Genomic DNA, 144,179 nt, shown 5'->3' with positions numbered 1-144,179 from the left:
TAAGACCCGAAACATTCATTCCCCTTTAGGTGCAGTGTTCAGATACAGACACAGGTAAGAATTAACATTCACCACCAAGCACGGAGGGGGTCCAACACCCCTGCACCACTTGGAAAATATGGTACACACATAGAAAAATAATACACGGTCACAAAACTTTATCGACCTCGACTCAATACAAACACTCATAAACAATAATACTGAAACTACCAACCACCTTGTTTAAAATGTAACGAAAACACCGAAACTTAACAATCTCAAAATTAAATAACAGAAGCTATGTGCATCCGCCTCCCGTCCTCGGGCGGTCAGGCTAATCCGTGTTCGGGCTACAGCACACTACTCCCTTCGGTGTGGCCGCCCTGTCCTGTACCTTTGGACCCTCGCAGCCTGCGGCTGCTGGCTGGGGACCTCTGTCCTCAGATCGATCCCTGACTTGAGGGGCTGCCCTGTTAAACTGGGAAGCCGGTGACCACGGTTTCTTTGGCCGTGGCGTTCGTGGGGACCTTCTAGGGACTCTGGCTGGTGGGGGTTTTCTGGCTGGTGGGTCTTCAACCCGAGCCACTGTCCCCTCTTGTGCGGTCTGTGGAATCTCCACTGCTGCTGGCTGGGGATTTCTATCCTCAGGCTGTACCTCTTCTAAACCTGTGTCAGAGGCAGGTAACTCTCTGCCCTCAAGTCCCACCTCGTCTGAGTCCCAGATGAGCGGGGGAGTGTCCCAAACGGTGGGTGGGATGGCCCTTCCCTTAAAACAAGCCACTGCACCTGCTTGTGCAGTCTGTGAGTTTGCTCCTGCTGCAGGCTGAGGATTTTTAATCTCAGACCTTCCCCCAACTGTCTGTTCCCTTTTCTCGGATTTAAACAACTTACATTGTCCCATCTTACATTGGTCAGAGAGGGACTGGAAGAGCTTACTCTCCAGGGAGAATAGCAGCATTTTGGCCTGTTCAGCATCATTACACTCGTTGATGCTTGCTGCTTGTTCCACTTCCCTGAAGTGGACCGAGGGGGTCCCCATTTCCGCAAGTTTAGTTAAATGGCTTACCATGGCCCTAAACTGTTGGGTGCCGTGGGGAACTAAGAACTGGTTTTGGAGGGCTCCCTCATCCCCGTTATCAGCGGGCGGGCCGAACCTTTGCTGCCGGGCCGGGCACATCGGCCCCGGTCCCAGCCTCTCTTGCTGGGGGTTTTCCTCCTCAGCTTCTGCCCCTAATTCCACCCCCCACTCCTGCCAGATTTCGCTAAAGCTTGGCGCTACGGGTGGTGGTCGTGGGCCTTCCTGCTCCTCAACCGGGTCGTCCCTTTGGCACTACCTGTGGTGTCTAAACCGTTCTCCCCAGGTTCCCTGTGAAGTTGACCTGGGCTGCCTTCGGGCTTATGAGGCACACCATGCCTTTTCCCATCCTTCGAGCAAGGTTCAGACTCTCTATCTGCTTCTGGCAGGGGCCATGGTCTGCATCCTCAAACCCCTGTGCGCTCACTATCTTATAGGCTGCCTGTAAGCCTTTTACTTTCTCCTCCTGCTCTCTTGCTTGTCTTGCTAGGCGGGCATTCTTTTCCCGCAACCTCAGCTCATTGTTCTTGGCCTCGGTGACCTGACACTCTAAATATTCCTGCCGGGTCTTATGCTCCCCCACTAACTGCACCCTTTCCTGGTTCAGAGCCTGCAATGCGAACAGTAACTTCTCCCCTACTAGGGCCTTTGTTTGGACTTCCAGGGCTGACTCCCGAATCTCAGCTGCCTGTGCTTCAACGAGCCTGTCCAAAAGCTGGATCTGTTTCTTGAAGCACATCAGCCAGACTGCCTTTTCTATGGATTTTTTATGATCCTTCCCTTCTGTCCATTTCTCTGCAGCATCTACCGGGCGCCCAGCCTTTAACAGATCAGTGACCCATTTTTTTTCCATATTCACCTTACTGAACACATCATCTGAAATCCTCTCTTCCATTACAGTGTGTCAGCTTCACCTCTGACTTCTGAGCGGTCCGAATCGCTCCCACTCCCTGGGTTCGAGACCTTGGACTTATTTGGTGGTTGCAACAAAGTGCAGCAGACAACTGGTTTTGGTGCACGAAAAACTGGGTTTATTGAAGTCACAAACTTGTAACATTCGGTTTACACTGAGATTATACAGAACTACAAAAGTACACTTAGTTAAGAATGGGGAACACACGGCATAATGAGGGAAAATCACGCTACTAATCCCCTTACCCTTGTCCCACCCCCAAAACCGAACTAAATTGAACTAGGAGAGGTCAGGGATCATGCTCACCAACCAGGGTTCCTTGACAGTTCGAAATCCAGCCAGGTAAGCCGGTTGCAGTTTTGGGATACGCTCTTTGTGTCCTTTGGGGCCTGCCGTCCCCACGTGGTCCTGGTCTGTGGAATCTGCCAAGGTTCTTCAGTTGGGTGGAGTTCGCTGATGCGGTAAGGCGCGGTTGTGGGTGGTCGATCTTCGTGGAGGGCTGCGGTTGCGGCCTTGTTGTCTTCGGTTGAGCCTGCCACACCGTGCCCCTCGCCGTGATGTTGCCTGCGGGCCTGCGAACCTCTGGATCTCCTTCCTCCGCTCAGCTCAGCTATCTCTCCCTGCTTAAACTCTGCTTAAAACTGCTTTAAACCTGCTTAAAACCTGCCCCCTTCGTAACTGGTGGCCCATTTATTCTGTTTTTTAAAAATTTCTTATCTGAGCGCCAAATCAAGGTTCGTTCTTTGTCTGATTTAGGTGGGCTTCTTGAGGTGATTATATTTTTTCACCTTAACTGATTTTGGGGCCGTTGTCTCGTTGTTTTTAATGGGCTCTCATAATGTTTATCGTTGCCTTCCTGCCCCCGGAACTAGTCTTGAACTGAAAGCCATTGTATATGTGAAGTCTTGATGGGCTTGCATAATTGCTCCATTGTTGCCTTCCTGCCTTAGTGATTATTTATGCAAGGTTTTGATGGGCTTTAGTTTCGTGTAAGATGAAGTCTTTCTCTGGGTTGATTGTTTTAAAGGGACGAATGCATATTCTGTCTCCTCTCGTTGTCTGGTTTCAGGCAACAATCCACACTGCACCCAACAAGCCCGGGCATGTCAAGTCCCAGGCCCTCATGGGCCTAACCTCCTGTCTGCAGGGTTCCACATTTAACCCAGCAGTTGGGTCCTCTGCCATTAAAGTCCAAAAGTCATATCCTTGTTGATGATATGAAAAATGTGGGAATTTTGAGAACCCTTCAACCACCAAAAGAAACTGGCCCAGAAATTGCAATGAGTGGAGAGTGAACCTCGCCCACTGCTCGTTAGTTATAAATTCGCCCACTTGCTTTAACGGTGAGCTGCAAAAAGTGCAGTGGGCTTTCCCAGGCTTCTTTGAGGTGTGAGAGTGGGGAAAGGATCTATTTTTCCACCAACCTATCAGTTTGAAGCGTCCTTGACAAGCTGCGCAGTCAGAACCAGAGAGTGAAAGCTCCAACAGTGAATTAATTTTAAAATCAGTTAGAGAGAGCGAGATAAAGAGAGGGTAAGATATATCGAATTAAAAGCCAGAGATAAAAGAGACAGACAGAAAAAGTTTCAAACATTATAAATGTCCAACAACAATTAAAATCGGAAGTAATGAAACTCCTCATTTTTAAACATTAATTTTCAGTGCCAGCGAGATTTGTTGGCAGACATTAAGACTTACCACACTGCTAAAAGTTAGTTTAGGCCTAAAAAACACAGCGTACCTTTTTTATGGAGAGATTAGTTTGTTTCCAGTTGGGCAGTGCAGCAAGTTCACGCTGGTCCATTTATTCAGCCGACGAGCTGTCCCTCCCGCGCAGCTTTCAAGCGAACAGGGCAAACGGGAGAGCAATTTCCAGATTTCCGCGGTTAACTGCGCATGTACGCTCGCCGGAACTTGCTCTTCTACTTGGCCTGAAATTACGGTGAGACCTGTTACCCTCGCCATTATTTCATGTGCAATTTCCAGGGCCATTCGCTGATAATTTATCTCACTGCAGTTTGTAGGACTTTGCTGTGACGACATTGGCTGCTGTATTTGTCTCCATAACATTAGTGAGTGCATTTCAAGAGTAATTCTCTGGCTGTGAAGTGCTCTGGGAAGTCCTGAGGATGTCAAAGGCACGATGTTAATGTTCATTTGTTCTTTCTTTCTTACGGGATGGAGCTCAAAAGAGGAAATACATGGATAGATTGGATTGAACAATTCCACACATAGAGTGATAAATGTTTGGAATGGACTGCCCAAGACTGGTAACATGATCAATTTTAAGAGGAGGTTGGAGAGGCAGATGGTGAGAAATCCAATTGAGGGATCTGCGTATTCTACTTTTTAAACTCTAGAAATGGCCAGAAGGATCAACATGGGCATTTTCTCTCCTGTACATTCCTGTGTTTCTACGAGTTGAGTCCCACAAAGGTTGTATCCCTGTGTCCTGTCTCTGTACCATAATTGGTAAGTTTCTTCCAGTCTGTTGTGTCAGTGTGAGTAGAGCACTGTTCTTTATTGGTTTGATGGTTGATGAGGTCACGAAGGGAGTGAAGGGGAGGGGGGACGAGAGGAACTTACTCACGTGGCTCAAGGTCTTGAGCGGCCAATAATTCGAGCTCTTATCTGCTGCCGTCATTGGAGTTTTTCACAAACGTTTCATTCATTATGCTCGATACAAAATATACCCGTAAACTATGGATTCAATATCTGATGCCATTTTGTAACAAAGTGAACCACTTTCGGGTGAATATCAACAAGGTATTACATAGAATTACATTCATAGAATGTACAGCACAGAAACAGGTCATTCGGCCCATCGAGTCTGTGCCGGTGTTTCTGCTCCACACGAAACTCCTCTCACCCCTCTTCATCCAATCCAATCAGCATTTCCTTCTATTCCTTTCTCCCTCATGTGTTTATCCATCTTCCCCTTAAATGCTTCAATGATATTCACCTCAACGACTCCATGTGATAGCGAGTTCCACAGTAGTAGCCGCATAACTCAGATGCCAGGCCAGCAATCTGACTCCCAACGGTACTAAAATCAAGTAAAATGAGACCTCCCTCCCTTCCCCTCTCCCTCAGTCCAGGAGTCTGTCCCGAACCTTTTTGAGTTCGTATCGGTAAAGTGAGACCCCCTCCGTTCCCCTCTCCCTCAGTCCAGGAGTCTGTCCCTAACATAGGAACATAGGAACAGGAGTAGGCCATTCAGCCCCTCGTGCCTGCTCCGCCATTTGATAAGATCATGGCTGATCTGTGATCTAGCTCCATAAACCTGCCTTTGGCCCATATCCCTTAATACCTTTGATTGCCAAAAAGCTATCTATCTCAGATTTAAATTTAGCAATTGAGCTAGTATCAATTGCTGTTTGCGGAAGAGAGTTCCAAACTTCTACCATCCTTTGTATGCAGAAATGTTTTCTAATCTCACTCCTGAAAGGTCTGGCTCTAAATTTTTGACTGTGCCCCCTGCTCCTAGAATCCCCAACCAGCGGAAATAGTTTCTCTCTATCAACCCTATCTGTTCTCCTTAATATCATATAAACTTCGATCAGATCACCCCTTAACCTTCGAAACTCCAGAGAATACAACCCCAATTTGTGGAATCTCTCCTCGTAACTTCACCCTTGAAGTCCAGGTATCATTCTAGTAAACCTACGCTGCACTCCCTCCAAGGCCAATATGTCCTTCCCAAGGTGCAGAGCCCAGAACTGCTCACAGTACTCCAGGTGCGGTCTAACCAGGGTTTTGTGTAGCTGCAGCATAACTTCTGCCCCCTTTACTCCAGTCCTCTGGATATAAAGGCCAGCATTCCATTTGCCTTATTGATTATTTTCTGCACCTGTTCATGACACTTCAATGATCGATGTACCTGAATCCCTCGGTCCCTTTGGACATCCACTGTTTTTAACTTTTTACCATTAAGAAAGTACCCTGTTCGATCCTTTTTTGATCCAAAGTGGATGACCTCACATTTGTCTACATTGAATTCCATTTGCCACAGTTTTGCCCATTCACCGAATCTATCAAGATCACTTTGTAATTTTATGTTTTCATCTACACTGCTTACAATGCCACCAATCTTTGATGTGGACAACAACCCGGACGTCCTATCGTATCAGGCAATGGAACCCTGTGTGAGAACCTCTCTGGATGCATCGAGGGCATCCTGAAACCCATCGTGCAGGGAACCCCCAGCTTCTGTCGCGACACTACAGACTTTCTACAAAAACTCAGTACCCACGGGCCTGTTGAACCATGAACACTTCTCACCACGATGGACGTCTCGGCACTCTACACCAGTATCCCCCACGATGACGGCATCGCTGCAACAGCATCAATACTCAACACCAACAACAGCCAATCTCCAGTCGCCATCCTACAACTCATCCGCTTCATCCTGGATCACAATGTCTTCACCTTCAAAAACCAGTTCTTTACCCAAACACACGGAACAGCCATGGGGACCAAATTCGCACCCCAATACGCCAACATTTTCATGCACAAGTTCGAGCAGGACTTCTTCACTGCACAGGACCTCCAACCAACGCTATACACCAGATACATCGACGACATTTTCTTTCTATGGGCCCACGGTGAGGAATCACTAAAGGGACTACACGATAACATCAACAAATTCCATCCCACCATCAAGCTCACCATGGACTACTCCTCAGAATCAGTTTCTTTCTTGGACACACGAATCTCCATCAAAGACGGGCACCTCAGCACCTCACTCTACCGCAAGCCCACGGACAACCTCACGATGCTCCACTTTTCCAGCTTCCACCCTAACCACGTCAAAGAGGCCATCCCCTATGGACAGGCCCTGCGAATACACAGGGTCTGCTCAGACGAGGAGGAACGCGATGGACACCTACAGACGCTGAAAGACGCCCTAGTAAGAACGGGATATGATGCTCGACTCATCGATCGACAGTTCCGACGGGCCACAGCGAAAAATCGCGTAGACCTCCTCAGAAGACTAACACGGGACGCAACCAACAGAGTACCCGTCGTCATCCAGTACTTCCCCGGAGCGGAGAAACTACGCCATGTTCTCCGCAGCCTTCAACATGTCATCACCTCGCTATGGCCATCCCCACACCTCCACTACTCGCCTTTAAACAGCCACCCAACCTCAAACAAACCATCGTTCGCAGCAAATTACCCAGCCTTCAGGAGAACAGCGTCCACGACACCACACAACCCTGCCACGGTAACCTCTGCAAGACATGCCAGATCATCGACACAGATACCACCATCACACGAGAGGACACCACCCACCAGGTGCATGGTTCATACTCCTGTGACTCGGCCAACGTTGTCTACCTCATACGTTGCTGGAAAGGATGCCCCAGAGCATGGTACATTGGCGAGACCATGCAGACGCTGCGACAACGGATGAACGGACACCGCGCAACAATCGCCAAACAGGAGGGTTCTCTCCCTGTTGGGGAACACTTCAGCAGTCAGGGACATTCAGCCACCGACCTTCGGGTAAGCGTTCTCCAAGGCGGCCTTCGAGACACAAGATAACGCAAAATCGTCGAGCAGAAATTGATAGCCAAGTTCCGCACCCATGAGGACGGCCTCAACCGGGATCTTGGGTTCATGTCACACTACACGTAACCCCACCAGCGAACAAATGTTATCTGTTTTTAATATAACGGGTCATTGACTGTCTTCCTTATCTCTCTCTCTCTCTTTTTTTGGGGGTTTGTATATTCGGTGGCCTTTTTAGGTGACACCTTTCTGTCTGCTCACTGTGATTGCCTTGGCAACGGGCCGTAATCACCAGGCATTGTTCTGCATTTTTAAAATGCGAAGGATTCGAAAATGTCATTTCCACACCGCCTGAGGAAGGAGGAAGCCTCCGAAAGCTTGTGGGATTAAAAATAAAATTGTTGGACTATAACTTGGTGTTGTAAAATTGTTTACAATTACCAATCTTTGTGTCATTGGCAAACTAAGATATGAGACTTTCTATGCCTTCATCTAAGTCGTTAATAAATATTGAGAATAATTGAGGCCCCAAGACAGATCCAAGACAGGTCTGGCTCTAAAAATTAGAGCCAGACCTTTCAGGAGCGAGATTATCCGATCCAATATTTCACATTTCTCCTACTTAACTACAATCTTTGCATCGTCCCCCTCCTTTGTGAAGACAGACGCAGACAGGGTACAATTTCAAAATTTGCAAATGACACAAAACTTGGAAGTGTAGTGAACAGTGAGGAGGATAGTGATAGACTTCAAGAGGATATAAACAGGCTGGAGGAATGGCCTGACACGTGGCAGATGAAATTTAACGCAGAGAAGTGCAAAGTGATACATTTTGGCAGGAAGAACGAGGAGAGGATATGCTAAATGGTTCGATTCTAAAGGGGGTGCAGGAACAGAGTGACCTGGTGGTATATGTGAACAAATCTTTGAAGGTGGCAGGACAGGTTGAGAAAATGGTTGAAAAAGCATATGGGATTCTGGGCTTTATAAATAGAGGCATAGAGTACAAAAGCAAGGAAGTTATGGTGAACCATTATCAAACTATGGTTCGGCTACAACAGGAGTGTTGTGTCCAATTCTGGGCACCGCACTTAAGGAAGGATGTGAAGACCACAGAGAGGGTGCAGAAAAGATTTATTAGAATGGTTCCAGGAATGAGGGACTTTGGTTACGTGGATAGACTGGAGAAGCTGGGGTTGTTCTCTTTCGAGCAGAGAAGGTTGAGAGAAGATTTGATAGAAGTGTTCAAATCATGAAGGGTTTCGGTAAAGTAAATAAAGAGAAACAGTTCCAATTGGTAGAAGGGTCGAGAACAAGAGAACACAGATTTAAGGTGATTGGCAAAAGAACCAACGGCAACATGAGGAAAAACTTTTTGATGCAGCGAGTAGATATGATCTGGAATGCGCTGCCTGAAAGGGTGGGAGAAGCAGATTCAATTGTGGCTTTCACAAAGGAATTGGATGAATACCAGAAGAGAAAAAATTTGCAGGGCTCCGGGGAAAGAGTGGAAGAATGGGACTAACTGGATTGCTCTTACAAAGAGTCAGCGCGGGCTCGATGGGCCGAATGGCCTCCTTCTGTGTTCTAACCATTCTATGATTCCATGATCTAAACAACCGCAAACGTAATACCCCAATTCAAGAAGGGAGTGAGACAGAACGTAGGTAACTATCGACAAGTTAGCCTAAAATCTGTCATTGGGAAAATGCTAGAATCCATTATTAAGGAAGTACTAGCAGGACATTTGGAGACTCAGAATACAATCAAGGAGAGTCAACATGGTTTTATGAAGGGGAAATCATGTCTGACAAATTTATTCGAGTTCTTTGAGGAAGTAATGGGCAGGGTGGATAAAGGGGAACCAATGGATGCAGTATATTTGGATTTCCAAAAGGCATTCGAGAAGGTGCCACATAAAAGATTACTGCACAAGATAAGAGCTCATGGTGTGGGATGAAGGAACAGAGTGTCTTGTGGCCAAATTTGCTGACGATACAAAGATAGGTGGAAAAGCAAGTTGCGATGAGGACACAAAGTGTCTGCAAAGGGATATTGACAGGTTAAGTGAATGAGCAAAAATTTGGCAGATGGAATATAATGTGGGAAAATGTGAAGTCATCCACTTTGGGAGGAAAAATAAAAAAGCAAAATATTATTTGAATGGTGAAATACTACAAAATGCTGCGGTACAGAGGGATCTGGGTGTCCTCGTACATGAAACACAAAAAGTCAACATACAGGTGCAGCAGGTAATCCGGAAAGCAAGCGGAATATTGGCCTTTCTTTCTAGGGGGATGGAGTATAAAAGCAGGGAAGTCATGCTTCAACTGTACAGGGTGCTGGTGAGACCACACCTGGAGTACTGAGTACAGTTCTGGTGCCCTTAATTAAGGAAAGACATACTTGCGTTGGAGGCAGTTCAGAGAAGGTTAACTAGGTTGATTCAGGGCATGAAAGGATTGTCTTATGAGGAAAGATTGAACAGGTTGGGTCTATACTCATTGGAGTTTAGAAGAATGAGAGGAGATCTTATTGAAACATACAAGATTCTGAGGGGGACTCGATCGGGTAGATGCTGAGAGGATGTTACCCCTCAAGGGGGAATCTAAAACTAGGAGGCATAGTCTCAGAATAAGCGGTCGCCAGTTTAAGATGGAAATGAGGAGGAATTTCTTCTCCCAGAGGGTCGTGAATCTTTGGAATTCTTTACACCAAAAAGCTGAGGATGAGTCATTGAATACATTCAAGACTGTGTTAGACAAATTTTTGATCAGCAAGGGAGTCAAAGGATATGGGCAGAGGGTGGGAAAGTGAGTTGAGGTAAAAATCAGATCAGCCATGATCTCATAAAATGGCGGAGCAGGTACGAGGGGCCAAATGGCCTACTCCTGCTCCTATCTCTTATGGTTCACAGGAGGGTCAATATGGTTTGTGTAAAGTGATCGATTTGAAAAGTTCACAGCTCATCTCATTTTTCTGCAAATGTTCATGCACAATGTTTTAACAAACGGAACTGGGTTTGGTGCTTTGTATGTCAGCTCCCATTTTTTGGCAATTCTCCAACTACACACATTTTCTACCATCCAAACCGGACAAACCGACTGCAGTTATACGGCGCCTTGGTGAGACCACACCTGGAGTATTGTGTTCAGTTTTGGTCTCCTTACCTTCGAAAGGATATGCTTGCCATAGAGGGAGTGCAGTGAAAGTTCACCAGTTTGATTCCTGGGATGGCAGGACTGTCGTATGAGGAGAGATTGGGTCGACTCGGCCTGAATTCACTCGAGTTTAGAAGAATAAGAGGGGATCTCATGGAAACATATAAAATTCTGACAGGGCTAGACAGACTGGATGCAGGGAGGATGTTTCCCTTGGCTGGGGGGTCGAGAACGAGGGGTCACAGTCTCAGGGTACGGGGTAGGATATTTAGGACTGAGATGAGGAGAAATTTCTTCACTCAGAGGGTGATGAACCTGTGGAATTCTCTACCACAGAAGGCTGTGGAGGCCAAGTCACTGAATATATTTAAGATGGAGCTAGATAGATTTCTAGACACAAAAGGCATCAAGGGGTATGGGGAGAGAGCGGGAATATGCTATTGAGATAGAGGATCAGCCATGATCATATTGAATGTTGGAGCAGGCTCGAAGGGCCGAATAAGAACATAAGAACATAAGAAATTGGAGCAGGAGTAGGCCAATCGGCCCCTCGAGCCTGCTCCGCCATTCAATAAGATCATGGCTGATCTGATCCCAACCACAAATCTAAAGAACACAAGATGTCGGAGCAGGACCCGGCCACATAGCCCCTGGGCCCTCTCCGCCACCCACAGGGCATTGACCGATCCGAACTCAGCTTCATGTCCAATTTCCTGCCCGCTCCCCATAACCCCTAATTCCCTTTACTTCTAGGAAACTGTCTATTTCTGTTTTAAATTTATCTAATGATGTAGCTTCCACAGCTTCCTGGGGCAGCAAATTCCACAGACCTACCACCCTCTGAGTGAAGAAGTTTCTCCTCATCTCAGTTTTGAAAGAGCAGCCCCTTATTCTAAGATTATGCCCCCTAGTTCTAGTTTCACCCATCTTTGGGAACATCCTTACTGCATCCACCCGATCAAGACCCTTCACAATCTTATATGTTTCAATAAGATCGCCTCTCATTCTTCTGAACTCCAATGAGTAGAGTCCCAATCTACTCAACCTCTCCTCATATGTCCGCCCCCTCATCCCCGGGATTAACCGAGTGAACCTTCTTTGTACTGCCTCGAGAGCAAGTATGTCTTTTCTTAAGTATGGAGACCAAAACTGTATGCAGTATTCCAGGTGCGGTCTCACCAATACCTTATATGGCCTACTCCTGCTCTTATTTTCGATGTTTCTATGTTCTGAACTTTGCTGAATCCTGTACACAGAGAATATTGAATCATGAAACACTGCAATGTTTGCATTCTACAAAGAATGGACAATGCACAGCTCTCCATTGTGTTTTGATTGATAGTCTTACCATGTAGATATAATACGGGGCTTTCTGATCATCATCCCAAGATCTGCCAGTAATTGATTTGTGCACTTGCTGTATGATCTCTTTGTCTGGGACCTGATGTCCAGCTGCATCACTGCAAGGGGCACCTCTGAAAGGAATCTTTGGCATTGCACATCGACCAGCCTGAAAAATACAAAAGGATGAAAATATCGTACTTGTGAATATAGTTACATTGGCAACTTCAAAATTGCAGTCACAGCATGACTGATCTCGAAGAGTCAAGGCTGAAGAAACATAAGCTTTACAATTTAGAGAGGAGGGTCTCTCACTGAAATATATAAATTAAATAGTACATTTACAGATAAGGACAAGGTTGTAACTTCAAATAGACAGCAACAAGACTGAATATAAAAGATTAAGGGGTGATCTAATTGATGTGTTTAAAATGATTAATGGAATTGATAGGGTGGATGGAGAGAAAGTAATTCCTCTGGTGGGAGAGTCCAGAACAAGGGGGCATAACCTTAAAATTAGAGCTGGGCCATTCAGCGGTGATGTCAGGAAGCTACAAGTGTGGTGCCGGAGGATTGGCGGACTTTTAATGTTGTACGGTTGTTTAATAAGGGAGAAAAGGATAGACCGAGTCATTACAAGCCAGTCAGTCTGACCTCGGTGGTGGGCAAATTACTGGAAACAATTCTGAAGGACAGCTTTAATCGTCATTTAGAAAGGCACGGATTAATCAAGGACAGTCAGCATGGATTTGTGAAGGGAAAGTCGTGTCTGACTAACTTGATTGAAATTTTTGAGGAGGCAACAAGGAGTTTGATGAGGGTAACGCATTTGATGTCGTCTACATGGATTTTAGCAAGGCTTTTGACAAGTTCGCACATGGCAGACTGCTCAGAAAAGTAAAAGCCCATGGGATCCAAGGGAAAGTGGCAAGTTGGATCCAAAATTGGCTCAGTGGCAGGAAGCAAAGGGTAATGGTCAACGGGTGTTTTTGTGACTGGAAGGCTGTTTCCAGTGGGGTCAGTACTAGGTCAGCAGGGCTCAGTACGAGGTCTCTTGCTTTTTCTGGTACATATCAATGATTTAGACTTAAATGTAGGGGACGTGATTAAGAAGTTTGCAGATGATACAAAAATTGGCCGTGTGGTTGATGGTAAGGAGGAAAGTGATAGACTACAGGAAGATATCAATGGACTGGTCAGGTGGGCAGAAAAGTGTCAAATGGAATTCAATCCAGAGAAGTGTGAGGTAATGCATTTGGGGAGGACAAGCAAGGCAAGGGAGTACACAATAAATGGTAGGATACTAAGAAGTGTAGAGAAACAGAGGGACCTTGGAGTGCATGTCCACAGATCCATGATGATAGCAGGACAGGTAGATAAGGTGGTTAAAAAGGCATAAGAGATACTTTCCTTTATTAGCCAAGGCACAGAATATAGGAGCAGGGAGGTTCTGCTCGAACTCCATAAAACATTGGTTAGTCCACAACTTGAGTACTGCATGCAGTTCTGGTCACCACATTACAGGAAAGATCTGATTGCATTGGAGAGGGTACAGAGGAGATTTATGAGGATATTGCCAGGACTGGAGAATTTTAGCCATGAGGAAAGATTGGATAGGCTGGGGTTGTTTTCTTTGGAACAGAGAAGGCTGAGGGGTGATTTAATTGAGGTGTATAAAATTTTGAGTGGCCTCGATAGAGTGACAATTGTAAACAATTTTACAACACCAAGTTATCGTCCAACAATTTTTATTTGAAATCTACAAGCTTTCGGAGGTTTCCTCCTTCCTCAGGTAAATGTTCAGGAGCTCCTTGAAGCCTACGCATTTATACATCACAGAACAATACATGGTGTTTATAGACTGCCCCTGCAACTGCCCGTTGCCAAGGCAATCACCGTGTTCAGACAGAGAGGTGTCACCTACAGAACCCCCGAATACACATTCAACAAAAAAACATACAGGAAAAAAAAACAGAGAGAGAGAGGCAGAAACATCCGGAAGGCAGAGAAAGCCAGCAAATGACCCATTATATTAAAAACAGATAGCTTTTGTTCACTAGTGGGGTAATGTGTAGCGTGACATGAACCCAAGATCCCGGTTGAGGCCGTCCTCATGTGTGCGGAACTTGGCTATCAATTTCTGCTCGACGATTTTGCGTTGTCGTGTTTCTCGAAGGCCGCCTTGGAGAACGCTTACCCGAAGATCGGTGGCTGAATGTCCCTGACTGCTGAAGTGTTCCCCGACTGGGAGGGAACCCTCCTGTCTGGCGATTGTTGCGCGGTGTCCGTTCATCCGTTGTCTCAGTGTCTGCATGGTCTCGCCAATGTACCATGCTCCGGGGCATCCTTTCCTGCAGCGTATGAGGTAGACAACGTTGGCCGAGTCACAGGAGTATGAACCATGCACCTGGTGGGTGGTGTCCTCTCGTGTGATGGTGGTATCTGTGTCGATGATCTGGCATGTCTTGCAGAGGTTACTGTGGCAGGGTTTTGTGGTGTCGTGGACGCTGTTCTCCTGAAAGCTAGGTAATTTGCTGTGAACGATAGTATGTTTGAGGTTGGGTGGCTGTTTAAAGGCGAGTAGTGGAGGTGTGGGGATGGCCATAGCGAGGTGTTCGTCGTCATTGATGACATGTTGAAGGCTGCAGAGAACATGGCGTCGTTTCTCCGCTCCGGGGAAGTACTGGACGACGAAGGGTACTCTGTTGGTTGCGTCCCGTGTTAGTCTTCTGAGGAGGTCTATGCGATTTTTCGCTGTGGCCCGTCGGAACTGTCGATCGATGAGTCGAGCGTCATATCCCGTTCTTACCAGGGCGTCTTTCAGAGTCTGTAGGTGTCCACCCCGTTCCTCCTCGTCTGAGCAGACCCTGTGTATTCGCAGGGCCTGTCCATAGGGGATGACCTCTTTGACGTGGTTAGGGTGGAAGCTGGAAAAGTGGAGCATCGTGAGCTTGTCCGTGGGCTTGTGGTAGATTGAGGTGCTGAGGTGCCCGTCTTTGATGGAGATTCGTGTGTCCAAGAAAGAAACTGATTCTGAGGAGTAGTCCATGGTGAGCTTGATGGTGGGATGGAACTTGTTGATGTTATCGTGTAGTCTCTTTAGTGATTCCTCACCGTGTGTCCATAGGATGAAAATGTCGTCGATGTATCTGGTGTATAGCGTTGGTTGGAGGTCCTGTGCAGTGAAGAAGTCCTGCTCGAAATTGTGCATGAAAATGTTGGCGTATTGGGGTGCAAATTTGGTCCCCATGGCTGTTCCGTGTGTTTGGGTAAAGAACTGGTTGTTGAAGGTGAAGACATTGTGATCCAGGATGAAGAGGATGAGTTGTAGGATGGCGTTTGGAGATTGGCTGTTGTTGGTGTTGAGTGTTGATGCTGTCGCAGCGATGCCGTCATCGTGGGGGATACTGGTGTAGAGTGCCGAGACGTCCATCGTGGTGAGAAGTTTTCCTGGTTCAACTGGTCCGTGGGTGCTGAGTTTTTGTAGGAAGTCTGTAGTGTCGCGACAGAAGCTGGGGGTTCCCTGTGTACAGGGAAGAGTATAGAGTGTACAGGAAGGATCTGTTTCCCTTAGCAGAGAGGTCAATAACCAGGAGACATAGATTTAAAGTAATTGGTAGAAGAATTAGAGGGGAGATGAGGAGAAATCTTTTCACCCAGAGGGTGGTGGGGGTCTGGAACTCACTTCCTGAAAGGGTGGTAGAGGCAGAAACCCTCATCGCATTTAAAAAGTACTTGGATATGCACTTGAAGTACCGTAACCTACAAGGCCACAGACCAAGAGCTGGAAAGTGGGATTAGGCTGGATAGCTCTTTTTCAGACTGCACAGACACGATGGTTCGAATGGCCTCATTCTATGCCTTAATTTTCGATGATTCTATGCATTGTGATTTTCACATTGAACTGTGTGTATCTTTAAACTTGATGAAATAAAGTACATTTTGTAATTTAAAAAAATGATTGGAAACTTTCTTCGAGTCAGTGTGAGTGGAGCACTGTTCTTTATTGGTTTGATGGTTGATGAGGTCACTAAGGGAGTGAAAGGGGAGGGGGGACGAGAGGGACTTACTCACGTGGCTCAAGGTCTTGAGCGGCCAATAATTCGAGCTCTTATCTGCTGCCGTCATTGGAGTTTTTCACAAACATTTCATTCATTATGCTCGATACAAAATATACCCGTAAACTGTGGATTCAGTATCTGTTGCCATTTTGTAACAACGTGAACCACTTTCAGTTGCATATTAACAAGGTTTTACATAGAATGACAAACAGAGAATGTACAGCACAGAAACAGGCCATTCGGCCCAAATGATCTCTGCCTCCTCGCACCCCTCTTCATCTAACCCTATCAGTATATCTTTCTCGTGCTTTCTCCCCCATGCGTTGATCCAGCTTCCCCTTAAATGCATCTAAGCTATTTGAACATAAGAACATAAGAAATAGGAGCAGGACTAGGCCATACGGCCCCTCGACCCTGCTCCGCCATTCAATAAGATCATGGCTGATCTTCGACCTCAACTCCACTTTCCCGCCCGATCCCCATATCCCTTGATTCCCCTAGATTCCAAAAATCTATCCATATCAGCCTTGAATGTACTCAACGACTGAGCATCCACAGTCCTCTGGGGTAGAGAAATCCAAAGATTCACAACCCTCAGAGTGAAGAAATTGCTCCTCATCTCAGTCCGAAATGGCTGACCCTTTATCCCGATATCAGAGCCAGACCTTTCAGGAGTGAGATTGGAAAACATTTCGACACACAAAGGGTCGTAGAAGTTTGGAACTCTCTTCCACAAACGGCAATTGATACTAGCTCAATTGCTAAATGTAAATGTGAGATGGATAGCTTTTTGTCAACCAAAGGTATTAAGGGATATGGTCCAAAGGCAGGTCTCTGAAGCTAGATCACAGATCAGCCATGATCTTATCAAATTGTGGAGCAAGCATGAGGGGCTGAATGGCCTACTCCTGTTCCTATGTTCCTATATTGTGCCCTCTAGCTCTAGACTCTTCAGCCAGGGGAAGCAGCCTCTTCGCATTTACCTTGTCAAGCCCTCTCAGAATCTTATATGTTTCAATGAGATCATCTCTCATTCCTCTAAACTCCAGAGGGTATCGGCCCATTGTACTCAATCTCTCATCATTGGACAACCCTCTCATCCCAGGAATCAATCTAGTGAACCTTCGCTGCACCGTCCCCAGGGCAAGTATATCCTTCCTGAGGGAAGGAGGCCAAAACTGCACACAGTATTCCAGGTGTGGTCTCCATAAGCCCCTGTACAATTGTAGCAAGACTTCCTCACTCTTGGACTCCAACCCCATTTGCAATAAAGGCCAACATACCATTTGTCTTCCTAATTGCTTGTTGTACCGGCATGTTAACTTCCTGTGTTTTGTGTACCAGGACACCCAATTCTCTCTGAACACCAACATTTAATAGTTTCTCTCCATTTAAAAATATTCTGTTTTTCTATTCTTCCGACCAAAGTGAATAACCTCACATTTCTCCACATTTTTATCCATCTGCCACCTTCTTGCCCACTCACTTAACCTCTCTATATCCCTTTTTGTGCCCTCCTCACAGCTGACTTTGCCCCAACTACTCCTTGTGGGAGCAAATTCCACAGAAGTAACAGATGTCAGGGCAGCAATCTGACTCCCAACGGTACTAAAATCAAGTAAAGCAATGACCCTCTGTTCCCCTCTCCCTCTATCCAGGAGTCTGTCCTGCACCAGCTTAAGTTCGTACCGGTAAAGTGAGACCCTCTCCGTTCCCCTCTCCCTCAGTCCAGGAATCTGTTCTGCACCAGCTTGAGATTGTACCGGCTGCTATCATTTCCACCTGATGCAAAACAGCATTTTAAAACATCCGAAATCTTTTTAAACATTCTGTGGAATCTTGTTAATTTTAGGAGGAAGCAAACACTCCCATTCACTCCCTCCCTATCGTTAAAAATTAACTGGGAGAAAGTGGAGCTCTGCACCAGCATCCATCCAGACATGCACAGTACTCCTTTGCAGCTGATATCAGTATAACTTTGGTCTGGCGACTCTGTACTGCACTCGGCAGAGACTGGTAGCTGCAGCATATCTGCAGCCTTAGTGATGAAAGGTGAAGTAAAAGGGAAATTTACCACTGATATCAGGGAGTTCAAAGAGTGATCAACAGATGGAATAAATTCCCAGATCCGGTAGATGGGACGAAAATCCGGGGAATCATTTCAACAGCAACTGAATGCAACAATGGGGTGGGGATTTGGGAGATTTCTGGATGGGCCGAGTGGCCTCCCTCATCTGTAATTATCTTGTGTGTACATTAAATTTGATAACATTGTACGACTGCGTCACATTTGTCTTGAATTCCTCTGACCATCAGTCAACTGTGATATTAACCCACTTATTTTAAGGGGAGTTAGTGCCTGAGTTAAAATAGAGCGAAATACCTTCAAGAAAGAACTTGCATTTATATAGCACCTTTCATGCCCTCAGGACATCTCAAGGCAATTTGCAGACAATGAATAAATTTTTGAAGTCGAGTCACTGGGCCCGATTTTACCAGGGGTCGGGGTTCCCTGCGGGTCGGCCTGCGGGCACGTACCAAACGCGCCCGGTGAAATCAGTGGGTTTCCCGCGTGATCGCAGCAGGCAATTCACTAATTGGATCCACTTACCTGCTCCTCCGGGTTCCGCGCTGCTGATCTGCGCGTCGGGTGGGCTGCGCATGCGCAGTGCGATCTGTCAGCTGGAGGCGCTCTATTTAAAGGGGCAGTCCTCCACTGACAGATGCTGCCACAAAAAGTAAAAATTACAGCATGGAGCAGCCCAGGGGGAAGGCTGCTCCCAGTTTAATGACGCCTCACCCCAGGTATCATTAGATGGGGTGAGGAGGAGGGGGAGGACAGAGATCTTCCCCCCAGCGGCCGGGAGGAAGCGGCCTGCCTCTGCCACCAAGAAGGCCTGGCCCGAGGTGGCAGAGGGGGTGAGCTGCGCCACCAACATATCGCCCACCTGCATACAGTGCAGGTGGCGCACCAATGACCTCAGTAGGTCAGCCACAGTGAGAACACGTAGTCTTTCCCCTACACTCCGCCTGCCACATCACTGCCCCCACCCCACATATCCTTCGGCACTGCCAACACTACTCTGTCACATCACCCTTCATACCCACTCAAACATCATCCTCATCTTACCTGCACCTACTCACCTCGCGAGTACTCACCCCGCCACTACCACACAACCCAATCCTCATACAATGTCATGGCTCTATCCCATACTCACCCTCTCGTGCATCTCTCTCACGGCCAGCCTCACTCAACCTGCCACCACCTGTGCTGCAGCCACAGGGCATGCATCACATATGTGCAGTAGGTAGCGTAAGGCAAACGTGCCGTGAGCATGAAAGGGATGCACAAGGGTGTTTGAGGGTCTGTCATGGTTCGTACTTCTATTGAATTAAATAACAACTCACATCACACATTATATTGGCTCCACTAGTGCCATGTCTTCGCGAATCCTGTCCGGTTTGTGCAATAATGCCCGCTCCTGGGTATCCCTATGAGGACCCACCACTGATGCCACCCAGTGTGTCACTGCAGAGTGGATGTGGATGTATTTGCAGGGCTCATCCGCGCAGACGACTGAGAGACACCGGGGATGTCCCCGGTTGCAGCCTGGAAGGCTGTGGAGGTGCCCTCACGGGCACCGAAACACAGGGGGCGTCGGCCCAAAGCATCTACCAGGTCAGGGCATGAACAGGAGCAACCTGCCACCACCTCTGCTGGAGCCACAGGGGTAGCACCACGTAGGGGTACCAGGAAACGAGAACCCAAAGTTCCGTGAGCACACAGGGATTGCACCAGGGTGTTTGTTTATTTATAGAATCATAGAAGTTACAACATGGAAACAGGCCCTTCGGCCCAACATGTCCATGTCGCCCAGTTTATACCACTAAGCTAGTCCCAATTGCCTGCACTTGGACCATATCCCTCTATACCCATCTTACCCATGTAACTGTCCAAATGCTTTTTAAAAGACAAAATTGTACCCGCCTCTACTACTGCCTCTGGCAGCTCGTTCCAGACACTCACCATCCTTTGAGTGAAAAAATTGCCCCTCTGGACCCTTTTGTATCTCTCCCCTCTCACCTTAAATCTGTGCCCCCTCGTTATAGACTCCCCTACCTTTGGGAAAAGATTTTGACTATCGACCTTATCTATGCCCCTCATTATTTTATAGACGTCTATAAGATCACCCCTTAACCTCCTACTCTACTGGAAAAAAGTCCCAGTCTGTCTAACCTCTCCCTGTAAGTCAAACCATCAAGTCCCGGTAGCATCCTAGTAAATCTTTTCTGCACTCTTTCTAGTTTAATAATATCCTTTCTATAATAGGGTGACCAGAACTGTACACAGTACTCCAAGTGTGGCCTCACCAATGCCCTGTACAACTTCAACAAGACATCCCAACTCCTGCATTCAATGTTCTGACCAATGAAACCAAGCATGCTGAATGCCTTCTTCACCACCCTATCCACCTGTGACTCCACTTTCAAGGAGCTATGAACCTGTACTCCTAGATCTCTTTGTTCTATAACTCTCCCCAACGCCCTACCATTAATGGAGTAGGTCCTGGCCCGATTCGATCTACCAAAATGCATCACCTCACATTTATCTAAATTAAACTCCATCTGCCATTCATCGGCAGACTGGCCCAATTTATCAAGATCCCGTTGCAATCCTAGATAACCTTCTTCACTGTCCACAATGCCACCAATCTTGGTGTCATCTGCAAACTTACTAACCATGCCTCCTAAATTCTCATCCAAATCATTAATATAAATAACAAATAACAGCGGACCCAGCACCGATCCCTGAGGCACACCGCTGGACACAGGCATCCAGTTTGAAAAACAGCCCTCTACAACCACCCTCTGTCTTCTGTCGTCAAGCCAATTTTGTATCCAATTGGCTACCTCACCTTGGATCCCATGAGATTTAACCTTATGTAACAACCTACCATGCGGTACCTTGTCAAAGGCTTTGCTGAAGTCCATGTAGACCACGTCTACTGCACAGCCCTCATCTATCTTCTTGGTTACCCCTTCAAAAAACTCAATCAAATTCGTGAGACATGATTTTCCTCTCACAAAACCATGCTGACTGTTCCTAATTAGTCCCTGCCTCTCCAAATGCCTGTAGATCCTTTCCTTCAGAATACCCTCTAACAACTTACCCACTACAGATGTCAGGCTCACTGGTCTGTAGTTCCCAGGCTTTTCCCTGCCGCCCTTCTTAAACAAAGGCACAACATTTGCTACCCTCCAATCTTCAGGCACCTCACCTGTAGCGGTGGATGATTCAAATATCTCTGCTAGGGGACCCGCAATTTCCTCCCTAACCTCCCATAACGTCCTGGGATACATTTCATCAGGTCCCGGAGATTTATCTACCTTGATGCGCGTTAAGACTTCCAGCACCTCCCTCTCTGTAATATGTACACTCCTCAAGACATCACTATTTATTTCCCCAAGTTCCCTAACATCCATGCCTTTCTCAACCGTAAATACCGATGTGAAATATTCATTCAGGATCTCACCCATCTCTTGTGGTTCCGCACATAGATGACCTTGTTGATCCTTAAGAGGCCCAACTCTCTCCCTAGTTACTCTTTGCCCTTTATGTATTTGTTATCTTTTTATTTCCAGTCTTTGAATGGCAACATGAAATAAAGTCACTTTTTCTCACCAATGCTGCCACCTCTTGTCCATAATTCTGCGGCTTGTGCAATATGTCCCTTCCGTGCGCCTCATCATCACGACGACCACCCCGTCCCACCCATTGGGCATAATACAGTGGGTGCAGGTGTACAGGCACCACTCTTCTGTGGAGGGAGCCTGTATGGACCCTCGTCTGTGCACGTTATGACATGTGAACGCCTCACACAGTGTGATGTTAGGGGAACCGTTGGCATATGAGTGCCTCCCTGGCCTGACGAGCACGCAGGTGAGCCGGTTTTCGGGCCATGGGTCGTTCCTGCTCCTTTCGCTCGTACTCCTCCTCTTCCTCCTCCCCCTCCTCCTCCTCATTGTCGTCCTCAATGTGGGTGGTGGGTGTGCATGGGGCCTCCTCCAGCGGCACCCCTCTCTGTAGTGCCATGTTGTGCAGGGCACAGCAGACAACTATAATTCGTCCCACTCTGAGTGGCGTGTATTGGAGCGCTCCCTCGGAACGATCAAGGCACCTGAAGCGGATCTTGAGCAGCCCTGTGGCCTGCTCAATTGTAGACCTGGTAGCAATGTGGCTGTCATTATATCGACGATGCGGCTCGGTAATGGGGTTCCTCAGAGGTGTCATAAGCCACGTGTGCAGGGGATATCCCTTGTCGGCGAGGAGCCAGCCGTTGCCGGCGTTGGGTGCGTGGAAGAGGGGCGGGACGGTGGACTCCCTGAGGACGAAGGCATCGTGGCAGCTGCCAGGGTATCTGGCGCACACGTGTAGGAATCTCTGGCGGTGGTCACAAATGCGCTGGGCGTTCATGGAGTGATACCCCTTCCTGTTGATGAACAGCCCTGGCTCATGTGGAGGTGCCCGTATTGCTATGTGGGTGCAATCGATTACACCCTGCACCCGTGGGAAGCCAGCCACATCATGGAATCCCACCGCCCTCTCCATCTGGCTGCGCTCATCCATGGCGAAGTTGATGTAGGTCGAGGCCCTGCGGAACAGCCCATCGGTGACCTGCCTTATGCACTTGTGTGCAGACGACTGAGAGACCCCGGTGATGTCCCCCGTGGCACCCTGGAAGGATCCGGAGGCGAAGAAGTTGAGGGCAGTGGTGACTTTGACGGCAACGGGTAAGAAGATGCTGCTTGGTGCACCCGGGAGCAGCTCGTCATTAAGGAGGCTGCGGATGTCGGCGACGACCTGGCGAGTGACTCTGAGCCTCCGTATGCACTGCTGCTCAGAGAGGTCCATGAAGCTGAGCCTCGGTCTGTAGACCCTGTGCGGAGGGTAGTGCCTCCTGCGACGCATCTCTCTCTGCGGTTGCCCTCCCTCCTGCTGTGCAGGTGGGTGTGCCGCAGCAACGTGTTGGTGGGCTCCACGTCAATGAGGCGGACGGCGTGGACTGCGAGGCTGCTGGGGCTGGTGATGCTGTTCGTCCTCCGAGGATGTCGAAGCGGCATCAATCTGGCAGGTGTTGGTTTGAGGGGTTGTGCACGTCGGTCGGTGTTTCCTCGCACTGGGGCTGTGGTTCCACGTCGGGGTTTCCTCTGGCTCGGAGCGGGGTGGTGGAGGGCAGGCGTTGCCCTATGTGACGGAGTGGCCTCCTGCATGGGTGAGGGGTCTCCCCCACCCCCCCCCTGTGGAGTGCACCTTGGCAGCTGCCACAGGCTGCTGGCTGCAACACGTCCGGTTGAAGTGAGACTGTTTCCCCCAGTGTGTGAAACAGTCTGCGTTGAAGGTAAAATCCCACACTTCCGATTAAGACAGCTGAATCAGGTCATTTAATGACCTCAACAAGCAAGGTAAATACACTCAAGTGGCATCCCGCTGGCTTTAATTGCCTGCGGGATTCCCACCAGCGGGGCCTGCGCACGCAGCCCCGCACGTCAGCGTGGAACCTGGAAGTGGCCGGGATCGAGGCGCGATCCGGTGACGCACCTGGATATCGCGATTTTCGACGCTCCCCCGCCGGGAACGCACCCGGAACACGCTGGTAAAATCGAGCCCACTGTCTATTTGTCGGCAAAATGCAGCCACCTATTTTGTTCACCGCCGAGGTCCAACAAACAGCAAATGAGATAAATAACCAGTTATAAATGTGTCCTGGTCAAATTCGATCCCTCAACCAACACCTAAACAAGAACCAGATGATCTGGTCATTTATTTTATTGCTGTTTGCGCGAGCTGACCGTGTGCAAATTGGCTGTCGCTTTTCCTACATTTACAACAGTGATTACGCTTCAAGAGTACTTCATTGGCTGTGAACAACAATAACAACTTGCATTTATATAGCGCCTTTAATGTAGTAAAACGTCCCAGGACGCTTCACAAGAGCGATCATCAAACAAAATTTGACATTGAGCCACATAAGGAGATATTAGGACAGGTAACGAAAAGCTCGGTCAAAGAGGTAGTTTTTTTTTTATTCGGTCATTCGATGTGGGCGTCACTGGCAAGGTCAGCATTTATTGCCCATCCCTTATTGACCTTGAGAAGGTGGTGGTGAGCCGCCTTCTTGAACCGCTGCAGTCCGTGTGGTGAAGGTTCTCCCACAGTGCTGTTAGGTGGGGAGTTCCAGGATTTTGACCCAGCGACGATGAAGTCACGGTGATATATTTCCAAGTCGGGATGTTGTGTGACTTGAAGGGGAACGTGCAGGTGGTGTTGTTCCCATGTGCCTGATGCCCTTTTCCTTCTAGGTGGTAGAGTTCGGGGGTTTGGGAGGTGCTGTCGAAGAAGCCTTGGTGAGTTGCTGCTGTGCATCCTGTAGATGGTACATACTGCAGCCACAGTGATGAAGGGAGTGAATGTTTACGGTGGTGGATGGGGTGGCAATCAAACGAGTTACTTTGTCCTGGATGGTGTCGAGCTTCTTGAGTGTTGTTGGAGCTACACTCATCCAGGCAAGTGGAGATTATTCCATCACACTCCTGACTCGTGTCTTGTCGATGGTGGAAAGGCTTTGGGGAGTCAGAAGGTGAGTCACTCGCTGGAGTGTCTTCAAGGAGGAGAGAGAGGGAGAGAGGCAAAAAGGCTGATGGAGGGAATTCCAGAGCTTAAGGCCGAGGCAGCTGAAGGCATGGCCGCCAGTGGTGGAGCGATTAAAATCGGGAATGCGCAAGAGTCCAGAATTGGAGGAACTCAGAGTTATCGGAGGGTTGTACAGCTGGAGGAAGTTACAGAGATAGGGAGGGGAGAGGCCATGGTGGGATTTGAAACAAGGATGATTGTAAAGGTAGGAAACGCGGCAGCCAATTTGCGCACAGTAAGCTCCCGCAAACAGCAAGAAAATAAATGACCAAATAATCTGGTTTACATTTAGTTGTAGGTTGAGGGATAGATTTTAAATTTGAGGTTTCGGTGGACTGGGAGCCAATGTCGGTCAGCGAGCACAGGTGTGATTGGTGAATGTGACTTGGTGTGAGTTAGGATACAGGCAGCAGAGTTCTGGATGAGCTCAAGGTTTTGGAAGGTGGAAGATGAGAGGCCGGTGGGGGACCATTGGAATAGTCAAGTCTTGAGGTATCAAAGGCATGGATGAGGATTTCAGCAGCAGATGAGCTGAGGCAGGGTCGGAGAAGACAATGTTATGGAGGTGGATGTAGGCAGTCTTGGTGATGGAGAGGATTTGTGGTCAGAAGCTCATATCAGGGTCAAATAGGACTCCAAGTTTGCAAACGGTCTGGTTCAGCCTCAAACTGTGGTCATGGAGAGGGATGAAGCACTTTGAGACATTCTGAGGTCATGAAAGGCGCTAAAAAATGCAAGTTCATTCTTTTTCCTTTCTTAGTTACTCTGTTTGCTGTTGGCCAAGACTTGGAGGAAGGGGGAGAAGAGAACGTCCCTTTAAATGTTGCATTTCAGAGTATGAAGATTGTAACAACATTTCACTATTGCCACATCCACCAACACAGAGAGAGAGAGAGAGAGAGAGAGACTCAGGAGGTGTCATCATCAGTCACATCCGGGTGGATATAAATAAATGATCTTGCTGCATCTGGTGGATCTTCATATCGGGCAGAGCTCAGGCGGAGAGGATGCGCTGGAGTTTGGAATTGGCGCAGGCCCTGGTCGTGCTCGTGCTGTGGGTCTGCTGCGGCTCCGGGACCGGCTGCCCGTGTTCGGATCGGGCTCTGTGCGAACACGTGACCGTGGAGCATGAGTTCGAGGTGGGTGTTCGGGGCTTGGGGGTGGGTGTTCGGGGACTGGGGGTGGGTGTTCGGGGGCCGGGGGTGGGTGTTCGGGGGATGGGGGTGGGTGTTCGGGGACTGGGGGTGGGTGTTCTGGGGCCGGGGGTGGGTGTTCGGGGGCCGGGGGTGGGTGTTCGGGTCCGGGGGTGGGTGTTCGGGGGCCGGGGGTGGGTGTTCTGGGGCCGGGGGTGGATGTTCGGGGGCCGGGGGTGGGTGTTCGGGGGCCGGGGGTGGATGTTCGGGGGCCGGGGGTGGGGGCCCCCTGCTCATGGGCTTGTTTACCACGGTGGGTGGTGTTTGTTAAAATATTGGAGTCAAAGGCGTCTGGGGAGTGAGGTGAATTTAAAGGTCAAGGGCTGGGCTGATTTGGGTTGGGGGACACGGGCTGGGCTGAGTTGGGTTGGGGGGCATGGATTGGGCTGAATTGGGTTGAGGGGCACAGCCTTTGTTGGAATGGGGGCACGGGCTGGGCTGGGGGCCGGCGGTGGAACAGAGAGCTCCAGCCTGGTGCATGGGTGAGAGATGGGCTGCAGAGGGGTCGTTGATATGGTCCAAATGTCAGGAACAGTCTGAGGGGTGTGGGTCAGGGTGAGGGACAGGTGGAGCTATTGGGATGGGGATAGTAGGGGGAGGATTGTCCGATTATTGTTGAAATGCAAAGTGTCTCATATTATAATCCGTATGTTAAAGTGTTAATATTGGTATAGTTACAGTTTGTATAAAATAGGACCAACCGTAGTATTGAGCAGTGCAAAGATATTTTAACAAGTGCAGCATCCATAAAATGTGTTTTTTAAAATATTTCTCCAATGTGCAGAGTCTGAAATGATGTGTGATCTAACTCCTGCAGTGTGTCTGTCTAATACCATGGTTGAGGTCACCGGTTTGCGGTTTTCACAGAATATTGATCCCCAAAACACCAGTTAAAAATCCTGGAATCTCATGTGATAAAAATGACATTTGACTTTTTCACTCATTGTAAAACTGAATACAACGTAACAGATCTTTAAAAAATACATTGGTTGCAAAATGACTCTGTAACTGCTGACTGTATTGATGAGGTCAGTATTTACTTCAGAGCAATGTTACTAAGTGGGCAGTGTGGCAGCAACAAGAGCACCACCAATATAACCTGCAGGCTCGATGTGTTCATTCTGCTTTTATCCCACTTCCCCCACCTTCCCACCAACAAAACATTCTTCTGACAGATGGGTGGGATAAAAGTTTCCTCTGCCTGTTGGTTCCAAGAATGAATAAACTTGAATTTATGGAGAACCTCATGTCCTCAGGATGTCCCAAAGAACTTCACATGAAATGAATTACTTTTTGAAGTGTTGTCGGCAAACTCAGCGGCAATTTTCTTTTATTCGTTCATGGGATGTGGGCGTCGCTGGCAAGGCCAGCATTTATTGCCCATCCCTAATTGCCCTTGAGAAGGTGGTGGTGAGCCGCCTTCTTGAACCGCTGCAGTCCGTGTGGTGAAGGTTGTCCCACAGTGCTGTTTGGTCGGGAGTTCCATCATTTTGACCCAGCGATGATGAAGGAATGGCGATATATTTCCAAGTTGGGATGGTGTGTGACTTGGAGGGGAACATGCAGGTGGTGTTGTTCCCATTTGACTGCTGCCCTTGTCCTTCTAGGTGGTAGAGGTCGTGGGTTTGGGAGGTGCTGTCGAAGAATCCTTGGTGAGTTGCTACAGTGCATCCTGTGGATGGTACACACTGCAGCCACTGTGCGCCGGTGGGGAAGGGAGTGAATGTTTCGTGTGGTGGATGGGGTACCAATGAAGCGGGCTGCTTTCTCCTGGATGGTGTGGAGTTCTTGAGTGTTGTTGGAGCTGCACTCATCCAGTCAAGTGGAGAGTATTCCATCAAACTCCTGACTCGTGCCTGGTAGATGGTGGAAAGGCTTTGGGGATTCAGGAGGTGAGTCACTCGCCACAGAATACCCAGCCTCTGACTTGCTCTTGTCGCCACAGAAATTATGTCACTGCTCCAGTTAAGTTTCTGGTCAATGGACCCCCAGGATGTTGATGGTGGGGGATTCGGCGGTGGTTATGCCGTTGAATGTCAAGGGATGGTGGTTAGACTCTCTCTTATTGGAGATGATCATTGCCTGGCAGTTATCTGGCACGAATGTTACTTGCCACTTATCAGTCCAAACCTGGATGTTGTCTAGGTCTTGCTGCATGCGGACACGGACTGCTTCATTATCTGAAGGGATGTGAATGGAACGGAACGCTGTGCAATCATCAGTGAACGTCCCCATTTCTGACCTTATGATGGAGGGAAGGTCATTGATGAAGCAGCTGAAGATGGTTGGGCCTAGGACACTACCCTGAGGAACTCCTGCAGCAATGTGTTGGGGCTGAGATGATTGGCCTCCAACAACCACTAACATCTTCCTTTGTGCTCGGTATGGCTCCAGCCACTGGATAGTTTTCCCCCTGATTCCCATTGACTTCAAATTTACTCGGGCTCCTTGGTGCCACACTCGGTCAAATGCTGCCTTGATGTCAAGGGCAGTCACTCTCACCTCACCTCTGGAATTCAGCTCTTTTGTCCATGTTTGGACCAAGGCTGTAATGAGGTCTGGAGCTGAGTGGTCCTGGCGGAAACCAAACTGAGCATCGGTGAGCAAGTTTTGGTGAGTAAGTGTCGTTTGATAGCATGTCGACGACACCTTCCATCACTTTGCTAATGATTGAGAGCAGACTGATGGGGCAGTAATTGGCCGGATTGGATTTGTCCTGCATTTTGTGGACAGGACATACCTGAGCAATTTTCCACATTGTTGGATAGTTGCCAGTGTTGTAGCTGTACTGGAACAGTTTGGCTGGAGGCGTCGTTAGTCCTGGAGCACGAGTCTTCAGCACTACAGTCAGGATGTTGTCGGGGTCCATAACCTTTGAGGTATCCAATGCACTCAGCTGTTTCTTGATATCACGTTGAGTGAATCGAATTAGCTGAAGACTGGCTTCTGTGATGGTGGGGATATCAGGAGGAGGCCGAGATGGATCATCTGCTCGGCACTTCTGGCTGAAGATGGTTGCAAACGCTTCATGCCTTGTCGTTTGCACTCACGTGCTGGACTCTGCCATCATTGAGGATGATGTGGAGATGCCGGTGATGGACTGGGGTTTACAAATGTTTGGAATCTTACAACACCAGGTTATAGTCCAACAATTTTATTTTTAAATCACAAGCTTTCGGAGATTATCCCCTTCGTCAGGTGAATGAGTGAAAGATTCTCAAATTGCATATCTTATATTAGGCTGGGACAGCATCACACCAATCAAAAGGTGTCGTTGTTGTTCAAACAGGCCAGTCACAGAGAACAGCACATCCCAGTACACTGGATATACATTGTGTCAATTGCACAGACAGAAAGAAAGAGACCCAAATGGCAGTGAGAGAGAGAGGGAATATTAAAACACATAACTTTTTTTCTTTTTTTGCTGGTGGGGTTACGTGTAGCGTGACATGAACCCAAGATCTCGGTTGAGGCCGTCCTCATGGGTGCGGAACCTGGCTATCAACTTCTGCTCGACGATTTTGCGTTGTCGTGTGTCTCGAAGGCCACCATGGAGAACGCTGACCCGAAGATCAGTGGCTGAATGTCCTTGACTGCTAAAGTGTTCTCCGACTGGGAGGGAACCCTCCTGTCTGGTGATTGTTGCGCGGTGTCCGTTCTTCCGTTGTCGCGGTGTCTGCATGGTCTCGCCAATGTACCATGCGCTGGGGCATCCTTTCCTGCAACGTTTGAGGTAGACAACGTTGGCCAAGTCACAGGAGTATGAACCATGTACCTGGTGGGTGGTGTCCTCTCGTGTGATGGTGGTATCCGTGTCGATGATCTGGCATGTCTTGCAGAGATTACTGTGGCAAGGTTGTGTGGTGTCGTGGACGCTGTTCTCCTGAAAGCTGGGTAAATTGCTGCGAACGATGGTCTGTTTGAGGTTGGGTGGCTGTTTGAAGGCGAGTAGTGGAGGTGTGGGGATGGCCATAGCGAGGTGTTCGTCATCATCGATGACATGTTGAAGGCTGCGGAGAACATGTTGTAGTTTCTCCGCTCCGGGGAAGTACTGGACGACGAAGGGTACTCTGTTGGTTGCGTCCCGTGTTTGTCTCATGCGATTTGAGAATCTTTCACTCATTCACCTGATGAAGGGGATAATCTCTGAAAGCTTGTGATTTTAAAATAAAATTGTTGGACTATAAACTGGTGTTATAAGATGCCTATCATTGAGGATGGGGATGTTTACAGAGCCTCCTCCTCCCGTTAGTTGTTTAATTGTCCACCACCATTCACGACTGGATGTGGCAAGACTGCAGAGCTTTGATCTGATCCGTTGGTTCTTGTGGAATCACTTAGCTCTGTGTATAGCATGTTGCTTCTGCTGTTTAGCATACATGTAGTCCTGTGTTGTAGCTTCACCCGGTTGGCAACTCATTTTTAGGTATGCCTGGTGCTGCTCCTGGCATGCTCTTCTGCACTCCTCAATGAACCAGGGTTGATCCCCTGGCTTGTTGGTAATGGTAGAGAGTGGAATATGCCGGGCTATGAGGTTACAGATTGTGCTGGAATACAATTCTGCTGATATGTGCAGAGCAAGGTCCCACAAACAGCAAGTTGCATGAATGAACAGTTAATGTGTTTCTGCTCATGTTGGTTGAGAGAAAAGTGTTGGCCAGGACACCAAGAGAACTCCCTGCTCTTCAATATTGCCAGTGGTCTATTAGATCCACTTTAACATCTCATCCAAAAGACAACCCCTCCAACAATGCAGCACTCTCTCATTACTGCACAAAAGTGCCAGCTTGGATGATGCATGTTTGATAGTCTCAGTCCAAATCAAAGGGCCCAAATCACAAAACTGTGATGAACTAAACTGCAGCACTAAACAGGCAGTCTCATTTGAGAACACAGGATGGTTGGTGTGGGAAATGGAAAAATGTCACTCTGGTGCAGTATGGGCTGTTTCTCTTTCGAGGGAACTATATTCTGATCTAGTCTTGCTGGTCTCTTGGTAGAAATGCTTGATTTGACACCAGGTACCTAAAATGGAAAAGTTTTTAAACTGTAACACGAAAGTCCCTTGAAAAAAGAGTTTATCTGCCCCTCGCCTGAAGTTGCTGTACCATTTACACATAAATAAAACGAGCACCATTAGCCTCACCTGTCCCATTCCCACCCTCCTTGACTTGCACCATCATCCCTTTTGTCATTTAATCTCTCTTGCCCTCCACCCATCACAGACCTTCCCTTTTGTTCTTTTGTCCCCTCCCCTTCCTTCCCCACCCCCCCCTTTCTCTGCCTCTGTACTTGCTTAAAAACTGTTCAATCTCGAACTTCTTCCAGTTCTGAGGAAAGGTCATCGACCTGAAACATTAACTCTGTTTCTCTCTCCACAGATGTTGCCCGGATTGCTGAGTATTTTCAGCATTTTCTGTTTTTATTTCTGTATAAATGGACATTGTTTGTTCACCAGGAGTTCCAACATACGAAGACATTATGGACAGAAATCGCCGAAGAAAATGGATCAATCACAGAGTCAACTCTGTAAAAAGACAATTTATGGATGGAATCAATTTGGACCTGAAGTTTTCTGCTGAAAATAATTCTGTCACCAAATTGTGGATATCTCAACTGGTTGCCGAAACTACGGAGATGTTCAACATTTTAATACCTGGGTCTCAGGTAAAGGAGCCGTTATTTATTAAATGGGGATAAGCAATTTAGTTTCTACTTAATTGTAAAGACCATTGATATTTTTCTGGATAAGTGAATTGAAATCATGATTTTTAGCTGCTGTTTATCAGTGCATCATCTTGTTCCAAAGCTGCTTTGACCATTGCTGAGGTTAGAAATTTTAGATTGAATCAGTTTGAACTGGATATACAGCAAACTTGATGCTGCACCACTTGCAGCCCAGAATGATACAAGTGTCTCGAGGCCCGGCTTCCCGGACCAGCATTGTTCGAACTGTAATTTTCACATCGGTTCTTAGAATGTTACAGCACAGGAGGAGGCCATTCGGCCCATCGTGCCTGTGCCAGTTCTTTGAAAGAGCGATCTAATTTGTCCCATTCCCCTGCTCTTTCCCCATAGCCCTGCAATTTTTTCCCTTCAAGTATTTATCCAATGACCTTTTGAAAGTTACCATTGAATCTGCTTCCACCACCCTTTCAGGCAGTGCATTCCAGATCATAACAATTCACTGTGTAAAAAAAAAATCCTCATCTCACCTCAGGCTCTTTTGCCAATTACCTTAAATCTGTGTCCTCTGGTCACTGACCCTCCTGCCACTGGGAAGGTTTTCTCCTTATTTACTGTCAAAACCCTTCTTAAGGGGAAGAAAAACTTGGATTAATGTAGAGCCCTAAAACATCCTTCAGAAATGTCCCACAGTTTACATCCAAGGAGTTACTTTGAAATAAAGGGACCATTAAGTGGCCAAAAAAGAAATCACTCACTGCATTTTTATTGGGTAATGTTTGAAGGAGACTTTTATTGTTGAGAAGTTTGCACATGACAGCCCTCTGGGTTAGAGATTTCCAAAGATTCACAACCTTGTGCTGATTGTCCAAGTTTGCTGATGACACAAAGCGAGGTGGGAAAGTAAGCTGTCAGGAGGATAAAAGGCTCCGATATTAGTGTGGAGGGGAGATGGCAGTGGTGGGGGGGTCGGGGGTGTGAATGGGCGCGTGGGTAACCCGAACAATAAAATATGTCCGTTTCCCACGCGATCGCAATTCAATTGGTGCCACTTAACGTGGATTACGGATTTGCCGTCAGAAAGCTGCGCAGCGGGCGGACTGCGCACTTCCATCACGGGCTGTCAGCTGGAGGAGCTCGATTCAAAGGGCCATTGCACCAAAGGCTTTTGCTGGAGCAAAGATCCTGAAACCACAATGGAGCAGCACAGGGGCAAGGCTGCTCAACGGTTCAATGGTGCCTCACTCCAGGAGGAAGTGCCCTGCCTCTGCCACCAAGAAGGCCGGGCTCAAGGTGGCAGAGGAGGTCACCAGCAGCAGCAACATCTCCCGCACCTGGATCCAGCGCAGGAAGTGGTTCAATGACCTAACTAGGTCAGCAAAAGTGAGTACACTTACTGATTCACCTACATTCCATCTTCCACATCACCGGTCCCCCCCGCCCCCCCAACTCATTCTCAACATGCAGGCTTGGGCTGATAAGTGGCAAGTAACATTCGTGCCAGACAAGTGCCAGGCAATGACTATCTCCAACAAGACAGAGTCTAACCACCTCCCGATGACATTCAACGGCATTACCACCGCCGAATCGCCCACCATCAACATTCTGGGGGTCACCATTGACCAGAAACTTAACTGGACCAGCCATATAAATACTGTGCCTCCAAGTCAGAGGCTGGGTATTCTGCGGCAAATGACTCACCTCCTGACTCCCCAAAGCCTTTCCAGCATTAACAAGGCACAAGTCAGGAATTTGATGGAATGCTCTCCACTTGCCTGGATGAGTGCAGCTCCAACAACACTCAAGAAGCTCAACACCATCCAGGACAAAGCAGCCCGCTTGATTGGCACCCCATCCACCACCCTAAACATCGACTCTCTTCACCACCGACGCATTGTGGCTGCAGTGTGTACCATCCAGAGGATGTACTGCAGCAACTCGCCAAGGCTTCTTCAACAGCACCTCCCAAACCCGCGACCTCTACCACCTAGAAGGACAAGAGCAGCAGGCACATGGGAACAACACCACCTGCACTTTCCCCTCCAAGTCACACACCATCCCGACTTGGAAATATATCACCGTTCCTTCATTGTCGCTGGGTCAAAATCCTGGAACTCCCTTCTGAACAGTACTGTGGGAGAACCTTCAGCACACGGACTGCAGCGGTTCAAGGCGGCGGCTCACCACCACCTTCTCAAGGGCAATTAGGGATGGGCAATAAATGCTGGCCTCACCAGCGATGCACACATCCCATGAACGAATGAAAAAAACCTCATTCTGCACTGCCAAGACGACTGTATCACCCACTTAAGGCTCATCCTCAACTTACCTGCACTTCCTCAGCACTACCTCACCTCCCCATTAGTACCCCATCACTACCACACACCCCAATCCTCATCCAATGTGATGACTCTGTCTCATACTCACCCAGAGATGCATCTCTTTCACGGTCAGCCTCCCCCAAACCAATGCATTCATCAGTTGGCTACTTTACCATCACACACTCAAACGTCTGTTCTTTCTCCCCTTCCAGGAGGAGAGAACGCAAAATGCACACAAGAGGGCGAGGACTGGAGGAGGCCACAGCAAATAGTGGTCCTCACAGACGTGGAGCAGGAGGCGCTGGAGCTCAGCCGAACCCTCGAGTGCCTGTCTGTCGGGGACTCCGAGACTGGCACCCGACAAATGTCTGGTGACATAACTTTAACATTGATCACACACAATATGAAATGATGTTAAGAATGCTTGCCATCTTCAGCACCTCAGTATGCTCATCGCAACATGACACATCTGTGATGATGCGTAATATTGCCTTCTGTTCTCTTCCAGGGCCTTCAGCGACCGCAGTGACGGCAGAGGGCGATTCCTCAGAGGACCTGCCGGTCTCTGAGGGTGCACCGTCACATCTGAGCAAGCCATCCACCAGCGCAGATACTCACACCTCGGTGGGTCCTGGTCCTCAGTTAGTTGGGTTGGCAGCTGGTGATTCACCACACACAAGTGAGAACAAGCAGACGCTGGTGGCAGGAGCAGCTGTGAAGAGTCCGCGTCGGTGAGAGCACTCCTCGCCAGGCTCTGCTCAGCTGGATGCAGATGCTGAACCCCGGGGCCCATCCTTTAGAAAGACAATGATCAAGGGACAGCAGTACTGGAACAGGTGCCAGGCTCACTCTCCACAATAGCTCAGAGGATGGAGGAGTCCAACTCCTGCATGAGTGGAATGGTGGCACAGGTACGGGAGGGAATCTCTGAGATACTGTCACAGGGATGTGAGCAACTCTCTGAGATGGTGTCGCAAGGACATGAGCAACTGTGTGAGATAGTGTCATAGGTAAATGCGGGAATGTCTGCGATGGAGGGAAGGCTAGCCTCCGTTGAACCTCAAGCACCGCTCACAAAGGAGTCCATTCAGGCCCTGACAATGGCCGTTCGGAATGAGGGTGAACAACATTCTGCTGCCTCAGATAGGCAGGCAGATACACTAGCACTGGCCTTACAAGGCATCACACATGTCCTCCAAACTGTTGTCCAGCAGTGTGGTAGGAGATGAGTGGGCCTGGCCCAGCGGAGGGATGATGGCGAAAGGGGACATGGAATTGGGGACGCCACTTAAAGCGCTCCCACGTCTCACCCGTTGCCCCCTCCTCTCAACCAGTACCCGCAATGCTGCCTCCTCTCCAGGTTTCCAAATCTGCCCGTGCACATGTGCAAGTAGAGCAGTCTTTGGAGGGGCCCAAAACCCAGAGGGCTTCGGCCCAAAGCATCGAAGTAGTCAAGGCATGAACATGAGCAACCTGCCATGTCCTCTCCAGCAGCCACAGGGGATGCACAATGTAGAAGTAGTCGTAATAGAAAGGCGAATGTTTTGTGAGCACGAAGGGGATGCACAAGTTTGTTTGACAGATGGTCATGTTTTTCATTTATATTTCCCTTTTGTTAAAGTCACATTAAATGTCATGATTATCAGCACTACTGCCACGTCTTGCCCATTCTTGACTGGCTTTTGTGATCGGGCCCTTTCATGAGATTCACCATGAATGGCGACACTTGCCGCCCATTGGGTCACTTTACAGTGGGTGTATGTGCAGTTGCAGGACTGTTTTGTGCAGGGAGGAGTGGTGAGGCTGATGATGTTACTCGTCCTCGGATGTAGTGGTGAATGGAGCCATGGCACTCCCCATCCTGATGGTGTGAGTTTGAGGCGGTCCGAATAGTTGTTCAATATGTGTGAACAGGAGAACTGTGAGTGGAAAGTAAGAATTTTCAGTGAAAACACAAAGATCTCTCAGCCAAAGGTTTGTGTGAAAGAACTCACCTTTTATCCCCATCTGTCAAACAAGAATTTGAATGTCCAATAGGACAACCCTCTCATCCCAGGAATTAATCCAGTAAACCTTTGCTGCACCGCCTCGAAGGCAAGTGCATCCTTCCTTCGATAAAGAGACCAAAACTGTACGCAGTACTCCAAGTGAGGTCTCACCAGAGCCCTGCACAATCGTAGTAAGACTTCCTTACTTTTGTACTCCAACACCCTTGCAATAAAGGCAAACATTCCATTTGACTTCCGAATTGCTTGCAGTACCTGCGTGCTAACTTTTTGCGTTTCTTGTACGAGGACACCCAAGTCTCTCTGAACACCAACATTTATTTGTTTCTCACCATTTAAAAATATTCAGTTTTTCTATTCTTCCTACAAAAGTGAATAACCTCACATTTCCCCACATCATACGCCATCTTGGATCATTATTATACTCTCTGGAGTTTAGAAGAGTGAGAGATGATGTCATTGAAACATCTCAGATTATGAGGGGGCTCATGAGGTTGTTTCCCATGGCTGGAGAGTCTAGAACTAGGGGCATAGTCGCAGGATAAGGGGTCGGCCGTTTAAGACTGAGATGAGGAGGAATTTTTTCATTCAGAGGGTTGTGAATCTTTGGAATTCTCTTCCCCAGAAGGCTGTGGATGCTGAGTTGTTGAATATATTCAAGGCTGAGATAGATAGATTTTTGGACTCCAGGGGGAATCAAGGGATATGGGGATTGGGCAGGAAAGTGGATTTGAGGTCAAAGATCAGCCATGATCTGTTTGAATGGCGGAGCAGGCTCAAGGTGCAATGTGGCCTACTCCTGCTTCTGTTTCTTATGTTCTTCTGTTCTTAGACCTTGTTAACTCAGATTGCAGTGATTTAATTCTTGACCTTAAGCCCTACGGTCAAATAGCCTGCCAGCACTCAATGTCTGGCCTCGTGTAAACAAACTTTGGGCACTTTGACTAGGTATTGGAGTGGGGCTGGCCCTTTTAGGACTGCAGTTTGGTCACAACTTAATGCCTTTTGAAGAGGAGGAGAGAAAACTGACAGAAAATTGGAGGAAGAAGGTGGGTGAGCAGTGGGGAATTGAACCTGATTAATATTTGATAACCGAGGATCCTATTAATTCTAACTCACAATTTGCCCCAACTTTATCCTGTTCCTTTTTATACAGTCATGAACACTGTCGAACTCCTAACCTGTTAAATTCACAGCTCCCTTGGACCATGTGCGAGTGCATATAAAAACCATATAACTACTAGTGATATCCAACATCAGGTATGAGATGAAACTAACTTTTTCTTGTTACTCTTTGGCCCTTAGGTCACATTTAACGTGCCTTGGTCTCCAGACTGCATTGATGGCCGATGCTATGACTTTTTGAGAATTGCAAATTCCTGTGACTTTTTATTTGTGATGTCCTATGATATGCAGAGTCAAATGTGGGACATTTGCTTTTCAAAGCCAAATGCTCCCTATTACCAGACTTTATCAGGTATGTGCAATAAGACCATCTGGTTCAGGGTCTACCTGCCCGATATCAATGTGAATCTAAGACCCTCATTATTATTTTCCCCATTTAGGTTACTCCGCTTATATCAATCTGGCTATTGATTCCAGAAAGCTCGTGCTGGGAGTTCCATGGTATGGTTATGACTATACTTGCAGGCAGTTGTTTGAGGTAAGGTGTTGTCATTATCTGGCTTTCAGATATCCTAATTATTGAGAATTAACTTTAGTAAACCGTTGTCTTGTTGCTGTGCAAACTATCCCATTGATTCCCTTTTCTGAGGAAATTAATTGTTTGCATTGCACAAGAAATGAGAGTGAAGTCAGTTCACCTGAAACTCATCCCTCTGGTACATTATCTGTCCGATCAGGGCATCGAATTATATTTTGGAACAGCCCAGTATTTTGCCTCTGTTCACTTGCTTGGAGACTATTTCAAAAACTTCTCTTTACACAAAGAAGATTTTTGATATCTGTTCTATGTTTACTTTTCACTAATTTCCACATGCATCCATTGGCTGGGCTTACCTTACCCGTGCTATTCAACATTTTATTCCACTGATGCCTCCCCTTAACTGCATTCTTCTGAGCTGCAAATCTTAAGCTTCTGCTAATCTTTTCTCAAAACTCATCCCTTTACAAAATTTTTTTTATTTGTTCATGGGATGTGGGCATCACTGGTAAGGCCAGCATTTATTGCCCATCCCCAATTGCCCTTGAGAAGGTGGTGGTGAGCCACCTTCTTGGACCGCTGCAGTCCGTAGCAAAGATTGTACAAATGAGTGGCTTGCTCGGCCAATTCAGAGGGTGGTTCAGAATCAACCATATTGCTGTGGGTCTGGATTCACATATCGGCCAGAGTGGGTGAATTAATGAACAGATGAGGTACAACAATCCAGTTGTCTTATGTCCAACATTACTGATATTAGTTTTTTTTAAATTCCAGATTTTATTTAATTGAAATTAAACTTCCTCGCTGCTGTGATAGGATTTGAACTCATGATTCTACAATATTAGTCTAGGTATTTGGTTTATTAGTCCAAGTAACATAACCACAATGCTACCATACACAGTGGGAGTTGTATGAATATATGAACAGGAGTAGGCCATTCAGCCCCTCGAGCCTGTTCCATCAATCGATCATGGCTAATCTGTATCTTAACTCCATTTACCCACCTTGGTTCTGTAACCCTGAATACCCTTACCGAACAAAAATCTATCAGTCTCAGCTTTGAAATTTTCAATTGACCGAGCCTCAACAGCTTTTTGAGATCCAGAGTTCCAGATTTCCACTACCCTTTGTGTGAAGAAGTGCTTCCTGACAACACCCCTGAATGGCCAAGCTCTAATTTTAAGGTTATGCCCCCTTGTTCTGGACTCTCCCACCAGAGGAAATAGTTTCTCTCTATCTGCCCTATCGACTGCTTTGATCATCTTGAAGACATCAATTAGATCACCCCTTAATCTTCCACATTCAGTCTTGTTGCTGTCTATTTCAAGTTGCAACATTGTCCTTATCTATAAATGTACTAATTAGTTTATATATTTCTGTGAGAGACCCTCCTCTCTATATTGTAAAGCTTATGTTTCTCTAATTGTCCCTCATAGCCTTTACACTTAGAGATCAGTCATGCTGTTACTGCATTTTTGAAATTACCAAAGTAACTCTATTCACAAGTGTTATTTTTTCATCCTTTCGTACTTTTCAGGGTGGTAGGTGTGTATTGGAAAAGATCCCTTCCCGAGGTGCCCCTTGCAGTGGTGCAGCTGGACGTCAGGTCCCATACAAAGAGATCGTACAGCACGTGGAGAAATCAATTACTGGCAGATATTGGGATGATGAGCAGAAAGCCCCATATTATATCTACATGGTAAGACTATCAATCAAAACACAATGGAGAGTTTTGCATTGTCCATTCTTTGTAGAATGCAAACATTGCAGTGTTTCATGATTCAATATTCTCTGTGTACAGGATTCAGCAAAGTTCAGAATTTTTTTTTTTTATTCGTTCACGGGATGTGGGCGTCGCTGGCGAGGCCAGCATTTATTGCCCATCCCTAATTGCCCTCGAGAAGGTGGTGGTGAGCCGCCTTCTTGAACCGCTGCAGTCCGTGTGGTGACGGTTCTCCCACAGTGCTGTTAGGAAGGGAGTTCCAGGATTTTGACCCAGCGACGATGAAGGAACGGCGATATATTTCCAAGTCGGGATGGTGTGTGACTTGGAGGGGAATGTGCAGGTGGTGTTGTTCCCATGTGCCTGCTGCCCTTGTCCTTCTAGGTGGTAGAGGTCGCGGGTTTGGGAGGTGCTGTCGAAGAAGCCTTGGCGAGTTGCTGCAGTGCATCCTGTGGATGGTACACACTGCAGCCACAGTGCACCGGTGGTGAAGGGAGTGAATGTTTAGGGTGATGGATGGGGTGCCAATCAAGGGGGCTGCTTTATCTTGGATGGTGTCGAGCTTCTTGAGTGTTGTTGGAGCTGCACTCATCCAGGCAAGTGGAGAGTATTCCATCACACTCCTGACTTGTGCCTTGTAGATGGTGGAAAGGCTTTGGGGAGTCAGGAGGTGAGTCACTCGCCGCAGAACACCCAGCCTCTGACCTGCTCTCGTAGCCACAGTATTTATATGGCTGGTCCAGTTCAGTTTCTGGTCAATGGTGACCCCCAGGATGTTGATGGTGGGGGATTCGGCGATGGTAATGCCGTTGAATGTCAAGGGGAGGTGGTGAGACTTTCTCTTGTTGGAGATGGTCATTGCCTGGCACTTATCTGGCGCGAATGTTACTTGCCACTTATGAGCCCAAGCCTGGATGTTGTCCAGGTCTTGCTGCATGCGGGCTCGGACTGCTTCATTATCTGAGGGGTTGCGAATGGAACTGAACACTGTGCAGTCATCAGCGAACATCCCCATTTCTGACCTTATGATGGAGGGAAGGTCATTGATGAAGCAGCTGAAGATGGTTGGGCCTAGGACACTGCCCTGAGGAACTCCTGCAGCAATGCCCTGGGGCTGAGATGATTGGCCTCCAACAACCACTACCATCTTCCTTTGTGCTAGGTATGACTCCAGCCACTTCCTTTGTGCTAGGTATGACTCCAGTTTATACAGAAAAAAAAGTGTGCAGTTGGAGAATAGCCAAGAAAATGGGAGTTGACAGACAAAGCACCAAACCAATTCCGAGCTGTGGACTTTTCAAATAGATCACTTCACACAACCCATATTGACCCTCCTGTGAAAATTAGCGATTGTTTGGTTCGTGAAATGTGTGCCGCTGTCTCCCATTTGATGATCAATTTGACACAAAAGATTGACGGTAGCGTGCCCTGTACATAAGAAAACTGCACAGTAGCAAATACCACACACTCTCGACCTACTGCATTCTACCGAGTCACATGTCTCATTGACATTGGCCAAATCTTGCTGAGATACTTGACGCACTGCCGTCAAAGGCTGTGATGCTTGAGCTTTCAGCAGTAACATTTAAATCATGTTTTCCACCTTTCGATTGCAATATTTTGTTACTTTGAGTAATTTGAAAAGATTATTTTGAAATGATAGAATGTTCCACATTGAGTTAAATCAGACCTTGGTTTATCCTATTTATTTTTGAAAATTGTTTTCTCTGGAGGCCCATGCTAACTCTGACTTGCAAGTTATCTATCTCTTTCTATTTTCCCCCAAATCATTTTTTTCCCCAATCGAACACCATAATCTTTTGCCTTGTTGCATCTGAATTGACATCTGGGCTGTGCATTGGATTTTTCTAAGTTGCTGTGCTGAGGGAGTGCTGCACTGTCGGAGGTGCCATCTTTCAGATGACACACTAAACTGAGGTCCCGTCTGTGCTTTAAATGTGTGTCTTATGTTCATATGTTGCACAGCATCCAGATGAGTTAATTGATTTGAGTGTTAAAAAAGATAGACTGGGATTTTCTTGGAGCTGCAGGGGCACAATTTCAAAATTTGCAGATGGCCCAAAACTTGGAAGTGTAGTGAACAGTGAGGATGTTAGTGATAGACTTCAAGAGGACATAGACAGGCTGGTGGAATGGGCGGACACGTGGCAGCTGAAATTCAACGCAGAAAAGTGTGAAGTCACACATTTCAGTCGGAAGAACAAGGTGAGGCAATATAAACTATGGGATGCAGGAAGGGAGAGATCTGGGGGTTGATGAGCACAAATCATTTAAGGTGGCACGGCAGGTTCGGCCACAACTGGAGCATTGTGCCAGTTCTGGGCACTGCACTTTCGGAAGGATGTGAAGGCCTCAGAGAGGGTGCAGAAGAGATTTATCTGAATGATTCGAGGGATGAGGGACTTCAGTTATGTGCATAGACTGGAGAAGCTGGGGTTGTTCTCCTTCGAGCAGAGAAGGTTGAGAGGAGATTTGATCGAGGAGTTCAAAATCATGAAGGGTCTGGACAGAGTAGATAGAGAGAAACTGTTCCCATTGGTGGAGGAGTCAAGAATGAGGACATAGATTTCAGGTGATTGGCAAAAGAACCAAAGGTGATGAGAGAAAAAACTTTTTTAGACAGCGAGTGGTCGTGGTCTGGAATGCACTGTCTGAAGATGTGACAGGAAACCCTCAAAAATAGGATCTCCGTCTTAGATTCAAGCCAAATTGCCCAAACTGTCGGCCTAATTTTTAATATGAAATCCAACAGTCTATGTTGGAAACAATGCTTCACACTCAAGCACACATTTATGATTATAGTGGATTAGCAATGCTGAGGCTGCAGAATCATAGAATCAGAGAATGGTTACAACACGGAAGGAGGCCATACGTGATTCAATAGTGGCTTTCAAAAGTGAATTCGATATAATATCGCCGTTCCATCATCGTCGCTGTGTCAAAATCCTGGAACTCCCTGCCTACAGCACTGTGGGAGAACCTTCACCACACGGACTGCAGCAGTTCAAGAAGGCGGCTCACCACCACCTTCTCAAGGGCAATTAGGGATGGACAATAAATGCTGGCCTTGCCAGTGATGCCTACATGCCATGAACGAATAAAAAAAAACTTTCAAAAGGGAATTCGATAAGTACTTGAAAGGAAAGAATTTCCAGAGCTAAGGGGCTAGTGCGGGGGAGTGGGACTAGCTGGATTGCTCTTGCAGGGAGCTGGCACGGACTTGATGGGCCGTATGGCCTCCTTCCGTGTTGTAACCATTCTATGATTCTATGATTCTGCAGTTTCAGCGAATCTAATCCACTATAATCAGAAATGTGTGCTTGAATGTGAAGCTGTGGGATGTTAACGGATGAACGCTTAATTCAATCAGTGAACAGTCTCGCGATATTTTAATGGCGTCATTAATCTATTAAATCATTTGTACTCTATCCCACGCTGTCATTTTAAGAACAACATTTTCATTGATTTTGCAATTTTAGTAATTTAAGGAATTCAAAAAGTTGACATTTATTCAGATTCGATGTTCTGTTATCATAGTGAAGGCTCAGTGGTCAGACTCTTTCTAAAATTAGTTTCTATTTTGATTCCTAATCAGGTGTGATGTGTAAATGTACTAAGACACTTTACAGATTACTTACAGTTCATGTAATGTTACAGTGCTTTTCACAATCCGTTTCAACTAAGGTTTGGAACAATCCACCTCTTTACCTTTCTTTTCCTCAGCCCACCTGAGCTTGTCTTTTAATGCAAGCATTTTAAATAGTGCTTCTGAAGATTTTCAGCACTGTGTCTCGAACTGTGCATTGACCCAAACCCCGAGCTCCTATCTGTGTAACTCTCTTTTGTTTTCTTATGGCAGGTTAATAATACTTATCATCTGGTCTGGTATGACGATCCGCAGAGCATTTCAATTAAGTCAACGATCATGAAGAAATTGAGACTCCGTGGCATAGGCATGTGGAATGGAAATATGCTGAACTACAGTGATGATCATTTCATAGTAAAGCAAACTGAAGACATGTGGAATGCTCTTTGCCCTTTGTGAGGAAAATAGCGACCTTGAACCATCTAATCTTAACATAATGTCATAATTTCATTTTGCAAATAAACTCGGCAAAAAGTGAGCTAGCTTCCAACATTAGAAATTAAAGATAACGCAGATCGAGGGAACAGATTTAACATTTTATCTAGCTAACGATTTCCAATTCAATGAGAAACAAATGTGCTAATGTGATTTGTACCACAAGATCTGGTCGCTTCAGGCATCTTAAGTTGCTCACAAAGTGCGCCAAACCTGTATTAACTATCATAATACTTAATGATAGTGCAGGCTAAAACTTCTTGCCACTAAATACTTAATATTCAGGGAACAATTCAGCTTTTCCGTTGAGTAATTATGCAGTTCTGACATGCACATGTGTGCTGTCTGTTTTATGCACATCTTAATTCCTGAATGTTCATTTTTATGATTTTTTTTGTCTTGGGTTATCATTTTGAACATAGATAACTTTAATTTTCTCTTTCCTCCATTAAGGGGGTCAGAACGGACCAGCAAATTGTGTCCTGTGTATTGCTACTGTTTTTTGAAAAAATGTTAACATTACAAGACATTGTAACTATTTGACTTTTTAATCCTCCTGAGTGCTTTACAATTGTCTCTTCCTGAAAGGATAAATTAATTTTTAAGTGAATATGTATTTCGCAAAATAAAATACTGTTTTCAAAGTAAGTGTTTTAGTTGTGTTGCTCCAGGAAAGTGGGGATTGTGTAAATATAAAACAATTGTGGTGCCGGTTTATTGTGTTGCCGCAATCCTGAAACACAAAGACAGCATCGAATGAAAATGTCCTGAGGAACAGCCAGTATCTTGGTTTAAATGTTCTTGATAAATATCTCAATTATTGTATTGCTTTCTCTTTAGCATAGTTAAAAGCAAATTATGTCACTTTTTTTCTGGCAGCTCCCCAGGGAACTCTTTTGCTGTGAACTCTATCCCTGGCCATCTTTTCCCTTTTCTCCCCCCAGTCTCCTCTCTTCCCCTGGCTCTAATAGTGGGTGTATTTTAGCCCGAACTACAAGCTCAAGCTGCAAGTTTAAAGTTACCTGGGCCCACTGCCCATCCCCCGACACATTTCTGTGTGAGTGCTGCTCGTCATGACCAATTGTGCCTCGATCTGTGCCCGTTGCCTCCAAAATACCGGACATGGTGAAGGGTTCTCAAAATTCACACATTTTTCACATCATCAACAAGGATATGACTTTTGGACTTTAATGGCAGAGGACCCAACTGCTGGGTTAAATGTGGAACCCTGCAGACAGGAGGTTAGGCCCATGAGGGCCTGGGACTTGACATGCCCGGGCTTGTTGGGTGCAGTGTGGATTGTTGCCTGAAACCAGGCAACGAGAGGAGACAGAATATGCATTCTTCCCTTTAAAACAATCAACCCAGAGAAAGACTTCATCTTACAGATAGAGAGTCTGAACCTTGCTCAAAGGACGGCAAAAGGCATGGTGTGCCTCATAAGCCCGAAGGCAGCCCAGGTCAACTTCACAGGGAACCTGGGGAGAACGGTTCAGACACCACAGGTAGTGCCAAAGGGACGACCCGGTTGAGGAGCAGGAAGGCCCACGACCACCACCCGGAGCGCCAAGCTTTAGCGAAATCTGGCAGGAGTGGGGGGTGGAATTAGGGGCAGAAGCTGAGGAGGAAAACCCCCAGCAAGAGAGGCTGGGACCGGGGCCGATGTGCCCGGCCCGGCAGCAAAGGTTCGGCCCGCCCGCTGATAACGGGGATGAGGGACCCCTCCAAAACCAGTTGGTAGTTCCCCACAGCACCCAACAGTTTAGGGCCATGGTAAGCCATTTAACTAAACTTGCGGAAATGGGGACCCCCTCGGTCCACTTCAGGGAAGTGGAACAAGCAGCAAGCATCAACGAGTGTAATGATGCTGAACAGGCCAAAATGCTGCTATTCTCCCTGGAGAGTAAACTCTTCCAGTCCCTCTCTGACCAATGTAAGATGGGACAATGTAAGTTGTTTAAATCCGAGAAAAGGGAACAGACAGTTGGGGGAAGGTCTGAGATTAAAAATCCTCAGCCTGCAGCAGGAGCAAACTCACAGACTGCACAAGCAGGTGCAGTGGCTTGTTTTAAGGGAAGGGCCATCCCACCCACCGTTTGGGACACTCCCCCGCTCATCTGGGACTCAGACGAGGTGGGACTTGAGGGCAGAGAGTTACCTGCCTCTGACACAGGTTTAGAAGAGGTGCAGCCTGAGGATAGAAATCCCCAGCCAGCAGCAGTGGAGATTCCACAGGCAGCACAAGAGGGGACAGTGGCTCGGGTTGAAGACCCACCAGCCAGAAAACCCCCACCAGCCAGAGTCCCTAGAAGGTCCCCACGAACGCCACGGCCAAAGAAACCGTGGTCACTGGCTCCCCAGTTTAACAGGGCAGCCCCTCAAGTCAGGGATCGATCTGAGGACAGAGGTCCCCAGCCAGCAGCTGCTGGCTGCGAGGGTCCAAAGGTAAAGGACAGGGCGGCCATACCGAAGGGAGCAGTGTGCTGTAGCCCGAACAGGGATCAGCCTGGCCGTCCGGGGACGGGAGGCGGATGTACATAGCTTCTGTCATTTAATTTTGAGATTGTTAAGTTTGGGTGTTTTAGTTACATTTTAAACAAGGTGGTTGGTAGTTTCAGTATTATTGTTTCAGAGTGTTTGTATTGAGTCGAGGTCGATAAAGTTTTGTGACCGTGTATTATTTTTCTGTGTATGTACCATATTTTCCAAGTGGTGCAGGGGTGTTGGACCCCCTCCGTGCTTGGTGGTGAATGTTAATTCTTACCTGTGCCTGCATCTGAACACTACACCTAAAGGGGAATGTATGTTTCAGGTCTTAGATAGGTAAACTATAGGGGAAGGTTGGCTCGCGAGGATCGAGAATTTTGCTCACCCAGCATGATACTCTAGAAAATAAAGTATCACAGTGGGGAGTGTAAGATTTTCAAAATTCACAGATCCCCCAAAAACTCGGAGGAGAAAAAAACCCTAAAGATAAGGACTTTGGACTCTTTTCTAACCATTTCAGGGTGATGAAATATTGGGACGACTCACACATGCGCCACACCAGGAAGCATCAACAGGGAAAAGTACTTTTTGAGGAATCCACGTCCTTTAAGGGACTCGCTTCCTCGTAGGGGCGATTGTAATAATTCTGGGAATTCACCTTTTCCCTGAGTATGGAAAACTGTGGCCATTGACTAAAATCCTAAGATGGAAAGATAGGTGAGAGGTCATCAGACGAATCAACAACACACACAATGGAATGTGGGAGAATTACTGCTGAAGACATGTCTCTGTTTTAATGCAAAACCTACAGCAGGTGGTCAACACTCAGCACTAATTCGAAAGGCAGTAGGCCATTGAAAGAGGCAACTGCTCCAGACATGGTGGGGCCATGTCTTTGTTTTAAAGTAAAACCAATCAACACCTAGGACGTTGGATACAAAAGGAAGCCTTGTGTGATAAGCTCTAAAAATCGGAATTAACAATGACCCATCGGGAGAAGCAATTGCAACATGATGAGGGACCATCAAAAAGCCATCAAAGATTCTTAAGGACTTTGTAAGAACTGTTTAAACGAACATGAAGTGCTTTTTTTTAAGTGACAAAGACCATTGTAAGAGAGGGATATAGAAGTGGAAACTCAAAACCTCTCTCGCTCTCTCTGGCTCTTGTTGGCTCTTGTGTTCTGCTTCTCTTGTTCTGCCTGTCTCTGGAAGGAGAGCAGCTTCCAGTGAAACCAACGAACCCTACGTGAGAGAAACGCTCAGCCAGACCTTCCAGTGCAAAGGATTGTTCAGTTCAGTTCAGCCAGGAGTTCGACAGCTTGGGAGACGACAGTTCAACAAGGCGAGGGGCAACAGAGAGAAGGTCAGCAGCTGTAGAAGCAGACCGACACACAAGAAGAAACCAGAGCTACAGCCCCAGTGACCATCAGACACCTCGCGCCAACAAGAGCCTTACGAAACAACCAACCGAATATTATCATCAACCAACCGGGTAATATTGGGCCATCGCGACCAAAGAAAACCAACTCGGGAGAAAACCGAAGATCCGCAAAGTTTCCACTCTACAACCTAATCCTGACTTACCTCTGGGTGAGTTACTGTCAAGGATTTGTTTGGTGAGCATTATCTCTGGTCCTTTAGAGTCCAAATTAGCTAGTACAGTGGGATTGGGGGGGTGGGTTATTTTTCTACTGTAATTTCCCTCGCGTGCACTGAAGTGTTCCCCATTTTATTAGATTGTTAAGATTGTTGTGTTGTATTTTCTCTCTTGAATAAAGGTCAAAGTTTCTTGCAACAAAACCAGTTGTCTGCTGCACTTTGTCACAACCCCCAAATATGTCCAAGGTCTAGAACCCAGGGAGTGGGAGCGATTCGGACCACTCAGAAGTCAGAGGTGAAGCTGACACACACCACCACCCCCTACAAGGACCAAGTAAGGTCCATTCTTGGGGTCTGAGCAGAGGGAATGGTGCCCACCACCAGGGCCCTGTCTCTCCAAAAGAGGCTTAGTCAGTTCTTCAGCTGCTGCCCATGGATTACCACCACCCCTCTCCTGGCGACCACTGTGGTCAGCAGTGCTAGGTGGGTTGCAGGGGTCTATGCCTCTCTGCCATCATCTCGAACTGGCAGTGTGGTCAAGGGTCTGCTGGAGGCCTTCCCTGCTGGATGGGAGGCAGGGAGGGTGGGAATATCCAGGTCACTGGGAATGCTGCGGTCGGCCTCACGCTGGATTTTCCTTGATTTTCCTCATTGGGGTTTTCCACTGTCGCATTCCACTCCTCCCTCGAAAGGAAGTGATCAATTGGATTGTTTGGGCTCAGTACTTTTATATTCCCACATGATCACTGGGAAGAAATGGATTGGATATTTTGGATGAGTTATTTGACCAGATATTTGAGAAGTTCCATTTCCACTGTTCACCATGGCCTCTTGCACGATCCAATACAACAGGAAACAAAAACATGAAGTGGCCGAGGTTGCTCCTGAATTCCTGACATTGTGGAATGAGGCATACACACTAACTATAGAAAATAGAAATTAAGTACGAGCGGATGAAACTCATTATAGTGCAACTCACTGCAGGCATACTTTGAAAGTTGCTGTGTCAGAATAAATTTGAGAATTTGTTAAACTGTGACAGTGGAACACCCGAATACAGCAGATGTCTTTGAGCCTCTCTCCGTGCATTTCCTTCAACTCAGTGCCAAAGTAAACAACACAACTCTTTGACTGTGGAAAGTTTTCTGAGCAAACATTTTTTTTAAAAGCACAGCACAATAGACAGTCATCACCTGCTGACACATCATTTCAATCCATCAGTCTGAGTTTTTTCCTCCACACATCACTCAATGTACAGATCTGTCCAGATACTATCGAGGTTACAATCATTTTGTAGCAGGGGGCTTGAAAGCCCTTTGCTTTTCAGGACATCAATTTAGTAGCAACAAGTAGCCCACATAAAGTGTCAGAAGATCAAAATATCTGGTTGGACAAACGGATGTGCATTGCAACATTGCAATGGTATTGAAATGCAGAGGGGAGAGTCATCACTTTTAAAAATATCTCCATTTTCTATCGTGGTTCTGTCATTAATCGCATATTTTTCTATTTACAGATTTCACCGTGCCTGACGTTACGATCTTCAATAAGAATTCTGTGGACCTCAGTTGCTCAGTCGATTCCCAGAGTGATTGTTTGTGCAGGTGTACTGAAGCATAAAGACATACGGCTACCTTGTCTTTAAGGAGGATACAGAGTGTATACATTAACTTTGTATTCATTTGTGAATATAGATAAACGTGAAAATTCTGAACTACAGTGTTCGTAACAAGATGGACTAACTGTCCAGTAAATTCAACATTCTGAAATGTTCTTTCAAATAGGCCGATGACATTTTTATTTTATGCAAGAGCAAAACAAATCATTTGTGAATCATTTATGCAAATTGGAATAAACAATTGCTGAAAGTATTCTGTCAGCAACTGAATATGACCCCGGATCTTTTTCTAGTTTCTCCCTTGTCTTCCCTCAAGCCCTCTCTGAGCCCATCTTGTCAACGAGACCCACCTCCTGCTCCATTGACCACATTCCCACTAAACTGCTGACCACCCAATTTTCCTTCATGGCCCCCATGCTAGCTCTCATTGCAATTGGTTCCCTCTCCTCAGCTATTGCCCCCACCCAACTCCCGATCAAAACCAACATCATCACCCCTCCTCTTCATAAACTCATCCTCAACCCCTCCATCCTCGATAACTACCACCCCATCTCCAACCCCTGTTTAATCTCCAAACTCCTTGAGCGTGTTGTTGCCTCTCAAATCTCAACTCACCTTTCACGCAACTCCATGTTTTAATCCCTCCAATCAGGTTTCCACTCCCGCCAGAGCACAGAATCTGCCCGAATCAAAGTCACAAATGCCACATAAATGCCGTGGCTACAAGAGCAGGTCAGACGGTGGCTACAATGGACGTGCTCTCCAAAATGGGGTTTGGGGAGGGAATCTGCAATTGAATCCGATTGCTCCATGCAGACATCTGTAGCGCAGTCCTAATCAACGGGTGAGAGTCGGAGAGCTTTCCCATCAGATCTGGAGTCAGGCAGGGCTGTCCTCTCTCCACGGTCTTGTTCGTATCAAGCGATTTGCCGTGTCCATCAGGAAGGACGCAGGTATCGGGGGTGACAATCCCGGGCAGTGGAGGCTCTCATGTTAACGATTCCCTGTACATGGACGATGTCACTGTCTTTTGCTCCGATCAGTGGTCGGTCCACAGACTGATGGGCATCTGCAATCATTTCGAGCTGGCCTCAGGGGCCAGAGCGAACCGAAGTAAGAGTGAAGTCTTGTTCTTTGGCAGGTGGAAGAATCGAACCTTTGTCCCCTTCACCGTCAGGCCCGACTACCTGAAGTTGCTGGCGGTCTGGCTCGGGGGGTCCCAGGCCTGCACCAAGAACTGGGAAGAGCGGATCGCCAAGGCCAAACAGAAGCCTGGTATGTGTGTGGGACGATCCCTCTCCAGAACCGGCAAGAACCTGGTGATAATGTGTGAGGTACTCACGGTGTTGCTCTCCGTGGCCAACGTCTGGCTCATTCCCCGCCAATCCGCCGTCACTGTCGCCCGAGCTATCTTCCACTTTGTCTGGAGGTCCAAGGTACAATGCGTCTGCAGGGCCACCATGTACAAGCCCCCAGACAAAGGGGAGAAGAACGTACCCAATGCAGCTCTGATCCTGATGGCCACCTTTGTGTGTGGCTGCCTTAGGATGTGTGTAGAGCCCCAGTACGCAAACACCAAGCCTCACTGCGTGCTGAGTTTCTACATGTCCACCACACTGAGAAGACTGGGTCTGGCAACGCTGGCCAAGCAGATGCAGGATGTCCCGTCCAGCTGGACCGTACCCCACCACCTTTTCCCAGGTGGAGAAGTTCCTGAGGAGGAACCCCTTCAACCGCAAAGCCATCAGACAGTGTTCGGCACGGAACATTCTGGGAGTCCTGCAGGGAAAGGAGAAGGTGGATTTGATTGGCCAGTTCCCCGACCAGATGGTAGATGTCATTTGGCAGAACGTCTCGTCGCTGGAACTGACCAATAGGGACCAGGATGCAGCCTGGACGGTGGTGAGAGGGCCCTTGCAGTGCGGTCCTTCCAACATGCACGGAATCTCAGCGACACCACGAGCTGCCCTCGCGGCTGCGGCAGAGACGAGGCCATCGTCCACCTCCTGATGGACTGCCCCTTCACACAGAAGGTGTGGAGAGAGAGGCGTTGGTATCTGTCCTGATTCATCCCCAACAGTTCGGTAAAACAGGACGCTGTGCCATACGGGCTGTTCCCCGGGACACACACTGAGACAGATATCAACTGCTGCTGGAAAACCATCAACTCGGTGAAGGAGGCCTTTTGGTCCACCCGAAACCTGCTGGTCTTCCAACTGACAGAGCTGTTCATGACCGAGTGTTACCAAATGCACACTCCTAAGGTCCAGGAGTATGTGCTGCGGGACGCACTGAGGCGAGGTGCAGCCCAAGCAAAGACTCTATGGGGAAAGGCCACTGTGTAAGGCCATCCCACTTTGTATTGTACAGAATGTATTGAAGATATGTACTGTCCCACCAGCAGGACAGACCCACCAGAGGTGGCGGTACAGTGATATACAGTCAGGAGGGAGTGGCCCTGGGAATCCTCAACATTGACTCTGGACCCCATGAAATCTCATGGCATCAGGTCAAACATGGGCAAGGAAACCTCCTGCTGATTATTACCGACCGTCCTCCCTCAGCTGATGAATCAGTCCTCCGACATGTTGAACACCACTTGGAGGAAGCATTGAGGGTAGCAAGGGCACAAAATGTTCTCTGGGTGGGGAACTTCAATGTCCATCACCAAGAGTGGCTCGGTAGCACCACTACTGACCGAGCTGGCTGAGTCCTGAAGGACATAGCTGCCAGACTGGGCCTGCGGCAGGTGGTGAGCGAACCAACACAAGGGAAAAATTTACTTGAACTCGTCCTCACCAATCTACCTGTCGCAAATGAATCTGTCCATGACAGTGTTGGTAGGAGTGACCGCCGCACAGTCCTCGTGGAGATGAAGTCCCGTCTACGCACTGAGGACACCATCCAACGTGTTGTGTGGCACTATCACCGTGCTAAATGGGATAGATTCAGAACAGATCTTGCAGCACAAAACTGGGCATCCATGAGGCACTGTGGGCCATCAGCAGCAGCAGAATTGTATTCCAGCACAATCTGTAACATCATGGCCCGGCATATTCCTCACTCTACCATTACCAACAAGCCAGGGGATCAACCCTCGTTCAATGAGGAGTGTAGAAGAGCATGCCAGGAGCAGCACCAGGCGTACCTAAAAATGAGGTGCCAACCTGGTGAAGCTACCACTCAGGACAACATGCATGCTGAACAGCGGAAGCGACATGCTGCAGACAGAGCTAAGCGATTCCACAACCAACGGATCAGATCAAAGCTCTGCAGTCCTGCCATATCCAGTCGTGAATGGTGGTGGACAATTAAACAACTAACGGGAGGAGGAGGCTCTGCAAACATCCTCTTCCTCAATGATGGCGGAGTCCAGCACGTGAGTGCAAAAGACAAGGCTGAAGCGTTTGCAACCATCTTCAGCCAGAAGTGCCGAGTGGATGATCCATCTCGGCCTCCTCCCGATATCCCCACCATCACAGAAGCCAGTCTTCGGCCAATTCAATTCACTCCACGTGATATCAAGAAACGGCTGAGTGCACTGGATACAGCAAAGGCTATGGGCCCCGACAACATCCCAGCTGTCGTGCTGAAGACTTGTGCTCCAGAACTAGCTGCGCCTCTAGCCAAGCTGTTCCAGTGCAGCGACAAAACTGGCATCTACCCGACAATGTGGAAAATTGCCCAGGTATGTCCTGTCCACAAAAAGCAGGACAAATCCAATCCGGCCAATTCCCGCCCCATCAGTCTACTCTCAATCATCAGCAAAGTGATGGAAGGTTTCGTCGACAGTGCTATCAAGCGGCACTTACTCACCAATAACCTGCTCACCGATGCTCAGTTTGGGGTCCGCCAGGACCACTCGGTTCCAGACCTCATTACAGCCTTGGTCCAAACATGGACAAAAGAGCTGAATTCCAGAGGTGAGGTGAGAGTGACTGCCCTTGACATCAAGGCAGCATTTGACCGAGTGTGGCACCAAGGAGCCTGAGGAAAATTGAAGTCAATGGGAATCAGGGGGAAAACTCTCCAGTGGCTGGAGCCATACCTAGCACAAAGGAAGATGGTAGTGGTTGTTGGAGGCCAATCATCTCAGCCCCAGGTCACTGCTGCAGGAGTTCCTCAAGGTAGTTTCTTAGGCCCAACCATCTTCAGCTGCTTCATCAATGACCTTCCCTCCATCATAAGGTGAGCAATGGGGATGTTCGCTGATGACTGCACAGTCTTCACTTCCATTCGCAACCCCTCAAATAATGAAGCAGTCCAAGCCTGCATGCAGCAAGACCTGGACAACATCCAGGATTGGGCTCATAAGTGGCAAGTAACATTCGTGCCAGATAAGTGCCAGGCAATGACCATCTCCAACAAGAGAGAGTCTAACCACCTCCCCTTGACATTCAACGGCATTACCATCACCGAATCCCCCACCATCAACATCCTGGGGGTCACCATTGACCAGAAACTTAACTGAACCAGCCATATAAATACTGTGGCTACGAGAGCAGGTCAGAGGCTGGGTATTCTGCGGTGAGTGACTCACCTCCTGACTCCCCAAAGCATTTCCACCATCTATAAGGCATAAGTCAGGAGTGTGATGGAATACTCTCCACTTGCTTGGATGAGTGCAGCTCCAACAACACTCAAGAAGCTCGACACCATCCAAGATAAAACAGCCCGCTTGATTGGCACACCATCCACCACCCTAAACATTCACTCCCTTCACCACCGGCGCGCTGTGGCTGCAGTGTGTACCATCCACAGGATGCACTGTAGCAACTCGGCAAGGCTTCTTCGACAGCACCCCCCAAACCCGCGACCTCTACCACCTAGAAGGACAAGAGCAGCAGGCACATGGGAACAACACCACCTGCACGTTCCCCTCCAAGTCACACACCATCCCGACTTGGAAATATATCACCGTTCCTTCATCGTCGCTGGGTCAAAATCCTGGAACTCCCTTCTTGACAGCACTGTGGGAGAACCGTCACCACACGGACTGCAGCGGTTCAAGAAGGCGGCTCACCACCACCTTCTCAAGGGCAATTAGGGATGGGCAATAAATGCCGGCATCGCCAGCAATGCCCACATCCCATGAACGAATGTAAAAAACTGTGTTTTGTAATAATGGGATCATAGTGTGTACGATCTGCACTGTATTGGTTCGAACTGCAATGCTTGAAATTGTGTCTTTTTACATTGAACTGTGTGTATCTTTAAATTTGATAAAATAAAGTCTATTTTGAAATATCAAAAAAAAATTTCAAGTTCCTGACAGTCTGTTCTTTATTGGTTTGATGGTTGATGAGGTCATTAAGGGAGTGAAGAGGAGGGGGACGAGAGGAACTTACTCACGTGGCTCAAGGTCTTGAGCGGCCAATAATTCGAGCTCTTATCTGCTGCCGTCGCTGAAGTTTTTCACAAACATTTCATTCATTATGCTCGATACAAAATATACCCGTAAACTGTGGATTCAGTATCTGATGCCATTTTGCTAAAATGTGAACCACTTTCAGATGAATATCAACAAGGTATTACATAGAATTACATACATAGAATGTACAGCACCGAAACAGGCCATTCGGCCCATCTGGTCCATGCCCCTGTTCATGCTCCACAGGTGCCTTCTCCCACCCCTCCTCAACTAACCCTAACAGCATTTCCTTCTATTCCTTTCTCCCTCATGTGTTTATCCAGCTTCCCCTTAAATGCATCTGTGGTATTCACCTCAACTACTCCTTGTGATAGCAAGATCCACAGTAGTAGTCGCATAACTCAGATGTCAGGCCAGCAATCTGACTCCCAACGGTACTTAAAGCAAGTAAAGTGAGACCCCCACCGGTCCCCTCTCCCTCAGTCCAGGGGACCGTCCTGCACCAGCTTAAGTTCGTACCGGCTGCTCTCCAATTTCAGCCTGATGCAAAACAGCTTTTTAAAACTCCGGAGAACTTTTCAAACTTTCTGTGGATTTTTTTAATGTTCGGAAGAAGCCGGAGCTCCCATTCACTCCCTCCCTATCATTACACATTAGCTGGCAGAAAGTGGAGCTCTGCACCAGCATCCATCCAGACATGCACAGGACTCCTTTACGGCTGAACTCAATATAACTTTGGGGTGCCGACTCTGTACCGCACTGGGCAGAGACTGGTAGCTGCAGCATATCTGCAGCCTTCGTAATGAGATGCAAAGTAAAAGGGATTAGCACTGGTATCAGGGAGTTCAAAGAATGATCAACAGAGGCAATGGATTCCCAGATCCAGTTGCTGGGACAAAATCCTTGGATTCATTTGAGTAGCAACTGGATGCAATAATGGGGTCGGGATTTGAGGGTTTTCTGGATGGCCCGAGTGGCCTCTCTCATCTGTAATTATCTTTTGTGTACATTAAATTTGATAACATTGTACGAATGCTTCATATTTGTAGCGAATTCTTCTGACCATCAGTCAACTGTGATATTCACCCACTTATTTTAAAAGGGGTTAGTGCCTGTGTTAAAATAGACCTAAATACCTTCAAGAAAGAACTTGCATTTATATAGCACCTTTCATGCCCTCAGGACATCTCAAGGCACTTTGCAGCCAATGAATAACTTTTTGAAGTGGAGTCACTGTTGTTATGTAGGCAAAATGCAGCCACCAATTTTGCGCACAGCCGAGGTCCAACAAACAGCAAGTGAGATAAATAGCCAGTTCTAAATGCGTCCTGGTCAACGTTGATCCCTCAACCAACAACTAACCATGAACCAGATTATCTGGTCATTTATTTCATTGCTGTTTGCGGGAGCTTGCTGTGCACAAATTGGCTTCTGCGTTTCCCATCTTTACAACAGCGACTGCACTACAAAAGTGATACATTGTCTATGAATAACAACAACAACTTGCATTTATATAGTGCCTTTAATGTAGTAAAAAGTCCCAAAGTACTCACAGGAGCGATTATCAAACAAAATTTGACACTGAGCCACATAAGGAGATATTAGGACAGGTGACAAATAGCTTGGTCAAAGAGGTAGGTTTTAAGGAGCACCTTAAAGGAGGTGAGAGAGTTGGAGAGGCAGACAGGTCTAGGGAGGGAATTCCAGAGCTTAGAGCCTCGTAACTTAACCCTTGAAGTCCGCGTGTCATTCTAGTAAACCTACGCTGCACTCGCTCCAAGGCCAATATGTCCTTCCAAAGGTGCGGAGCCCAGAACTGCTCACAGTACTCCAGGTGCGGTCTAACCAGAGTTTTGTATAGCTGCAGCATAATTTCTGCCCCCTTGTACTCCAGTCCTCTCGATAAAAAGGCCAGCATTCCATTTGCCTTATTGATTATTTTCTGCACCTGTTCATGACACTTTAATGATCGATGTACCTGAACCCCGAAGTCCCTTTGGACATCCACTGTTTTCAACTTTTTACCATTTAGAAAGTACCCTGTTCGATACTTTTTTGATCCAAAGTGGATGACCTCACATTTGTCTACATTGAATTCCATTTGCCACAGTCTTGCCCATTCACCTAATCTATCAATATCACTGTGTAATTTTATGTTTTCATCTACACTGCTAACAATGCCACCAATCTTTGTGTCATCGGCAAACTTAGATATGAGACTTTCTATGCCTTCATCTAAGTCGTTGATAAATATTGTGAATAATTGAGGCCCCAAGACAGATCACTGCGGGACTCCACTGGTCACATCCTGCCAATGTGAGTACCTTACCATTATCCCTACTCTCTGTCGCCTTTCGCTCAGCCAACTTCTGAACCAAGTCCGTACTTTTCCCTCGATTCCATTGTCTTCTATCTTCGCTAACAGTCTCTGAGGTGGGACCTTATCAAATGCTTTCTGTAAGCGCATATAAATAACATCCATTGACATTCCCCTGTCCACTACTTTAGTCACCTCTTCAATAAATTCAATCAGGTTTGTCAGGCACGACCTACCTTTCACAAATCCATGCTGGCTCTCTCTGATTAACTGAAAATTCTCGAGGTGTTCAGTCACCCTATCCTTAATTATAGACTCCAGCATTTTCCCCACAACAGATGTTAGGCTAACTGGTCTATAATTCCCTGGTTTCCCTCTCTCTCCTTTCTTAAAAATGAGAACCCAAGACAAAAAAATCATTAAAATGAACATTCAGGAATTAAAATGTGCATAAAACAGACAGCACACATGTGCATGTCAGAACTGCATAATTACCCAACGGGAAAGCTGAATTGTTCCCTGAATATTAAGTATTTAGTGGCAAGAAGTTTTAGCCTGCACTATCATTAAGCATTATGATAGTCAATACAGGTTTGGCGCACTTTGTTAGCAACTTAAGATGCCTGAAGCGACCATATCTTGTGGTACAAATCACATTAGTACATTTGTTTCTCATTGAATTGGAAATCGTTAGCTAGATAAAATTTTTAATCTGTTCCCTCGATCTGCGTTATCTTTAATTTCTAATGTTGGAAGCTAGCTCACTTTTCGCTGAGTTTATTTGCAAAATGAAATGATTACATTATGTTAAGGTTAGATGGTTCAAGGTTGCCATTTTCCTCACAAAGGGCAAAGAGCATTCCACATGTCTTCAGTTTGCTTTACTATGAAATGATCATCACTGTAGTTCAGCATATTTCCATTCCACATGCCTATGCCACGAAGTCTCAATTTCTTCATGATCGCAGACTTAATTGAAATGCTCTGCGGATCGTCATACCAGACCAGATGATAAGTATTGTTAACCTGCCATAAGAAAACAAAAGAGAGTTACACAGATAGGAGCGAGCGGTTTAGGTCAATGCACAGTTCGAGACACAGTGCTGAAAATCTTCAGCAGCTCGATTTAAAATGCTTGCATTAAAAGACAAGCTCAGGTGGGCTGAGGAAAAGAAAGGTAAAGAGGTGGATTGTTCCAAACCTTAGTTGAAACGGATTGTGAAAAGCACTGTAACATTACATGAACTGTAAGTAATCTGTAAAGTGTCTGAGTACATTTACACATCACACCTGATTAGGAATCAAAATAGAAACTAATTTTAGAAAGAATCTGACCACTGAGCCTTCACTATGATAACAGAACATCGAATCTGAATAAATGTCAACTTTTTGAATTCTTTAAATTACTAAAATTGGAAAAATCAATGAAAATGTTGTTCTAAAAATGACAGCGTGGGATAGAGTACAAATGATTTAATAGGTTAATGTCATCATTAAAATATCGCGAGACTGTTCACTGATTGAATTAAGCATTCATCCGTTAACATCCCACAGCTTAATTTCAAGTCAGTGATATAACGATGTTACTGCACTTCAAAGTAACTTATTGTGAGAAGCGCTTTGGGACGATTCAGAGAGACAATCGATAAAGCACAATATAAATGCCATTCTTTAACTTTTACTGATACCGGCTTTTTATTTCCTACCTGTAGTGTAGAGATTTTGTTTTTAAAATTCCAACGTTTTGTCATTGTGGACTAACTCTCTGTTCAAACAACGAAGCTTTGAAAATGAGCCGAAGTTCCTCCATGGGCTTGACATTTAAATACAGGTGTCCTGACAGGAAAGCATCAAAAAGAGGATCTCCGTCTTAGATTCAAGCCAAATTGCCCAAACTGTCAGCTTAATTTTTAATATGAAATCCAACAGTCTATGTCGGAAACAATGCTTCACACTCAAGCACACATTTCTGATTACAGTGGATTAGCTTTGCTGAAGATGCAGAATCATAGTATCATAGAATGGTTACAACACGGAAGGAGGCCATACGGCCCGTCACATCCATGCCAGCTCCCTGCAAGAGCAATCCAGCTAGTCCCATTCCCCCGCCCTCGCCCCTTAGCTCTGGAAAGCTTTTCCTTTCAAGTACTTATCGAATTCCCTTTTGAAAGTTTTTTTTTATTCGTTCATGGGATGTAGGCATCGCTGGCAAGGCCAGCTTTATTGTCCATCCCTAATTACCCTTGAGAAGGTGGTGGTGAGCCGCCTTCTTGAAACGCTGCAGTCCGTGTGGTGAATGTTCTCCCACAGTGCTGTAGGTAGGGAGTTCCAGGATTTTGACACAGCGACGATGAAGGAACGGCGATATTATATCGAATTCACTTTTGAAAGCCACTATTGAATCTGCTCCACCACATCTTCAGGCAGTGCATTCCAGACCACGACCACTCGCTTTGTAAAAAAGTTTTTTCTCATATCACCTTTGGTTCTTTTGCCAATCACCTGAAATCTATGTCCTCATTCTTGACTCCTCCACCAATGGGAACAGTTTCTCTCTATCTACTCTGTCCAGACCCTTCATGATTTTGAACACCTCTATCAAATCTCCTCTCAACCTTCTCTGCTCGAAGGAGAACAACCCCAGCTTCTCCAGTCTATGCACGTAACTAAAGTCCCTCATCCCTCGAATCATTCACATAAATCTCTTCTGCACCCCCTCTAAGGCCTTCACATCCTTCCAAAAGTGCGGTGCCCAGAACTGGCACAATGCTCCAGTTGTGGCCGAACCAGCATTTTATAAGTATTCATCATAACCTCCATGCTTTTGTAATCTATGCCTCTATTTATAAAGCCCAGCATCCTGTATGCTTTCTCAACCTGCCCTGCCACCTTTAACGATTTGTGCTCATCAACCCCCAGATCTCTCCTTTCCTGCATCCCATAGTTTACATTGCCTCACCTTTCTTCCGACTGAAATGTGTGACTTCACACTTTTCTGCGTTGAATTTCAGCTGCCACGTGTCCGCCCATTCCACCAGCCTGTCTATGTCCTCTTGAAGTCTATAACTAACCTCCTCACTGTTCATTACACTTCCAAGTTTTGGGCCATCTGCAAATTTTGAAATTGTGCCCCTGCAGCTCCAAGGAAATCCCAATCTATCATTTTTAACACTCAAATCAATTAACTCATCTGGATGCTGTGCAACATATGAACATAAGACACACATTTAAAGCGCAGATGGGACCTCAGTTTAGCGTGTCATCTGAAAGATGGCACCTCCGACAGTGCAGCACTCGCTCAGTACAGCAACTTAGAAAAATCCAATGCACAGCCCAGATGTCAATTCAGATGCAACAAGGCAAAAGATTATGGTGTTCGATTGGGGAAAAAAATGATTTGGGGGAAAATAGAAAGAGATAGATGACTTGCAAGTCAGAGTTAGCATTGGCCTCCAGAGAAAACAATTTAAAACAATAGGATAAACCAAGGTCTGATTTAACTCAATGTGGAACATTCTATCATCTCAAAATAATCTTTTCAAATTGCTCAAAGTAACAAAATATTGCAATCGAAAGGTGGAAAACATGATTTAAATGTTACTGCTGAAAGCTCAAGCATCACAGCCTTTGACTGCAGTGCGTCAAGTATCTCAGCAAGATTTGGCCAATGTCAATTAGACATGTGACTAGGTAGAATGCAGTAGGTCGAGAGTGTGTGGTATTTGCTACTGTGCAGTTTTCTTATGTACAGGGCACGCTACCGTCAATCTTTTGTGTTAAATTGATCATCAAATGGGAGACAGGGGCACACATTTCACGAACTAAACTATGATGATTTTCACAGGAGGGTCAATATGGGTTGTGTAAAGTGATCGATTTGAAAAGTCCACAGCTCGGAATTGGTTTGGTGCTTTGTATGTCAACTCCAATTTTCTTGGCTATTCTCCAACTACACACATTTTGTACTGTGGAAACTGTACATTCTGAACTTTGCTGAATCCTGTACACAGAGAATATTGAATCATGAAACACTGCAATGTTTGCATTCTACAAAGAATGGACAATGCACAACTCTCCATTGTGTTTTGATTGATAGTCTTACCATGTAGATATAATATGGGGCTTTCTGCTCATCATCCCAATATCTGCCAGTAATTGATTTGTGCACGTGCTGTACGATCTCTTTGTATGGGACCTGACGTCCAGCTGCACCACTGCAAGGGGCACCTCGGGAAGCAATCTTTTCCAATACACACCTACCACCCTGAAAAGTACGAAAGGATGAAAAAATAACACTTGTGAATAGAGTTACTTTGGTCATTTCAAAAATGCAGTAACAGCATGACTGGTCTCTAAGTGTAAAGGCTATGAGGGACAATTAGAGAAACATAAGCTTTACAATATAGAGAGGAGGGTCTCTCACAGAAATATATAAATTAAATAGTACATTTATAGATAAGGACAAGGTTGTAACTTGAAATAGACAGCAACAAGACTGAATGTCGAAGATTAAGGGGTGATCTAATTGATGTGTTTGAATTGATCAAAGCAGTTGATAGGGTAGATAGAGAGAAAGTATTTCCTCTGGTGGGAGAGTCCAGAACAAGGGGACATAACCTTAAAATTAGAGCTTGGCCATTCAGGGGTGTTGTCAGGAAGCACTTCTTCACACAAAGGGTGGTGGAAATCTGGAACTCTGGACCTCAAAAAGCTGTTGAGGCTCGGTCAATTGAAAATTTCAAAGCTGAGACTGATAGATTTTTGTTCGGTAAGGGTATTAAGGGTTACAGAACCAAGGTGGGTAAATGGAGTTAAGATCCAGATTAGCCATGATCGATTGGTGGAACAGGCTCGAGGGGCAGAATGGACTACTCCTGTTCCTATATTCCAATGTCTCCCACTGGGTATGGTAGCATTGTTGTTATGTTACTGGACGAATGAACCAGATACCTGGACGAATAATCTGGAATCATGAGTTCAAATTCTGCTACAGCAGCTGGGAAATTTAATTTCAACTAAATAAAATCTGAAATTTAAAAAAACTATTTTCAGTAATGGTGGCCGTGAGACTATGGGATTGTTGTATTTCATCTGTTCACGAATTCATCCACTCTGGCCGATATGTGACTCCAGACCCACAGCAATATAGTTGATTTTTAATCACCCTCTGAATTGGCCAAGCAAGCCACTCAGTTGTACAATCTTTGCTACGGACTGCAGCGGTTCAAGAAGGTGGCTTACCACCACCTTCTCAAGGGCAGTGAAGGATGGGCAAAAAATGCTGGCCTTACCAGTGATGCCCACATCCCATGAACAAATAAAAAAAATTGTAAAGGAATGAGTTTTGAGAAAAGATTAGCAGAAGCTTAAGATTTGTAGCTCAGAAGAATGCAATTAAGGGGAGGCCTCAGTGGAATAAAATGTTGAATAGCACGGGTAAGGTAAGCCCAGCCAATGGATGCATGTGGAAATTAGTGAAAAGTAAACATAGAACAGATATCAAAAATCTTCTTTATGTAAAGAGAAGTTTTTGAAATAGTCTACAAGCAAGTGAACAGAGGCAAAAATACTGGACTGTTCCAAAATATAATTCGATGCCCTGTTCGGACAGATAATGTACCAGAGGGATGAGTTTCAGGTGAACTGACTTCACTCTCATTTCTTGTGCAATGCAAACAATTAATTTCCTCAGAAAAGGGAATCAATGGGATAGTTTGCACAGCAACAAGACAACGGTTTACTAAAGTTAATTCTCAATAATTAGGATATCTGAAAGCCAGATAATGACAACACCTTACCTCAAACAACTGCCTGCAAGTATAGTCATAACCATACCATGGAACTCCCAGCACGAGCTTTCTGGAATCAATACCCAGATTGATATAAGCGGAGTAACCTAAATGGGGAAAATAATAATGAGGGTCCTAGATTCACATTGATATCGGGCAGGTAGACCCTGAACCAGATGGTCTTATTGTACATACCTGATAAAGTCTGGTAATAGGGAGCATTTGGCTTTGAAAAGCAAATGTCCCACATTTGACTCTGCATATCATAGGACATCACAAATAAAAAGTCACAGGAATTTGCAATTCTCAAAAAGTCATAGCATCGGCCATCAATGCAGTCTGGAGACCAAGGCACGTTAAATGTGACCTAAGGGCCAAAGAGTAACAAGAAGAAGTTAGTTTCATCTCATACCTTATGTTGGATATCACTAGTAGTTATATGGTTTTTATATGCACTCGCACATGGTCCATGGGAGCTGTGAATTTAACAGGTTAGGAGTTCGACAGTGTTCATGACTGTATAAAAAGGAACAGGATAAAGTTGGGGCAAATAGTGAGTTAGAATTAATAGGATCCTCGGTTATCAAATATTAATCAGGTTCGATTCCCCACTGCTCACTCACCTTCTTCCTCCAATTTTCTGTCAGTTTTCTCTCCTCCTCTTCAAAAGGCATTAAGTTGTGACCAAACTGCAGTCCCAAAAGGGCCAGCCACACTCCAATACCTAGTCAAATTGGCCAAAGTTTGTTTACACGAGGCCAGACATTGAGTGCTGGCAGGCTATTTGAGTGTAGGGCTTAAGGTCAAGAATTAAATCACTGCAATCTGAGTTAACAAGGTCTAAGAACAGAAGAACATAAGAAACAGAAGCAGGAGTAGGCCACATTGCACCTTGAGCCTGCTCCGCCATTCAAACAGATTGTGGCTGATCTTTGACCTCAAATCCACTTTCCTGCCCAATCCCCATATCCCTTGATTCTGCCAAGAGTCCAAAAATCTATCTATCTCAGCCTTGAATATAATCAACAACTCAGCATCCACAGCCTTCTGGGGAAGAGAATTCCAAAGATTCACAACCCTCTGAATGAAAAAATTCCAACTCATCTCAGTCTTAAATGGCCGACCCCTTATCCTGCGACTATGCCCCTAGTTCGAGACTCTCCAGCCATGGGAAACAACCTCATGAGCCCCCTCATAATCTTATATGTTTCAATGAGATCATCTCTCACTCTTCTAAACTCCAGAGAGTATAATAGTGATCCAAGGTGGCTTACAGTGTGGGGAAATGTGAGGTTATTCACTTTGGTCGGAAGAATAGAAAAACAGAATATTTTTAAATGGTGAGAAACTATTAAATGTTGGTGTTCAGAGAGACTTGGGTGTCCTCGTACACAGTGAATTGTTATGATCTGGAATGCATTGCCTGAAAGGGCGGTGGAAGCAGATTCAATAGTAACTTTCAAAAGGGAATTGGATAAATAATTGAAGGGAAAAAATTGCAGGGCAATGGAGAAAGAGCAGGGGAGTGGGACGAATTAGATCGCTCTTTCAAAGAGCTGGCACAGGCATGATGGGCCGAATGGCCTCCTTCTGTGCTGTAACATTCTAAGAACCGATGTGAAAATTACAGTTCGAACAATGCTGGTCCGGGAAGCCGGGCCTCAAGTCACTTGTATCATTCTGGGCTACAAGTGGTGCAGCATCAAGTTTGCTGTATATCCATTTAAACTGATTCAATCTAAAATTTCTAACCTCAGCAATGGTCAAAGCAGCTTTGGAACAAGATGATGCACTGATAAACAGCAGCTAAAAATCAGGATTTCAATTCACTTATCCAGAAAAATATCAATGGTCTTTACAATTAAGTAGAAACTAAATTGCTTATCCCCATTTAATAAATAACGGCTCCTTTACCTGAGACCCAGGTATTAAAATGTTGAACATCTCCGTAGTTTCGGCAACCAGTTGAGATATCCACAATTTGGTGACAGAATTATTTTCAGCAGAAAACTTCAGGTCCAAATTGATTCCATCCATAAATTGTCTTTTTACAGAGTTGACTCTGTGATTGATCCATTTTCTTTGGTGATTTCTGTCCATAATGTCTTTGTATGTTGGAACTCCTGGTGAACAAACAATGTCCATTTATACAGAAATAAAAACAGAAAATGCTGAAAATACTCAGCAATCCGGGCAACATCTGTGGAGAGAGAAACAGAGTTAATGTTTCAGGTCGATGACCTTTCCTCAGAACTGGAAGAAGTTCGAGATTGAACAGTTTTTAAGCAAGTGCAGAGGCAGAGAAAGGGGGGGTGGGGAAGGAAGGGGAGGGGACAAAAGAACAAAAGGGAAGGTCTGTGATGGGTGGAGGGCAAGAGAGATTAAATGACAAAAGGGATGATGGTGCAAGTCAAGGAGGGTGGGAATGGGACAGGTGAAGAAATAAAAGATGGGTCTCGAGGAACGGTAACTGGTAACAGCAGAACCAACACCAGCTCCTGCTGTCCGAAAAAATGGGAGGAGTGGTTATGATCTGAAGTTATTGAAATCACTCTTGAGTCTGAAAGGTTGTAAGGTGCCGAGTCGAAAGGTGAGGTGCTGTTCCTCTGGCTCGCTCGCTCTCTGTCTGGCTCGCTCTCTGTCTGGCTCTCTCTGTCTGGCTCGCTCTCTGTCTGGCTCGCTCTCTGTCTGGCTCGTTCTGTGTGGCTCGCTCTCTGTCTGTCTCGCTCTCTGTCTGGCTGGCTCGCTGGCTCACTCGCTCTCTGGCTTGCTGGCAGGCTGGCTCGCTCGCTCTCTAACTTGCTGGCTGACTGGCTTGCTCACTCACTCTCTGTCTGGCTGTCTGGCTCACTTGCTTTCTGTCTGTCTGGCTGGCTCGCTCTCTTGTCTGGCTTGCTTGCTCGCTTGCTCTCTGTCTCACCCGCTCACTCGCTCGCTCTCTTGTCTGGCTCGCTTGCTCGCTTGCTCTCTGTCTCACCCGTTCGCTCGCTCTCTGTCTGGCTGGCTGGCTCGCTCACTTGCTCCCTGTCTGTCTGGCTCACTCGCTCGCTCTCTGTCTGGCTCGCTCGCTCTCTGTCTGTCTCGCTCGCTCGCTCTCTCGCTGCCTCACTCTGTCTCTCTCTATCTCTTTTGCTAAGTTGACGTTGACAGCATCTGGACAAATTCTGTATCAATTCTGTTTTCATGATATATTTCATATGCAGATGCGGAAGGATAAACTAGTTATTTCTTTTATTACTGAATTACATGATCTAATTCAGAAGCTTGATTTGCGTAGAAAATTTTGGATGCTTCGAATTAGAATTTTTCTTTCATTTCATTTTCTCTGTGGTCTTTGCCGCTGCCATTGATTTGAGATTAAAAGGTGATGCTTGACATTGATTAATTTGACAGACTCATGTATTCAGAGGTTAGAGGTCTAATTAATGGAGGAGTGACATTAGAAGAGAGTTAAAATCGTTGGCAGCTGGTCATAAAATTTTGCCTTTGTGACTTGGGGCAAGGGAGTGGGACTAATTGGATAGCTCTTTCAAAGAGCCGGCACAGACACGATGGGCTGAAGGGCCTCCTCCTGTGCTGTATCATTCCATGAACTTCACTGGAACAGTGTAAGGGGCCGAGGACAGAGAGGTCAGAGTGGGAGTGGGACAGAGAATTAAAGAGGAAAGCGACCGGAAGGTCAGAGTCACGTTTGCGGACTGAGCAAAGCGATCACCCAACATGCGTTTGGTCTCCCCAGTGTAGAGGAGACTGCATCGTGAGCAGCAAATACAGTAAACTATACAATCATGGAATCATAAATGGTTATAGCACAGAAGGAGGCCATTCAGTCCATCGAGCCTGTGCCGGCTCATTGAAAGAGCAATCCAGTTAGTCCCATTTCCCTGCTTTTTCCTCGTAGCCCTGGAAATTTTTCCGTTCAAGTATTTATCCAATTCCTTTTTGAAAGCCGTGATTGAATCTGTTTCCACCATCCTTTCAGGCAGAGCATTCCAGATCATAACTACTCGCTGCGTAAAAAAGCTTTTTCTCATGTCGCCTTCGGTTCTTTTGCCAATCATCTTAAATCTGTGTCCTTTGGTTCTTGACCCTTCTGCCAATGGCAACATTTTCTGTTTATTTACTTTATCTAAACTCTTCAGGATTTTGAACGCTTCGATCAAATCTTCTCTCAACCTTCTCTGCTCCAAGGAGAACTCAATTGAAAGAAGTACAAGTAAATCGCTGTTTCAACTGGAAGGAGTGTTTGGGGCCCTGGACGGTGGGAAGGGAGGAGGTGAAAGTGCAGGTGTTGCATCTCCTGCGCTCGCACGGGAAGGTGCCGTGGGAAGGGGAGTGGGTTTTGGGGATGATGGAAGAGGGGACCAGGGTGTCGCAGAGGGAATGGTCCCTTCAGAATGCTGAAACGTGGGGCAGTTGAAGATGCGTTTGTTGGTGGGATCGCGCTGGAGGTGGTGGAAATGGCAGAGGATGATACATTGAATGTGGAGGCGAGTAGGGGTGCAAGGTAAGGACAAGGGGGACCCTATCATGGTTCTGGGAGGGAGGGGAAGGGGTGAGGGCAGAAGTACGGGAAATGGGATGGACATGGTCGAGGGCCATTAACTACAATGGAGGGGAATCCTCGGTTGAGGAAAAAGGAAGACTTATCGGAAGCACTGATGTGGAAGGTGGCATCGTCAGAACAGATGCAACAGAGTGCTTAAAATAGATGTTGGTTGACAGCCTATCCCCAGAAATGGAGATAGAGAAGTCGAGGAAGGGAAAGAGATGGACCATGTGAAGGCAGGAGAAGGTTGGAAATTGGAAGCAAAGTTGATTAAATATTCCAGTTCAGGGCGGGAGCAGGAAACAACACCGATACAGTCATCAATGTACCGGAAAAAGAGGTGAGGGAGGGGTCCTGACTGGGACTGGAACAAAAGTATTCCACATATCCGACAAAAAGGCAGGCATAGCTCGCCCCCGTATGAATTCCCATAGCAACACCTTTTATTTTGGAGGAAGTGAGTGGAGTCAAAGGAGAAGTTGTTCAACGTAAGAACAAGTTCAGCCAGGCTGAGGAGGGTGGTGGTGGATGGGGACTGATTGGGTCTCCGTTCAAGGAAGCAGCGGAGGGCCCGCAGGCCGACCTGGTGAGGGATGGAGGTGTGGAGGGACTGGGCGTCCAGGGTGAAAAGGAGGTGGATAGGGCCGGGAAACTGGAAACTGTTAAAGTTACGGAGGGCATTGGAAGAGGAAGAAATAAATTCCGTGGGGCAAGAACAGGCTGAAACAATTGGTCTACCGGGGCAGTCCAGTTTGTGGATCTTGGGGAGTAGGTAGAAGTGGGTTGTGTAGAGTTGGGGGACTATGAGGTTGGAGGCCATGGGGGGAAGATCTCCAGAGGAGATGAGGTTAGTCATAGTCTGGGAAAGTATGACTTGATGTTCGGTGGTGGGGTCATGGTCAAGGGGGAGATAGGAGGAGGTGTTGGAGAGTTGCCATTCAGCCTCTGCGAGGTAGAGGTCTGTTCACCAAACTACAATAGAGCCGCCCTTGTCAGCAGGTTTAATGACAATGTCAAGGTTGGAACTGAGAGAACGGAGTGCTGCAAGTTCAGATGGAGGTCGATTTACAGAGCATTTACAGAGCATCATTCACAGAACATTGTGTCCAAAGACACTTTACAGGACAGAACTGCCAACATCAAGTAGGAAGTAGTAGAGGAAGATTTAGCTAGAATTTACATTCACATCGTGCCTTTCACATCCTCAGGATGTCCTTAAATGCTTCAAAGCCAATTAATTATTTTGGAAACGTAATCACTGTTGTTTTGTAAGGAGATGTGGGAGCTAATTTGTGCCCAGCAAGGCCCCACAAATAGGAAATTAGATAAATGGCCAGTTAATCTGTTTTGTTGATGTCGGTTGAGGGATGAATGTTGTCCAGGACACCAGGAGAACTCGCTCTTCTTCAAATTGTGCCAATGGGGTCTTTTACATCCACCTGAACAGGCAGGTGGAGCCTTTGTTTAAGGTCTCATCTGAAACACAGCACCTCTGGCAATGCAGCATTCCCTCAGCACTGCACTTATGTGTCACGTCCTGGAGTAAACCCAAAATCTTCTGACCCAGGAGGAGAGACACAGTGATCCCACTGAGCTAAGCTGACACTTGAGGGAAGTGACCAAAGGCACAGTCAAACAGGTCGGTTTTGATGAGGCTTTCGAAGATAGGAAGAGAAATAGCAAGACAAAGAAGTTGAAGAAGAAGAATCTGGAGTTCAAGACAGTAACAGCTGAAGGTTCTGCCATTGATGGTGGAAGAGGAGAAATCTCAGTCGCCCAGAGTCGGAAGAATGGAGCGTGTGTGCTGGGCTCTGGACACAATTGGGTCGGGCTTTCATTAAACTGCATTCTTCATTCTAAATCCTGGCATCAGTGGCAGACTGCTGCTGTGCCAGGGAATAAAAGTTCCACCTATCTATTTATAGGTTATTAAAAACAGTATGTCCTGTCATCTTTCTATTCAAAAGTTCTGTGTCAACGGTGTATTTTGTTTTTCTATTTTAATTGTGTTCGCATCCAGTGACGCCCGTCCTGTCTCCTTTGTAATTGGATTTTGCCCATAATGTGGCCTGTGGTGATGCAGTTCCACACTACGGCCACCAAGTGATGGTGTGGAACAGATTTCTCAACCTGCAGCTGAAACTGTTTTTCATGGACCATGTTTTTCCTCAGTAACTGCAATATTTAATTTATAAAATAAGAGTTTCTAAAATAAAATACAAATTCAAAAAATGACATTTCACAATAACATGTTTTTATTTATTCACCTAATTTACTTTTGGTGTCTTTGCTTCAAGTGAAGACATTGAAGACAAGTGAAGTTTTTATTTGAAGGCCCCAGCCTGTCTCCAAAGCCTGGACATATCCTTCTCCCTCATACACTTCTGCAGCTTCCCCTTAAATGCATCTATGTCATTTGCATCAGCCACTCTATGTGGTAGCAAGTTCCACATTCTCACCACTCACTGACGAAAGAAGTATTTCCTGAATTCCCTATTGGATTTATTAATGACTATCTTATAGATTTGGATTACCTCTAGTTTTGGACTCGCCCACAAATGGAAAATTACAAACATATGAACATACGAGAGCTGGAGTCGGCCATTCGGCCCCTCGAGCCTGCTCTGCTATTTGGTAAGATCATGATTGATCTGATTGTGACCTCAACCCTACTTACCTGTCTACCGACTATAACCTTTGACTCCCTTGTTAATCAGGAGTCGATCTAACTCGGCCTTCAAAATATTCAATGACCCTGCCTCCACTGCTCTCTGGCAAGGGAGTTCCACAGACTCACGACCCTCTGAGAGAAAAAATTCCTCCTCACCTCCATCTTAAATGGGAGACCCATTATTTTTAAACTGGTGGCCCCTAGTTCTAGTATCTCCCACAAAGGGAAACATCCTCTCATCATCTACCCCTTCTAGTCCCCTCAGGACCTTGTATGTTTCAATAAGATAACCTCTCATTCTTCTAAATTCCAGTGTATGCAGGCCCAACTTATCCAACCTTTCCTCAAAAGATAACCCCCTCATCTGAGGAATCAGTCGAGTGAACCTTCTCTGAACTACCTCCAAGCAATTATTTCCTTTCTTAAATAAGAAGACCAAAACTGCACACAGTATTCGAGATGTGGTCTCACCAATGCCCTGCACAACTGTAGCAAAACATGTCTGCTTTTATATTCCATTCCCCTTGCAATAAATGACAATATTCCATTTGCCTTCCTAATCACTTGCTGTACCTGCATACTAACTTTTTGTGATTCATGTACTGGGACACTGATTCCTGTGGCACTCGTTACATCTTGCCAATTCTTCTCTCCATGTGCCCGATCGAACCCATTCATAACTTTAAAGACCTTTATCAGATCACCTCTCAGCCTTCTCTTTTCTAGAGAAAAGAGCCCCAGCCTGTTCAGTCTTTCCTGATAGTTATACTCTCTCAGTTCTGATATCATCCTTGTAAATCCTTGTTGCACTTTCTCCAGTACTTCTGTATCTTTTTGTTGTATGGAGACCAGAACTGTGCACAGTCCTCTCAGTGTTTTCTAACCAAGGACCTATACAAGATTAACATAACTTCTCTGCTGTGAATTATTTTCCTCTAGAAATGAACCCCAGTGATTTGTTTGCGCTTTTTAAGGCTTTCTTAACCAAGCATTTCTGCTGAAATGCTCCAGGCAAGTACAGAAGATCGGAATAGGGCGACGATGAGGGAAGCGGTGGTTCGGGCACCTAACTTGCAGGAACATGTGAGGGGTGAGGGACTGATGCTTCCAAAGATGTCAATAGCAGTTTGGGTCCCATTCCATTAGACCACCCTCCTCCCCAACAAGACATGTTAGACCCTCCATTCCCCCATCTCCCCAATACTGCCGGATCCCAGCAATCCCTGACCATCTCCTGAGTCCTTGCTGGATCCCACAATCTCCCACCTCAGAATTCTCCCCCTCCCCCACTCCTCGATCAGAAGACTCCCGCTCAGTGCTCACGAACCCAGCAAGTTTGGGAGGTGAAAAGTAGAATAAAAATACATCACCAGTCAATCTCCCATGGCAATGGACAAAGAGAGTCCAGACTTGTGTAGTATTCAGACGAAGCAGGATTAGAGTGTGGGGGATAATTCAACCAGGGTGTTCAGATGTAACTCAGTCCCCATTGTGAAATCATAAATTTTGTCCTAATATTTAATATAATACTTTGATCAATTGTAATTTTTATTTAAATGGCAATTTGAGCTGAAAAATGCAAAACAGAGGTGCTACAGTGCCACCACTGGTGGGGAGGATGTAATTACAGTGCATCAAGTTTACGGAGACAGTTCCCATTATAAATGTGGACAGAGGAATTTATAAATGGAAAAACTTGCATCAAAAGTGTGAAAAACTTGACGACAGAAAGTAAGGTTTTGTATACAGCTTGCATTAGAAGACAGAAGGACATTTGTTTTTTCTGTGATAAAATTACTTACCTCTTGAACTTGTTTCGCATGAGCATAACACAAAAGCTCAGGATCGTAAGGTCCAAAGGCTGCAATAGTCGTGACCTTAGACCAGTCATAATACTTCCAATCCTTTCCTCCAACATCAAAGACAAAGACCTGGTACAAAATGAAGCAGTCAATTGCAGTAATGAAGGGCAGAAAACTGCCATTTAAAAATATATATTTTCACAATCAATGGCCCAGATTTTGTTGACAAAATAACGGTGAGGCGAATGGGGCTCGTTTTATTTATGTGTAAATGGTACAGCAACTTCAGGCGAGGGGCAGATACGCAGTTAAACTCAAACATCCACAAGTTGCTGACCGAGTTGGGCTGCTCCACTGTTAGCTTCACGAAAACAGCATCTCGCTATCTTGCTCACCGTTAAAATGCATTGAACGACGTAAAGTTCATGTATTTGCGCAGGAGATTCAAACTAAACTCGCCATGGAAAGTTACGTCATTTCCATTCCAGTCTAAGTACCTTTTTAACGACGGTGAATGTGTTCATTATCGGCAATCAAGATCTCTGGCACTGAAAATTAACTATGACAAGAGTGGAGTCTCATTCCTTCAGGATTTAATTGCTGTTGGAGATTTTAAAAATGTCAATTTTAAAATTAAAACTTTTTTTTACTTCCCCTTTCACTTGCTTTTTTTCCCCTCTTTTAATCCAATCTTTCTTTTCCTCTCTTTATTTCTCTTTCTGTACCTGATTTGACATTGAATTCGCCCACTCTAATTTACACTTCCTTCTCAATCCTTGCGCTGTTAATTTCACAATCCTTCAATCTCATTGGTTAAGGAGATACCCTGTTTCTTGCCCTGTTCACTCAGCTCCCAAATGCCCTGTTTCACTCACTGCCCCGTTATCAGTTCGCACTTTCAGCAACTTGCCACTCAAAAACGTGCAAGGGCAGGTCCAAGTAACGGCAAGCACCGTTAGATGCCCTGTTACAGTAAAATTTGGCCCATTATCATTTCCCCAGGTTACGGGGTAAGGAACGGCTGGTGAACTGATTCTCAGGTTACCACCAATGTCGATCTGAATGCAGCCACCAGAAAAAAAGAATATGCTAAAGAGGAACAACCTCTCAGAACTTCCATCTCCACAATAGTGCAGGTGAGAGGAACTGAACAACATGAGGAAAAGGAGCTCACATCCCAATACTCCATTCCAAGTGTTGGTGCTCAATACACTTCAAAAGGACAACTTAAACTAAATAAACTCATTTTACAAGGGACTTTGGAGTTACAGTTTAAAACATTTTCCATTCAAGGTACCTGGTGTCAAATCAAGCATTTCTACCATGAGACCAGCAAGACTAGATCAGAATATAATTCCCGAGAAAGAGAAACAGCCCATACTGCACCAGAGTGACATTTTTCCATTTCCCACACCAACCATCCTGTGTTCTCAAATGAGACTGCCTATTTAGTGCTGCAGTTTAGTTCATCACAGTTTTGTGATTTGGGCCCTTTGATTTGGACTGAGACTATCAAACATGCATCATCCATGCTGGCACTTTTGTGCAGTAATGAGAGAGTGCTGCATTGTTGGAGGGGTTGACTTTTGGATGAGATGTTACAGTGGATCTAATAGACCGCTGGCAATATTGAAGAGCAGGGAGTTCTCTTGGTGTCCTGGCCAACACTTTTCTCTCAACCAACATCAGCAGAAACACATTAACTGTTCATTCATGCAACTTGCTATTTGTGGGACCTTGCTCTGCACATATCAACAGAATTGTATTCCAGCACAATCTGTAACCTCATAGCCCGGCATATTCCACTCTCTACCATTACCAACAAGCCAGGGGATCAACCCTGGTTCATTGAGGAGTGCAGAAGAGCTTGTCAGGAGCAGCACCAGGCGTACCGAATAATGAGGTGCCAACCGGGTGAAGCTACAACACAGGACTACATGTATGCTAAACAGCAGAAGCAACATGCTATACACAGAGCTAAGTGATTCCACAACAACCAACGGATCAGATCAAAGCTCTGCAGTCTTGCCACATCCAGTCGTGAATGGTGGTGGACAATTAAACAACTAACGGGAGGAGGAGGCTCTGTAAACATCCCCATCCTCAATAATGGCAGAGACCAGCACGTGAGTGCAAAAGACAAGGCATGAAGCGTTTGCAACCATCTTCAGCCAGAAGTGCCGAGTAGATGATCCATCTCGGCCTCCTCCTGATATCCCCAACATCACAGAAGCCAGTCTTCAGCTAATTCGATTCACTCCAAGAAACAGCTGAGTGCATTGGATACATCAAAGATTATGGACCCCGACAACATCCAGCCAAACTGTTCCAGTACAGCTGCAACCCTGGCAACTATCCAACAATGTGGAAAATTGCTCAGGTATGTCCTGTCCATAAAAAGCAGGACAAATCCAATCCGGCCAATTACTGCCCCATCAGTCTGCTCTCAATCATTAGCAAAGTGATGGAAGGTGTCGTCGACAGTGCTCTCAAACGACATTACTCATCAAAACTTGCTCACCGATGCTCAGTTTGGTTCCCGCCAGGACTACTCAGCTCCAGACCTCATTGCAGCCTTGGTCCAAACATGGACAAAATAGCTGAATTCCAGAGGTGAGGTGAGAGTGACAGCCCTTGACATCAAGGCAGCATTTGACCGAGTGTGGCACCAAGGATCCCGAGTAAATTTGAAGTCAATGGGAATCAGGGGGAAAACTATCCAGTGGCTGGAGTCATACCGAGCACAAAGGATGGTGGTAGTGGTTGTTGGAGGCCAATCATCTCAGCCCCAAGACATTGCTGCAGGAGTTCCTCAGGGCAGTGTCCAAGGCCCAGCCATCTTCAGCTGATTCATCAATGACCTTCCCTCCATCATAAGGTCAGAAATGGGGATGTTCACTGATGATTGCACAGTGTTCAGTTCCATTCGCAACCCTTCAGATAATGAAGCAGTCCGTGCCCGCATGCAGCAAGACCTGGACAACATCCGGGTTTGGAATCATAAGTGGCAAGTAATATTTGTGCCAGGTAAGTGCCAGGCAGTGACCATCTCCAACAAGAGAGTGTCTAACCACCTCCCCTTGATATTCAACTGCATTACCATCGCCGAATCCACCACCATCAGCATCCTAGGGGTCACCATTGACCAGAAACTTAACTGGACCAGCGACATAATTTCTGTGGCTATAAGAGCAAGTCAGAGGCTGGGTATTCTGTGGCAAGTGACTCACCTCCTGACTCCCCAAAGCCTTTCCACCATCGACCAGGCACGAGTCAGGAGTGTGATGGAATACTCTCCACTTGCCTGGATGAGTGCAGCTCCAACAACACTCAAGAACTCCACACCATCCAGGACAAAGCAGCCCGCTTCATTGGCACCCCATCCACTACCCTAAACATTTACTACCTTCACCTCCGGCACACAGTGTGTACCATCCACGGGATGCATTGTCGCAACTCACCAAGGCGTCTTCGACAGCACCTCCCAAACCCACGACCTCTACCACCTGGAAGGACAAGGGCAGCAGTCACATGGGAACAACACCACCTGCATGTTCCCCTCCAAGTCACACACCATCCCAACTTGGAAATATATCGCCATTCCTTCATCATCGTTGGGTCAAAATCATGGAACTCCCGACCGAACAGCACTGTGGGACAACCTTCTCCACACGGACGGCAGCGGTTCAAGAAGGCGGCTCACCACCACCTTCTCAAGGGCAATTAGGGATGGGCAATAAATGCTGGCCTTGCCAGCGACGCCCACATCCCATGAACGAATAAAACAAAATTGCCGCTGAGTTTGCCGACAACACTTCAAAAAGTGATTTATTTCATGTGAAGTTCTTTGGGACATCCTGAGGACATGAGGTGCTCCATAAATTCAAGTTTATTCATTCTTGGAACCAACAGGCAGAGGAAACTTTTATCCCACCCATCTGTCAGAAGAATGTTTTGTTGGTGGGAAGGTGGGGGAAGTGGGTTAAAAGCAGAATGAACACATCGAGCCTGCAGGTTATATTGGTGGTGCTCTTGTTGCTGCCACACTGCCCACTTAGTAACATTGCTCTGAAGTAAATACTGACCTCATCAATACAGTCAGCAGTTACAGAGTCATTTTGCAACCAATGTATTTTTTAAAGATCTGTTACGTTGTATTCAGTTTAATCGTGGCCAAGGTCCCAGTTTTACAATGAGTTACATCTTGCCAATTCATAATTTTAAAGACCTCCATCAGATCACGTTTTCTCTTTTCCAGAGAAAAGAGCCCCAGCCTGTTCAGTCTTTCCTGATAGCGAAACTCTCTCAGTTCTGATATCATCCTTGTAAATCCTTTTTGCACTTTCTCCAGAACTTCGGTATCTTTTTGTAGTATGGAGACCAGAACTGTGCACAGTCCTCTCAGTGATTTCCAACCAAGGACTGATACAAGATGAACATAACATCTCTGCTGTGAATTATTTTCCTCCAGAAATGAACCCCAATGCTTTGTTTGCGCTCCTTACGGCTTTCTTAACCAAACATTACTGCTTAAATGCTCCAGGCAAGTACAGAAGATCGGAATAGTGCGACAATGAGGTAAGCGGTGGTTCGGGCACCTCACTTGCAGGAACATGTGAGGGGTGAGGGACTGATGCTTCCAAAGATGTCAATAGCAGTTTGGGTCGCATTCCATTAGAACCCACTCCTCCCCAACAAGACATGTTAGACCCTCCATTCCCTCATCTCCCCAATACTGCCAGAGCCCAGCAATCCCTGACCATCTCCTGAGTCCTTGCTGGATCCCACAATCTCCCTCCTCAGAATTCTCCCCCTCCCCTACTCCTAGATCAGAAGACTCCCGCTCAGTGCTCACGAATCCAGCAAGTTTGGGAGGTGAAAAGTAGAATAAAAATACATCACCAGTCAATCTCCCATGGCAATGGACAAAGAGAGTCCAGACTTGTGTCGTATTCAGACGAAGCAGGATTGGAGTGTGGGGGATAATTCAACAAGGGTGTTCAGATGTAACTCAGTCCCCATTGTGAAATCATGAATTTTGTCCTAATTTTTAATATAATACTTTGATCAATTGTAATTTTTATTTAAATGGCAATTTGAGCTGAAAGATGCAAAACAGAGGTGCTACAGTGCCACCACTGGTGGGGAGGATGTAATTACAGTGCATCAAGTTTACGGAGACAGTTCCCATTATAAATGTGGACAGAGGAATTTATAAATGGAAAAAGTTGCCACAAAAGTGTGAAAAACTTGAGAACAGAAAGTAAGGTTTTGTTGACAGGAGGTGTGTGTGGATATAAGATTTTTCACATGCAATAGATGGAATGTAGAATAATTTGCGAGAGCTGTACCGGAGCTGGAGGGGAATTTCAGCACTGCAATGTCAAAAATAGCAATTCAAGGCTGTGCACTGAATGTCCTTTTATGTGGTTTTCAATAATACAGCTTGCATTGGAAGACAGAAGGACATTTGTTTTTTCTGTGATAAAATTACTTACCTCTCAGGACAACTCGAACTTGATTCGCATGAGCATAACACAAAAGCTCAGGATCGTAAGGTCCAAAGGCTGCAATAGTCGTGACCTTAGACCAGTCATAATACTTCCAATCCTTTCCTCCAACATCAAAGACAAAGACCTAGTACAAAATAAAGCAGTCAATTGCAGTAATGAAGGGCAGAAAACTGCCATTTAAAAATAGATATTTTCACAATCAATGGCCCAGATTTTGTTGACAAAATAACGGTGAGGCGAATGGGGCTCGTTTTATTTATGTGTAAATGGTACAGCAACTTCAGGCGAGGGGCAGATACGCAGTTAAACTCAAACATCCACAAGTTGCTGACCGAGTTGGGCTGCTCCGCTGTTAGCTTCACGAAAACAGCATCTCGCTATCTTGCTCACCGTTAAAATGCATTGAACGACGTAAAGTTCATGTATTTGTGCAGTAGATTCAAACTAAACTCGCCATGGAAAGTTACGTCTTTTCCATTCCAGTCTAAGTACCTTTTTAACGACGGTGAATGTGTTCATTATCGGCAATCAAGATCTCTGGCACTGAAAATTAACTATTACAAGAGTGGAGTCTCATTCCTTCAGGATTTAATTGCTGTTGGAGATTTAAAAATGTCAATTTTAAAATTAAAACTTTTTTTTACTTCCCCATTCACTCGCTTTTTTCTCTCTCTTTTAATCCAATCTTTCTTTTCCTCTCTATTTCTCTTTCTGTACCTGATTTGACATTGAATTCGCCCACTCTAATTTACACTTCCTTCTCAATCCTTGCGCTGTTAATTTCACAATCCTTCAATCTCATTGGTTAAAGAGATACCCTGTTTCTTGCCCTGTTCACTCAGCTCCCAAATGCCCTGTTTCACTCACTGCCCCGTTATCAGTTCGCACTTTCAGCAACTTGCCACTCAAAAACGTGCAAGGGCAGGTCCAAGTAACGGCAAGCACCGTTAGATGCCCTGTTAGAGCAAAATTTGGCCCATTATCATTTCCCCAGGTTACGGGGTAAGGAACGGCTGGTGAACTGATTCTCAGGTTACCACCATTGTCGATCTAAATGCAGCCACCAGAGAAAAGAATATGCTAAAGAGGAACAACCTCTCAGAACTTCCATCTCCACAATAGTGCAGGTGAGAGGAACTGAACAACATGAGGAAAAGGAGCTCACATCCCAATACTCCATTCCAAGTGTTGGTGCTCAATACACTTCAAAAGGACAACTTTAATTAAATAAACTCATTTTACAAGGGACTTTAGAGTTACAGTTTAAAAATTTCCATTTCAGGTACCTGGTGTCAAATCAAGCATTTCTACCATGAGACCAGCAAGACTAGATCAGAATATAGTTCCCTCGAAAGAGAAACAGCCCATACTGCACCAGAGTGACATTTTTCCATTTCCCACACCAACCATCCTGTGTTCTCAAATGAGACTGCCTGTTTAGTGCTGCAGTTTAGTTCATCACAGTTTTGTGATTTGGGCCCTTTGATTTGGACTGAGACTATCAAACATGCATCATCTGAGCTGACACCTTTGTGCAGTAATGAGAGAGTGCTGCATTGTTGGAGGGGTTGTCTTTTGGATGAGATGTTAAAGGGGATCTAATAGACCGCTGGCAATATTGAAGAGCAGGGAGTTCTCTTGGTGTCCTGGCCAACACTTTTCTCTCAACCAACATCAGCAGAAACACATTAACTGTTCATTCATGCAACTTGCTGTTTGTGGGACCTTGCTCTGCACAAATCAGCAGAATTGTATTCCAGCACAATCTGTAACCTCATAGCCCGGCATATTCCACTCTCTACCATTACCAACAAGCCAGGGGATCTACCCTGATTCATTGAGGAGTGCAGAAGAGCATGTCAGGAGCAGCACCAGGCGTACCTAAAAATGAGTTGTCAACTGGATGAAGCTACAACACAGGACTACATGCATGCTAAACAGCAGAAGCAACATGCTATACACAGAGCTAAGTGATTCCACAACAACCAACGGATCAGATCAAAGCTCTGCAGTCTTGCCACATCCAGTCGTGAATGGTGGTGGACAATTAAACAACTGACGGGAGGAGGAGGCTCTGTAAACATCCCCATCCTCAATGATGGCAGAGACCAGCACGTGAGTGCAAAAGACAAGGCTGAAGCGTTTGCAACCATCTTCAGCCAGAAGTGCCGAGCAGATGATCCATCTCGGCCTCCTCCTGATATCCCCACCATCACAGAAGTCAGTCTTCAGCTAATTCGATTCACTCCACGTGATATCAAGAAACAGCTGAGTGCATTGGAAACATCAAAGGCTAAGGACCCCGACAACATCCCGACTGTAGTGCTGAAGACTCGTGCTCCAGGACTAACGACGCCTCCTGCCAAACTGTTCCAGTACAGCTACAACACTGGCATCTGTCCAACAATGTGGAAAATTGCTCAGGTATGCCCTGTCCACAAAAAGCAGGACAAATCCAATCCAGCCAATTACTGTCCCATGAGTCCACTCTCAATCATTAGCAAAGTGATGGAAAGTGTCTTCGACATGCTATCAAACGACACTTACTCACCAAATCTTGCTCACCGATGCTCAGTTTGGTTCCCACCAGGAGTACTCAGTTCCAGATCTCATTACAGCCTTGGTCCAAACATGGACAAAAGAGCTGAATTCCAGAGGTGAGGTGAGAGTGACAGCCCTTGACATCAAGGCAGCATTTGACCGAGTGTGGCACCAAGGAGCCCGAGAAAATTGAAGTCAATGGGAATCAGGGGGAAACTCTTCAGTGGCTGGAGTCATACCTGGCACAAAGGAAGATGTTAGTGGTTGTTGGAGGCCAATCATCTCAGCCCCAGGTCACTGCTGCAGGAGTTCCTCAGGGCAGTGTCCTAGGCTCAACCATCTTCAACTGCTTCATCAATGACCTTCCCTCCATCATAAGGTCAGAAATGAGGATGTTCACTGATGATTGCACAGTGTTCAGTTCCATTCGCAACGCCTCAAATAATGAAACAGTCTGAGCCCTCATGCAGCAAGACCTGAACAACATCCAGGCTTGGGCTCATAAGTGGCAAGTAACATTCGTGCCAGATAAGTGCCAGGCAATGACCATCACCAACAAGAGAGAGTCTAACCACCTCCCCTTGACATTCAACGGCATTACCATCACCGAATCCCCCACCATCAACATCCTGGGGGTCACCATTGACCAGAAACTTAACTGGACCAGCCATATAAATACTGTGGCTACGAGAGCAGGTCAGAGGCTGGGAATTCTGTGGCGAGTGACTCGCCTCCTGACTCCCCAAAGCCTTTCCACCATCTGGAAGGCACAACTCAGGAGTGTGATGGAATACTCTCCACTTGCTTCGATGAGTGCAGCTCCAACAACACTCAAGGAGCTTGACACCATCCAAGGTAAAGCTTGATTGGCACCCCATCCACCACCCTAAACATTCACTCCCTTCACCACCGGCGCACAGTGGCTGCAGTGTGTACCATCCACAGGATGCACTGAAGCAACTCGCCACGGCTTCTTCGACAGCACCCACCAAAACAGCAACCTCTACCAGCTGGAAGGACAAGGGCAGCAGGCACATGGGAACAACACCACCTGCACGTTCCCCTCCAAGTCACACACCATCCTGACTTGGAAATATATCGCCGTTCCTTCATCGTCGCTGGGTCAAAATCCTGGAACTCCCTTCCCAACAGCACTGTGGGAAAACTATCCAGTGGCTGGAGTCATACCTCGCACAAAGGAAGGTGGTAGTGGTTTTTGGAGGCCAATCATCTCAGCCCCAAGACATTGCTGCAGGAGTTCCTCAGGGCAGTGTTCAAGGCCCAACCATCTTCAGCTGCTTCATCAATGACCTTCCCTCCATCATAAGTTCAGAAATGGGGATGTTCACTGATGATTGCACAGTGTTCAGTTCCATTCGCAACCCTTCAGATAATGAAGCAGTCCATGCCCGCATGCAGCAAGACCTGGACAGCATCCAGGCTTGGGCTGATAAGTGGCAAGTAACATGCGTGCCGGATAAGTGCCAGGCAATGACCATCTCCAACAAGAGAGAGTCCAACCACCTTCCCTTGACATTCAACGGCATTACCATCGCTGAATCCCCCCACCATCAACATCCTGGGGGTCACCATTAACCAGAAACTTAACTGGACCAGTGACATAATTTCTGTGGCTACAAGAGCAAGTCAGAGGCTGGGTATTCTGTGGCGAGTGACTCACCTCCTGAGTTCCCAAAGCCTTTCCACCATCTACAAGGCACGAGTCAGGAGTTTGATGGAATACTCTCCACTTGCCTGGATGAGTGCAGCTCCAACAACACTCAAGAACTCCACACCATCCAGGACAAAGCAGCCAGCTTCATTGGTACCCCATCCACCACACGAAACATTCACTCCCTTCCCCACCGGCGCACAGTGGCTGCAGTGTGTACCATCCACAGGATGCACTGTAGCAACTCACCAAGGATTCTTCGACAGCACCTCCCAAACCCACGACCTCTACCACCGAGAAGGACAAGGGCAGCAGTCACATGGGAACAACACCACCTGCACGTTCCCCTCCAAGTCACACACCATCCCAACTTGGAAATATATCGCCATTCCTTCATCATCGCTGGGTCAAAATCATGGAACTCCCTACCAAACAGCACTGTGGGAGAACCTTCACCACACGGACGGCAGCGGTTCAAGAAGGCGGCTCACCACCACCTTCTCAAGGTCAATTAGGGATGGGCAATAAATGCTGACCTTGTCAACGGCGCCCACATCCCATGAACGAATGAAAGAAAATTGCCGCTGAGTTTGCCGACAACACTTCAAAAAGTAATTCATTTCATGTGAATTTCTTTGCGACATCCTGAGGACATGAGGTGCGACATAAATTCAAGTTTATTCATTCTTGGAACCAACAGACAGAGGAAACTTTTATCCCACCCATCTGTCAGAAGAATGTTTTGTTGGTGGGAAGGTGGGAGAAGTGGGATAAAAGCAGAATGAACACATCGAGCCTGCAGGTTATATTGGTGGTGCTCTTGTTGCTGCCACACTGCCCACTTAGTAACATTGCTCTGAAGTAAATACTGACCTCATCAATACAGTCAGCAGTTACAGAGTCATTTTGCAACCAATGTATTTTTTAAAGATCTGTTACGTTGTATTCAGTTTAATCGTGGCCAAGGTCCCAGTTTTACAATGAGTGAAAAAGTCAAATGTCATTTTTATCACATGAGATTCCAGGATTTTTAACTGGTGTTTTTGGGATCAATATTCTGTGAAAACCACAAACCGGTGACCTCAACCATGGTATTAGACAGACACACTGCAGGAGTTAGATCACACATCATTTAAGACTCTGCACATTGGAGAAATATTTTAAAAAACACATTTTATGAATGCTGCACTTGTTAAAATATCTTTGCACTGCTCAATACTACGGTTGGTCTTATTTTATACAAACTGTAACTATACCAACATTAACATTTTAACATACGGATTATAATATGAGACACTTTGCATTTCAACAATAATCGGACATTTCCCCCCCCACTCTACCCCCATCCCAATAGCTCCACCTGTCTCTCACCGCGACCCACACCCCTCAGACTGTTCCTGACATTTGGACCATATCAACGACCCCTCTGCAGCCCATCTCTCACCCATGCTCCAGGCTGGAGCTCTCTGTTCCACCGCCGGCCCCCAGCCCAGCCCGTGCCCCCATTCCAACAAAGGCTGTGCCCCTCAACCCAACTCAGCCCAATCCATGCCCCCCAACCCAACTCAGCCCAGTCCGTGTCCCCCAACCCAACTCAGCCCAGCCCGTGACCTTTAAATTCACCTCACTCCCCAGACGCCTTTGACTCCAATATTTTAACAAACACCACCCACCGTGGTAAGCAAGCCCATGAGCAGGGGGCCCCCACCCCCGGCCCCCGAACACCCACCCCCGGCCCCCGAACACCCAACCCCGGCCCCCGAACACCCACCCCCGGCCCCCGAACACCCACCCCCGGCCCCCGAACATCCACCCCCGGCCCCAGAACATCCACCCCCGGCCCCCGAACACCCACCCCCGGCCCCGAACACCCACCCCCGGCCCCCGAACACCCACCCCCAGTCCCCGAACACCCACCCCCAGCCCCCGAACACCCACCCCAAGCCCCGAACACCCACCTCGAACTCATGCTCCACGGTCACGGGTTCGCACAGAGCCCGATTCGAACACGGGCAGCCTGTCCCGGAGCCGCAGCAGACCCACAGCACGAGCACGACCAGGGCCTGCGCCAATTCCAAACTCCAGCGCATCCTCTCCGCCTGAGCTCTGCCCGATATGAAGATCCACCAGATGCAGCAAGATCATTTATTGAAATCCACCCGGATGTGACTGATGATGACACCTCCTGAGTCTCTCTCTCTCTCTCTCTCTCTCTGTGTTGGTGGATGTGGCAATAGTGAAATGTTGAAACAATCGTCATACTCTGAAATGCAACATTTCAAGGGACGTTCTCTTCTCCCCCTTCCTCCAAATCTTGGCCAACAGCAAACAGAGAAACTAATAAAGGAAAAAGAAAGAACTTGCTTTTGTATAGCACCTTTCATGACCTCAGAATGTCTCAAAGTGCTTCATCCCTCTCCATGACCACAGTTTGAGGCTGAACCAGACCGTTTGCAAACTTGGAGTCCTATTTGACCCTGATATGAGCTTCTGACCACAAATCCTCTCCATCACCAAGACTGCCTACATCCACCTCCATAACGTTGCCTTCTCTGACCCTGCCTCAGCTCATCTGCTGCTGAAATCCTCATCCATGCCTTTGATACCTCAAGACTTGACTATTCCAATGCTCCCCCACCAGCCTCTCATCTTCCACCCTCCAAAACCTTGAGCTCATCCAGAACTCTGCTGCCCGTATCCTAACTCACACCAAGTCACATTCTCCAATCACACCTGGGCTCGTTGACCTACATTGGCTCCCAGTCCACCGAAACCTCAAATTTAAAATCTATCCCACAACCTACAACTAAATGTAAACCAGATTATTTGGTCATTTATTTTCTTGCTGTTTGCGGGAGCTTACTGTGCGCAAATTGGCTGCCGCGTTTCCTACCTTTACAATCATCCTTGTTTCAAACCCCACCATGGCCTCTCCCCTCCCTATCTCTGTAACTGCCTCCAGCTGTACAACCCTCCGATAACTCTGAGTTCCTCCAATTCTGGACTCTTGCGCATTCCCGATTTTAATCGCTCCACCACTGGCGGCCATGCCTTCAGCTGCCTCGGCCTTAAGCTCTGGAATTCCCTCCCTCAGCCTTTTTGCCTCTCTCCCTCTCTCTCCTCCTTGAAGACACTCCAGCGAGTGACTCACCTTCTGACTCCCCAAAGCCTTTCCACCATCGACAAGGCACGAGGCAGGAATGTGATGGAATAATCTCCACTTGCCTGGATGAGTGTAGCTCCAACAACACTCAAGAAGCTCGACACCATCCAGGACAAAGTAACTCGTTTGATTGCCACCCCATCCACCACCCTAAACATTCACTCCCTTCATCACTGTGGCTGCAGTATGTACCATCTACAGGATGCACAGCAGCAACTCACCAAGGCTTCTTCGACAGCACCTCCCAAACCCCCGAACTCTACCACCTAGAAGGACAAGGGCATCAGGCACATGGGAACAACACCACCTGCACGTTCCCCTCCAAGTCACACACCATCCCGACTTGGAAATATATCACCGTGCCTTCTTCGTCGCTGGGTCAAAATCCTGGAACTCCCCACCTAACAGCACTGTGGGAGAACCTTCACCACACGGACTGCAGCGGTTCAAGAAGGCGGCTCACCACCACCTTCTCAAGGTCAATAAGGGATGGGCAATAAATGCTGACCTTGTCAGTGACGCCCACATCGAATGACCGAATAAAAAAAAACTACTTCTTTGACCGAGCTTTTAGTTGCCTGTCCTAATATCTCCTTATGTGGCTCAATGTCAAATTTTGTTTGATAATCGCTCTTGTGAAGCGTCCTGGGACGTTTTACTACATTAAAGGCGCTATATAAATGCAAGTTGTTATTGTTGTTCACAGCCAATGAAGTACTCTTGAAGCGTAATCACTGTTGTAAAGGTCGGAAAAGCGACAGCCAATTTGCACACGGTCAGCTCGCGCAAACAGCAATAAAATAAATGACCAGATAATCTGGTTTTTGTTTCGGTGTTGGTTGAGGGATAGAATTTGACCAGGACACATTTATAACTGGTTATTTATCTCATTTGCTGTATGTTGGACCTCGGCGGTGAACAAAATAGGTGGCTGCATTTTGCCGACAAAAAGACAGTGGGCTCGATTTTACCAGCGGGTTCCGGGTGCGTTCCCGGCGGGGGAGCGTCGAAAATCGCGATATCCAGGTGCGTCACCGGATCGCGCCTCGATCCCGGCCACTTCCGGGTTCCACGCTGACGTGCGGGGCTGCGTGCGCAGGCCCCGCTGGTGGGAATCCCGCAGGCAATTAAAGACAGCGGGATGCCACTTGAGTGTATTTACCTTGCTTGTTGAGGTCATTAAATGACCTGATTCAGCTGTCTTAATCGGAAGTGTGGGATTTTACCTTCAACGCAGACTGTTTCACACACTGGGGGAAACAGTCTCACTTCAACCGGACGTGTTGCAGCCAGCAGCCTGTGGCAGCTGCCAAGGTGCACTCCACAGGGGCTGGGGGAGACCCCTCACCCACGCAGGAGGCCACTCCGTCACATCGGGCAACGCCTGCCCTCCACCACCCCGCTCCGAGCCAGAGGAAACCCCGACGTGGAACCACAGCCCCAGTGCGAGGAAACACCGACCTACGTGCACAACCCCTCAAACCAACACCTGCCAGATTGATGCCGCTTCGACATCCTCGGAGGACGAACAGCATCACCAGCCCCAGCAGCCTCGCAGTCCACGCCGTCCGCCTCATCGACGTGGAGCCCACCAACACGTTGCTGCGGCACACCCACCTGCACAGCAGGAGGGAGGGCAACCGCAGAGAGAGATGCGTCGCAGGAGGCACTACCCTCCGCACAGGGTCTACGGACCGAGGCTCAGCTTCCTGGACCTCTCTGAGCAGCAGTGCATACGGAGGCTCAGAGTCACTCGCCAGGTCGTCGCCGACATCCGCAGCCTCCTTAATGACGAGCTGCTCCCGGATGCACCAAGCAGCATCTTCTTACCCGTTGCCGTCAAAGTCACCACTGCCCTCAACTTCTTCGCCTCCGGATCCTTCCAGGGTGCCACGGGGGACATCACCGGGGTCTCTCAGTCGTCTGCACACAAGTGCATAAGGCAGGTCACCGATGGGCTGTTCCGCAGGGCCTCGACCTACATCAACTTCGCCATGGATGAGCGCAGCCAGATGGAGAGGGCGGTGGGATTCCATGATGTGGCTGGCTTCCCACGGGTGCAGGGTGTAATCGATTGCACCCACATAGCAATACGGGCACCTCCACATGAGCCAGGGCTGTTCATCAACAGGAAAGGGTATCACTCCATGAACGCCCAGCGCATTTGTGACCACCGCCAGAGATTCCTACACGTGTGCCTTGATCGTTCCGAGGGAGCGCTCCAATACACGCCACTCAGAGTGGGACGAATTATAGTTGTCTGCTGTGCCCTGCACAACATGGCACTACAGAGAGGGGTGCCGCTGGAGGAGGCCCCATGCACACCCGCCACCCACATTGAGGACAACAATGAGGAGGAGGAGGAGGGGGAGGAGGAAGAGGAGGAGTACGAGCGAAAGGAGGAGGAACGACCCATGGCCCGAACACCGGCTCACCTGCGTGCTCGTCAGGCCAGGGAGGCACTCATATGCCAACGGTTCCCCTAACATCACACTGTGTGAGGCGTTCACATGTCATAACGTGCACAGACGAGGGTCCATACAGGCTCCCTCCACAGAAGAGTGGTGCCTGTACACCTGCACCCACTGTATTATGCCCAATGGGTGGGACGGGGTGGTCGTCGTGATGATGAGGCGCACGGAAGGGACATATTGCACAAGCCGCAGAATTATGGACAAGAGGTGGCAGCATTGGTGAGAAAAAGTGACTTTATTTTGTGTTGCCATTCAAAGACTGGAAATGAAAAGATAACAAATAGACAAACACCCTGGTGCAATCCCTGTGTGCTCACGGAACTTTGGGTTCTCGTTTCCTGGTACCCCTACGTGGTGCTACCCCTGTGGCTCCAGCAGAGGTGGTGGCAGGTTGCTCCTGTTCATGCCCTGACCTGGTAGATGCTTTGGGCCGGCGCCCCCTGTGTTTCGGTGCCCGTGAGGGCACCTCCACAGCCTTCCAGGCTGCAACCGGGGACATCCCCAGTGTCTCTCAGTCGTCTGCGCGGATGAGCCCTGCAAATACACCTACACCCACTCTGCAGTGACACACTGGGTGGCATCAGTGGTGGGTCCTCATAGGGATACCCAGGAGCGGGCATTATTGCACAAACCGGACAGGATTCGCGAAGACATGGCACTAGTGGAGCCAATATAATGTGTGATGTGAGTTGTTATTTAATTCAATAGAAGTACGAACCATGACAGACCCTCAAACACCCTTGTGCATCCCCTTCATGCTCACGGCACGTTTGCCTTACGCTGCCTACTGCACATATGTGATGCATGCCCTGTGGCTGCAGCACAGGTGGTGGCAGGTTGAGTGAGGCTGGCCGTGAGAGAGATGCACGAGAGGGTGAGTATGGGATAGAGCCATGACATTGTATGAGGATTGGGTTGTGTGGTAGTGGCGGGGTGAGTACTCGCGAGGTGAGTAGGTGCAGGTAAGATGAGGATGATGTTTGAGTGGGTATGAAGGGTGATGTGACAGAGTAGTGTTGGCAGTGCTGAAGGATATGTGGGGTGGGGGCAGTGATGTGGCAGGCGGAGTGTAGGGGAAAGACTACGTGTTCTCACTGTGGCTGACCTACTGAGGTCATTGGTGCGCCACCTGCACTGTATGCAGGTGGGCGATATGTTGGTGGCGCAGCTCACCCCCTCTGCCACCTCGGGCCAGGCCTTCTTGGTGGCAGAGGCAGGCCGCTTCCTCCCGGCCGCTGGGGGGAAGATCTCTGTCCTCCCCCTCCTCCTCACCCCATCTAATGATACCTGGGGTGAGGCGTCATTAAACTGGGAGCAGCCTTCCCCCTGGGCTGCTCCATGCTGTAATTTTTACTTTTTGTGGCAGCATCTGTCAGTGGAGGACTGCCCCTTTAAATAGAGCGCCTCCAGCTGACAGATCGCACTGCGCATGCGCAGCCCACCCGACGCGCAGATCAGCAGCGCGGAACCCGGAGGAGCAGGTAAGTGGATCCAATTAGTGAATTGCCTGCTGCGATCGCGGGGAAAACCCACTGATTTCACCGGGCGCGTTTGGTACGTGCCCGCAGGCCGACCCGCAGGGAACCCCCACCCCTGGTAAAATCGGGCCCAGTGACTCCACTTCAAAAATTTATTCATTGTCTGCAAAGTGGCTTGAGATGTCCTGAGGGCATGAAAGGTGCTATATAAATGCAAGTTCTTTCTTGAAGGTATTTCGCTCTATTTTAACTCAGGCACTAACTCCCCTTGAAATAAATGGGTTAATATCACAGTTGACTGATGCTCAGAGGAAATCAAGACAAATGTGAAGCAGTCGTACAATGTTATCAAATTTAATGTACACACAAGATAATTACAGATGAGGGAGGCCACTCGGCCCATCCAGAAATCTCCCAAATCCCCACCCCATTGTTGCATCCAGTTGCTATTTAAATGATTCCTAGGATTTTCGTCCCATCTACCGGATCTGGGAATTTATTCCATCTGTTGATCACTCTTTGAACTCCCTGATATCGGTGCTAAATTTGCCTTTTACTTTACCTTTCATCACTAAGGCTGCAGATATGCTGCAGCGACCAGTCTCTGCCGAGTGCGGTACAGAGTCGCCAGACCAAAGTTATACTGATATCAGCTGTAAAGGAGTACTGTGCATGTCTGGATGGATGCTGGTGCAGAGCTCCACTTTCTCCCAGTTAATTTTTAATGATAGGGAGGGAATGAATGGGAGTGTTTGCTTCCTCCTCAAATTAAAAAGATTCCACAGAAAGTTTAAAAAGATCTCGGATGTTTTAAAATGCTGTTTTGCATCAGGTGGAAATGATAGCAGCCGGTACAAACTCAAGCTGGTGCGGAACAGATTCCTGGACTGAGGGAGAGGGGAACGGAAAGGGTCTCACTTTACTGGTACGAACTTAAGCTGGTGCAGGACGGACTCCTGGATAGAGGGAGAGGGGAATGGAGGGTCATTGCTTTGCTTGATTTTAGTACCGTTGGGAGTCAGATTGCTGCCCTGACATCTGTTACTTCTGTGGAATTTGCTCCCACAAGGAGTAGTTGGGGCAAAGTAAGCTGTGAGGAGAGCACAAAAAGGGATATAGAGAGGTTAAGTGAGTGGGCAAGAAGGTGGCAGATGGATTATAATGTGGAGAAATGTGAGGTTATTCACTTTGATAGGAAGAATAGAAAAACAGAATATTTTTGAAATGGAGAGAAACTGTAAAATGTTGGTGTTCAGAGGGAATTGGGTGTCCTGGTACACAAAACACAGGAAGTTAACATGCAGGTACAACAAGCAATTAGGAAGTCAAATGGTCTGTTGGCCTTTATTGCAAGGGGGTTTGGAGTCCAAGAGTAAGGAAGTCTTGCTACAATTGTAAGATTCTCAAAATTCACAGATCTCCCAAAACTCGGAGAAAAACCCGAAAGAAAAGGTCTTTGGAATTTATCTTTTCCCTGAGTATGGAAAACTTTGACCATTGACTAAAATCCTGAGATGGAAGGATAGGTGAGAGGTCACCAGACGAATCCACAACTAACACTGTGGAATGTGGGAGAATTACTGCTTCAGACATGTCTCTGTTTTAATGCAAAACCTACAGCAGGTGGTCAACACTCACTGCCATTGAAAGAGGCAACTGCTCCAGACTTAGGTGGGGCCACGTCTTTGTTTTAAAGCAAAACCGATCAATTTCTAGGACGTTGGATACAAAAGGAAGCCTTGAGTGACAAGCTCGAAAAATTGGAATTAATAATGACCCATCGGGAGAAGCAATTGCAACATGATGAGGGACCATCAAAAAGCCATCAGAGATTCTTAAGGACTTTGTCAGAACTGTTTAAACAGGCATGAAGTGTTTTTTTTTAAAGTGACGAAGACCATTGTAAGAGAGGGATATAGAAGTGGAAACTCAAAACCTCTCTCTCTCTCTCTCTCTGGTTCTTGCTGGCGCTTGTGTGCTGCTTGTCTTGTTCTGGCTGTGTCTAGAAGGAAGAGCAGCTTCAGCGAACAACAAGGCGAGGGGGCAACAGGAAAGCAGTTCGACAGGGAAGGTCAGTAGCTCCAGAAGCAGGCTGACACACAAGAAGAAACCAGAGCAACAGCCCCAGTGACCATCAGACACCTCGCGGCAACAAGGGCCTTACGAAACAACCAACCGAATATTGCCACCAACCATAAACTCTGGCCCTTTAGTGTCCAACTTAGCTAGTATAGTGGGATTTGGAGGGGTGAGGTATCATTCCACTGTAATTTCCCTCATGTGTACCGAAGTGTTCCCCATTTTAGTAGAGTGTTAAGATTGTTGTGTTGTATTTTCTCTCTTGAATAAAGGTCAATGTTTCTTGCACCAAAACCAGTTGTCTGCTGCACTTTGTCACAACTAAGTCCAAGGTTGAGAACCCAGGGAGTGGGAGCGATTCAAACCACTCAAAAGTCAGAGGCGAAGCTGACACACACCACCACCCCCTACAAATTGTACAGGGGCTTATGGAGACCACACCTGGAATACTGTGTGCAGTTTTGGCCTCCTTACCTGAGGAAGGATATACTTGACCCCTGGGGACGGTGCAGCGAAGGTTCACTAGATTGATTCCTGGGATGAGAGGGTTGTGCTATGATGAGAGATTGAGTACAATGGGCCTATACTCTCTGGAGTTTAGAGGAATGAGAGATGATCTCATTGAAACATATAAGATGCAGAGAGGGCTTGACAAGGTAGATGCTAAGAGGCTGCTTCCCCTGGCTGAAGAGTCAAGAGCTTGAGGGCACAATATCGGGATAAGGGGTCAGCCATTCAGGACTGAGATGAGGCGCAATTTCTTCGCTCCGAGGGTTGTGAATCTTTGGAATTCTCTACCCCAGAGGACTGTGGATGCTCAGTCGTTGAGTACATTCAAGGCTGAGATGGATAGATTTTTGAATCGAGGGGAATCAAGGGATATGGGGATCGGGCCGGAAAGTGGAGTTGAGGTCGAAGATCAGCCATGATCTTATTGAATGGCGGAGCAGGATCGAGGGGCTGCATGGCCTAGTCCTGCTCCTATTTCTTATGTTCTTATGTTCAAATAGCATAGATGCATTTAATGGGAAGCTGGATAAACGCATGGGGGAAAGCGCTAGAAGGATATACTGATAGGGTTAGATGAAGAGGGGTGGGAGGAGGCATCGATCATTTGGGCCGAATGGCCTGTTTCGGTGCTGTCCATTCTATGTGTGTAATTCTATGTAAAACCTTGTTGATATGCAACTGAAAGTAGTTCACGTTGTTACAAAATGGCAACAGATACTGAATCCACAGTTTACGGGGAAATTTTGTATCGAGCATAATGAATGAAATGTTTGTGAAAAACTCCAATGACGGCAGCAGAGAAGAGCTTCACTCCCTTAGTGACCTCATCAACCATCAAACCAATAAAGAACAGTGCTCCACTCACACTGACACAACAGACTTTAAGAAACTTGACAATTTTTTTTCTATTTCAAAATACACTTTATTTCATCATATTTAAAGATACACACAGTTCAACGTAAAAAGACACAATTTCAATCAATGTAGTTCGAACCAATACAATGCTGATCGTACACACTATGATCTCATTATTACAATTCAAAACACAGTACATAGCATCGAATACATTTTGTACAATACAAAGTGGGATGGCCTTACTCGGTGGCCTTTCCCCATAGAGCCTTTGCTTGGGCTGTACTTGCTTCAGTGCATCCCGCAGCATCTACTCCTGGACCTTGGAATGTGCCTGTCAGAAACACTCGGTCGTGGACAGCTCCTTCAGCTGGAAGACCAACAGATTTCGGGCCAACCAAAGGGCCTCCTTCACCGAGTTGATAGTTTTCCAGCAGCAGTTGATATCTGTCTCGGTGTGTGTCCCTGGGAACAGGCCATAGAGCACAGCGTCCTGTATTACCCAGCTGTTGGGGATGAATCGGGACAGATACCAACGCATCTCTCTCCATACCTTCTGCGCGAAGGGGCAGTCCATCAGGAGGTTGATGACGGTCTTGTCCCCGCTGCATCCTCGAGGGCAGCTCGTGGTGGCACTGAGATTTCGTGCGTGTTGGAAGGACCGCACTCGGAGGCCCCTTCTCACCACCATCCAGGCTACATCTTGGTGCATGTTGGTCAGTTCTGGTGACAAGGGGTTCTGCCAAATGGTATCGACCATCTGGTCAGGGACTACCCGATCGGATCCACCCTCTCCTTTCCCTGCAGGACTCCCAGAAAGTTCCATGACAACCACCAATAAAGAACAGTGCTCTTCTCACACTGACACAACAGACTGTATGAAGCTCACCAATTATGGTACAGAGGCAGGACACAGGGATTCAACCTTTGTGGGACTCTACTTGTAGGAACACAGGAATGTACAGGAGAGAAAAAGCCTATTTTGGACCATCTGGTCATTTCTAGAGTTTAAAAAGTAGAATACACAGATCCCTCAATTGAATTACCCACCATCTGACCTGCTCTTGTAGCCACGGCATTTATGTGTTATTTGTGACTTTGATTAGAGCAGATTCTGTGCTGTGGCAAGAGTGGAAACCTGATTGAAGGGATTAAACCATGGAGCTGCGTGAAAGGTGAGTTGAGATTTGAGAGGCAACAACACGCTCAAGGAGTTTGGAGATCAAACAGGGGTTGGAGATGGGGTGGTAGTTTGCAAGGACAGAGGGGTCGAGGGTGAGTTTTTGAGAAGGAGGAGTGATGATGTTGGTTTTGATAGGGAGGGGGGTGGGGGCAGTAACCTGAGGAGAGGGAACCAATTACAATGTCAGCTAGCATGGGGGCCATGAAGGAAAATTGGGTGGTCAGCTGTTTAGGGATAAATGGAGCCGGAGGTGGGTCTCGTTGACAAGATTTTTTTTTATTATTCGTTCATGGGATGTGGGCGTCGCTGGCGAGGCCGGCATTTATTGCCCATCCCTAATTGCCCTTGAGAAGGTGGTGGTGAGCCGCCTTCTTGAACCGCTGCAGTCCGTGTGGTGACGGTTCTCCCACACTGCTGTTAGGAAGGGAGTTCCAGGATTCTGACCCAGCGATGATGAAGAGACGGCGATATATTTCCAAGTCGGGATGGTGTGTGACTTGGAGGGGAACGTGCAGGTGGTGTTGTTCCCATGCACCTGCTGCCCTTGTCCTTCTAGGTGGTAGAGGTCACGGGTTTGGGAGGTGCTGTCGAAGAAGCCTTGGCGAGTTGCTTCAGTGCATCCTGTGGATGGTACACACTGCAGCCACTGTGCGCCGGTGGTGAAGGGAGTGAATGTTTAGGGTGGTGGATGGGGTGCCAATCAAGTGGGCTGCTTTATCTTGGATGGTATCGAGCTTCTTGAGTGTTGTTGGAGCTGCACTCATCCAAGCAAGTGGAGAGTATTCCATCACACTCCTGACTTGTGCCTTGTAGATGGTGGAAAGGCTTTGGGGAGTCAGGAGGTGAGTCACTCGCCACAGAATACCCAGCCTCTGACCTGCTCTCGTAGCCACAGTATTTATATGGCTGGTCCAGTTGATGGTGACCCCCAGGATGTTGATGGTGGGGGATTCGGCGATGATAATGCCGTTGAATGTCAAGGGGAGGTGGTTGGACCCTCTCTTGTTGGAGATGGTCATTGCCTGTCACTTATCTGGCGCGAATGTTACTTGCCACTTATGAGCCCAAGCCTGGATGTTGTCCAGGTCTTGCTGCATGCGGGCTCGGACTGCTTCATTATTTGAGGGGTTGCGAATGGAACTGAACACTGTGCAATCATCAGCGAACATCCCCATTTCTGACCTTATGATGGAGGGAAGGTCATTGATGAAGCAGCTGAAGATGGTTGGGCCGAGGACACTGCCAAGATGGGCTCAGAAAGGGCTTGAGGGAAGACAAGGGAGAAACTAGAAAAAGATCCGGGGTCATATTCAGTTGCTGACAGAATACTTTCAGTAATTGTTTAGTCCTGTCTACATAAATGATTCACAAACAATTTGTTGTTAAGAAATAAAAACTTATTGGCCGATTTGAAAGAACATTTCAGAATGTTGAATTTACTGGACAGTTAGTCCATCTTGTTATGAACACTGTAGTTCAGAATTTTCACATTATTCTAAATTCACAAATGAATATAAAGTTAATGTATACACTCTGCATCCTCCTTTAAGACAAGGTAGCCGTGTGTCATTATGCTTCAGTACACCTGCACAAACAATCACTCTGGGAATCTACTGAGCGACTGAGGTCCACAGAATTCTTATTGAAGATCGTAACGTCAGGCACGGTGAAATCTGTAAATAGAAAAATATGGGATTAATGACAGAACTACCATAGAAAATGGAGATATTTTTAAAAGTGATGATTTTCCCCTCTGCATTTCAATACCATTGTTATGATTGTAACCTCGAAAGTATCTGGACAGATCTGTACATTGAGTGATGTATGGAGGAAAAAACTCAGACTCACGGATTGCAGTGATGTGTCAGCAGGTGATGACTGTCTATTATGCTGTGCTTTTAAAAAATGTTTGCTCAGAAAACTTTCCACAATCAAAGTGGACAGTTGTTTACTTTGGCATTGACTTGAAAGAAATGCAAGGAGAGAGGCTCAAAGACATCTGCCATGGCTCTGACTGAATGCTTTGCGTCTGTCTTCACAAAAGAGGGGGACGATGCAGACATTGTAGTTAAGGAGGAGTGTGAAATATTGGACGGGATAAGCATAGTGAGAGAGGAAATATTAAGGGGTTTAGCATCCTTGAAAGTAGATAAATCACAAGGCCAGCATGAAATGTATCCCAGGCTGTTACTTGAAGCAAGGGAGGAAATAGCAGAGACTCTGACCATCATTTTCCAATCCTGTCTGGTTACAGGCCTGGTGCTGGAGGATTGGAGGACTGCTAACATTGCAACATTGTTTAAAAAGGGAGAAAGGGATCGACCGAGTAATTACAGGCCAGTCAGCCGAACCTCATTGAGAAAGGCACGGATTAATCGAGGACAGTCAGCATGGATTTGTTCAGGGAAGGTGGTGTCTGACGAACTTGATCGAATTTTTTGAGGAGGTAACAAAGAGGGTCTATGACGGTAGCATGTTTGATATAGTCTACATGGATTTTATCAAGGCTTTTGACAAGATCTCACTTGGCAAACTGGTCAGAAAAGTAAAAGCCCATGGGATCCAAGGGACAGTGGCAAGTTGGATCCAGAATTGGCTTTTTTTTTATTCGTTCATGGGATGTGGGCATCGCTGGCAAGGCCAGCATTTATTGCCCATCCCTAATTGCCCTTGAGAAGGTGGTGGTGAGCCGCCTTCTTTAACCGCTGCAGTCCGTGTGGTGACGGTTCTCCCACAGTGCTGTTAGGAAGGGAGTTCCAGGATTTTGACCCAGCGACGATGAAGGAACAGCGATATATTTCCAAGTCGGGATGGTGTGTGACTTGGAAGGAAACGTGCAGGTGGTGTTGTTCCCATGTACCTGCTGCCCTTGTCCATCCAAGTAGGAGAGATCGCGGGTTTGGGAGGTGCTGTCGAAGAAGCCTTGGTGAGTTGCTGCAGTGCATCGAAGCACAAGGTAATGGTCGACGGGTGTTTTTGTGACAGGAAGGCTGTTTCCAGTGGGGTTCCGTAGGACCCAATACGAGGACCATTGCTTTTTGTGGTATATATCAATGATTTTGACTGAAATGTAGGGGGTATGATTGAGAAGTTTGCAGATGATACAAACGTTGGCCGTGTGGTTGATGGTGAGGAAGAAAGCTGTAGACTGCAGGAAGATATCAATGGACCAGTCAGGTGGACGAAAAAGTGTCAAATCGCATTCAGTCCGGAGAAGTGTGAGGAAATGCATTTGTGGAGGGCAAACAAGGCAAGGGAATACACAATAAATGGGAGGATACTGAGAACTGTAAAGGAACAGAGGGGCCTTGGAGTGCATGTCCACAGATCCCTGAAGGTAGGTCAGGTAGATAAGGTGGTTAGAATCAGAGAATCACAGCATCATAGAATGGTTATAGCATGGAAGAGGCCATTCGGCTCATTGAGTCTGTGCCAGCTCGACACAAGAACAATCCAGTTAGTCCCACTCGCACGCCTTATCCCCGTAGCCCTGCAAACATTTTCCTTTCAAGTACTTTTCCAATTCCCTTTCGAAGACCATAATTGAATCTGCCTCCACCACCCCCTCGGGCAGTGCATTCCCGATCCTAACCATTCGCTGTGTGAAAAAGCTTTTCCTCATGTCACCTTTGGTTCTTTTCCAATCACCTTAAATATATGTCCTCTGGTTCGTGACCCTTCTGCCAACCCTATCTACTCTGTCGAGACCCTTCATGATTTTGAATACCTCTATCAAATCACCTCTCAACCTTTTTTGTTCCAAAGAGAACAACCACAGCTTCTCCAGTCTATCCACGTAACTAAAGTCTCTCATCCCTGGAATCATTCCATTAAATCTCTTCTGCACCCTCTCTGAGGCTTTCACATCTTTCCTAAAGTGCAGTGCCCAGAACTGGACACAATACTCCAGCTGTGGCCGAACCAGGGTTTTATAAAGGTTCATCATGACTTCCTTGCTTTTGTACTCCATGCCTCTATTTATAAATGTGATGTGGAGAGCATGGTACATTGGCGAGACCATGCAGACGCTGCGACAACGGATGAACGGACACCGCGCAACAATCGCCAAACAGGAGGGTTCCCTCCCAGTCGGGGAACACTTCAGCAGTCATGGACATTCATCCACCGACCTTCGGGTAAGCGTACTCCAAGGCGGCCTTAGAGACACACGACAACGCAAAATCGTCGAGCAGAAATTGATAGCCAAGTTCCGCACCCATGAGGACGGCCTCAACCGGGATCTTGGGTTCATGTCACGCTACACGTTACCCCACCAGCGAACAAATGTTATCTGTTTTTAATATAATGGGTCATTTGCTGGCTTTCTCTGCCTTCCGGATGTTTCTGCCTCTCTCTGTTTTTTTTTCCTGTTTGTTTTTTTGTTGAATGTGTATTCGGGGGTTCTGCAGGTGACACCTCTCTGTCTGAACACGGTGATTGCCTTGGCAACGGGCAGTTGCAGGGGCAGTCTGTAAACACCATGTATTGTTCTGTGATGTATAAATGCGTAGGCTTCAAGGAGCTCCTGAACATTTACCTGACGAAGGAGGAAGCCTCCGAAAGCTTGTGAATTTAAAATAAAATTGCTGGACTATAACTTGGTGTTGTAAAATTGTTTACAATTCTATTTATAAAGCCCAGGATTCCATATAGTTTTTAACCACTTTCTCAACCTGCCCTGCCACCTTCAACGATTTGTGTGCATACTCCCCCAGATCTCTCTGTTCATGCACCCCTTTTACAATTGTGTCCTTTAGTTTATATTGCTGCTCCTCGTTCTTCTTACCAAAATGTATCACCTTGCATTTTTCTGCATTAAATTTCATCTGCCACGTGTCCGCCCATTCCACCAGCCTGTCTATATCCTCTTGATGTCTATAACTATCCTCCTCACTGTTCACTACATTTCCAAGTTTTGTGTCATCTGCAATTTTTTTAACTGTGCCCTCTATACCCAAGTCCAAGTCATTAATATAATCAAGAAAAGCAGTGGTCCTCATACCAACCCCTGGGGAACGCCACTGTATACCTCCCTCCCATCCGAAAAAATAAACGTTCACCACTATCCTCTGTTCCCTGTTACTTCGCCAATTCTGTATCCATGCTGCTACTGCCCCTTTTATTCCATGGGCTTCAATTTTGATGACGAGCCTATTATGTGGCACTTTAATCAAACGCCTTTTGAAAGTCCATATGCACCACATCAACTGCATTGCCCTCATCTACCCTCTCTATTACCTCATCAAAAAACTCTATCAAGTTAGTTAAACACGATTTGCCTTTAACAAATCTGTGCTGGCTTCCCCTCATCAATCCACACTTGTCCAAGTGACTGCTAATTCTGTCCCAGATTATCGTTTCTAAAAGTTTCCCCCCACCGAGGTTAAACTGACTGGCCTATAGTTGCTGGGTTTATCCTTCCACCCTTTTTTGAACAAGGGTGAACATTTACAATTCTCCAGTCCTCTGGCAACACCACCGTATCTAACGATGTTTGGAAGATTATGGCCAGTACCTCCGCAATTTCCACCCTTACTTCCCTCAGCAACGTAGGGTGCATCCCATCCAGACCGGGTGACTTATTTACTTTAAGTATAACTCGCCTCTCTGGTACCTCTCCTTTATCAATTTTTAATCCATCTGATATCTCAACCATGTCTTCCATTACTGAGACCCTGGCAGCATCTTCTTCCTCGGTAAAGGCAGATGCAAAGTATTCATTTAGTACCTCAGCCATGCCCTCTACCTCCATGAGTTGTTCTCCTTTATGGTCCCTAACGGCCCCACCCCTCCTCTTACTACCCCTTTACTGTTCACATTCCTATGGAAGACTTTTGCATTCCCATTTATGTTGGCCGCCCATCTATTCTCATATTCTCACTTTGCCCCTCTTATTTCCTTTCTCACTTTCCCTCTGAACTTTCGATATTCAGCCTGTTTCTCGCTAAGAAGGCAAATGGGATACTTTCCTTTATTGGCCGAGGCATAGAATTTAAGAGCAAGGTGGTTATGCTTGAACTGTATAAAACACTAGTTAGGCCACAGCTGGAGTATTGCATACATTTCTGGTCATCACATTACAGGAAAGATGTAATTGCACTCGAGAGGGTACAGAGGAGATTTATGAGGATGTTGCCAGGACAGGAGAATTTTAGCAAAGAGGAAAAATTAGTTCGGCTGGGGTTGTTTTCTTTGGAACAGAGGAGGCTGAGGGGAGATTTAAATGAGGTGTATAAAATCATGAGGGGCCGAGCGAGAGTGGATAGGAAGGACCTCGTTCCCTCAGCAGAGGGGTCAATGACCAGGTGGCATAGATTTAAAGTAATTGGTAGAGGGGATAAAAACAGCGCGGAGAGAGCGAGAGTCCAGTCGGTGAGCAGCGGGAGAGAGCGAGACTAGATCGGGGATATAAACAGAGCGGAGAGAGCGAGACCAGAGCGGGGATATAAACAGCACGGAGAGAGCGAGACCAGAGCGGGGATATAAACAGCGCGGAGAGAGCGAGAGTTCAGTCGGTGAGCGGCGGGAGAGAGTGAGACCAGAGCGGGGATATAAACAGCGCGGAGAGAGCGAGAGTTCAGTCGGTGAGCGGCGGGAGAGAGTGAGACCAGAGCGGGGATATAAACAGCGCGGAGAGAGCGAGAGTCCAGTCGGTGAGCGGCGGGAGAGAGCGAGACCAGAGCGGGGATATAAACAGCGCGGAGAGAGCGAGAGTCCAGTCGGTGAGCGGCGGTAAAGAGCAAGACCAGAGCGGGGATAAAAACAGCGCGGAGAGAGCGAGAGTTCAGTCGGTGAGCGGCGGGAGAGAGCGAGACCGGAGCGGGGATAAAAACAGCGCGGAGAGAGCGAGAATTCAGTCGGTGAGCGGCGGGAGAGAGCGAGACCAGAGCGGGGATATAAACAGCGCGGAGAGAGCGAGAGTTCAGTCGGTGGGCGGCGGTAAAGAGCGAGACCAGAGCTGGGATAAAAACAGTGCGGAGAGAGCGAGACCAGAGCGGGGATATAAACAGCGCGAAGAGAGCGAGAGTTCAGTCGGTGAGCGGCGGGAGAGAGTGAGACCAGAGCGGGGATATAAACAGCGCGGAGAGAGCGAGACCAGAGCGGGGATATAAACAGTGCGGAGAGAGCGAGACCAGAGCGGGGATATAAACAGCGCGGAGAGAGCGAGAGTTCAGTCGGTGAGCGGCGGGAGAGAGTGAGACCAGAGCGGGGATATAAACAGCGCGGAGAGAGCGAGACCAGAGCGGGGATATAAACAGTGCGGAGAGAGCGAGACCAGAGCGGGGATATAAACAGTGCGGAGAGAGCGAGACCAGAGCTTACTCTGAGAGCGAGACTCTGAGACCAGCGGCAGTTCGGGGTGACGTCACCAGTCAGAAAGTGACGCGGCACAGGGGAGGCAGCTGATTGGTGAGTAGGTTCAGGTGACTATTTCTACCATATTACTGTAAGTAAAGTAATAAGAAAGGGAAGATCTGCAGGTTTTATAGCAGATAGTGTTTTTTTTTAGTGAACCTAGGTCCCTAGTATAGTTAACATTTTCTAATTTCAACATAATTTAAAAGGGGTAACTCAGCTAAGGCAAGTCATGGCAGCAGACCTCGCACCCGTGATATGCTCCTCTTGCAAGATGTGGGAAGTCATGGACACTACCAGTGTCCCTGCCGACCATGTGTGCGGGAAGTGTGTCCACCTGCAGCTACTGACCGATCGTATCTCGGAGCTGGAGCTGTGGGTGGACTCACTGTGGAGCATCCGCGATGCAGAGAAACACGTGGATAGCACGTTTAGCGAGTTGGTCACACCGCAGGTAAAGGGTATACAGGCAGGAAGTGAATGGGTGACCACCAGGAAGAGTAAGAGGTGCAGGCAGGTAGTGCAGGGGTCCCCTGTGGCCATCCCCCTCTCAAACAGATATGCCACTTTGGATGCTGTTGTGGGGGATGACTTATCAGGGGAAGGCAGCAGCAGCCAACTTCCTGGCACCACGGGTAGCTCTGCTGCACAGGCAGGGAGGAAAAAGAGTGAAAGAGCTATAGTGATAGGGGACTCAATTGTAAGGGGAATAGACAGGCGTTTCTGCGGCCGCAACCGAGACTCCAGGATGGTGTGTTGCCTCCCTGGTGCAAGGATCAAGGACGTCTCGGAGCGGCTACAGAACATTTTGGAGGGGGAGGGCGAACAGCCAGCTGTCGTGGTGCACATAGGCACCAACGATATAGGTAAAAAAGGGGATGAGGTCCTAAAAGCAGAATATAGGGAGTTAGGAGGTAAATTAAAAAATAGGACCTCAAAGGTAGTAATCTCAGGATTGCTGCCAGTGCCACGTGCTAGTCAGAGTAGAAATAGGAGGATATTTCAAATGAATACGTGGCTAGAGGAATGGTGCAAGGGGGAGGGATTCAAATTCCTGGGACACTGGAAACGGTTCTGGGGGAGGTGGGACCAGTACAAACCGGACGGTCTGCACCTGGGCAGGGCCGGGACCGCTGTCCTAGGAGGAGTGTTTGCTAGTGCTGTTGGGGAGGGTTTAAACTAAAGTGGCAGGGGGTTGGGAACCTGAGCAGGGAGAGAGAGGAAAGCGTAACAGGAAGGGACAGAAGGTATGGAGTAATAGGTAAAGTGTTAAAAAAGGAAAAAGCAGGAACTAAGCGTCACAAAACAGATTTGAAAGTTCTTTATCTGAATGCACGTAGCATTCGTAACAAAATGGACGAGTTAACGGCACAAATAACTACGTATGGGTATGATCTTGTGGCCATTACAGAAACATGGCTGCAGGGTGACAACGACTGGGAATTAAATATGCCAGGGTATTTAACAATCAGGAAGGACAGGCAGGAAGGAAGGGGAGGTGGGGTGGCTATGTTAATAAAGGAAGGAATCACTGTCATACAGATAAATGATATTGGGACAAAGCATCAAGATAATGAAACAGTTTGGGTGGAGATAAGGAATAATAAGGGGAAAAAAACATTAGTGGGCGTAGTATATAGGCCTCCTAATAGTTGCAACTCTGCTGGAAGAAGTATTAATCAGGAAATAGTCGGGGCATGTAATAAGGGAACAGCTATAATTATGGGGGATTTTAATTATCATATTAACTGGACAAATCAAATTGGGCAGAGCAGCCTTGAGGACGAGTTCATTGAGTGCATCAGGGATGGATTTCTTGAGCAGTATGTAACTGATCCTACAAGGGGGCAGGCAACCTTGGACCTGGTCCTGTGTAATGAGTCAGGATTAATTAATAATGTCCTAGTTAAGGATCCCCTTGGAACGAGCGACCACAACATGGTTGAATTCCATATCCAATTAGAGGGTGAGAAGGTTGATTCTCAAACAAGCGTACTGAGCTTGAATAAAGGAGACTATGATGGTATGAGAGCGGAATTGATTAAAGTGGACTGGGAAAATAGATTAAAGGGTAAGACGGTACATGAGCAGTGGTGTTCATTTAGGGAGTTATTTTACAACTTTCAAAATAAATATATTCCACTGAGGAAAAAAGGGTGTAAAAGAAATGACAGCCATCCGTGGCGAAGTAAAGAAATCAAGGATAGTATCCGACTAAAAACAAGGACATATAAGGTAGCCAAACTTAGTGGGAGGATAGAAGATTGGGAATTCTTCAAAAGACAGCAAAAAGTAACTAAAGGATTGATTAAGGAAGGGAAGTTAGATTATGAAAAGAAATTAGCAAAAAATATAAAAACAGATAGCAAGAGTTTCTACAGTTATATAAAAAGAAAAAGGGTGGCTAAGGCAAACGTAGGTCCCTTAGAGGATGAGACCGGGAAATTAATGGTGGGAAACATGGAGATGGCAAAAATGCTGAACAAATATTTTGTTTCAGTCTTTACAGTAGAGGACACTAAGAATATCCCAACACTGGACAAACAGGGGACTCTACGGGGGGAGGAGCTAAATACGATTAAAATCACTCAGGAGATGGTACTCAGTAAATTAATGGGACTCAAAGCGGATAAATCCCCTGGACCTGATGGCTTCCATCCTAGGGTCTTGAGGGAAGTGGCAGTCGGGATTGTGGATGCTTTGGTGATAGTTTTCAAAAATTCCCTGGACTCAGTAGAGGTCCCGGCAGATTGGAAAACTGCTAATTTAACACTGTTATTTAAAAAGGGTAGTAGGCAGAAGGATGGAAATTATAGGCCAGTTAGCTTAACATCTGTGGTGGGTAAAATTTTGGAGTCTATTATTAAGGAGACAGTAACGGAACATTTAGATAAGCATAATTTAATAGGACAAAGTCAGCATGGCTTTATGAAGGGGAAGTCATGTCTGACAAATTTGCTTGAGTTCTTTGAGGACATAACGTACAGGGTGGATTAAGGGGAACCAGTGGACATAGTGTATTTAGACTTCCAGAAGGCATTCGACAAGGTGCCACATAAAAGATTATTACTTAAGATAAAAAATCACGGGATTGGGGGTAACATTCTGGCATGGGTGGAGGATTGGTTATCGAACAGGAAGCAGAGAGTTGGGATAAATGGTTCATTTTCGGACTGGCAACCAGTAACCAGTGGTGTTCCACAGGGGTCGGTGCTGGGTCCCCAACTCTTTACAATCTATATTAACGATTTGGAGGAGGGGACCGAGTGCAACATATCAAAATTTGCAGATGATACAAAGATGGGAGGGAAAGTAGAGAGTGAGGAGGACATAAAAAACCTGCAGGGGGATATAGACAAGCTGGGTGAGTGGGCGGAGATTTGGCGATGCAATATAATATTGGAAAATGTGAGGTTATGCACTTTGGCAGGAAAAATCAGAGAGCAAGTTATTTTCTTAATGGCGAGAGACTGGAAAGTACTGCAGTAAAAAGGGATCTGGGGGTCCTAGTGCAAGAAAATCAAAAAGTTGGTATGCAGGTGCAGCAGGTGATCAAGAAAGCCAACGGAATGTTGGCTTTTATTGCTCGGGGGATAGAATATAAAAACAGGGAGGTATTGCTGCAGTTATATAAGGTATTGGTGAGACCGCACCTGGAATACTGCATACAGTTTTGGTCTCCATACTTAAGAAAAGACATACTTGCTCTCGAGGCAGTACAAAGAAGGTTCACTCGGTTAATCCCGGGGATGAGGGGGCGGACATATGAGGAGAGGTTGAGTAGATTGGGGCTCTACTCATTGGAGTTCAGAAGAATGAGAGGCGATCTTATTGAAACATATAAGATTGTGAAGGGGCTTGATCGGGTGGATGCAGTAAGGATGTTCCCAAAGATGGGTGAAACTAGAACTAGGGGGCATAATCTTAGAATAAGGGGCTGCTCTTTCAAAACTGAGATGAGGAGAAACTTCTTCACTCAGAGGGTGGTAGGTCTGTGGAATTTGCTGCCCCAGGAAGCTGTGGAAGCGACATCATTAGATAAATTTAAAACAGAAATAGACAGTTTTCTAGAAGTAAAGGGAATCAGGGGTTATGGGGAGCGGGCAGGAAATTGGACATGAAGCCCTGTGGGTGGCGGAGAGGGCCCAGGGGCTGTGTGGCCGGGTCCTGCTCCTACTTCTTGTGTTCTTTAGATTTGTGGTTGGGATCAGATCAGCCATGATCTTATTGAATGGCGGAGCAGGCTCGAGGGGCCGATTGGCCTACTCCTGCTCCAATTTCTTATGTTCTTATGTTCTTATGTTTTCATCCAGAGGGTGGTGAGGGTCTGGAACTCACTGCCTGAAAGGGTGGTAGAGGCAGAAACCCTCATTGCATTTAAAGGGTACTTGGATATGCACTTGAAATGCCGCAACCTACAGGGCTATGGACCAGGAACTGGAAAGTGGGATGAGGCGAGATGGCTCTTTATTGGTCGGCACAGACATGATGGGCCGAATGGCCACCTTCTCTACCGTAAATTTCTATGATTCTATATTAGGGTATTCCACTGTCACATATAAACAAATTCTGAACGATATTTTGTTACAACAACTTTCAAAGTATGCCTGCAGTGAGTTGCACTATAATGAATCAAGGAATATCTTGCGATGATGCCGACCGCAGCATTCCCAGCGACCTGGATATTCCCACCCTCCCCACCTCCCATCACATCAGGGAAGGCCTCCAGCAGATCCTTGGCCGCACTGCCACTGGTAATGCAACCCACCTAGCACTGCTGACCACAGAGGTCACCAGGAGAGGGGTGGTGGTTCTCCCTGGGCAGCAACTGAAGACCTGATGAAGCCTCTTTTGGAGGGTCAGGGCCCCGGTAGTGGGCAACTCTCCCTCTGCCCAGACCCCAAGAATGTACCTTGCTTAGGCCTCAGCAACCTGCCCAACCCTCGTCGACAGAGGGAAATTCGGGAAACCGTGGTGTGATATCCTTTCCTCTTTCTCAGAAGTCGGATTTTCTCAGTATTCTCACATATATATATTGCGCTATTTTCTCAAATAAATACATTTGTAGAAAAGAAATGACTCTATTTGTGCAATTCACCACTCTAAAATGATACGAACATTTATCCTAAAGTAAGTAAAAGAAGAAATTCAGGATCTAAAGTCTTTATTGCTTGTTACCTGATAAGTAATGCAGAATAGGCAAGTTAACGGGTTTGCAGGAATGTGAAGAGGTTACTGAAATGTAAATCTGTCACCAATATCCCTTTAGGAGTGGAAAGGCCACTCATCACTTGGACTTGGAACTTGCTGGTTCAGAGGTCTTTCTACACCATTAACTAAGAGTCTTATTCCATTTTGGGTCGGAATTGCTTCAATGCTTTTGTTTTAAAGCAAACGTACAAATCCTATTGAAACAGCTGGAAATGCTCGAGAGCACAGGATAACGGAAACTAGAAGAAAGAAAAGAAAAAAGAGAACAGAAAAGAAAAAGAGAAAAGATCGAAAAAGAAAAAAGAGGAAAGGAAAGAAAGGAAAGAACTTGCCTTATCATTCTCAAGAAAAAAAGGGAAAAGAAAAAAAGAAAGTTTCCTTTTCTCACCCAGCCCATGATTAACTTGATAAGATGAAGTCATGTTTCCAGCTCTTTCAGCTTTCATGATGCTCACGGGTCCTATTGAGCAGTGTGATCTCCCTGACAGCTCTCTGCATTGCCAATTCAGTGCCTGCTCTAAACTGGTTCCTGTGCCCATTGGTACAATTGCCAGCGGGCTCCAGTCTGCTAACATGGAAAGATTAGATCAGTGGACTGATTCGCCGTCCCCCATTCTGACAACTTTGCTTCCTGTTCGACGAAACGATCACTTTACCTCGAGAAATCAGTTAAAGATATTAAAGATCAAGTATGGTCTTACTTACGTATTATTTAATGACAGCACCAATTTTATTGCCTTCTTTGTCTTATCATTTTCATCTATGAGATGGTTAGACCATAATCTCACGCACAGAGTTCGTCAAACAATATTGTGAATGAAGAAAACTGTGTCAGGAATAAAGACCAGGACAATTCTTGCTGGGTAATATTACAAAGTAAATAAAGATAAAATGGGACACAGACCTCCCTCCCCCCAACACTGAGTTTCACATGTTGGCAACGGGGAGGGCAAGTGATTAACTGAGGACTACTAAATATATGTGCCAAGATTAGACTTGAGGGGAATTTTTTTAACCGGTACCACAACTGTTTTATATTTACACAATCCCCACTTTCCTGGAGCAACACAACTAAAACACTTACTTTGGAAACATCACATTTTATTCTGTGAAATACGTGTTCCCGTAAAAATTTAAATTGCCTTTCAAGAATAGACAATTGTGAAGCACTCAGGTGGAATAAAATTCAAATGGTTACATTGTCTTGTAATATTACAATTAAATAAAAATACTAACAGTACACAGGATACTATTATCTGGTCCGTTCACCCCCCCTTAATGGAGGAAAGTTGAAAATTAAAGTTATCTTGGTTCAAAATGATAACCAATCAAAATAAAATCATCAAAATCATTGTCAAGAATTAAGATGTGCATAAAACAGACAACACGCGTGTGCATATCAGAATTGGATTATTACCCAACGGGAAAGCTGACTTGTTTTCTGAATTGTAAATAATTAGCGGCGAGATGTTTTAATCTGCACTATCATTAAGCATTATGAAAGTCAATACAGATTTGATGCATTTTGTAAACAACTTGAGATGCCTGAAGTGACCAGATCTTGGAGTACAAATTGTATTCGTACATTTTCTTTTCATTGAATAGAAATTCGTTAGCTCGACAAAATGTTAAATCTGTTCCCTAGATCTGCGTTATCTTTAATTTCTAATGTTGGAAGCTAGCTCACTTTTTGCTGAGTATACTTGCAAAATTAAATGATTACATTCTGTTAAGATGAGATGGTTCAACGTCGCCGTTTTCCTCACAAAGGGCAAAGAGCATTCCACATGTCTTCAGTTTGCTTTACTATGAAATGATCATCACTGTAGTTCAGCATATTTCCATTCCACATGCCTATGCCACGGAGTCTCAATTTCTTCATGATCGCTGACTTAATTGAAATGCTCTGTGGATCGTCATACCAGACCTCATGAAATGTATTATTAACCTGCCATAAAAAAATAAAGAGTTACACAGATAGGAGCGAGGGGTTTGGGTCAATGCTCAGTTCGAGACACTATGCTGAAAATCTTCATCAGCAGAAGACAGAATGGACTGAAATGTACGATGAGAAAATGCACAATGACAAATGAGCAAAACAAACTCAAAAATTAGGGACTTACGGCTACGGCCGGCAATTTCCTCAGGGCTTCTCCTACTCCGTCCCCTGACCATCGGCAGAAACTCCATTTCCGTGCACAAACGCGGTTTTCCGCTGCACGTCCACACAAGTAACGGGAACGGAGCAGGAGCAGCTCCAAGTCTATCTTTTTTAACACCCAAACCAATTAACTCATCTGGATGCTGTGCAACATATGAACATAAGGCACACATTGAAAGCACAGACGGGACCTCAGTTTAACGTGTCATCTGAAGGACGGCACCTCCGACAGTGCAGCACTCCCTCAGTACAGCAACTTAGAAAAATCCACATGAACAGCCCAGATGTCAATTCGGATGCAACAAGTCAAAAGATTATGGTGTTTGATTGGGAAAAAAATGATTTGGGGGAAATAGAAAGAGATAGATGACTTGCAAGTCAGAGTTAGCATGGGCCTCCAGAGAAAATGATTTAAAAAAATAAATCGAATTATCCAAGGTCTGATTTAACTCAATGTGGAACATTCTATCATTTCAAAATAATCTTTTCAAATTGCTCAAAGTAACAAAATATTGCAATCGAAAGGTGGAAAACATGATTTCAATGTTACTGCTGAAAGCTCAAGCATCACAGCCTTTGACTGCAGTGCATCAAGTATCTCAGCAAACTTGGCCAACGTCAATTAGACATGTGACTAGGTATTTTTTTATATTCGTTCATGGGATGTGGGCGTCGCTGGCGAGGCCGGCATTTATTGCCCATCCCTCATTGCCCTTGAGAAGGTGGTGGTGAGCCGCCTTCTTGAACTGCTGCAGTCCGTGTGGTGACGGTTCTCCCACAGTGTTGTTAGGAAGGGAGTTCCAGGATTTTGACCCAGCGACGATGAAGGAACGGCGATATATTTCCAAGTCGGGATGGTATGTGACTTGGAAGGGAACATACAGGTGGTGTTGTTTCCATGTGCCTGCTGCTCTTGTCCTTCTAGATGGTAGAGGTCGCGGGTTTGGGAGGTGCTGTCGAAGAAGCCTTGGCGAGTGGCTGCAGTGCATCCTGTGGATAGTACGCACTGCAGCCACTGTGCGCCGGTGGTGAAGGGAGTGAATGTTTAGGGTGGTGGAACCAATCAAGCGGCTGCTTTATCTTGGATGGTGTCGAGCTTCCTGAGTGTTGTTGGAGCTGCACTCATCCAAGCAAGTGGAGAGTATTCCATCACACTCCTGACTTGTGCCTTGTAGATGGTGGAAAGGCTTTGGAGAGTCAGGAGGTGAGTCACTCGCCACAGAATACCCAGCCTCTGACCTGCTCTCGTAGCCACAGTATTTATATGGCTGGTCCAGTTAAGTTTCTGGTCAATGGTGACCCCCAGGATGTTGATGGTGGGGGATTTGGTGATGGTAATGCCGTTGAATGTCAAGGGGAGGTGGTTGGAGCCTCTCTTGTTGGAGATGGGCATTGCCTGTCACTTATCTGGCGCGAATGTTACTTGCCACTTATGAGCCCAAGCCTGGATGTTGTCCAGGTCTTGCTGCGTGCGGGATCAGACTGCTTCATTATTTGAGGGGTTGCGAATGGAACTGAACACTGTGCAATCATCAGCGAACATCCCCATTTCTGACCTTATGATGGAGGGAAGGTCATTGATGAAGACAGGACATACCCAGGGATGGTGATGGAAGAGTCTGGGAAGTTGGTTGAAAGATATGTGCGTATGGCTGTGTCAGGCTGTTGCTTGACTAGTCTGTGGGACAGCGCTCCCAATTTTGGCACAAGTCCCCAGATGTGAGTGAGGAGGACTTTGCAGGGTCGACTGGGCTTGGTTTGCCGTTGTCGTGTCCGGTGCCTAGTGGTCCGATGCCGGGTGGTCCATCCGGTTTTATTCTCATTATGACTTTTCGTATCTGGATTTTACAACTGAGTGGTTTGCGAGGCCATTTCAGAGGGCAATTAAGAATCAACCACATTGCTGTGGGTCTGGAGTCACATATAGGCCAGACCGGGTAAGGACGGCAGGTTTCCTTCCCTGAAGGACATTAGAACGCAGTAGGTCGAGAGTGTGTGGTATTTGCTACTGTGCAGTTTTCTTATGTACAGGGCACGCTACCGTCAATCTTTTGTGCTAAATTGATCATCAAATGGGAGACAGGGGCACACATTTCACAAACCAAACAATCGCTAATTTTCACAGGAGGGTCAATATGGGTTGTGCAAAGTGATCGATTTGAAAAGACCACAGCTCATCTCATTTTTTGCAACTGGTCATACACAATGTCTTAACAAACGGAACTGGGTTTGGTGCTTTGTCTGTCAACTCCCATTTTCTTGGCTATTCTCCAACTACACACATTTTCTACTGTATAAACTGTACATTCTGAACTGTGCTGAATCCTGTACACAGGGAATATTGAATCATGAAATACTGCAAGCTTTGCATTCTGCAAAGAATGGACAATGCACAACTCTCCATTGTGTTTTGATTGATAGTCTTACCATGTAGATATAAGACGGGACTTTCTGCTCATCATCCCAATATCTGCCAGTAATTGATTTGTGCACATGCTGTACGATCTCTTTGTATGGGACCTGACGTCCAGCTGCATTACTGCAAGGGGCACCTCGGAAAGGAATCTTTTCCAATACACACCTACCAGTCTGAAAATACAAAAGGATGAAAATATAGTTACTTTGGGAACTTCAAAAATGCAGTAACAACATGACTGATCTCTAAGTGTAAAGAGGAACAATTAGAGAAAAATAAGTTTTAAAATTTGGACAGGAGGGTCTCTCACTGAAATATATAAAATTAAATAGTACATTTATAGACAAGTACAAGGTTGTAATTTCAAATAGACAGCAACAAGACTGAATATAGAAAATTACGGAGTGATGTAATTGACGTGTTTAAGATGATCAAAGCAGTTGATAGGGTAGATAGAGAGAAAGTATTTCCTCTGGTGGGAGAGTCCAGAACAAGGGGACATAACCTGAAAATTAGAGCAAGGCTGTTCAGGGGTGATGTCAGGAAGCACTTCTTCACGAAAAGGGCCGTGGAAATCTGGAATTCTCTCCCCCAAAAAGCTGTTGAGGCTCGGTCAATTGAAAACTTCAAAACTGAAATTGATAGATTTTTGTTCGGGAAGGGTATTAAGGGTTATGGAACCAAGGTGTGTAGATGGAATGAAGATACAGATCAGACATGATCTAATTGAATGGCGGAACAGCTTGAGAGGCTGAATGGCCTCCTCCTGTTCCTATGTTCTTATGATCCCTTGTGTTAAAAGGATGAGCTTTGAGAAAAGATTAGAGAAGCTTAAGATTTACAGCCGAGAAGAATGCAGTTAAGGGGAGGCCTCAGTGGAATAAAATGTTAAATAGCACAGATAAGGTAAGCCCAGAGAGCAAGCGCTGCAAACAAATAATTTCTCCAGAACAGTGAATCAATGGGATATTTTGCACAGCAACAAGACAATCATAACATCATAGTATCATAGTAAGTACAGCAAGGGAGGAGGTCATTCGGCCCATCATGCCTGTGCTGGCTCGTCACAAGAACTATCCAATTAGTCCCATTCCTCTGCTCTTTCCCCATCGCCCTGTAAATTTTTCCCCTCAAGTATTTATCCAATTCCCTTTTGAAAGTGAATATTAAATCTGCTTCCACCACCCTTTCAGGCAGTGCATTCCAGATCATAACAACTCGCTGCGTAAAAAAAATGTTTCCCCAGATCACCTCTGGCTCTTTTGTAATGGTTTACAATAGTCTATTCTAAATAATTCGGATTACTGAAAGCCAGATAATGACAAAACCTTACCTCAAAAAACTGTGTGCAAGGATAGTCATAACCATACCATGGAACTCCCAACACGAGCTTTCTGGAATCAATTCCCAGATTGATATAAGCGGAGTAACCTAAATGGCGAAAAAAAATAATGAGGGTCTTAGATTCACATTGATATCGGGCAGGTAGACCCTGAACCAGATGGTCTTATTGTACATACCTGATAAAGTCTGGTAATAGGGAGCATTTGCCTTTGCAAAGCAATTGTCCCACATTTGACTCTGCATATCATAGGACATCACAAATAAAAAGTCACAGGAATTTGCAATTCTCAAAAAGTCATAGCATCGGCCATCAATGCAGTCTGGAGACCAAGGCACGTTAAATGTGACCTAAGGGCCAAAGAGTAACAAGAAGAAGTTAGTTTCATCTCATACCTTATGTTGGATATCACTAGTAGTTATATGGTTTTTACATGCACTCGCACATGGTCCATGGGAACTGTGAATTTAACAGGTTAGGAGTTCGACAGTGTTCATGACTGTATAAAAAGGAACAGGATAAAGTTGGGGCAAATTGTGAGTTAGAATTAATAGGATCCTCGGTTATCAAATATTAATCAGGTTCAATTCCCCACTGCTCACTCACCTTCTTCCTCCAATTTTCTGTCAGTTTTCTCTCCTCCTCTCCAAAAGGCATTAAGTTGTAACCAAATTGTAGTCCCAAAAGGGCCAGCCACACTCCAATACCGAGTCAAAGTGGCCAAAGTTCTTTTACGCGAGGCCAGACATTGAGTGCTGGCAGGCTATTTTAACATGGGTGGGGGGACTAACCCAATTGGTGGCCATCTGCACGGTCACACTTCCAGTGGGAGGTTTCCAGATAATGATCAGATGGTTCATTTGACCTTCCCCGACCCAGTGGCACTCGGGGTAAATTGTGCCCTCCAACATCCCAGCTGAAATCAGATAACTCAGCACGAACCAGGATTTGCATGGCTCATGTAGTCACTGCCTGAACAAGAAGGCATTCGGGAGCCGAAGGTCAAGAATTAAATCACTGTAATCTGAGTTAGCAAAGTCCGTTATGTGCAAACTTCTCAGCAGTAAAAGTCTGCTTCAAACTTTACCCAATAAAAATGCAGCGAGTGATTTCCTTTTTTGCCTACTTAATGGTCCCTTTATTTCAAAGTAACTCATTAGATATAAACTGTGGGACATTTCTGAAGGATGTTATAGGGCTTGACATTAAGACAAACATTTCTTCCTTTGAAGAAGTGTTTTGACGGAGTAAATAAGGAGAAAATGTTCCCAGTGGCAGGAGGGTTGATAGCCAGAGGACACAGCTTTCAGGAGATTGGCAAAAGAATGAGAGGGGAGATGAGGAGAATTTTTTTTACACAGAGAGTTGTTATGATCTGGAATATAAAACCAGAAAGGGTGGTGGAAGCAGATTCAACAGTAACTTTCAAAAGGGAATTGGATAAATACTTGAAGGGGAAAAAATTCCAGGGCAATGTTCTTATGTTCTTATGAACAGGGGAGTGGGATTAATTGGATAGCTCTTTCAAAGAGCCAACACAGGCACGCTGGGCCGAACGGCCTCCTACTGTGCTGGAACCTTCTGAGAACCTATGTGAAAATTACAGTTCGAACTATGCCATCCATGGAAGCTGGAACTCAAGTCACTTGTATCATTCTGGGCTACAAGTGATGCAGCATCAAGTTTGCTGCATATCCAGCTTAAACTGATTCAATCTCAAATTTCTAACCTCAGCAATTGTCAAAGCAGCTTTGTAACAAGATGATGCACTGATAAACAGCAGCGAAAAATCATGATTTCAATTCACTTATCCAGAAAAATATCAATCTTCCTTTATGATTAAGTAGAAAGTAAATTGCTTATCCCCATTTAATTAAAAAAATGGCTTCTTTACCTGAGACCCAGGTATTTCACGGTGGAACACATCCATGGTTTCGGAAACCAGTTGAGGGATCTTGAAATAACCTATAGATGGTTTTTTATCAGCAATGTTCACATCCAAATTGATTCCATCCATAAATTGCCTTTTTGCCAACTGCAATTGCTTATCGACCCACTTTTCTCGGCGTTGTTTGTATACAGTGTTCCATAGTGAAAAAACTCCTGGTGAAGGGTGAAGAAACAACTTCCAATTATAGAGCATCATTCGCACAACATTGTGTCCCAAGACACTTTGCAGGACAGAATTGCCAACATCAAGTAGGAAGTAGTAGAGGAAGATTTAGCTCGAATTTGTATTTACATAGTGCCTGACACATCCTCAGGATGTCCTTAAATGCTTCATCGCCAATTAATTATTTTTGAAGCATAATCACTGTTGCTTTGTAAGCAGATGTGGTCGCTAATTTGTACCCAGAGAGGCCCCACAAATAGGAAATTAGATAAATGGCCAGTTCATCTGATTTGGTGATGTAGGTTGAGGGATGAATGTTGTCCAGGACACCAGGAGAACTCCCTGTTCTTTGAATTGTGCCAATGGGATCTTTTACATCCAACAGAATAGGCAGGTGGAGCCCTTGTTTAAGGTGTCATCTGAATCACAGCACCTCTGAAACATTCACCTGAGGAAGGAGGAAGCCTCCGAAAGCTTGTGATTTTCAAATAAAATCGTTGGACTTGGTTCCAATTTTCACTTGGTGTTGTAAAATTGTTTACAACAGCACCTCTGGCAATGCAGCATTCCCTCAGTACTGCACTTATGTGTCAAGTCCTGGAGTAAACCCAAAACCTTCTGACCCAGGAGGAGAGACACAGTGCTAAAGCTGAGCCATGCTGACACGTGAGGGAAGAGACCAAAGGCGCAGTCAAACAGGTCGGTTTTGATGAGGCTTTCGAAGATACGAAGAGAAATAGCAAGACAAAGAGGTTGAAGAAGAAGAATCTGGAGTTCAAGAGGGTAACAGCTGAAGGTTCTGCCATTGATGGAGGAAGAGGAGAAATCTCAGCGGCCCAGAGTCGGAAGAATGGAGCGTGTGTGCTGGGCTCTGGACACAATTGGGTCGGGCTTTCATGAAACTGCATTCTTCATTCTAAATCCTGGCATCAGTGGCAGACTGCTGCTGTGCCAGGGAATAAAAGTTCCACCTATCTATTTATAGGTTATTAAAAACAGTATGTCCTGTCATCTTTCTGTTCAAAAATTCTTTGTCAACAGTATCTTTTGTTTTTCTATTTTAATTGTGTTCACATCTGGTGACGCCTGTCCTGTCACCTTTGTAATTGGATTTTGCCTATAATGTGGCCTGTGGTTATATAGTTCCACACGACGGCCATCAAGTGATGGTGTGAACAGTTTTTATTTGAAGGCCTCAGCCTGTCTCCAAAGCCTGGACATATCCTTCTCCCTCATATACTTCTGCAGCTTCCCCTTAAATGCATCTATGTCATTTGTATCAGCCACTCCATGTGGTTGCAAGTTCCACATTCTTACCACTCACTGACGAAAGAAGTTTTTCCTGAATTCCCTATTGGATTTATTTGTGACTATCTTATAGTTTTGGATGACCTCTAGTTTTCGACTTGCCCACAAATGGAAAATTATGAACATATGAACATACGAGAGCTGGGGTAGGCCATTCGGCTCCTCGAGCCTGCTCTGCTATTTGGTAAGATCATGATTGATCTGATTGTGACCTCAACCCCACTTACCTGTCTACCGACTATAACCTTTGACTCCCTTGTTAATCAGGAGTCTATCTAACTCAGCCTTAGAAATATTCAATGACCCTGCCTCCACCGCTCCCTGGCAAGGGAGTTCGACAGACTCACGACCCTCTGAGAGAAAAAATTCCTCCACACCTCCGTCTTAAATGGGAGACCCGTTATTTTTAAACTGGTGGCCCCGAGTTCTAGTATCTCCCACAAAGGGAAACCTCCTCTCATCATCTACCCTTCTAGTCCCCTCAGGATCTCATATGTTTCAATAAGATAACCTCTCGTTCTTCTAAATTCCAGTGTATGCAGGCCCAACTTATCCAACCTTTCCTCAAAAGATAACCCCCTCATCTGAGGAATCAGTCGAGTGAACCTTCTCTGAACTACCTCCAAGCAATTATTTCCTTTCTTAAATAAGAAGACCAAAACTGCACACAGTATTTGAGATGTGGTCTCACCAATGCCCTGTACAACTGTAGCAAAACATCTCTACTTTTATATTCCATTCCCCTTGCAATAAATGACAATATTCCATTTGCCTTCCTAATCACTTGCTGTACCTGCATACTAACTTTTTGTGATTCATGTACTAGGACACTGATTCCTGTGGCACTTGTTACATCTTGCCAATTCATAATTTTAAAGACCTCTATCAGATCACCACTCAGTCTTCCCTTTTCCAGAGAAAAGAGCCCCAGCCTGTTCAGTCTTTCCTGATAGTTATACTCTCTCAGTTCTGATATCATCCTTGTAAATCCTTTTTGCACTTTCTCCAGTACTTCTGTATCTTTTTGTAGTATGGAGACCAGAACTGTGCACAGTACTCTCAGTGTTTTCTAACCAAGGACCTATACATGATTAACATAACTTCTCTGCTGTGAATTATTTTCCTCCAGAAATGAATCCCAATGATTTGTTTGTGCTTTTTACGGCTTTCTTAACCAAGCATTTCTGCTGAAATGCTCCAGGCAAGTACAGAAGATCAGAATAGGGCGACGATGAGGGAAGCGGTGGTTCGGGCACCTAACTTGCAGGAACATGTGAGGGGTGAGGGACTGATGCTTCCAAAGATGTCAATAGCAGTTTGGTCGCATTCCATTAGACCACCCTCCTCCCCAACAAGACATGTTAGACCCTCCATTCCCCGATCTCCCCAATACTGCCAGATCCCAGCAATCCCTGACCATCTCCTGAGTCCTTGCTGGATCCCACAATCTCCCTCCTCAGAATTCTCCCCCTCCCCTACTCCTAGATCAGAAGACTCCCACTCAGTGCTCACGAATCCAGCAAGTTTGGGAGGTGAAAAGTAGAATAAAAATACATCACCAGTCAATCTCCCATGGCAATGGACAAAGAGAGTCCAGACTTGTGTAGTATTCAGACGAAGCAGGATTAGAGTGTGGGGGATAATTCAACCAGGGTGTTCAGATGTAACTCAGTCCCCATTGTGAAATCATGAATTTTGTCCTGATATTTAATATAATACTTTGATCAATTGTAATTTTTATTTAAATGGCAATTTGAGCTGAAAGATGCAAAACAGAGGTGCTACAGTGCCACCACTGGTGGGGAGGATGTAATTACAGTGCATCAAGTTTACGGAGACAGTTCCCATTATAAATGTGGACAGAGGAATTTATAAATGGAAAAAGTTGCAACAAAAGTGTGAAAAACTTGAGAACAGAAAGTAAGGTTTTGTTGACAGGAGGTGTGTGTGGATATAAGATTTTTCACATGCAATAGATGGAATGTAGAATAATTTGCGAGAGCTGTACCGGAGCTGGAGGGGAATTTCAGCACTGCAATGTCAAAAATAGCAATTCAAGGCTGTGCACTGAATGTCCTTTTATGTGGTTTTCAATAATACAGCTTGCATTGGAAGACAGAAGGACATTTGTTTTTTCTGTGATAAAATTACTTACCTCTCAGGACAACTCGAACTTGATTCGCATGAGCATAACACAATAGCTCAGGATCGTATGGTCCAAAGGCTGCAATAGTCGTGACCTTAAACCAGTCATAATACTTCCAATCCTTTCCTCCAACATCAAAGACAAAGACCTAGTACAAAATAAAGCAGTCAATTGCAGTAATGAAGGGCAGAAAACTGCCATTTAAAAATAGATATTTTCACAATCAATGGCCCAGATTTTGTTGACAAAATAACGGTGAGGCGAATGGGGCTCGTTTTATTTATGTGTAAATGGTACAGCAACTTCAGGCGAGGGGCAGATACGCAGTTAAACTCAAACAACCACAAGTTGCTGACCGAGTTGGGCTGCTCCGCTGTTAGCTTCACGAAAACAGCATCCAGCTATCTTGCTCAACCTTAAAATGCATTGAACGACGTGAAGTTCATGTATTTGTGCAGGAGATTCAAACTGAACTCGCCATGGAAAGTTACGTCTTTTCCATTCCAGTCTAAGTAACTTTTTAACGACGGTGAATGTGTTCATTATCGGCAATCAAGATCTCTGGCACTGATAATTAACTATTACAAGAGTGGAGTCTCATTCCTTCAGGATTTAATTGCTGTTAGAGATTTTTAAAATGTCAATTTTAAAATTAAAACTTTTTTTCACTTCCCCTTTCACTCACTTCTCAATCCTTGCACTGTGAATTTCACTACCTTCAATCTCATTGGTTAAGGAGATACCCTGTTTCTTGGCCTGTTCACTCAGCTCCCAAATGCCCTGTTTCACTCACTGCCCCGTTATCAGTTCGCACTTTCAGCAACTTGCCACTCAAAAACGTGCAAGGGCAGGTCCAAGTAACGGCAAGCACCGTTAGATGCCCTGTTAGAGCAAAATTTGACCCATTATCATTTCCCCAGGTTACGGGGTAAGGAACGGCTGGTGAACTGATTCTCAGGTTGCCACCAATGTCGATCTAAATGCAGCCACCAGAAAAAAAGAATATGCTAAAGAGCAACAACCTCTCAGAACTTCCATCTCCACAATAGTGCAGGTGAGAGGAACTGAACAACATGAGGAAACGGAGCTCACATCCCAATACTCCATTCCAAGTGTTGGTGCTCAATACACTTCAAAAGGACAACTTAAACTAAATAAACTCTTTATACAAGGGATTTTAGTGTTCCAGTTTCAAAAATTTTGCATTCAAGGTACCTGGTGTCAAATCAAGCATTTCTACCATGAGACCAGCAAGACTAGATCAGAATATAGTTCCCGAGAAAGAGAAACAGCGCATACTGCACCAGTGTGACATTTTTCCATTTCCCACACCAACCATCCTGTGTTCTCAAATGAGACTGCCTGTTTAGTGCTGCAGTTTAGTTCATCACAGTTTTGTGATTTGGGCCCTTTGAGTTGGACTGAGACTATCAAACATGCATCATCTGAGCTGACACTTTTGTGCAGTAATGAGAGAGTGCTGCATTGTTGGAGGGGTTGTCTTTTGGATGAGATGTTAAAGTGGATCTAATAGAACGCTGGCAATATTGAAGAGCAGGGAGTTCTCTTGGTGTCCTGGCCAACAATTATCTCTCAACCAACATCAGCAGAAACACATTAACTGTTCATTCATGCAACTTGCTGTTTGTGGGACCTTGCTCTGCACATATCAGCAGAATTGTATTCCAGCACAATCTGTAACCTCATAGCCCGGCATATTCCACTCTCTACCATTATCAAAAAGCCAGGGGATCAACCCTGATTCATTGAGGAGTGCAGAAGAGCATGTCAGGAGCAGCACCAGGCGTACCTAAAAATGAGGTGCCAACTGGGTGCAGCTGCAACACAGGACTACATGCATGCTAAACAGCGGAAGCAACATGCTATACACATAGATAAGAGATTCCACAACAACCAACGGTTCAGATCAAAGCTCTGCAGTCTTGCCACACCCAGTCATGAAATGTGGTGGACAATTGAACAACTAACGGGAGGAGGAGGCTCTGTAAACATGCCCATCTTCAATGATGGCGGAGTCCAACACGTGAGTGCAAAAGACAAGGCTGAAGAATTTGCAACCATCTTCAGCAAAAAGTGCCAAGTAGATGATCCATCTCAACCTCCTCCTGACATCCCCACCATCACAGAAGACAGTCTTCAGCCAATTCGATTCACTCCACGTGATATCAAGAAACAGCTGAGTGCATTGCATACATCAAAGGTTATGGGCCCCGGCAACATCCCGACTGTAGTGCTGAAGACTCGTGCTCCAGGACTCGCGACGCCTCCAGCCAAACTGTTCCAGTGAAACTACAACACTGGCATCTATCCAACAATGTGGAAAATTGTCCAGGTACGTCCTGTCCACAAAAAGCAGGACAAATCCAATCCGGCCAATTACTGCCCCATCAGTCTACTCTCAATCATTAGCAAAGTGATGGAAGGTGTCATCGACAATGCTATCAAACGACACTTACTCACCATTAACCTGCTCACCGATGCTCAGTTTGGTTCCCGCCTCCAGACCTCATTACAGCCTAGGTCCAAACATGGACAAAAGAGCTGAATTCCAGAGGTGAGGTGAGAGTGACAGCCCTTGAAATCAAGGCAGTATTTGACCGAGTGTGGCACCAAGGAGCCCGAGTAAAATTGAAGTCAATGGGAATCAGGGGGAAATCTCTCCAGTGGCTAGAGTCATACCTAGCACAAAGGAAGATGGTAGTGCTTGTTGGAGGACAATCATCTCAGCCCCAAGACATTGCTGCAGGAGTTCCTCAGGGCAGTGACCAAGGCCCAACCATCTTCAGCTGCTTCATCAATGATTTTCCCTCCATCATATGGTCAGAAATGGGGATGTTCACTGAATATTGCACAGTGTTCAGTTCCATTCTCAACCCCTCAGATAATGAAGCAGTCCGAGCCCCAATGCAGCAAGACCTGGACAACATCCAGGTTTGGGCTGAATAGTGGCAAGTAACATTCACGCCAGACAAGTGCCAGGCAATGACCACCTCCAACAAGAGAGAGTCTAACCACCTCCCCTTGACATTCAACGGCATTATCATCAACATCCTGGGGGTCACCATTGACCAGAAACTGAACTGGACCAGCCATATAAATTCGGTGGCTACAAGAGCAAGTCAGAGGTTGGATATTCTGTGGTGATTGACTCACCTCCTGACTCCCAAAACCTTTCCACCATCTACAAGGCACGAGTCAGGAGTGTGATGGAATACTCTCCACTTGCCTGGATGAGTGCAGCTCCAACAACACTCAAGAACTCCACACCATCCAGGACAATGCAGCCCGCTTGATTGGTACCCCATCCACAACCCTAAACATTCACTCCCTTCACCACCGGCGCACAGTGGCTGCAGTGTGTACCATCCACGGGATGCATTGTCGCAACTGTCCAAGGCTTCTTCGACAGCACCTCCCAAACGCGCCACCTCTACCACCTAGAAGGACAAGGGCAGCAGTCACATGGGAACAACACCACATGCACGTTCCCCTCCAAGTCACACACCATCCCAACTTGGAATTATATCGCCATTCCTTCATCGTCGCTGGATCAAAATCATGAACTCCCTACCTAACAGCACTGTGGGAGAACCTTCACCACACGGACTGCAGCGGTTCAAGAAGGCGGCTCACCACCACCTTCTCAAGGGCAATTCGGGATGGGCAATAAATGCTGGCATTGCCAGCGACGCCCACATCCCATGAACAAATTTTTAAAAATTGCCGCTGAGTTTGCCGACAACACTTCAAAAAGTGATTCATTTCATGTGAAGTTCTTTGGGACATCCTGAGGACATGAGGTGCGACATAAATTCAAATTTATTCATTCTTGGAACCAACAGACAGAGGAGACTTTTATCCCACCCATCTGTCAGAAGAATGTTTTGTTAGTGGGAAGGTGGGGGAAGTGGGATAAAAGCAGAATGAACACATCGAGCCTGCAGGTTATATTGGTGGTGCTCTTGTTGCTGCCACACTGCCCACTTAGTAACATTGCTCTGAAGTAAATACTGACCTCATCAATACAGTCAGCAGTTACAGAGTCATTTTGCAACCAATGTATTTTTTAAAGATCTGTTATGTTGTATTCAGTTTAATCGTGGCCAAGGTCCCAGTTTTACAATGAGTGAAAAAGTCAAATGTCATTTTTATGACATGAGATTCCAGGATTTTTAACTGGTGTTTTGGGGATCAATATTCTGTGAAAACCACAAACTGGTGACCTTAACCATGGTATTAGACAGACACACTGCAGGAGTTAGATCACACATCATTTAAGACTCTGCACATTGGAGAAATATATTTAAAAACACATTTTATGGAAGCTGCACTTGTTAAAATATCTTTGCACTGCTCAATACTACTGTTCGTCCAATTTTATACAAACTGTAACTATACCAACATTAACACTTTAACATACGGATTATAATATGAGACACTTTGCATTTCAACAATAATCGGACAATCCTCCCCCCCACTACCCCCATCCCAATAGCTCCACCTGTCCCTCACCCCGACCCACACCCCTCAGACTGTTCCGAACACCCACCCACGACCCACGAACACCCACCCTCGGCCCCCAAACACCATCCCCCAGCCCCCGAACACCCACCCCCGGCCCCCGAACACCCACCCCCAGCCCACGAACACCCACCCCCGGCCCCCAAACACCCACCCCCAAGCCCCGAACACCCACCCCCAAGCCCCGAACACCCACCTCGAACTCATGCTCCACGGTCACGGGTTCGCACAGAGCCCGATCCGAACATGGACAGCCGGTCCCGGAGCCGGAGCAGACCCACAGCACGAGCACGACCATGGCCTGCACCAATTCCAAACTCCAGCGCATCCTCTCCGCCTGAGCTCTGCCCGATATGAAGATCCACCAGATGCAGCAAGATCATTTATTGAAATCCACCCGGATGTGACTGATGATGACACCTCCTGAGTCTCTCTCTCTCTCTCTGTGTTGGTGGGTGTGGCAATCGTGAAATGTTGAAACAATCTTCATACTCTGAAATGCAACATTTACAGGGACGTTCTCTTCTCCCCCTTCCTCCAAATCTTGGCCAACAGCAAACAGAGAAACTAATAAAGGAAAAAGAATGAACTTGCATTTTTTAGCGCCTTTCATGACCTCAGAATGTCTCAAAGTGCTTCATCCCTCTCCATGACCACAGTTTGAGGCTGAACCAGACCGTTTGCAAACTTGGAGTCCTATTTGACCCTGAGATGAGCTTCTGACCACAAATCCTCTCCATCACCAAGACTGCCTACATCCACCTCCATAACGTTGCCTTCTCCAACCCTGCCTCAGCTCATCTGCTGCTGAAATCCTCATCCATGCCTTTGATACCTCAAGAATTGACTATTCCAATGCTCCCCCACCGGCCTCTCATCTTCCACCCTCCAAAACCTTGAGCTCATCCAGAACTCTGCTGCCCGTATCCTAACTCACACCAATTCCCATTCACCAATCACACCTGTGCTCGCTGACCTACATTGGTTCCCAGTCCACCGACACCTCGAATTTAAAATCTATCCCTCAACCAACAACGAAATGTAAACCAGATTATTTGGTCATTAATTTTATTGCTGTTTGCGGGATCTTACTGTGCGCGAATTGGCTGCCGCGTTTCTAACCTTTACAATCATCCTTGTTTCAAATCCCACCATGGCCTCTCCCCTCCCTATCTCTGCAAATGCCTCCAGCTATACAACCCTCCGACAACTCTGCGTTCCTCCAATTCTGGACTCTTGCGCATCGCCGATTTTAATCGCTCCACCACTGGCGGCCATGCCTTCAGCTGCCTCGGCCTTAAGCTCTGGAATTCCCTCCCTCAGCCTTTTTGCCTCTCTCCCTCTCTCTCCTCCTTGAAGACACTCCAGCGAGTGACTCACCTTCTGACTCCCTAAAGCCTTTCCACCATCTACAAGACACGAGTCAGGAGTGTGATGGAATAATCTCCACTTGCCTGGATGAGTGTAGCTCCAACAACACTCAAGAAGCTCGACACCATCCAGGACACAGCAACCTGTTTGACTGCCACCCCATCCACCACCCTAAACATTCACTCCCTTCATCACTGTGGCTGCAGTATGTACCATCTACAGGATGCACTGCAGCAACTCACCAAGGCTTCATCGACATCACCTCCCAAACCCGCGAACTCTACCACCTAGAAGGACAAGGGCATCAGGCACATGGGAACAACACCACCTGCACGTTTCCCTTCAAGTCACACACCATCCCGACTTGGAAATATATCACCGTGCCGTCATCGTCGCTGAGTCAAAATCCTGGAACTTCCCACCTGACAGCACTGTGGGAGTACCTTCACCACACGGACTGCAGCGGTTCAAGAAGGCGGCTCACCACCACCTTCTCAAGGGCAATTAGGGATGGGCAATAAATGCTGACCTTGCCAGCGACGCCCACACCGAACGAACGAATCAAAAAAACTACCTCATTGACCGAGCTTTTAGTTACCTGTCCTAATATCTCCTTATGTGGCTCAATGTCAAATTTTGTTTGATAATCGCTCTTGTGAAGCGTCCTGGGATGTTTTACAACATTAAAGGCGCTATATAAATGCAAGTTGTTATTGTTGTTCACAGCCAATGAAGTACTCTTGAAGCGTAATCACTGTTGTAAAGGTGGGAAAAGCGACAGCCAATTTGCACACGGTCAGCTCGCGCAAACAGCAATAAAATAAATGACCAGATAATCTGGTTTTTGTTTCGGTGTTGGTTGAGGGATAGAATTTGACCAGGACACATTTATAACTGGTTATTTATCTCATTTTCTGTTTTTTGGACCTCAGCGGTGAACAAAATAGGTGGCTGCATTTTGCCGACAAAAAGACAGTGACTCCACTTCAAAAAGTTATTCATTGGCTGCAAATTGACTTGAGATGTCCTGAGGGCATGAAAGGTGCTATATAAATGCAAGTTCTTTCTTGAAGGTATTTCGCTCTATTTTAACTCAGGCACTAACTCCCCTTAAAATAAGTGGGTTAATATCACAGTTGACTGATGCTCAGAGGAATTCAAGACAAATGTGACGCAGTCGTACAATGTTATCAAATTTAATGTACACACAAGTTAATTACGAGGGAGGCCACTCGGCCCATCCAGAAAACTCCCAAATCCCCACCCCATTGTTGCATTCAGTTGCTATTTAAATGATTCCTCGGATTTTCGTCCCATCGACCGGATCTGGGAATTCATTCCATCTGTTGATCACTCTTTGAACTCCCTGATATCAGTGGTAAATTTGCCTTTTACTTTACCTTTCATCACTAAGACTGCAGATATGCTGCAGCTACCAGTCTCTGCCGAGTGCGGTACAGAGTCGCCAGACCAAAGTTACACTGATATCAGCTGTAAAGGAGTACTGTGCATGTCTGGATGGATGCTGGTGCAGAGCTCCACTTTCTCCCAGTTAATTTTTAACGATAGGGAGGGAGTGAATGGGAGTGTTTGCTTCCTCCTAAAATTAAAAAGATTCCACAGAATGTTTAAAAAGATCTCGGATGTTTCAAAATGCTGTTTTGCATCAGGTGGAAATGATAGCAGCCGGTACAAACTCAAGCTGGTGCGGAACAGATTCCTGGACTGAGGGAGAGAGGAACGGGCAGGGTCTCACTTTACCGGTACGAACTTAAGCTGGTGCAGGACAGACTCCTGGATAGAGGGAGAGGGGAACGGAGGGTCGTTGCTTTACTTGATTTTAGTACCGTTGGGAGTCAGATTGCTGCCCTGACATCTGTTACTTCTGTGGAATTTGCTCCCACAAGGAGTAGTTGGGGCAAAGTCAGCTGTGAGGAGGGCACAAAAAGGGATATAGAGAGGTTAAGTGAGTGGGCAAGAAGGTGGCAGATGGATTATAATGTGGAGAAATGTGAGGTTATTCACTTTGGTCAGAAGAATAGAAAAACAGAAAATTTTTAAATGGAGAGAAACTATTAAATGTTGATGTTCAGAGAGAATTGGGTGTCCTGGTATACAAAACACAGGAAGTTAACATGCCGGTACAACAAGCAATTAGGAAGACAAATGGTATGTTGGCCTTTATTGCAAAGGGGGTTGGAGTCCAAGAGTGAGGAAGTCTTGCTACAATTGTACAGGGGCTTATGGAGACCACACCTGGAATACTGTGTGCAGTTTTGGCCTCCTGACCTAAGGAAGGATATACTTGCCCTGGGGATGGTGCAGCGAAGGTTCACTAGATTGATTCCTGGGATGAGAGGGTTGTCCAATGATGAGAGATTGAGTACAATGGGCCGATACTCTCTGGAGTTTAGAGGAATGAGAGATGATCTCATTGAAACATATAAGATTCTGAAAGGGCTTGACAAGGTAAATGCCAAAAGGCTGCTTCCCCTGGCTGAAGAGTCCAGAGCTAGAGGGCACAATATAGGAACATAGGAACAGGAGTAGGCCATTCAGCCCCTCATGCTTGCTCCACAATTTGATAAGATCATGGCTGATCTGTGATCCAGCTTCAGAGACCTGCCTTTGGACCATATCCCTTAATACCTTTGGTTGACAAAAAGCTATCCATCTCACATTTACATTTAGCAATTGAGCTAGTATCAATTGCCGTTTGTGGAAGAGAGTTCCAAACTTCTACGACCCTTTGTGTGTCGAAATGTTTTCCAATCTCACTCCTGAAAGGTCTGGCTCTGATATCGGGATAAAGGGTCAGCCATTTCGGACTGAGATGAGGAGCAATTTCTTCACTCTGAGGGTTGTGAATCTTTGGATTTCTCTACCCCAGAGGACTGTGGATGCTCAGTCGTTGAGTACATTCAAGGCTGATATGGATAGATTTTTGGAATCTAGGGGAATCAAGGGATATGGGGATCAGGCGGGAAAGTGGAGTTGAGGTCGAAGATCAGCCATGATCTTATTGAATGGCGGAGCAGGATCGAGGGGCCGTCTGGCCTAGTCCTGCTCCTATTTCTTATGTTCTTATGTTCAAATAGCATAGATGCATTTAAGGGGAAGCTGGATCAACGCATGGGGGAGAAAGCACGAGAAAGATATACTGATAGGGTTAGATGAAGAGGGGTGCGAGGAGGCAGAGATCATTTGGGCCGAATGGCCTGTTTCTGTGCTGTACATTCTCTGTTTGTCATTCTATGTAAAACCTTGTTAATATGCAACTGAAAGTGGTTCACGTTGTTACAAAATGGCAACAGATACTGAATCCACAGTTTACGGGTATATTTTGTATCGAGCATAATGAATGAAATGTTTGTGAAAAACTCCAATGACGGCAGCAGATAAGAGCTCGAATTATTGGCCGCTCAAGACCTTGAGCCACGTGAGTAAGTCCCTCTCGTCCCCCCTCCCCTTTCACTCCCTTAGTGACCTCATCAACCATCAAACCAATAAAGAACAGTGCTCCACTCACACTGACTCGAAGAAAGTTTCCAATCATTTTTTTAAATTACAAAATGTACTTTATTTCATCAAGTTTAAAGATACACACAGTTCAATGTGAAAATCACAATGCATAGAATCATCGAAAATTAAGGCATAGAATGAGGCCATTCGAACCATCGTGTCTGTGCAGTCTGAAAAAGAGCTATCCAGCCTAATCCCACTTTCCAGCTCTTGGTCTGTGGCCTTGTAGGTTACGGTACTTCAAGTGCATATCCAAGTACTTTTTAAATGCGATGAGGGTTTCTGCCTCTACCACCCTTTCAGGAAGTGAGTTCCAGACCCCCACCACCCTCTGGGTGAAAAGATTTCTCCTCATCTCCCCTCTAATTCTTCTACCAATTACTTTAAATCTATGTCTCCTGGTTATTGACCTCTCTGCTAAGGGAAACAGATCCTTCCTGTACACTCTATACTCTTCCCTGTACACAGGGAACCCCCAGCTTCTGTCGCGACACTGCAGACTTCCTACAAAAACTCAGTACCCACGGACCAGTTGAACCAGGAACACTTCTCACCACGATGGACGTCTCGGCACTCTACACCAGTATCCCCCACGATGACAGCATCGCTGCGACAGCATCAATACTCAACACCAACAACAGCCAATCTCCAAACGCCATCCTACAACTCATCCTCTTCATCCTGGATCACAATGTCTTCACCTTCGACAACCAGTTCTTTACCCAAACACACGGAACAGCCATGGGGACCAAATTTGCACCCCAATACGCCAACATTTTCATGCACAAGTTCGAGCAGGACTTCTTCACTGCACAGGACCTCCAACCAACGCTATACACCAGATACATCGACGACATTTTCTTTCTATGGACCCACGGCGAAGAATCACTAAAGAGACTTCACGATAACATCAACAAGTTCCATCCCACCATTAAGCTCACCATGGACTACTCCTCAGAATCAGTTTCTTTCTTGGACACACGAATCTCCATCAAAGACGGGCACCTCAGCACCTCACTCTACCGCAAGCCCACGGACAACCTCACGATGCTCCACTTTTCCAGCTTCCACCCTAACCACGTCAAAGAGGCCATCCCCTATGGACAGGCCCTGCGAATACACAGGGTCTGCTCAGACGAGGAGGAACGGGATGGACACCTACAGACTCTGAAAGACGCCCTGGTAAGAACGGGATATGACGCTCGACTCATCGATCGACAGTTCCGACGGGCCACAGCGAAAAATCGCATAGACCTCCTCAGAAGACTAACACGGGATGCAACCAACAGAGTACCCTTCGTCGTCCAGTACTTCCCCGGAGCGGAGAAACGACGCCATGTTCTCCGCAGCCTTCAACATGTCATCAATGACGACGAACACCTCGCTCTGGCCATCCCCACACCTCCACGACACGCCTTTAAACAGCCACCCAACCTCAAACAGACTATCGTTCGCAGCACATCACCCAGCTTTCAGGAGAACAGCGTCCACGACACCACACAACCCTGCCACGGTAACCTCTGCAAGACATGCCAGATCATCGACACAGATACCACCATCACACGAGAGGACACCACCCACCAGGTGCATGGTTCATACTCCTGTGACTCAGCCAACGTTGTCTACCTCATACGCTGCAGGAAAGGATGCCCCGGAGCATGGTACATTGGCGAGACCATGCAGACACTGCGACAACGGATGAACAGACACCGCGCAACAATCGCCAGACAGGAGGGTTCCCTCCCAGTCGGAGAACACTTCAGCAGTCAGGGACATTCAGCCACCGATCTTCGGGTAAGCGTTCTCCAAGGCGGCCTTCGAGACACACGACAACGCAAAATCGTCGAGCAGAAATTGATAGCCAAGTTCCGCACACATGAGGACGGCCTCAACCGGGATCTTGGGTTCATGTCACGCTACACATTACCCCACTAGCGAACAAAAGCTATCTGTTTTTAATATAATGGGTCATTTGCTGGCTTTCTCTGCCTTCCGGATGTTTCTGCCTCTCTCTCTCTGTTTTTTTTTCCTGTTTGTTTTTTTGTTGAATGTGTATTCGGGGGTTCTGTAGGTGACACCTCTCTGTCTGAACACGGTGATTGCATTGGCAACGGGCAGTTGCAGGGGCAGTCTGTAAACACCATGTATTGTTCTGTGATGTATAAATGCGTAGGCTTCAAGGAGCTCCTGAACATTTACCTGAGGAAGGAGGAAACCTCCGAAAGCTTGTAGATTTCAAATAAAAATCGTTGGACTATAACTTGGTGTTGTAAAATTGTTTACAATTGTCACTCTATCTAGGCCACTCAAAATTTTATACACCTCAATTAAATCACCCCTCAGCCTTCTCTGTTCCAAAGAAAACAACCCCAGCCTATCCAATCTTTCCTCATGGCTAAAATTCTCCAGTCCTGGCAATATCCTCATAAATCTCCTCTGTACCCTCTCCAATGCAATCAGATCTTTCCTGTAATGTGGTGACCAGAACTGCATGCAGTACTCAAGTTGTGGACTAACCAATGTTTTATGGAGTTTGAGCAGAACCTCCCTGCTCCTATATTCTGTGCCTTGGCTAATAAAGGAAAGTATCTCTTATGCCTTTTTAACCACCTTATCTACCTGTCCTGCTATCATCAGGGATCTGTGGACATGCACTCCAAGGTCCCTCTGTTTCTCTACACTTCTTAGTATCCTACCATTTATTGTGTACTCCCTTGCCTTGCTTGTCCTCCCCAAATGCATTACCTCACACTTCTCTGGATTGAATTCCATTTGACACTTTTCTGCCCACCTGACCAGTCCATTGATATCTTCCTGCAGTCTATCACTTTCCTCCTTACCATCAACCACACGGCCAATTTTTGTATCATCTGCAAACTTCTTAATCACGTCCCCTACATTTAAGTCTAAATCATTGATATGTACCAGAAAAAGCAAGAGACCTCGTACTGAGACCTACTGACCTAGTACTGACTCCACTGGAAACAGCCTTCCAGTCACAAAAACACCCGTTGACCATTACCCTTTGCTTCCTGCCACTGAGCCAATTTTGGATCCAACTTGCCACTTTCCCTTGGATCCCATGGGCTTTTACTTTTCTGAGCAGTCTGCCATGTGCGAACTTGTCAAAAGCCTTGCTAAAATCCATGCAGACGACATCAAATGCGTTACCCTCATCAAACTCCTTGTTGCCTTCTCAAAAATTTCAATCAAGTTAGTCAGACACGACTTTCCCTTCACAAATCCATGCTGACTGTCCTTGATTAATCCGTGCCTTTCTAAATGACGATTAAAGCTGTCCTTCAGAATTGTTTCCAGTAATTTGCCCACCACCGAGGTCAGACTGACTGGCTTGTAATGACTCGGTCTATCCTTTTCTCCCTTGTTAAACAACCGTACAACATTAAAAGTCCGCCAATCCTCCGGCACCACACTTGTAGCTTCCTGACATCACCCCTGAATGGCCCAGCTCTAATTTTAAGGTTATGCCCCCTTGTTCTGGACTCTCCCACCAGAGGAATTACTTTCTCTCCATCCACCCTATCAATTCCATTAATCATTTTAAACACATCAATTAGATCACCCCTTAATCTTTTATATTCAGTCTTGTTGCTGTCTGTTTGAAGTTACAACCTTGTCCTTATCTGTAAATGTACTATTTAATTTATATATTTCAGTGAGAGACCCTCCTCTCTAAATTGTAAAGCTTATGTTTCTTCAGCCTTGACTCTTCGAGATCAGTCATGCTGTGACTGCAATTTTGAAGTTGCCAATGTAACTATATTCACAAGTACGATATTTTCATCCTTTTGTATTTTTCAGGCTGGTCGATGTGCATTGCCAAAGATTCCTTTCAGAGGTGCCCCTTGCAGTGATGCAGCTGGACATCAGGTCCCAGACAAAGAGATCATACAGCAAGTGCACAAATCAATTACTGGCAGATCTTGGGATGATGATCAGAAAGCCCCGTATTATATCTACATGGTAAGACTATCAATCAAAACACAATGGAGAGCTGTGCATTGTCCATTCTTTGTAGAATGCAAACTTTGCAGTGTTTCATGATTCAATATTCTCTGTGTACAGGATTCAGCAAAGTTCAGAACATAGAAACATCGAAAATAAGAGCAGGAGTAGGCCATTCGGCCCTTCGAGCCTGCTCCAACATTCAATATGATCATGGCTGATCCTCTATCTCAATAGCATATTCCCGCTCTCTCCCCATACCCCTTGATGCCTTTTGTGTCTAGAAATCTATCTAGCTCCATCTTAAATATATTCAGTGACTTGGCCTCCACAGCCTTCTGTGGTAGAGAATTCCACAGGTTCACCACCCTCTGAGTGAAGAAATTTCTCCTCATCTCAGTCCTAAATATCCTACCCCGTACCCTGAGACTGTGACCCCTCGTTCTCGACCCCCCAGCCAAGGGAAACATCCTCCCTGCATCCAGTCTGTCTAGCCCTGTCAGAATTTTATATGTTTCCATGAGATCCCCTCTTATTCTTCTAAACTCGAGTGAATACAGGCCGAGTCGACCCAATCTCTCCTCATACGACAGTCCTGCCATCCCAGGAATCAATCTGGTGAACCTTCACTGCACTCCCTCTGTGGCAAGCATATCCTTTCGAAGGTAAGGAGACCAAAACTGAACACAATACTCCAGGTGTGGTCTCACCAAGGCGCCGTATAACTGCAGTCGGTTTGTACGGTGCGTATGGTTTGTATGGTAGAAAATATGTGTAGTTGGAGAATTGCCAAAAAATGGGAGCTGACATACAAAGCACCAAACCCAGTTCTGTTTGTTAAAACATTGTGCATGAACATTTGCAGAAAAATGAGATGAGCTGTGAACTTTTCAAATAGATCAATTTACACAAACCATATTGACCCTCCTGTGAACCATAAGAGATAGGAGCAGGAGTAGGCCATTCGGCCCCTCGTACCTGCTCCGCCATTTTATGAGATCATGGCTGATCTGATTTTTACCTCAACTCCACTTTCCCGCCCTTTGCCCATATCCATTTGACTCCCTTGCTGATCAAAAATTTGTCGAACACAGTCTTGAATGGATTCAATGACTCAGCCTCCACAGCTTTTTGGTGTAAAGAATTCCAAAGATTCACGACCCTCTGGGAGAAGAAATTCATCCTCATTTCCGTCTTAAACGTGCGACCCGTTATTCTGAGACTATGCCCCCTAGTTTTAGATTCCCCCATGAGGGGTAACATCCTCTCAGCATCTACCCGATCGAGTCCCCTCAGAATCTTGTATGTTTCAATAAGATCTCCTCTCATTCTTCTAAACTCCAATGAGTACGGACCCAACCTGTTCAATCTTTCCTCATAAGACAACCCTTTCATACCCGGAATCAACCTTGTGATCCTTCTCTGAAGTGCCTCCAATGCAAGTATGTCTTTCCTTCAATAAGGGCACCAGAACTGTACGCAGTACTCCAGGTGTGGTCTCACCAGCACCCTGTACAGTTGTAGCATGACTTCCCGGCTTTTATACTCCATCCCCCTAGAAAGAAAGGCCAATATTCCGTTTGCCTTCCGGATTACCTGCTGCACCTGTATGTTGACTTTTTGTGTTTCATGTACGAGGACACCCAGATCCCTCTGTACCGCAGCATTTTGTGTTGTTTCTCCATTCAAATAATATTTTGCTTTTTTATTTTTCCTCCCAAAGTGGATGACTTCACATTTTCCCACATTGTATTCCATCTGCCAAATTTTTGCTCATTCACTTAACCTGTCAATATCCCTTTGCAGACACTTTGTGTCCTCATCGCAACTTGCTTTTCCACCTATTTTTGTATCGTCAGCAAATTTGGCCACAAGACATTCTGTTCCTTCATCCAAGTCATTGATAAATATTGTAAATAGTTGAGGCCCCAGCACTGATCCCTGCAGCATCCCACTAGTTACAGATTGCCATTTTGAAAATGACTCTTTTATCCCGACTCTTTGTTTTCTGTTAGTTAGCCAATCCTCTATCCATGCCAGTATATTACCCCCAACACCATGAGCTCTTATCTTGTGCAGTAATCTTTTAAGTGGCACCCTCTCGAATGCCTTTTGGAAATCCAAATATACTGCATCCATTGGTTCCCCTTTATCCACCCTGCCCATTACTTCCTCAAAGAACTCGAATAAATTTGTCAGACATGATTTCCCCTTCATAAAACCATGTTGACTCTCCTTGATTATATTCTGAGTCTCCAAATGTCCTGCTAGTACTTCCTTAATAATGGATTCTAGCATTTTCCCAATGACAGATTTTAGGCGAACTGGTCGATAGTTATCTACGTTCTGTCTCACTCCCTTCTTGAATTGGGGTGTTACGTTTGCGGTTGTTTAGATCATGGAATCATAGAATGGTTAGAACACAGAAGGAGGCCATTCGGCCCATCGAGCCCGCGCTGACTCTTTGTAAGAGCAATCCAGTTAGTCCCATTCTTCCACTCTTTCCCCGGAGCCCTGCAAATTTTTTCTCTTCTGGTATTCATCCAATTCCTTTGTGAAAGACACAATTGAATCTGCTTCTCCCACCCTTTCAGGCAGCGCATTCCAGATCATATCTGTTCGCTGCGTCAAAAAGTTTTTCCTCATGTTGCCGTTGGTTCTTTTGCCAATCACCTTAAATCTGTGTTCTCTTGTTCTCGACCCTTCTACCAATTGGAACAGTTTCTCTTTATTTACTTTACCTAAACCCTTCATGATTTGAACACTTCTATCAAATCTCCTCTCAACCTTCTCTGCTCTAAAGAGAACAATACCAGCTTCTCCAGTCTATCCACGTAACCAAAGTCCCTCATTCCTGGAACCATTCTAATAAATCTTTTCTGCACCCTCTCTGTGGTCTTCACATCCTTCCTTAAGTGCGGTGCCCAGAATTGGACACAACACTCCTGTTGTAGCCGAACCATAGTTTGATAATGGTTCACCATAACTTCCTTGCTTTTATGCTCTATGCCTCTATTTATAAAGCCCAGAATCCCATATGCTTTTTCAACCATTTTCTCAACCTGTCCTGCCACCTTCAAAGATTTGTTCACATATACCACCAGGTCACTCTGTTCCTGCACCCCCTTTAGAATCGAACCATTTAGCATATCCTCTCCTCGTTCTTCCTGCCAAAATGTATCACTTTGCACTTCTCTGCGTTAAATTTCATCTGCCACGTGTCAGCCCATTCCTCCAGCCTGTTTATATCCTCTTGAAGTCTATCACTATCCTCCTCACTGTTCACTACACTTCCAAGTTTTGTGTCATTTGCAAATTTTGAAATTGTACCCTGTCTGCGTCTGTCTTCACAAAGGAGGGGGACGATGCAGAGATTGTAGTTAAGGAGGAGAAATGTGAAATATTGGATAGGATAATCTCGCTCCTGAAAGGTCTGGCTCTAATTTTTAGAGCCAGACCTGTCTTGGATCTGTCTTGGGGCCTCAATTATTCTCAATATTTATTAACGACTTAGATGAAGGCATAGAAAGTCTCATATCTTAGTTTGCCAATGACACAAAGATTGGTAATTGTAAACAATTTTACAACACCAAGTTATAGTCCAACAATTTTATTTTTAATCCCACAAGCTTTCGGAGGCTTCCTCCTTCCTCAGGCGGTGTGGAAATGACATTTTCGAATCCTTCGCATTTTAAAAATGCAGAACAATGCCTGGTGATTACGGCCCGTTGCCAAGGCAATCACAGTGAGCAGACAGAAAGGTGTCACCTAAAAAGGCCACCGAATATACAAACCCCCAAAAAAAGAGAGAGAGAGAGATAAGGAAGACAGTCAATGACCCGTTATATTAAAAACAGATAACATTTGTTCGCTTGTGGGGTTACGTGTAGTGTGACATGAACCCAAGATCCCGGTTGAGGCCGTCCTCATGGGTGCGGAACTTGGCTATCAATTTCTGCTCGACGATTTTGCGTTATCTTGTGTCTCGAAGGCCGCCTTGGAGAACGCTTACCCGAAGGTCGGTGGCTGAATGTCCCTGACTGCTGAAGTGTTCCCCAACAGGGAGAGAACCCTCCTGTTTGGCGATTGTTGCGCGGTGTCCGTTCATCCGTTGTCGCAGCGTCTGCATGGTCTCGCCAATGTACCATGCTCTGGGGCATCCTTTCCAGCAACGTATGAGGTAGACAACGTTGGCCGAGTCACAGGAGTATGAACCATGCACCTGGTGGGTGGTGTCCTCTCGTGTGATGGTGGTATCTGTGTCGATGATCTGGCATGTCTTGCAGAGGTTACCGTGGCAGGGTTGTGTGGTGTCGTGGACGCTGTTCTCCTGAAGGCTGGGTAATTTGCTGCGAACGATGGTTTGTTTGAGGTTGGGTGGCTGTTTAAAGGCGAGTAGTGGAGGTGTGGGGATGGCCATAGCGAGGTGTTCGTCATCATTGATGACATGTTGAAGGCTGCGGAGAACATGGCGTAGTTTCTCCGCTCCGGGGAAGTACTGGATGACGACGGGTACTCTGTTGGTTGCGTCCCGTGTTAGTCTTCTGAGGAGGTCTACGCGATTTTTCGCTGTGGCCCGTCGGAACTGTCGATCGATGAGTCGAGCATCATATCCCGTTCTTACTAGGGCGTCTTTCAGCGTCTGTAGGTGTCCATCGCGTTCCTCCTCGTCTGAGCAGACCCTGTGTATTCGCAGGGCCTGTCCATAGGGGATGGCCTCTTTGACGTGGTTAGGGTGGAAGCTGGAAAAGTGGAGCATCGTGAGGTTGTCCGTGGGCTTGCGGTAGAGTGAGGTGCTGAGGTGCCCGTCTTTGATGGAGATTCGTGTGTCCAAGAAAGAAACTGATTCTGAGGAGTAGTCCATGGTGAGCTTGATGGTGGGATCGAATTTGTTGATGTTATCGTGTAGTCCCTTTAGTGATTCCTCACCGTGGGCCCATAGAAAGAAAATGTCGTCGATGTATCTGGTGTATAGCGTTGGTTGGAGGTCCTGTGCAGTGAAGAAGTCCTGCTCGAACTTGTGCATGAAAATGTTGGCGTATTGGGGTGCGAATTTGGTCCCCATGGCTGTTCCGTGTGTTTGGGTAAAGAACTGGTTTTTGAAGGTGAAGACATTGTGATCCAGGATGAAGCGGATGAGTTGTAGGATGGCGACTGGAGATTGGCTGTTGTTGGTGTTGAGTATTGATGCTGTTGCAGCGATGCCGTCATCGTGGGGGATACTGGTGTAGAGTGCCGAGACGTCCATCGTGGTGAGAAGTGTTCATGGTTCAACAGGTCCGTGGGTACTGAGTTTTTGTAGAAAGTCTGTAGTGTCGCGACAGAAGCTGGGGGTTCCCTGCACGATGGGTTTCAGGATGCCCTCGATGCATCCAGAGAGGTTCTCACACAGGGTTCCATTGCCTGATACGATAGGACGTCCGGGTTGTTGTCCACATCAAAGATTGGTGGCATTGTAAGCAGTGTAGATGAAAACATAAAATTACAAAGTGATCTTGATAGATTCGGTGAATGGGCAAAACTGTGGCAAATGGAATTCAATGTAGACAAATGTGAGGTCATCCACTTTGGATCAAAAAAGGATCGAACAGGGTACTTTCTTAATGGTAAAAAGTTAAAAACAGTGGATGTCCAAAGGGACCGAGGGATTCAGGTACATCGATCATTGAAGTGTCATGAACAGGTGCAGAAAATAATCAATAAGGCAAATGGAATGCTGGCCTTTATATCGAGAGGACTGGAGTAAAGGGGGCAGAAGTTATGCTGCAGCTACACAAAACCCTGGTTAGACCGCACCTGGAGTACTGTGAGCAGTTCTGGGCTCTGCACCTTGGGAAGGACATATTGGCCTTGGAGGGAGTGCAGCGTAGGTTTACTAGAATGATACCTGGACTTCAAGGGTGAAGTTACGAGGAGAGATTCCACAAATTGGGGTTGTATTCTCTGGAGTTTCGAAGGTTAAGGGGTGATCTGATCGAAGTTTATATGATATTAAGGAGAACAGATAGGGTTGATAGAGAGAAACTATTTCCGCTGGTTGGGGATTCTAGGAGCAGGGGGCACAGTCAAAAATTTAGAGCCAGACCTTTCAGGAGTGAGATTAGAAAACATTTCTGCATACAAAGGATGGTAGAAGTTTGGAACTCTCTTCCGCAAACAGCAATTGATACTAGCTCAATTGCTAAATTTAAATCTGAGATAGATAGCTTTTTGGCAATCAAAGGTATTAAGGGATATGGGCCAAAGGCAGGTTTATGGAGCTAGATCACAGATCAGCCATGATCTTATCAAATGGCGGAGCAGGCACGAGGGGCTGAATGGCCTACTCCTGTTCCTATGTTCCTATGTTAGGGACAGACTCCTGGACTGAGGGAGAGGGGAACGGAGGGGGTCTCACTTTACCGATACGAACTCAAAAAGGTTCGGGACAGACTCCTGGACTGAGGGAGAGGGGAAGGGAGGGAGGTCTCATTTTACTTGATTTTAGTACCGTTGGGAGTCAGATTGCTGGCCTGGCATCTGAGTTATGCGGCTACTACTGTGGAACTCGCTATCACATGGAGTCGTTGAGGTGAATATCATTGAAGCATTTAAGGGGAAGATGGATAAACACATGAGGGAGAAAGGAATAGAAGGAAATGCTGATTGGATTGGATGAAGAGGGGTGAGAGGAGTTTCGTGTGGAGCAGAAACACCGGCACAGACTCGATGGGCCGAATGACCTGTTTCTGTGCTGTACATTCTATGAATGTAATTCTATGTAATACCTTGTTGATATTCACCCGAAAGTGGTTCACTTTGTTACAAAATGGCATCAGATATTGAATCCATAGTTTACGGGTATATTTTGTATCGAGCATAATGAATGAAACGTTTGTGAAAAACTCCAATGACGGCAGCAGATAAGAGCTCGAATTATTGGCCGCTCAAGACCTTGAGCCACGTGAGTAAGTTCCTCTCGTCCCCCCTCCCCTTCACTCCCTTAGTGACCTCATCAACCATCAAACCAATAAAGAACAGTGCTCTACTCACACTGACACAACAGACTGGAAGAAACTTACCAATTATGGTACAGAGACAGGACACAGGGATTCAACCTTTGTGGGACTCAACTCGTAGAAACACAGGAATGTACAGGAGAGAAAATGCCCATGTTGATCCTTCTGGCCATTTCTAGAGTTTAAAAAGTAGAATACGCAGATCCCTCAATTGGATTTCTCACCATCTGCCTCTCCAACCTCCTCTTAAAATTGATCATGTTACCAGTCTTGGGCAGTCCATTCCAAACATTTATCACTCTATGTATGAAATTGTTCAATCCAATCTATCCATGTATTTCCTCTTTTGAGCTCCATCCTGTAAGAAAGAAAGAACAAATGAACATTAACATCGTGCCTTTCACATCCTCAGGACTTCCCAGAGCACTTCACAGCCAGAGAATTACTCTTGAAATGCACTCACTAATGTTATGGAGACAAATACAGCAGCCAATGTCGTCACAGCAAAGTCCTACAAACTGCAGTGAGATAAATTATCAGCAAATGGCCCTGGAAATTGCACATGAAATAACGGCGAGGGTAACAGGTCTCACCGTAATTTCAGGCCAAGTAGAAGAGCAAGTTCCGGCGAGCGTACATGCGCAGTTAACCGCGGAAATCTGGAAATTGCTCTCCCGTTTGCCCTGTTCGCTTGAAAGCTGCGCGGGAGGGACAGCTCGTCAGCTGAATAAATGGACCAGCGTGAACTTGCTGCACTGCCCAACTGGAAACAAACTAATCTCTCCATAAAAAAGGTACGCTGTGTTTTTTTAGGCCTAAACTAACTTTTAGCAGTGTGGTAAGTCTTAATGTCTGCCAACAAATCTCTCTGGCACTGAAAATTAATGTTTAAAAATGAGGAGTTTCATTACTTCCGATTTTAATTGTTGTTGGACATTTATAATGTTTGAAACTTTTTCTGTCTGTCTCTTTTATCTCTGGCTTTTAATTCGATATATCTTACCCTCTCTTTATCTCGCTCTCTCTAACTGATTTTAAAATTAATTCACTGTTGGAGCTTTCACTCTCTGGTTCTGACTGCGCAGCTTGTCAAGGACGCTTCAAACTGATAGGTTGGGGGAAAAATAGATCCTTTCCCCACTCTCACACCTCAAAGAAGCCCGGGAAAGCCCACTGCACTTTTTGCAGCTCACCGTTAAAGCAAGTGGGCGAATTTATAACTAACGAGCAGTGGGCGAGGTTCACTCTCCACTCATTGCAATTTCTGGGCCAGTTTCTTTTGGTGGTTGAAGGGTTCTCAAAATTCCCACATTTTTCATATCATCAACAAGGATATGACTTTTGGACTTTAATGGCAGAGGACCCAACTGCTGGGTTAAATGTGGAACCCTGCAGACAGGAGGTTAGGCCCATGAGGGCCTGGGACTTGACATGCCCGGGCTTGTTGGGTGCAGTGTGGATTGTTGCCTGAAACCAGACAACGAGAGGAGACAGAATATGCATTCGTCCCTTTAAAACAATCAACCCAGAGAAAGACTTCATCTTACACGAAACTAAAGCCCATCAAAACCTTGCATAAATAATCACTAAGGCAGGAAGGCAACAATGGAGCAATTATGCAAGCCCATCAAGACTTCACATATACAATGGCTTTCAGTTCAAGACTAGTTCCGGGGGCAGGAAGGCAACGATAAACATTATGAGAGCCCATTAAAAACAACGAGACAACGGCCCCAAAATCAGTTAAGGTGAAAAAATATAATCACCTCAAGAAGCCCACCTAAATCAGACAAAGAACGAACCTTGATTTGGCGCTCAGATAAGAAATTTTTAAAAAACAGAATAAATGGGCCACCAGTTACGAAGGGGGCAGGTTTTAAGCAGGTTTAAAGCAGTTTTAAGCAGAGTTTAAGCAGGGAGAGATAGCTGAGCTGAGCGGAGGAAGGAGATCCAGAGGTTCGCAGGCCCGCAGGCAACATCACGGCGAGGGGCACGGTGTGGCAGGCTCAACCGAAGACAACAAGGCCGCAACCGCAGCCCTCCACGAAGATCGACCACCCACAACCGCGCCTTACCGCATCAGCGAACTCCACCCAACTGAAGAACCTTGGCAGATTCCACAGACCAGGACCACGTGGGGACGGCAGGCCCCAAAGGACACAAAGAGCGTATCCCAAAACTGCAACCGGCTTACCTGGCTGGATTTCGAACTGTCAAGGAACCCTGGTTGGTGAGCATGATCCCTGACCTCTCCTAGTTCAATTTAGTTCGGTTTTGGGGGTGGGACAAGGGTAAGGGGATTAGTAGCGTGATTTTCCCTCATTATGCCGTGTGTTCCCCATTCTTAACTAAGTGTACTTTTGTAGTTCTGTATAATCTCAGTGTAAACCGAATGTTACAAGTTGTGACTTCAATAAACCCAGTTTTTCGTGCACCAAAACCAGTTGTCTGCTGCACTTTGTTGCAACCACCAAATAAGTCCAAGGTCTCGAACCCAGGGAGTGGGAGCGATTCGGACCGCTCAGAAGTCAGAGGTGAAACTGACACACTGTAATGGAAGAGAGGATTTCAGATGATGTGTTCAGTAAGGTGAATATGGAAAAAAAATGGGTCACTGATCTGTTAAAGGCTGGGCGCCCGGTAGATGCTGCAGCTAAATGGACAGAAGGGAAGGATCATAAAAAATCCATAGAAAAGGCAGTCTGGCTGATGTGCTTCAAGAAACAGATCCAGCTTTTGGACAGGCTCGTTGAAGCACAGGCAGCTGAGATTCGGGAGTCAGCCCTGGAAGTCCAAACAAAGGCCCTAGTAGGGGAGAAGTTACTGTTCGCATTGCAGGCTCTGAACCAGGAAAGGGTGCAGTTAGTGGGGGAGCATAAGACCCGGCAGGAATATTTACAGTGTCAGGTCACCGAGGCCAAGAACAATGAGCTGAGGTTGCGGGAAAAGAATGCCCGCCTGGCAAGACAAGCAAGAGAGCAGGAGGAGAAAGTAAAAGGCTTACAGGCAGCCTATAAGATAGTGAGCGCACAGGGGTTTGAGGATGCAGACCATGGCCCCTGCCAGAAGCAGATAGAGAGTCTGAACCTTGCTCGAAGGATGGGAAAAGGCATGGTGTGCTTCATAAGCCCGAAGGCAGCCCAGGTCAACTTCACAGGGAACCTGGGGAGAACGGTTCAGACACCACAGGTAGTGCCAAAGGGACGACCCGGTTGAGGAGCAGGAAGGCCCACGACCACCACCCGTAGCGCCAAGCTTTAGCGAAATCTGGCAGGAGTGGGGGGTGGAATTAGGGGCAGAAGCTGAGGAGGAAAACCCCCAGCAAGAGAGGCTGGGACTGGGGCCGATGTGCCCGGCCTGGCAGCAAAGGTTCGGCCCGCCCGCTGATAACGGGGATGAGGGAGCCCTCCAAAACCAGTTCTTAGTTCCCCACGGCACCCAACAGTTTAGGGCCATGGTAAGCCATTTAACTAAACTTGCGGAAATGGGGACCCCCTCGGTCCACTTCAGGGAAGTGGAACAAGCAGCAAGCATCAACGAGTGTAATGATGCTGAACAGGCCAAAATGCTGCTATTCTCCCTGGAGAGTAAGCTCTTCCAGTCCCTCTCTGACCAATGTAAGATGGGACAATGTAAGTTGTTTAAATCCGAGAAAAGGGAACAGACAGTTGGGGGAAGGTCTGAGATTAAAAATCCTCAGCCTGCAGCAGGAGCAAACTCACAGACTGCACAAGCAGGTGCAGTGGCTTGTTTTAAGGGAAGGGCCATCCCACCCACCGTTTGGGACACTCCCCCGCTCATCTGGGACTCAGACGAGGTGGGACTTGAGGGCAGAGAGTTACCTGCCTCTGACACAGGTTTAGAAGAGGTGCAGCCTGAGGATAGAAATCCCCAGCCAGCAGCAGTGGAGATTCCACAGGCAGCACAAGAGGGGACAGTGGCTCGGGTTGAAGACCCACCAGCCAGAAAACCCCCACTAGCCAGAGTCCCTAGAAGGTCCCCACGAACGCCACGGCCAAAGAAACCGTGGTCACCGGCTCCCCAGTTTATCAGGGCAGCCCCTCAAGTCAGGGATCGATCTGAGGACAGAGGTCCCCAGCCAGCAGCCGCAGGCTGCGAGGGTCCAAAGGTAAAGGACAGGGCGGCCACACCGAAGGGAGCAGTGTGCTGCAGCCCGAACAGGGATTAGCCTGGCCGTCCGAGGACGGGCAGCGGATGTACATAGCTTCTGTCATTTAATTTTGAGATTGTTAAGTTTGGGTGTTTTAGTTACATTTTAAACAAGGTGGTTGGTCGTTTCAGTATTATTGTTGAAGAGTGTTTGTATTGAGTCGAGGTCGATAAAGTTTTGTGACCGTGTATTATTTTTCTATGTGTGTACCATATTTTCCAAGTGGTGCAGGGGTGTTGGACCCCCTCCGTGCTTGGTGGTGAATGTTAATTCTTACCTGTGCCTGCATCTGAACACAACACCTAAAGGGGAATGAATGTTTTGGGTCTTAGATAGGTAAACTACAGGGGAAGGTTGACTCTCGAGGATCGAGAATTTTGCTCACCCAGTATGATTCTCTAGCAAGTAAAGTATCACAGTGGGGAGTGTAAGATTCTCAAAATTCACAGATCCCCCAAAAACTCGGAGGAAAAAAGAAACCCTAAAGAAAAGGACTTTGGACTCTTTTCTAACCATTTCAGGGTGATGAAATATTGGGACGACTCACACACGCGCCACACCAGGAAGCATCAACAGGGAAAAGTACTTTTTGAGGAATCCACGTCCTTTAAGGGACTCGCTTCCTCGTAGGGGCGACTGTAAGATTTCTGGGAATTCACCTTTTCCCTGAGTATGGAAAACTTTGGCCATTGACTAAAATCCTAAGATGGAAGGATAGGTGAGACGTCACCAGAGGAATCAACAACACATACTGTGGAATGTGGGAGAATTACTACTTCAGACATGTCTCTGTTTTAATGCAAAACCTACAGCAGGTGGTCAACACTCAGCACTAATTCGAAAGGCAGTAGGCCATTGAAAGAGGCAACTGCTCCAGACATGATGGGGCCATGTCTTTGTTTTGAAGCAAAACCGATCAACACCGAGGACGTTGGATACAAATTGAAGCCTGTATACCAGGTGATCAGAAAATCGGAATTAAAACAATGACCCATCGGGAGAAGCAATTGCAACATGATGATGGACCATCAAAAGCCATCAAAGGTTGTTAAGGAATTTGTAAGAACTGTTTAAACAGACATGAAGTGCTTTCTTTTTAAGTGACGAGGACCATTGTAAGAGAGGGATATAGAAGTTGAAACTCGAAACCTCTCTCGCTCTCTCTGGCTCTTGCTGGCTCTTGTGTTCTGCTTCTCTTGTTCTGCCTGTCTCTGGAAGGAGAGCAGCTTCCAGTGAAACCAACGAACCCTACGTGAGAGAAACGCTCAGCCAGACCTTCCAGTGCAAAGGATTGTTCAGTTCAGTTCAGCCAGGAGTTCGACAGCTCGGGCGGCGACAGTTCAACTAGGCGAGGGGCAACAGAGAGAAGGTCAGCAGCTCTAGAAGCAGGCCGATACACAAGAAGAAACCAGAGTAACAGCCCCAGTGACCATCAGACACCTCGCGGCAACAAGGGCCTTACGAAACAACCAACCGAATATTACCACCAATCAACCGGGTAATATTGAGCCACCGCGACCAAAGAAAACCAACTCGGGAGATAATCGAAGATCCGCAAAGTTTCCACTCTACGATCTATTCCTGACTTACATCTGGGTGAATTACTGCCAAGGATTCATTTGGTGAGCATTATCTCTGGTCCTTTAGAAGTCCAACTTAGCTAGTAAAGTGGGATTGGGAGGGGTGAGGTATCTTTCGACTGTAATTTCCCTCGTGTGTACCGAAGTGTTCCCCATTTTATTAGAGTGTTAAGATTGTTGTGTTGTATTTTCTCTCTTGAATAAAGGTCAAAGTTTCTTGCACCAAAACCAGTTGTCTGCTGCACTTTGTCACAACCCCCAACTAAGTCCAAGGTCTCGAACCCAGGGAGTGGGAGCGATTCGTACCGCTCAGAAGTCAGAGGTGAAGCTGACAAACACCATCTCCTCTTTCAGGTGTCACTTGCAAGGTCAGCATTTATTGCCCATCCCTAATTGCCCTTGAGAAGATGATGGTGAGCCGCCTTCTTGAACCGCTGCAGTCCGTGTGGTGAAGATTCTCCGACAGTGTTGTTAGGTGGGGAGTTCCAGGATTTTGACCAGGCGACGATGAAGGCACGGTGACATATTTCCAAGTCGAGATGGTGCGTGACTTGGAGGGGAACGTGCAGGTGGTGTTGTTCCCATCTGCCTGCAGTCCTTGTCCTTCTAGGTGGTAGAGGTCGCGGGTTTGGGAGGTGCTGTCGAAGAAGCCTTGGCGAGTTGCTGCAGTGCATCCTGTAGATGGTACACACTGCAGCCAAGGTGCACCGGTGATGAAGGGAGTGAATGTTTAGGGTGGTGGATGGGGTGCCAATCAAACGGGCTGCTTTGTCCTGGATGGTGTTGAGTTTCTTGAGTGTTATTGGAGCTGCACTCATCCAGGCAAGTGGAGAGTATTCCATCACACTCCTGATTCGTGCCTTGTAGATGGTGGAAA

At 46.4% G+C, this 144,179-nt stretch overlaps 2 protein-coding genes across 2 annotated transcripts; both read right to left on the bottom strand.

Annotated features, from left to right (window-relative positions):
- Positions 1–57,663: 57,663 nt before the first annotated feature.
- Positions 57,664–92,676, bottom strand: LOC137325628 (di-N-acetylchitobiase-like). The gene is made up of 9 exons (XM_067990893.1): positions 92,470–92,676; positions 85,989–86,140; positions 83,319–83,466; positions 77,133–77,271; positions 64,527–64,735; positions 62,808–62,979; positions 62,622–62,719; positions 60,926–61,087; positions 57,664–57,849 (listed from the first exon to the last, which is right to left on the bottom strand). The coding sequence occupies exons 1-9, from the start codon at positions 92,674–92,676 to the stop codon at positions 57,664–57,666; spliced, it is 1,473 nt and encodes a 490-aa protein (XP_067846994.1).
- Positions 92,677–107,427: 14,751 nt separating this feature from the next.
- LOC137325627 (di-N-acetylchitobiase-like) lies at positions 107,428–122,022 on the bottom strand. Its single transcript, XM_067990892.1, has 7 exons — positions 121,891–122,022; positions 117,162–117,300; positions 113,480–113,688; positions 111,764–111,935; positions 111,577–111,674; positions 110,255–110,416; positions 107,428–107,614 (listed from the first exon to the last, which is right to left on the bottom strand). Exons 1-7 carry the CDS (start codon positions 122,020–122,022, stop codon positions 107,429–107,431), a joined length of 1,098 nt encoding a protein of 365 aa, XP_067846993.1. The 3' UTR covers position 107,428.
- Between the last annotated feature and the right edge of the window lie 22,157 nt (positions 122,023–144,179).

This window comes from Heptranchias perlo, chromosome 9, assembly GCF_035084215.1.
Source record: "Heptranchias perlo isolate sHepPer1 chromosome 9, sHepPer1.hap1, whole genome shotgun sequence".
NCBI lineage: Eukaryota > Metazoa > Chordata > Chondrichthyes > Hexanchiformes > Hexanchidae > Heptranchias > Heptranchias perlo.
Note: the sequence above shows the minus strand (reverse complement) of the source record. Positions and strands in the feature narration are given on the sequence as shown.

Coding starts and splice junctions, on each gene's coding strand:
- LOC137325628 (XM_067990893.1), bottom strand. CDS start 92,676: ATGGTCGATACCATTTGGCAGAACCCCTTGTCACCAGAACTGACCAAC. Junction 86,141..92,469: donor ACTGCCCCTTCGCGCAGAAG/GTATGGAGAGAG, acceptor CCTGCTGTGCAG/GTGGGTGTGCCGCAGCAACG. Junction 83,467..85,988: donor TGGTTTGAGGGGTTGTGCAC/GTAGGTCGGTGT, acceptor CATATCGGGCAG/AGCTCAGGCGGAGAGGATGC.
- LOC137325627 (XM_067990892.1), bottom strand. CDS start 122,022: ATGCGCTGGAGTTTGGAATTGGTGCAGGCCATGGTCGTGCTCGTGCTG. Junction 111,936..113,479: donor GTGAAATACCTGGGTCTCAG/GTAAAGAAGCCA, acceptor TTTGGCCCTTAG/GTCACATTTAACGTGCCTTG. Junction 111,675..111,763: donor CTATTACCAGACTTTATCAG/GTATGTACAATA, acceptor TTCGCCATTTAG/GTTACTCCGCTTATATCAAT.